We start from the raw sequence: 141,511 nt of genomic DNA, 5'->3' as shown, positions 1-141,511 counted from the left end.
TGTACTTATAACAAGCTGCATCAGACAGCTGTTGACAATTAATCATAATAATCATCTTCATAGTATTCATCATTCCCATTATATTCTCCTCTTCTTCTCTGTAGAAGTTGTAAGGTGGACAAGCTACTCTCATCTTCCTCCTCCTCCTCCTCTTCTTCTGGGTCATCTTCCTCATTTTCCTCCTCCTCATCTCCCTCTTCATCTTGTTTAGTTTTAACAGAGTCACAGCTTGTATCATGCAATGGTTTTTTAGACACGTTATCCTTATCATCTTTGCTGGGATTCCTAGGTCGCTTTCCTGTTAATGAATGGAGTACAGATGATATACCTTTAGGAGTTTCCACTGGAGCAGCTTTTATAAGCTTAGGATTTGGCTTCTCTTCCTTAATATCTACTTTTCCTTCTTCTTCATCACCATTCAGGCTACGAAGGACATCATAATTTATTTTATTTGACAGTCTCTTCTCTAAAAGCATTTTCTCAATTGCTTCTCCAGCTGTATTTGCAGGAGTATTACTCTTTGACTTTTTAGTATAGTTTTTCTTCTTCTTTGGTGGCTTTCCTTCCTTTTCCCTTTCTTCTGCCTCTTTCTTTTCCCTTTCTTCCTTAATTTTCATTTCCTCCAAGTATTCTTTGTTTATTTTCATCCATAATTCTGTTTTTAACTTTATCTCCCTATGAGACATTATATATGAATCAATTTCAACATCGTCAATTCCAGCCAAGTCTAAGACTCCATTATCTTCTGGTTCTGGATCAGCAGGACGAATCTCCATGCACTCTTCTATAGTCTCTTTCAGGCCAAGACTTGCAGCAGAAGGCCCAATTCCCTGAGGTTTTATTTCTTTCTTTACTTCATCTTCACATGAATCATCAAGGCATTTATTTATTGTTTCTAATGTTGCTTCTGTTATAAATTTGTGTGTGTCAGCATTTTCCTGTTCAACAAATTCTTCTTCCACATCTTCTTTATCATACTTTGCCCAAATACCTCTCAGTTTTCGTTTTCTTTCCTCCAAATGCTTCTCTATCTCTTGCTGAAGCTCTGTTAGTTCACTGTCTAAGTCTTCCTGCTTATCTAAGAGCATTTGAACCCTTTCACGTTCCCGTTTTCTTGCCGCCCTAAATGCTGGTGGATCTTGTTCCTCAGCTAAATCCACTGTCATGAATTCTTCTAATGTCAGGGCACTTGATGGGGTCTCACCAAATTCTGTCAAACGTTTTCGTAATGTTGATTCATGAACCTTCACAACTTTTATAACATCTGTAATGGTACGATTGAAGTTGTGGAGCCTAGCAGCTATAACTAGTGCAGCACCACATACTCCAGATGGTCTTCTACCAGTGTGCATCCAGTCACGTTTCATTCGTTTAACTAATCTTAATGCAGTTTCGGATACATCGTGTGCTTTATCACCAAATGATAATTTATATGCAAATCTCCATATATATAAACATGGGTCCATAGCAGGGATATTTATACACAGCGCTGTAGATAACCGAAGATATGTTCGACCAAGTTCATAAACATCAATTTGGAGAGCATCACTAACATCAATGAGCATGTGAGCTGTTTGTTCAGTTCTGCAAGTGATGTATACACAAGCACCAATTACATGGTTAGTTTTTCTGCCACGTGTAAGTCCTTTACTTAACCCTAATTTAAAAAAGTTAAAAGAAGTCTCAATACTTTGTTGCTTGAGACGCAGCTGCTGTGCAAGTGCATTTATCTTTTTTTTAGCATTATTAAGTGTGATTTCTTTGCTTTCTCTTGCAAAAGTTCCATGAAAACCTCTAAACATAGGCCGTTTACTAACAGCATCTGAGGCAACAAACTGCCCAACAGCTGAACTTCCTCCATGAGAATTGTCAAGAAATTGAACTTCACTAACAATGTTGTGTTCTGACAGAACTGTACCACAGGAGGTGCAAACAGCATCTCCACGAGCAGGATCAATGTCAATTTCCCCACAGCCACAGTAATGACAACGTGACGACATCTTGTCTCTTTCATCTGAAATTGAGGAAAGTATCACGATGAGCAAACTTATAGTTTCCTTCTTTAGCTACTTGCTTCTAATAATAATACTGTACTGTACTTTTAGGCAGCATGCTACAATTCTTACATTAATACAGTATTTAAGACTTATAAACAGAAATGTTTTGATCACACCAGACGAGTACAGATAGAAAAATGTGTGCAGGCTTGTTTACTAAAGAGTGGTAGTGGTGTCTGTAGTGCTTGAGATGACCGCAGTGACTGATGTGTATGCAATGAATGTTTTGTTTGTAATGACTGCGAAGGCTGTAACAACTGCAGAGATGGGTGCAGTTATTGTGGGCATTTTGTTCAAATTCAAAAAATTCAAAATTCAAATGTTTATTCAGATAAAGTACATACATACAGGGTGTGATACAAATATTGACAAATATTGATGAATTTATAGATAGAGCTAGTACATACAATGCCTAAAGCCACTATTACGCAAAGAGTTTCGGGTTGTTAGTGTTTATGTATGGCAGTTGCTGTGGTAATAAAGGTTGTTATAGTTTTGGTGGTAGTGTTGGGTGTAGTTGTGATGATTGTAACAGTGGCTTTGGTTGTGAAATTTTTAGGTGATGAATTTGCCTGCAGTCTGTTCCAAGAGTTCTACTCTCCAGTCCCAGCCTGGGGTCAGGTTTGTCTTGATGATTCCTGTTTTCCATTTAAGTTCTTAATTTGTAATCCTTGTGCACACTTGGAGTGGGTTTTGAAAGTTGTTCTACTCCCAAGCCTAGCCCACAGGCTCTCATATACAATACAACCCAATTGGACTGGTACTTCTTGCAGGCACTTGGCTATTTTTTTCTTGTCCAGTGGAAGATTATATATACCTGTTTGCATCTGTTTTAGTGTCTTTTAACAAGGTAATTTTCATGCTGATTTTGGTACAGTATCCTCTGCATAGGATGACATGAAACGGTGACTTTATTCTTGTCTATATGTGATTAGGATATGAAATAGTGGTGGTGGAGGTGTGGAGGATATGAAATATTCCAGAACCAAGTCAACTTCATACCAGGAATGGTTGTGGGCCACAAGACTAACACTGCAAAACCAGGCATGACAAGAGTGGATCTCATTGAAACTTTTAAAATACAGTACTGAACAATTTGGATAATGTTAATCCAGACAATTTCTTCAAAAGGTCAGTTGTAACACAAACAAAGAGCAATGCTTTCAAACTCAATAAGCTACAATGTAGGACTGAAAACAGGAGATGCTTTTTCACCCACAGGGTTATAAACCCATGGAACTGCCTGCCCCCCAAAGCCATAAATGCCAAAAGTCTGCTGAACTTTAAAATCCAGCTAAAAAATCATCTGAACAAATGGGGGGGCCTGTAATAAGCTGCTGGTTATGTCTCAAAGGCCACTCGTGTGTTAGTGGTCCTCAGCTAAATTTAGGTAAATACAGATGACAAAGAGAGTTGGCCCCAAGATGGAATCTTGTGGTACTCCACTCAACACATTTTTGCCAGTAAGGTTCATTTTCATTTAGGACAACCCTTTGCTTTCTTTGTTTTAACCATAGTTTTATCCATTCTAGTATTTTACCATTCATTCCATGTGCTTATTATTTCCAAGGCCATCTTTCATGTAGTACCATATGAAATTACTTTCAGTAGATGTATTCTACATCTACTGAAAGTCCTTTAAAATAGCTGGCTACTGTTTCCCAAAATTTGAATAGGTTAGCAAGGCAAGCCTTTTTTTTAACAAAAACGTATTTTGCTGATTTTACTAGATTGTCAACTGTGAGATGGTAAATTATTCCCTTTTAGGATTCTCTTCATAAGCTTGAAGATGGGAGGTTAGGCTGATTGGTAAGTAATTCTCTGCCAAACTGAATTTTTTGTTTTGTTTTTTGTTTTTAAGCTGGGATGACATTTGTATACAGTACTGAATTTTCAATCTAGCAGGACTTCCTCTTAGTCCAGATATTTCTGAATTGGAGTGTCAGTGGTACCGCTTGCTGGGCAGTTCCTTTACAATTTTAGATTATATTCTATCCATATTGGGGGCTTTAGATTCCTTAAATTTGTCAAAGTATCTCCTGTTTTCTGTCCTACATTGTGGCTCATTGAGCTTCAAGCTGTTGCTCCTTGTGTTACATTTGACTTTTTGAAGTGACCATATCTTTTGCAATAAACCATATATCAGTACTGGGAATTATTAATCTTTAAGCCACCGAAAACATCTTACTTAGGTGTCTGAAGACCAGCAAACTTACCCTACTGGAGTATACATATCTGACAGAACATGCATCTCATAAACAAGAAACTTGAAGTATTGAAGTTTGTTTTCATTGTAAGAACAGAGAACTAAACTATTAGGATAAGTTTAGGCAATTTAATCACACAACTCTATAGAGCAGTTCCTACAATCTTGTACAGCCACTAGCAGGCATAGCGTTTCGGGCAAGTACTTAATCCTAATTTTCCCCAGAATACGACACACCAAATTTTATTAACCAGGTACCCAGTCACTGCTGAGTGAACAGAGGCTACAATTATGGATTGGCACCAAGTAAATCCTCCCTGGCTAGGACATGAACCCAGGCCAAATCGCTCGTGAAGTGCCAGGCAAGTGTGTTACCACTTCGCCATGGGAACTGCTAGAGTGTTAATAGGATATGATAGTAATAGGACTAATAGGATAGTAATAGGATATGATCACTACAGTGGTACCTCGGAACACGAGTGTCCCTGTATGCGAGTTTTTCGGAATACGAGCAGGATTTCCTCGGAAAATGTGTCTCGGAAGGCGAGGGTTACCTCGGACCACGAGTTTGTTGATACGTGTACAAGCCGACTAGCGCATAGTGGCACAGCGATCGCGCCTCAGTTTACCAGTGTCTCGCGCCCAGTGACTATCCCACCTGAATTCTTCACAAGGATTTACAGTTTTTTGTCGTTTTTTGGGTCATTTGAGCATAAAAGTTGTCATTATATATCTCGCCATGGGTCTCAAGAAAGCCATTGGTAAGGTTCAACCTAAGAAAATAGCTGTGAGTAGAGGCAGTAGAGGATGTCCCTTCTTGATTAAGAAAATGTGTGAAGTATGGGAAGAACTGCAAAGTTTTGTTGAAAAAACTCACCCAGATAAAGCTGTAGCAGGCCGTTGCATTGACCTTTTAAATGACAATGTGATGTCTTAATACAGACAAGTGTTAAAATGTAGGGAAAAACAAGTGTCTTTAGACAGATTCTTAGTAAAACAAGCAAGTCCTAGTGGTATGCAGGCAAAATGTGCCAGAGTGTGCATACCAGTGAAGTCCTCACTGCCTGATGGTATAATGGAAGGAGACTCCCCTTCCAAACAGTAACACCTCTCCTCCTCCCTCCTCCTCACATCTTCCATACACCAACAGCAGTTCTCTTGAGGTTATCTTGAGATGATTTCGGGGCTTTTTTTTTTTAGTGTCCCCGCGGCCCGGTCCTCGACCAGGCCTCCACCCCCAGGAAGCAGCCCGTGACAGCTGACTAACTCCCAGGTACCTATTTTACTGCTAGGTAACAGGGGCATAGGGTGAAAGAAACTCTACCCAGTGTTTCTCGCCGGCGCCTGGGATCGAACCCAGGACCACAGGATCACAAGTCCAGCGTGCTGTTCGCTCGGCCGACCGGCTCCCCCCAACAAGGGTCCTCAGCAAGGGTAAGTAATAACTTGAACATCAAATCAAATCAAATCAAATCAAATGTTTATTTAGGTAAGGTACAAACATACAAGAGATTTTACAAAGAGTGATGGATTTATAGATAGGGCTAGTACATACAATGCCTAAAGCCACTATTACGCAAAGCGTTTCGAGCATGAAAAACTTAAATGACTGAAGCTTAATACTAATTGAGCATAAAGAATAAAATGAGTTGAGAACAAATAAAAAAAAAAAAGAGATAAAAAAGGGGGGAACATGGCTGAAAAAGCAGCACAAATACAATTCTGTCGACAAGCAGTGCCATTTAAAAAAAAAAAAGACATTGGTTGACAATAGAGGGGTAAGGTAGGTTACAGGGAATTTATTAGGTATAGCTTCATTTTTATCTTAAACTGGTTGAGAGAGGTACAGTCTTTAACATGGTTGGGAAGATCATTCCACATTCTGGGTCCCGTGATTTGTAGAGCATTTCTAGTTTGATTAAGTAGTACTCTAGGAATATCAAAACTGTATTTATTTTTGGTGTGGTGCTCATGGGTTCTGTTACAACCTTCTATGAAACTTTTGAGGTCAGGATTGGCATTACAGTTCAGCGTTTTATATATGTATAATACACATGAGAGAATGTGCAGTGACTTAATATCTAACATATTCAGAGATTTGAGTAGGAGTACCGAGTGATGTCTGGGGCCAGAGTTGGATATTGTCCTAATAGCAGCTTTGTGTTGAGTAATTGGAGGACGTAAATGATTTTGGGTAGTAGAACCCCAAGCACAAATACCATAGTTGAGATATGGATAGATGAGGGAGTAATAGGGTCACCAGGGCAGGGCGGGGTACATAATATCTGATCTTAGAAAGAATGCCAACAGTTTTTGAAACTTTTTTTGATATATTTAGAATGTGTCCCTGGAAATTCAGCTTGTGGTCAATGAGAATGCCAAGGAATTTGCCATCTAATTTGTTACAAATTTGGGTATTGTTTATTTTGAGATTTATTTGATTAGAGGATTTATTGGCAAACAGAATATAGAAAGTTTTGTCAATGTTAAGGGTGAGTTTGTTGGCAGTTAGCCAAAGATGGACTTTACTTAGCTCAGTATTTACTGTGGCATTTAGAGCAAGGGGGTCAGGACTGGAGTAAATGAAGGTTGTGTCGTCAGCAAATAGAATTGGTTTGAGGTGTTGGGAGGCATTTGGAAGGTCATTAATGTAGATGAGAAAGAGGAGAGGGCCAAGCATGCTGCCCTGAGGAACACCAATGTTGATGGGTAGGGTGGGAGAAATTGAATTATTCACAGAAACATACTGGAGCCTGTCTGTAAGGTAGGATTTGAAGTACTGCAGGGAGTGTCCTCTGACTCCATAATGATGTAATTTAAGAAGAAGGTTTTGGTGGTTGACAGTGTCAAAAGCCTTACGCAGGTCCACAAATAACCCAACAGGGAACTCATTTTTATCAAGTGCTGTATGAATCAAGTTAAGCATACTAATAAGTGCATCGTTAGTGCTTTTTTTGGGTCTGAAGCCATATTGGCAAGAGCTAAGTACATAGTTTTGTAGGTTTATTTAGATGAATTAGGTATAAAAATTTAGTTTGATGTGGGGTTTTTGGGGTAGTCAGGAACGGATTAATTCATTTCCCATTATTTCTTATGGGGAAATTACTTCGGAATACGAGCCATCTCCAGGAACGAATTAAACTCTTAAACTGAGGTACCCCTGTACATACATGATAATGAAGGGAATATATACAACCCATCCTCCTGTTTAGATAGTAGTTTTTGTAACTTTGTGCTCCATAGTACAAATATTGATGTACTAGTCAATTACATAGTAGAATTTGGTACTACAGTATTCACTTTATAATCCCCCCCAAAAATGAAGCTAAAAAAACAAATATTCCTAGGCCTAGTATAGCACACATATTTATTACTTTAAGCCTCAGATATCATGTATTAGGCTTAGGAAGGTTAGGTTAGGTTAGTTTGTCTTTGCAACATAAATATAAAATCTTTTCCAGTTTGTCAAAATTCAATATAAAGTTCCAATTTCTACTTTCTAATTGAGTTGAACATTGGTATATGTCCTCAGCATTACAATAAGTACTACCAAAATAGGAGGATTGGCTGATATGCAAGAAAACAAGGCCAGCCTATTTAAATTGAGAGGAAAGAGAAAAAAAAAAGAGGACATTGGTGGAATCTGGAAACTAAATGTCACAAATATTATGAAATTCTTAGTATTGCATATGCATATTGAGCAAGTGGAATGCACTGAAAGGGAAAGTCTTCAAACCCATTTCCATCCACACCTTCAAAAATAGATACACTACAGAATTTGGATGTTAGGGTGTACAAAATGCACACGAAGTACAATGGCAGTCGCAGATAGTTAAGCATGTACCATCTCTCCGTACTTTCTGATCAATTCATACCATAGTTATTATGTAATAATTATACCCTATACAGTATACAACATTACAAAATATGCATCAAATAATGAACCTATTTTATTGTAACCTAATCCCAACCTTGACTAATTATATGAATGGTTTGTGAGTAGCTTCTCGATGCTTTATAAACAAATACATAATATTCAGTGTTCATGTTTAGTATAACCTGATGTATGCAGGTATAATTATTACATTGTCATGTACGAGCAACTGAGCAGAGGGTAGGAAGCCTGTGTCCACTTGCAGGTGGGACGACAACACCAAACACCCCATCATGGGCTAGCTGGGGAAATATTAACTGTACAAGACACATATGTATTTATATTTGGTAACTGTGCAACCTTCATCGCTATCAAAGTTACTCCTCAACACCAGAATAATTAATAACACGGTAGACTGTCTGCCGTATATCGATTTCGTACCTTGGCGATATCAACTACGAAACGTGTTTCTCGCAGTTTAGAGGTTGCTACTTATTAATCTACTTACCAAGAGTTCACACAGGGAACACTACACATATGTGGATAAGTATATGAGAATAACTGTTGTTTATCCTGTGTACAACAGACGACACGGGCGAGCCAGGGAGCCTGGGCGGTTACTCTCCGCCTCCACACACACACACCGAGGTACAAAGGGTTGGTGAGATTATCAAAATCAAAAATCAAAATGTTTATTCAGGTAAAAGTACATCCATAGAAGATGAGTTACAAACATAATGTTGGATTTATAGATAGAGCTAGTACATACAATACCTTAAGCCACTAATACGCACAGCGTTTCGGGCAAGGTTGCACAAGACTGGGCAATTACACAAGATTGGAATTTTTACATTCATGCAAAGACACTAACACGCATAGCGTTTCGGGCAGGTCCTTAATCTAACATATCAGGTAAGATGAAATGGTACATTATAGCAAAGTTTTTATATCAACAAATAACTACAACATAAGCTGACAGCGATGATTATACTGGTAAAGATATATATTCCAAAGACTGGGTCCTTTTATTTGTATGGAGTGTTTGCACAGATTTAGTCTAACTCTGGGGGATATCAAAGAGATATTTATTTATGGTGTGGTGCTCATGGGTTCTATTACATCTATCAAGGAAAAATTTCAGATCAAGATTAGCATTTCAGGAACAATGTTTTATACATGTAGATAGCACATGAAAATGTGTTGAGTGAGTTATTTAGTATGTTAAGGGACTTAAACAGAGGGACCGTGTTTTGTCTGAAGACAGTGTTAAAATTCTGATAGCAGATTTTTGCTGAGTGATGATAGGCTTGAGGTAATTTGCAGTGGTTGTGTAACGTATAGGAAATAAAAAGGAAGGAAATAAATAATGATAGTAATGAGTGAGGGTTTGAGATGAGGGAGGTAGAAAGGTAGAAGGGAGGTGAGAGGAGTAAAAGGAGTCTGGGAGTAGCGAAGAGTGTGGTCAGGTGGAAGGGAAAGTTTGAAAAGGCAGAGGGAGAGGAGAGAGAGAGTAGAAAGTAGAAAGTAAAAGGTAGAAAGTAGACGTAGAAGGTAGAAAGTAGCTGCTACCATCCATTCTAGTTCAGTACATACAAGACAAGGAATGGAACTTGTCTGTACTCTAGGTTGTTATCAAATGTATCTGCTGTCAGCATGTACTCGTATATTATAATCTTAAAACCAGTAAGCTCAGAGTGCTCCACACTCTAGCTTGCAATATATCAGAAAATCCAAGATCTAGGGAACACAATTAAAGTCAGATTAAAAAGTAAGTTAATCAAATATATATTTAACATGATAAGTATCATAATTCAGGCAATTCAACTTAATGTTCACTATGTCAATATTAATATACAATGTGAGTCATTAAACAAGACATTGAGGACACTACAGCTGACTGCCCCTGAAATCACACAACACCTTCAGTTGGAAACATCAAATTTGTCACTTTACAGTTCACTCACAAAGTTTCTGAGCCTAAGTTGGATAGAGAGAGGGTGGAGGGCGTTGACGGACAGTCCCCCCCTGTCCGGCCGACAGCCTGGTCTCGGCGGCGGTTCAATCGTCCAGTCTCTCTGTCTGCTCTGTTCTCTGCTGATGCTCTACGCTCACGAATGTACAGTTCCCTGGGTATTTATGAGAGACCCTGTAGCTAGCTCCGCCTACTAAGTAGATAGCCTCAAGCCATCTACCTACCCCGCCTGGACAGCGGCTTGTTTGATGAAAAGGCACCACCAACCGTCTGCACTTATCAGCTTAGCAGAAGCAAAGTCAATTCACACGACCTGGCCTCTGGTCAACTTATGGTCACACACTCTAGAGGTGTGATTTTTTAATTGCTAAGGGTCAGACAACCTGGCGCCTCTCAAAATCCTGTCTGGCTGACTCATGTTCTTTGTAAAATATAATATAACCAAATTAAACACCTTTATGGTGTTACAGTTGAACCCCATGCACAGACACTGTATGGTAAATAGGGATAGATTAGTGCGTAGTATAATGAGAGGAGAGCAGGGTAAGGAACATAATATCTGATTTTAGAAAGTATAGCGACCGTTTTTTAGACTTTTTTTTGGCTATTGTTGTATGTGGGTGTTGAAGTTCAGTCCTTGTCTATGTATAGGCTAAGGAACTTCCTCTCATTTGTATTGATAATGTTATTTATTTATTTATATATATATACAAGAAGGTACATTGGGTTTATGAGAGTACATAGCACTGAGGTTTTTACAATCTTGTAAAGCCACTAGTACGCATGGCGTTTCTGCTCTAACAGGCAAAACTGAAAAGGTTGTAGCTGTAAAGGACGTGTAGGAAGGAGCTGGGAACCGCCTGACATCCTATAAGACTCGTCTTGAGACTTATACTCCAGGCGTTCGAGGAGACGGACTGTCTCCGTCCTTGGGGAGACGGAGACAGGAAGAGCGAGGAAGGTGATGGGAAGTCTTGTTTTGAAGACGAGAGGAGCGCCGAGGACCCGTCCGGCGTCACATGGTGATCGTTGAGGACGCCACTTGTGCAGAATAATATTCTGAACAATGTCATCCTGGAGGTTAATAGTAATTATAAAGCATAAATATTCACACTTCAATAAGTTAAAATCACTTAATTTGTCATTAACGAATTGTATCGTAAGTCAATTGAAACCAAATATTTAACATCATCCAGTGTCGTGTTAGGAACTTTGGGTTGTAGCGAGTTAATCTTATACTCGCTCCATTATCTCATTATCTTAATAGCATAACTAATTACAGAAGCTACAATCCTTTCCCCAATTACAGGTAATATTCTTCTCACCTTGTTGGAGGAAGCTGAGGTGTAATCACCATATAAGCAACGATTTGATGACTAGAAGACGACGGGAGACATCTCCCGTCACGTAGGGTGCAGTCGCACCTCCACAGATCTCCAGTATCATTTATTGATACTGGTGATGGCTCAAAAGGGCCACCACTTACGGGCTATTCATGCCCGTGCCACCTTTTGGATGGCTTAATCTTCATCAATCGACTAGAAGACAGTTCAATCTCCACAGTCAACAATGTAGTACTCGGCGTGTACAGTCCTAATCAACCCAAGACGCTACAGCTTCGACACAGAGCAGACAGCAGACTACGACCGCATCGAGCCGCCACGCTCTCCCACATAGAGCTCCACGACTCCGGCCTCACTCAGCTCTCTGCTCTGCTCCAGGCTTCGTCTCAACGTCTACGACACTGCTGTATCCAGGACTACTAAATAAATATGAAATTCACAAAACACTGTGTATCTAATCAACCCAACAACGTAACATAATCGTACGTTACAGGGTTACCTGGTTGATACCTGGTTGATGGGGTTCTGGGAGTTCTTCTACTCCCCAAGCCCGGCCCGAGGCCAGGCTCGACTTGGGAGAGTTTGGTCCACCAGGCTGTTGCTTGGAGCGGCCCGCAGGCCCACATACCCACCACAGCCCGGTTGGTCCGGCACTCCTTGGAGGAATAAATCTAGTTTCCTCTTGAAAATGTCCACGGTTGTTCCGGCAATATTTCTTATGCTTGCTGGGAGGACGTTGAAAAACCGCGGACCTCTGATGTTTATACAGTGTTCTCTGATTGTGCTCTCTGGTTGTTGTGTTTGTTAGTCTGTTATTGCATATATTGTATATTGTAGTTGTCGAGCGGCCATTAACAGTTCTTGACTCACGGACGATTACTACTTAACTGCCTATTCTTGTATAACTGATTGATTGATAAAGATTAAGCCACCCAAGAGGTGGCACGGGCATGAATAGCCCGTAATTGTATAACAAATGTTGCTCTGTTATATCTGTTGTTTGTTGCAACATTTACAATGGAATGTTGTAATTGGTTTGGGAATTAGATTTTTAAATTAACAACTACAAACATTCAAGCTGGGGATCATTATTGGCTCATTAGAGACTCGTTCGGTTTTGGGGAAGTGAAGGAGTGGCTGTTGGCCCATTGATAATTGACAAGTCAGACGCGCAAAATGTTAACCAATGGGGTGAGTTTTAGAGTAAATATCAACCAATCAGCGGCCGGGTTTGGTTATCTGCTGGTTATAAAAGGGACGATGAGACTGTCTGACCATTGCACCTGAACGATAATTAACTACTGGTTCGTAGTGGTACACTTGTCAGCGCCCCGGGGGTCTACACAAGGCAGGTAGTCAAAAGCTACATAAATTAGGTATAATTCAGATGCTGGTCCCAGGACACGTCCCTACAGTAGATTGCTCTAGTTTAGAAAGTTGTTTGGTAATGTACAGTATAACCATGCGCGTTGACTGACGGTTTAAACCGGTTGACGCTAACCGGTTTAAAACTACATTAGTTTGTTGACAATTGACTTGAGAATGGTCCAGGACGGACCGAAACGTCGTCGTCCCTTCACCTTCTAGTGTGTGATCTGGTCAACTTACTTTAGCCACGTTATTGTGACTCATCGCCTGCACTACATTAGTTTCTTTCCAGTTCTATATTACATCTAACAGATTTGGATGTAATATAGAATATTATTTGGATGTAATATAGATGCAAGGGTGCCGCCTGAAGAGCGGCACCCTTGTCCTTCCAACCCCTTCCTGCAGTTAAGATGTCCCTCTAACTCTACCCCAACCTCAACCCCAGCTTCCGGTGGTCCCTCGGCCTAAGTATCTCGGCCTTCAATGACACGGCAAACTCCACCCTCCTTCCTGTGGAATACCTGGTAATATGATAAGTAAAATGTTCCAGTTTGATTTGGTTACTCGCCAAATCCCATAGATCAAACCAGACATATGCCTGGAGTACCAAAGATGCAGGTTAGATTCCTCAACATTGCTCTTATTGCCCTTTTTAGTAAATTCGGATTAATTTTTCAGCTTCAGACACATGAAACGAGGGCTGGTAAGACCTACCATTTCTCATGGTGCGTGAATACTAATGACTACAGCTGGGATACAGCACTCTTACTGCTAGTCTTGGACATTTTCAAGAGGAAACTAGATTTATTCCTCCAAGGAGTGCCGGACCAACCGGGCTGTGGTGGATATGTGGGCCTGCGGGCCGCTCCAAGCAACAGCCTGGTGGACCAAACTCTCACAAGTCGAGCCTGGCCTCGGGCCGGGCTTGGGGAGTAGAAGAACTCCCAGAACCCCATCAACCAGGTATCAACCAGAGGCTTCCAACTAGTTAGTATCAAGCCTAAGGATCTCTTCGTGAAGAGATTTATCGCAAAGAATGAGTTTACTTGCCATTAGTGTTTAAGTTATATATTATTGAAATACATGTGCATTAAACTCTAAATATGGTCATCCTGCTGGACTAAGATTTACTAAATGACGAAGAATTTTGATAAGACTACGTAATATTTGCTTTGTTAGGTGGGTTAAAATTTATGTAGACAAGCAGCAACGAGCGAGGCACGACGACGGGAGACATCTCCCGTCACACAGGGTGCAGTTGCACCTCCACAGATCTCCAGTATCAGCTAATGATACTGGTAATGGCTCCAAAGGGCCACCACTTACGGGTTATTCATGCCCGTGCCACCTTTTGGGTGGCTTAGTCTTCATCAATCAATCAATCGAGGCACGACGACCTGGAGGGGGTCATCCGGGTACCCAATACCCATCGGCTCTTTGAGGGTGGGGTTCAGAGTACATGCGGTGGTGGTACTGAACCCAATACCCATCCTCTGGGTGTAATGGTCCCTATTCCCATACCATGAGGGTTTGTGGACCCTATAACCATCCTGTGAAGGGTATTGGTTCCCATGTCCGGTAGTACAGTCAGATAGATTCTAGACGCACAATCCGGAATTCCGGGTTTGAATCCCGGGCGGGACATGAATGGTCGGGCACATTTCCTATCACCTAACGCGTAATACTCACCTAATTGTGCTTGCGGGGGTTGAGCTTTTGCTCTTTGGTCCCGACTCTCAACTGTCAATCAACTGGAATACAGATTCCCGAGCCTACTGGGCTCTATCATATCTACATTTGAAACTGTGTATGGAGTCAGCCTCCACCACATCACTGCCTAATGCATTCCATTTATTAACTACTCTGACACTGAAAAAATTCTTTCTAACGTCTCTGTGGCTCATCTGGGTACTGAGATACCAACTTTAATCTACAAAAAAGCCTCCAGATCTTTAGCCCCTGCTATTGCTTTGCTCTTCAACAAGTCACTTGAACTCCAAACCTTTCCAGATATTCTAAAAAAGCGAGAGTAACGCCTGTCCACAAATGTGGTGATCTCACAGATGTTAACAACTACAGACCTATATCAATCCTGCCAAACTTGTCAAAAATTTTTGAAAAACTAATCTATAAGCAGCTTTACTCATATCTAGCCAAACTCAATATACTTAGCCCTTGCCAATATGGCTTCAGGCCCAAAAAAAGCACTAACGATGCACTTATTAGTATGCTTAACTCGATTCATACAGCTCTTGATAAAAATGAGTTCCCTGTTGGGTTATTTGTGGACCTGCGCAAAGCTTTCGATACTGTCAACCACCAAAACCTTCTTCTTAAATTACATCATTATGGTGTCAGAGGACACTCCCTACAATACCTCAAATCCTACCTTACTGACAGGCTCCAATGTGTTTCTGTGAATAATACAATTTCTCCCACCCTACCCATCAACATTGGTGTTCCCCAGAGCAGCATACTTGGCCCTCTCCTCTTTCTCATCTACATTAATGACCTTCCAAATGCCTCCCAACACCTCAAACCAATTCTATTTGCTGACGACACAACCTTCATTTACTCCAGTCCTGATCCCCTTGCTCTAAATGCCACAGTAAATACTGAGCTAAATAAAGTCCATCTGTGGCTAACTGCCAACAAACTCACCCTTAACATTGACAAAACTTTCTATATTCTGTTTGGCAATAAATCCTCTAATCAAATAAATCTCAAAATAAACAATACCCAAATTTGTAACAAATTAGATGGCAAATTCCTTGGCATTCTCATTGACCACAAGCTGAATTTCCAGGGACACATTCTAAACATATAAAAAAAAGTTTCAAAAACTGTGGGCATTCTTTCTAAGATCAGATATTATGTACCACGCCCTGCCCTGGTGACTCTCTATTACTCCCTTATCTATCCATATCTCAACTATGGTATTTGTGCTTGGGGCTCTACTACCCAAAATCACTTACGTCCTCTAATTACTCAACACAAAGCTCCTATTAGGACAATATCCAATTCTGGCCCCAGACATCACTCGGTACCCCTACTCAAATCTCTGAATATGTTAGACATTAAGTCACTGCACATTCTCTCATGTGTATTATACATATATAAAACGCTAAACTATAATGCCAATCCTGATCTCAAAAGCTTCATAGAAGGTTGTAACAGAACCCATGAGCACCACACCAGAAATAAATACAGTTTTGATATTCCTAGAGTACGACTTAATCAAACCAGAAATGCTCTACAAATCAAGGGGCCCAGAATGTGGAATGACCTTCCCAACCATGTTAAAGACTGTACCTCTCTCAACCAGTTTAAGTTAAAAACGAAGCTATACCTAATAAATTCCCTGTAACCTACCTTACCCCTCTATTGTCAACCCATGTATGTTTTTTGTTTTTTTTTGTTTTTCAAATCAACGCTGTTTGAATGTAATTTTCTGTAATAATTTGTAATTGTATTTGTGCTGCTTTTTCAACAATGTTCCCCCCTCTTTTACCTCTATTTTTATTTGTACTCAACGCATTTTTTTCTTTTTACCCATTAGTTTTAAGCTTTAGTCATTAGTGTTTTTTCCTGCCCGAAACGCTTTGCGTAATAGTGGCTTTAGGCATTGTATGTACTAGCTCTATCTATAAAGCCAACAAACTTTGTAAAATCTCTTTATGTATGTACCTTTACCTAAATAAAAATTATTATTATTATTATAAGTTTCCACCTGTGTTCCCTTGTTCGTGTCCCACCCGTGCTGAGGAGTTTGTCTTTGTCCACCCAGGGAGCCGGTCGGTCGAGCGGACAGCACGCTAGACTTGTGATCCTGTGGTCCCGGGTTCGATCCCGGGCGCCGGCGAGAAACAATGTGCAGAGTTTCTTTCACCCTATGCCCCTGTTACCTAGCAGTAAAATAGGTACCTGGGTGTTAGTCAGCTGTCACGGGCTGCTTCCTGGGGGTGGAGGCCCGGTCGAGGACCGGGCCGCGGGGACACTAAAGCCCCGAAATCATCTCAAGATCTCAAGATAACCCTGTCAATGTCGCTAATGTTCACCTAGCAGTGAGTAGATACTCAAGAGTTAGTCAGGTTGTTATGGGGGTTGCATCCTGGGGGGCGGGTCTCGATATTAGTCTACCGTGTATGAATACTCTGGCTTCCTGTCCCCCCGACAATGAATTAGAATTATACCCATCCTGTGGGATGCAGTGTAGTGTACCCTACTTAATTTGTTTTCTATAACACAATGTACGATCCATTTTCTTCAATTTGCATGGAGTATACCCTATACTTGCCTAGACTATCGTGCAAGAGGAGCCACACATCTATGGATCATCCAATAAAATCAGCAGACTTCTAGATGTTACTACTGCTCGGCTTAGACTCGGTTACAAGTATCTCTGGGAATTCTCATTATCTGCCGATGTAGACCTGACCAAATGTAAACTGTGTCAACAAAATTATTCGCACACCCTCCGTCACTATGTGATGAGTGCGAAAAGATACGTGATTCAGAGACAATTCTATAACCAATGTTCCAGCGATGTGTAAATATTTCATTCAAAATGATCTGCTACCAGAAATTTTAGCCAAATATCCCCAGTTTGCTAACTGTAGGTAGTAACTAAGTGACTGTAACCTATCCACCGCTGCCCACTGGATGGGGGGGCGGTGTGCAGGACAAACATATCAATTGTGACACTAGCTCTCCACATATGTCAGTTGCTTAATTTAGAAACTGTACTTGTGGTCGATCTCGAACCCATTGTTGATGTGACGACTTATATTGAATTTTGTAACTAGCTCATCAAGATTGTAACTTGCTTAGCTAAATGAACTGTGGGGTTCAGTCCCTGAGCCCATTATGTGCCTCTGTAACCCTTTCCACTACCGCCCACAAGATGGGTATAGAGTGCATAATAAATGAACTAAACTAACTTGCCTGGATTATACCCCTATTGTCTATTTATTTATTTATGTTTTTATTATTTTTTTTTTAGATATATACAAGAGTTGTTACATTCTTGTACAGCCACTAGTACGCGTAGCGTTTCGGGCAGGTCCCTGGAATACAATCCCCTGCCGCGAAGAATCGTTTTTTCATCCAAGTACACATTTTACTGTTGCGTTAAACAGAGGCTACAGTTAAGGAATTGCGCCCAGTAAATCCTCCCCGGCCAGGATACTAACCCATGACATAGCGCTCGCGGAACGCCAGGTGAGTGTCTTACCACTACACCACGGAGACTATTTATTTATTTATATACAAGAAGGTACATTTGGGATTGTGAGGATACATAGCATAGTAATTACATTCATGTAAAGCCATTAGTACGCGCAGCGTTTCGGGCAGGTCCTTAATCTAAGAAAATTTTAAGTAGGTAAATACTAGCAAAATTTATAAAAATGATAACAGACACATAGCAAGAAAAAAATGGAACACGAGAGAAATTTGTAGGTATATTAAAGCATTTTTTTTTTTTTTTTTCTTTTTTTTTTTTTTTTCTTTTTTTTTTTTTTTTTTCTTTTTTTTTTTTTTTTTTTTTTTCTTTTTTTTTTCTCTCATCTTTTTTTTTTTTTTTCATTCCATGTAATCTGTTATCATTTTTTTGTCTATAAATTTTGCAAGTATTTACCTCCTTAAAATTTTCTTAGATTAAGGACCTGCCCGAAACGCTGTGCGTGCTAGTGGCTTTACAAGACTGTAATTACCATAATTGTATCCTCACATTCCTTATGTACATTCTTGTATATGCATAAATAAATAAATAATAAATAAATATAGGTAGCTCAGATTGATTGCATTGACAGCTTGAATAGTAGTTTAACATATATTATAATTTGGCCCCAATTGAAATATATACAGATAATATTTCATAGAATAATTCTTATAATTTACTGAGAATTACAAAGATTTCTCAAAACAAAATTACGAGCCTTCAATAGGATGTAGCTGATCCGTGATATTGACACCACGTACGGGCTATTCATGCCCGTGCCACCTTTTGGGTGGCTTAATCTTCATCAATCAATCGTGTTTGCCCACGGGAGACATCTCCCGTCACGCAGGGTGCAGTCGCACCTCCACAGATCTTCAGTATCAGCTCTTGATACTGGTAATGGCTCAAAAGGGCCACCACTAACGGGCTATTCATGCCCGTGCCACCTTTTGGGTAGCTTAATCTTCACCAATCAATCAATCGTGATATTGAAATAGGATGGAAAATGGCACGAAAATCTCCCACCAGAAGTGGGAATGAAAAATTACAATTATTTTTAAAACTTGAGCAAACGGACTATTGTGCTGCCCACGGCGATGGAACGCGTACTGTTGGACGTACCAGGGCACGTGAGAACTGACACTAATAGTGTTGTAGTAGTAGCTACCCAATCTCCCAATCTTCATGTACCCAATCCAAACAACTTTATCATTGTGATCATTGCTGTCTTCTTATATGTGGCTTCAAGTTGCTGTATGGTGCCTATTAATAAGATTGGTAATTTAAATTACCAATCAAGCTGTCAATCAATCAGAGCTTTAATATACCTACTAATCTCTCTCATCTCATTTTTTTCTTTCTTGCAATGTATTTGTTATTATTTTATTAATTCCGCTAGAATTTACCTACTTAAAATTATCTGTTAGATTAAGGACCTGCCGGAAACGCTGCGCGTACTAGTGGCTTTACAAGAGTAAATTACTATTCTATGTATTCTCACAAACCCAATGGACCTTCTTGTATATAAATAAATAAATAGTGGATTGTTCAGTGTAATACATACCTGGTTGATGGGGTTCTGGGAGTTCTTCTACTCCCCAAGCCCGGCCCGAGGCCAGACTTGACTTGTGAGAGTTTGGTCCACCAGGCTGTTGCTTGGAGCGGCTAGACTTGGCTCTGTCATGAGGCGACACTCATACTGTACAAATCAAAATTTGGTATACAAAAAAAAAAAGAGTCAAATTCGCATCGACTATACCAGAATTTGACTAAAAACTGACAAAATATAAACGAAAATCCCATCTTTTACTCGTATATAATGGGGGAAAATGAAGACAAGTCATGGTAGGATCTGTATATCTGAGGCTTAAAGTTATAAACAAAAAATACATTTCCAGTTCACATTATTATTCGTTTACTCTTACAAATATATTGCTATTATCTGACTTGCTACATTTTAACATATTTGAATCAGATTGACCAGCAATCAGATTTCCGCTATCTGAGGAAGGTAGACCTCAAACACACTGTACTTTTCTAAAACATGCTTACAAATCATTAATGACAATTCAATAAATATCAAAGTATTACCGCCCCCCACTTAACCAGGGGTTACCTTGGTGTACACCTCACCAAGACTATGATTTTGTTAACCAGACCACACACTAGAAGGTGAAGGGACGACGACGACGTTTCAGTCCGTCCTGGACCATTCTCAAGTCGATTGTGAGAATGGTCCAGGACGGACCGAAACGTCGTCGTCCCTTCACCTAGTTTGTGGTCTGGTCAACATACTTCAGCCACGTTGTGACTCGTCGCCTGCATATGATTCTGTTGACCACCACACTATCACTGACCTACAGGACCATTTGAGGCTTGGATGATGTGCATAGATAATTGCACGTGCAAATGGGTGCGAGTGCTTAACAACTCCATAGCCATGGTTGGGAATAGTCCCAGGGCAGCAGAACGCTAGCCGCAGAATAGCAATTACTGCCTCACCACCCATTACAAACAGTGGATGCTTTGGTTTATTTCATGTTATCAACTGTTCCGTGCTCATTTGGAGTGGATTGTCAGTCATTTAGTCTTTTTTTGTGTGTGTGGCGCCCAAACTAGATATCTAACAAATCGAGGTTTTGTAAGTTCTACATTTTCATGCGGTTTCAACGGGCGATAGACGGTTTAACCCGAATGCATACGGGCGATGGGAAGAACAGTCCAGTAATAGTAGCCACTGCTTTTAGTGCATGGAATACTTAATTTGTTATAAAGATAACAGTACTAAGTTCCCAATCTTCGCAACTGCTTAGATGTGAAGTTGCCAGGATATAGGATGCATTTGATGCCTAAGATATTGATGTAGACTGGAGATTTTGGTTTGATAAATGAGTTTTCGAAATAGAACTGATATTCATCTAGTTTTTGTTTCAGTGTAATTCATAAACCTGTCTTATTATGGAAAGAATTTTGACTAAATTCCAAGTGTCCCAGAGGAATCAAATTGAGCTCACATAAGAGAAGTAGATTGAATATAATGAACTATGAAATCTACATAATTGGATACCAATATGACGCTGATAAATAATAATAAGATCAGATGAAAGACCGAGACCTTGTGGAACTTCACAGTTGACGGAGAAAGAAACAGACGCTGAGCCATTTACAAAACAAGAAAATAATAAACTTACCAGAGAAGGAAACAGGTACAATGAAAGAGAAAGTACAAACCAAAGTTGGGAAATTTGGAGGCAAGATTTGTGCTATTCTGTGGTTTGCTTTGAAAATATCAAAAGCTATTGATACTAAGGCTTGCTAATAGGAAGTGCTTTGAAAATATCAAAGGCTATTGATACTAAGGCTTGCTAATAGGAAGTGCTTTGAAAATATCAAAGGCTATTGATACTAAGGCTTGCTAATAGGAAGTGCTTTGAAAATATCAAAGGCTATTGATACTAAGGCTTGCTAATAGGAAGAGAAATATGATCCAATCCATTCCTCTATTTTGAGAAGAAACTAGATTTATAATAAATTGAGGCCACGTACATCCGACGTCAAAATAATGCATCTGGGAAAAAATGGTAATTTCAAGTCGTGTGTCATTCCTTTTTCATGATAAAAAAGGACCGAAACTACAGATTTACCAACACATAGGAACTTTAAACATGTATGTTTAATTCGACCAAAAGGAGTGATAAGAACTTTCATGTATCACATTATTCGGACAATGATCATTCGTCCTATTAAATTACAAATGTAATAGGCCTATATCATGTGAAATACATTTCTTGGGTTTTCTGATAGCGAAAACATGAATCTTCCAATAGATAAGTGGAATGCGCTGAAAGAATAAGTTGAGAACGTCACCCGATCCACAACTTTAAGGTCAGGTTTGACAAACATTTCGAACGTCAGAATAATGACATTTAGTGCAACAAAGCTAGCAGGGGGGATAAGAGCTAGACCTCTTTCCCTCGTAATCACTGATAGGTAAGCACTTATCAGGAATAGACCTGTATCAACACATGATTAAAAATAATTCATAAATAAAGGAATGTAGAATGCTATAGATGGTAAAGCATTTCATAATATAAGCATAGTACACAATTATCACAAGCGAGGGCTAGGGCCAGCATGGCTGCGAAACAATGTATGTCACAGAATATTTAAGATAGCAGTATAAGAGCAAGAAAGACCAACGACGCCAAATTGATCAGATTCACCAAGGATTGTGCGAGGGTCAGATGACTAAAGGACACTAGGAGAGCAAGATCTATCATCCTGAAAATAGGACATTTTTCGTGGAAAAGCACGACCAAGTGAAACAATGCAGTTCCGACAAGACGGGGGTTTTTGCACCATTAATTGTCCACGAGGTAAGCGTGTGGGGTCAACACGAACGCTAGCAAGAGTACTCACATTATTACCGTCATGATCGAATGTCGTCACTGATAAGCCATTTAAATAAGTTAACATGGTATCAAGATAGATTATTACAAATGCATAGCACGGGAAGCGTCCCACCAGTATAGAGAAGATCCAAGGAGGACAAGAAAAAAGGTTTTCCAAAAGAATGCAAAAGAATGAATTCCAAAAGAATTTCCATAGACGAACTACTGCGAAAGCATTTGCCAAGGATGTTTTCATTAATCAAGAACGAAAGTTAGAGGTTCGAAGGCGATCAGATACCGCCCTAGTTCTAACCATAAACGATACCCTTAGGGAGATCCCCCACAAACTGGTTACAATTATAGTCTCCTAGTGAACGTACGGGTTCGGACAAAGTATAAAAGTAGCGTAAAATCAAATATGGAAAAAAAGACTGATTAACTTTTCAAATTTAGTTTCATAAACCCCAAAAGGTGGCACCTCTTATGTTATTATAACCGGAACAAGGATAAACCTATTTATATTATATGTTACAATGCAATGTAAATAGTCAGCATCACCGTACTTTTCAAGGTGACACGCGGGGGGGGGGGGGGGGGGGAATTAGGCGTCACAAGCAGTCAGGGTTGACCCCAGTGCCACCATTTAAGAAATGTTGGCATCATATGTAATCCGCTGTGATGTTCATGAAGTTTGAAATGAATGTGTGTGTGTGTGTGTGTGTGTGTGTGTGTGTGTGTGTGTGTGTGTGTATACAAGTGTATACACGCTTGATCACCTTAGTGACACGAGCTTCTTGTAACAATTATCTGACGTACATGTTATAGTCTGGCAAGGACAATTGTTGATTGTTTAACACATCAGCATTTATGTAATATTAATTCATGTGTATGCGACTTGTTTCCCTTTAGAGTGCCACTGCATGCTGCCATTCATATTCATTAAACTATTCAAAGAACCAACGTGGGTTGTCGCCAGTACTGAGATGGCAGTGTTAGCCACTGACAGTACACGACAGTGTGTGCTTCCATCAGTCAGCCAGGATTACGACAGCAAATGTGTGAACGACCACATAAGCGGACATCCTCGCCCTTAACCGTCGACAATCTTCCTTTCCCAGACATAAGTACACCAAATCCTGCTGCGGCGCTGGCATTCTCTTGGGTCGTCTCTGAATGACTTGTGAAGATCCATAGCGAGGCCAGGCAGGATAATCAAATTTAGTTTCCTTTCCCTTGTTGACATAAGCCAATATATGTCAAAAATTTCATCGATTTAAAAAATAATATTTTTTTGTTTATTTCAAGTTATATGGTTAAATGCTTTTTTCATTTTTTCCAGCCGAGACTGCGCTTGACATCCTCGAGGCACTGCTTGCCGTAGGTGGGCTTGGCGAGGTCGGTGACGGCGTCGCGCACCAGGTCGTGGAGGACAGAGGGCCACGTCGACTGGTGGATGTTGAGGCGGTGGAGGGAGTCGTACGTCCACACCACCAGCTGTCGCGCCTGTCGTCCAGCGCACACCAGCGACGAACTCTCGTCCTGTCGACACAAATATTGTCAGCTGGTGAGGTTATTATAGGGATGAAGTACAACAGATAGACACATATACACACATACGTGCTCCCATAACACTTACAGATTTAAATGTGTGAACAAATCTACATGGGCCGTGATGAGGGTTCGAACCTACGTTAGGGAGGATCCCAGACGAGTCTTAATCGACTGTGCCACGACACGGTCAAGGCCGCGTCTGAGAGCCTCTCGGACGTAGGTTCGAACCCTTATCACCGCCAATGTGGATTTGTTCATTTGATGCGTCACGCTATTGTGATTTCTGTGTGTAGATTTAAATGTGTCCCCTCCCCCCCTCCCGGTAGTGTTACTTTCTGATTACTTATGCCTATTTGTACCTGTTGCTTTGGTTTGTACCTGTTGATAATACTCAAATTTTACTATAATGTACCTACTAATCTTCCTCAATTTTTCTTACAATGTACCTGTTAACACTTTTCTATTTTGCTAGAAATTGCCTACTTACAATTATTTGTTAGATTAAGGACCTGCCTGAAACGCTATGCGTGTTAGTGACTTTACAAGAATGTAAAATCATCAATGTTATGTATTCTCATAAACCCAATGTACCTTCTTATAAACAAATAAATAAATGCCTCCAAACTATACACAATGGCTATTATTCCCTCAAATTGACCTTTGCATAAGAGCTTAGGAAACACGCCATCAAGGTATCTGTAGATAAGTTGTATCAAGCCCTTATCTACAGCCCATCAAGTACCTTGAGGACGTCTCCCCTAAGCTGTCTTAGGCAAACGTCAAAGCAAAGTTTGAGGAGAATAATAATAACCATTCTCTAAACTTTGGCGACATAAGCAACCAGAAAATACCACTTACTACCAGGAACAAAACATGTGTTACATTGTGTAACTTGACTCACCACTAAATGTGTAATTAGCACACATACAGTTAATCTCTCACATACACTACCAACAATATCCTGAGCTAACCTCCGCATCTTTAATCACTAAAATGAATTTCAGACAACAGGTGTCCCAATATTTCTTAATGTGTTGTTAGAGAGTACTACAACCTGGAGCCTACTGTATTATCACTTAAATCATGGCAATGCGTCATGCACATATTCATGATTATTATTCAGCAAGATATGATCTGTATTATAAATTAGTATTTCGTAAGCTACTGTAAACAGCACTCATACGCAGGCGATGAGTTACAATAACGTGGCTAAAGTATGATGACCAGACCACACACTAGGTGAAGGGACGACGACGTTCGGTCCGTCCTGGACCAGTCTCAAGTCGTTTGTCGTCAAGTCGTCGTCCCTTCACCTTCCAGTGTGTGGTCTGGTCATCAGCACTCATGCACCACTGTAACGAGACGCCCCAACCATCACATCTGAAAATACAGTAAGTGACGACATGTCGCTCCGTCCTGGACCATTAGCACGTAGTGATACGTGACATGGGTCCAGGCCGGACCGAAACGTCATTTCAGATGTGCGTGCGTTGGTCGTCTTATGTTCAGCCAGGTTGTTGTGACTTATTGTCTGCAACATTGTAATATTGCCATATGATGGTAATTACACCCTGGGGTCTACACCTAGCACTACACTCTTTCTAAACCAAATACACAATTTCATTTTGGTTTTCGCTAAACCCAAACCATAATTAAACATACAGGCTTCCTAACACACAGTTTAGCACGCAGTTGTCTAGCATTTTAACATTCATATCACATACATCAGAACACGCAGTTAACCACACACATTAAATGCAAAATTAACAGACCATTCCACAACACACAATGATTCATGTAAGTCTCATTATATCATCTGCGTCCGCCACTCATCTCCACCACCAAGTGTAAAGTATTTACCTCGGAAATAATTTAAAAAGAACATTGTTCATATAAGTATATCTTATTCAAATATTTAAACAACATAGAGGAGCCCATCCCACTCAGCATAATTATTGTGGTGTGTTAGGCTTAAAAGTTGGGCGTCGTGCCCAACTTTTAAGCCTAAATACAATAAAAATATTTATTGACCCTAATTAATATTTATTAATGATCCTAAGCGGACGTTCAATCTTGTCTGTAGGTAACCGCACTTATGTCTAGCTTTCTTACGTACTGTATAGGACTAATGTATTATACTTCCTTAAATTTGTATGTATGTTATTAAAAGTAAAAACCCGTGTATTTATTCCTACTGCTGTTAGTATGAGTCACCCTGTACCTGGGTGTTAGTCAGCTGTCACGGGCTGCTTCCTGGGGGTGGAGGCCTGGTCGAGGACCTGGCCGCGGGGACACTAAAGCCCCAAAATCATTAAGATAACCTCAAGATAACCTCAAGAAGATGAAGGAATGTCTTAGGAAATGTGAATAAGTCCAGCTCCTATAATGCAGTCTTCTCAAATTAACTCTGGCATTTATTAGGATTCTAAAAACTATGAAACAAAAGACTGTAGAAGACCGATTGTATATGTAGACGTAGACTGTCTGAATTATTATTTAACCTATATAATACTTTTTTCTAACAAAAACAGCACCCGTCAACTGGTCTAAGTATGGGGAAATAACTATAACGATACCAGCGAAAGTCTACAAGATGACAAGAGCCTCGAACCTGGATGAAGGTCGACCAACTGGAGTATTAACGACAGACACTAAGTGCCAGCTCGGGGGGTTGGGGACCAGCAGCTAAACACGTGGACAGTAGGCCAATGGGTGAACATTCAGGCGAGAGGGCATCAGGGGGACTGGCGAATAGTAAGGATAGACAGATGGTGAATGGTAACCAGTCGAGAAGGGACGAAGGAGGTACTGTTGAAAGGTAGGGGTTAGGACAACAGGCAGATGGGTGGATGGTAGTGGGAGTCAGTAGTGTGTGGATGGTAGTGCGAGTCAGTACAGTGTGTGGATGGTAGTGGGAGTCAGTACAGTGTGTGGATGGTAGTGGGAGTCAGTACAGTGTGTGGAAGGGTGAACAATACGGAACACACCTACGGAGGACCGGAGCTTGTGTTCAATCCCGTTGAGTTTCTGTATTCTATTGAAAATGTTGGGAAAATTTCGCGACACTCCCCAATACTCAGGTCCAAATGTTTCCAGACCTATGTGATGTTAACATGTTACTAGACCTATGTGATGTTAACATGTTACTAGACCTATGTGATGTTAACATGTTACTAGACCTATGTGATGTTAACATGTTACTAGACCTATGTGATGTTAACATGTTACTAGACCTATGTGATGTTAACATGTTACTAGACCTATGTAATGTTAAAATGTTACTAGGAGCACACAAACAATAATCCTAAGCTGGCTGGTGTCCTCCACTAAGCTGGCTGGTGTCCTCCACTAAGCTGGCTGGTGTCCTCCACTAAGCTGGCTGGTGTCCTCCACTAAGCTGGCTGGTGTCCTCCACTAAGCTGGCTGGTGTCCTCCACTAAGCTGGCTGGTGTCCTCCACTAAGCTGGCTGGTGTCCTCCACTAAGCTGGCTGGTGTCCTCCACTAAGCTGGCTGGTGTCCTCCACTAAGCTGGCTGGTGTCCTCCACTAAGCTGGCTGGTGTCCTCCACTAAGCTGGCTGGTGTCCTCCACTAAGCTGGCTGGTGTCCTCCACTAAGCTGGCTGGTGTCCTCCACTAAGCTGGCTGGTGTCCTCCACTAAGCTGGCTGGTGTCCTCCACTAAGCTGGCTGGTGTCCTCCACTAAGCTGGCTGGTGTCCTCCACTAAGCTGGCTGGTGTCCTCCACTAAGCTGGCTGGTGGCCTCCACTAAGCTGGCTGGTGGCCTCCACTAAGCTGGCTGGTGTCCTCCACTAAGCTGGCTGGTGGCCTCCACTAAGCTGGCTGGTGTCCTCCACTAAGCTGGCTGGTGTCCTCCACTAAGCTGGCTGGTGTCCTCCACTAAGCTGGCTGGTGTCCTCCACTAAGCTGGCTGGTGTCCTCCACTAAGCTGGCTGGTGTCCTCCACTAAGCTGGCTGGTGTCCTCCACTAAGCTGGCTGGTGTCCTCCACTAAGCTGGCTGGTGTCCTCCACTAAGCTGGCTGGTGTCCTCCACTAAGCTGGCTGGTCTCCTCCACTAAGCTGGCTGGTGTCCTCCACTAAGCTGGCTGGTGTCCTCCACTAAGCCTACTCATACTGTCATTGTTTTATTTTGTTGATTATTTGTATTCACCATTTACACATCGACATTCGCTAATATTGATTACATAAATTATCAACTTTCTAAATAGTAATGCAATTTTTTGTTAATAATTATACAAGTTATCGTTATGATTAAGAACATTAACATGATTCACACACAACAATGCCACGAACACAGACTTCAGAGACTTCATGCAGGTGACGACACAGTTCTGTGCAGGATGGTGTGAGAACACTGACGACGTGAGGGCCAACTGACGTGATACAGTATGCCAAGCAAGAGTGAGGTGAGGCTAAGATAAAACAGGTGACATGATACACGTAACACAAGATGTGCGCTGTGTGCTAGTTGCACATCACATTCGTGCAGAGTTAACTGTAAGTGCACCACGAAGTTGACAAATGCAGCTCACTGACAATTACAGTGTTATACTGCCTTACGTGACGGGGGGGTGAGAAGCATGACGGATTTTAATGGTTCGAATTAAACAGTAATTTGGCGGGAAAGGACAATTGTTTAGGGGACACATTTAGGACAAAGTTTTACATTAAGAACTTCCGACGAATGCTGTGTGGACACTAATGCAGTACGTTAATCATACGAGACCAAGATATACATATGAAATATTTTAGTAGGGAAAGTGATGAAGGCATATTGGTGGTGGTGAAGGGGGGGGGGGTAACAGGCGCAAGACAGGAACACATTGCGGATATATATATATATTATATATATATATATATATATATTATATATATATATATATATATATATATATATATATATATATATATATATATTTCTCTATACAGATAGAGAAGATTACACGTCTCGCCGTTGTGGCCATGTATACCCCCCACTGTACACCCAGTCACTCTCGGGTATACCAGAAGAAACCGCAAAAATCGAAGTTTTTAATAAAGCAAAGTCTCTGTTGTAAACTTGCCGTTTTCCCCAGACAGGAAAATCCATGAACAAGTTAATAGCAATAAACAGCTCAACACGCGTGTAGGACCCGAATGCGGATCACGCTATTGTTACCTCATTAAATCGATTCAAAGTGACGACAAGAATGCTAAGCTGATGGCCGTTATTCCCGCAGAAGAGTTTGATGATGCTGCCTCTGTCTCTCTCACAGGTGAGAGGACAGCGTACATAACAAGCTGTCCAAAGTCACAACTCACCAAAGAGATGCTCGACAGTTGCAAAGATTCAAGCACTCTAAACATGCGAACAGGTTCAGTATGAACAACCAAATGGTCTTGCCCTCAGTGCAAAATTACGCCTTATGAACCGAAAAAAACGATAAAGTCCATTCTTCAGCCGTGTGTAATGCAAAATTTAAAGATTTATTTTGTAAACTGTAAATTGAGGAACATCCGCAAAGCAGACTGGGAGCGAGTAACGAAGGCCTGACGTTGTTGACATCAGCTCTCACTCAAGTACACGATTGTTACATATTTTGAAACGGGTTTTCTCAGCCACAGACAACAGACTGGGTAAGCTCGGGCAAATGTTTGTCGAACTGTGCGGGGCAACAGTAGTCTGAACGGACCCAAGTTGCTGTTGTTGCAACCCGTTCTCGCAAATTCGTAAAGTCAATATTGACTTATTAACTACGTGCATAGGTGATATACTAAACATAATTGATACCCTTAAAAAGCTTCATAGAAAACACCGACCTTACCTAACCTTGTTAGTATGTTAAGATAAGCATCTTATTGCTTCGTAATTACAATTATTACTTAACCTATACCTATAATAGGTTACGTAACAATTGTAATTACGAATCTATAAGATGCTTATCTTAAGATACTAACAAGGTTAGATAAGGTCGGTGTTTTCTATGAAGCTTTTTAAGGGTATCTATTATGTTTAGTATGTCACCTATGCACTTATTAAATTAGTCAATATTGACTTTACGAATTTGCGAGAACGGGTTGGTTATTGTTATAGATTCAGCCACTAGGAACAATTCTGAGTAACACAGGCTATGGTAACGGACCTAAGTAATGTCAATATTTTAAGGGTAATGGACTAGGATAACATCTTGCAGGACACAGTTATTGGGCTATACAGATAAAGATTACGTAACCGATGAAGACCAGGACGCGATGAGGTGTTAAACAGTTAGAGTCAAGATCATAAATATATTCGGATGAAAATTAATGTATCAAATTAACTGAGAAACTAATATTTTTCTTAAAAATTCCTTCTACATTATAATAGCGCAAAATTTTTTTATTTTTTAAATTGGCAAGTAAATTTTAGTAAAATGTTTACGGTGAATTCTTCGCCAAAAGAAAATGTGTGAAAAACAAAAAACAATCAGCTCCCAGAATACTTTACACTTCACTGTTCTTGTCGCATATCCACGGAAGGTTCCGAAGCCTTGAGGTAACGAACAAAACGAACCAATTGCATATTAGTAAAAATATAATACAAACGTATATTTTTAAACACCACAGGTCATACAGTTAAACATTAATATAAATTTAGAGGTTAGTGTGTTTATAAGATGCTATATAGGAGCATTTAAAGAAGCATTTTAAATGAAAGAGTATAGGGCAGTCGACCGGAGCGGCCGAGGCGGACCAATCACTCAATAATTACCTTGCGACGCTTCTGAAATGAGGGGTCAAGAATATGGAAATTGTTGGCATTAATCCATTGTTATTTTGTGTATTATTTTATGCTCGATGTAAAGGTACAGTATGTCACTGATATGACAGACACTACTCGAGAATTACTTTGTAAACTATAATACTAAATAAATTATAAAACATTATACCGAAGGGGTGAAAAATTCAATTTGCAAAACTAGAAAAAATGACTAATGCAAAATGTGACTTGCTAAAGGCAAAAATTGCCTACAGAGCAAAATTTTAGGCCTTGCAAAATATTCTAATCTTCACTTACCTTTGCTAACTGATTGATTTCCAAGTTCCTGCCATTTGTATCCTTATCCAGTTGTCACATGCCACTGTACCCCTACCCTCACTGTCACTCGACTGTATCCACCTCCTATACTGACACTCTACTGTACCCATCTCCAATTAACTGTCTCTCGACTGTACCTATATCAATAACTGTCGTTCCGATGTATCTGCAACTCCACTGTACCCTTGTTTAACTGCAGTATTACTGTAACCCCTCAAACTGTCATATACTGTACTCTTCTCCACATGCAACCCAGTACTCCCAGATTCTGGGTTGAAAGGTACCCCCCCCCACGCTGTAGCCCACCACCAGCTGTCACCCGCTGTACACCCCCCTCCCACCAGCTGTCACCCCGCTGTACACCCCCCTCCCACCAGCTGTCACCCCATTTGCCTTAACATCTATGTACCAACAGCCTCTTCAGTGACTATCTTTCCCAGAGAATACAGCAGGATGCACTATGTGAAGGGCTGAGGTGCTACCCTCCCGACAAGACGCTGCTGCCCTCAAGCAAGCAGGCTAAGGATGCGACTGAATCAGTACCTGCGTGAGTCGGCCGACGGGGCGGTACTGGAGCGCCTCCTTGCCAATGAGCTCCTGAAGGTGCGGCACGTTGAGGCGTGGGGCCTCCGGCTCCTCCCTGCTGCTCCCGGGGTCGTGTCCTCCGCTCCCTGGGTCGTCGACAAATACATCAGCAAACACTTGAGTATTTCCTAGTCTCAACTAGGTTTGAAAGCGCTACATATAGCAGAAATTCATCAGCTTATTAGTCGTTCATAAGATGAGGGAAATATAATTATGACACAAAGGACGCTTTTGTGTCATCTCGGTTTGTGTCAAGTGCGTGACACTGGCCCCACGCGAGACAGCAGTGCATATCATATTGTTAAATTAAGGTGAGGCGTGTATATATATATATATATATATATATATATATATATATATATATATATATATATATATATATATATATATATATATATATATATAATGTTGCACGTTAACCTTTCCTTTTACATAAATAGTTCTGTTACAACTTGGTTTTCCCCCAGAGCTCGCATCTGTTGTCTTACCTTCAGAGACTCTTGTATCCAACACAAGCATCCTGGTTTTATCTGAGTTTTTTTATATTCGTAGACATTCCAACACAATTCTGTACAAAAGTTTATAGTTTGCCGAAAACGGATGGAAACTACCAGGAGAAACAGCCAAGCCATTACGACTATATTGCACACGGAAGGGTTCAGGATAAAGACTTGGGATGGGAAGGAATTGTCCCCGACTATCCAGATTCCAAACCACCTGGATGGTTGGGGATTGAACGTCGACCTGCATGAAGCGAGATCTTCATTCTATCGTCCAGCGCAAGTGATTGGTTTGCCGAAAAGTATTGTCTGTATACTTCAACATGCTTAAACTTCAACAATCACGGAAAGGACACTCACAACATTCTCGCACCCGATGTAATACTCAAGGTGCCTCTCTCTCCAAGCCACAGTCTTTTGTAAACAAAGGACGCGGAACTAGCATTATAGAAATCGAGTTAAAAGTGTTACTCGATAAATTTGGGACATGGTTTCCGGGAAAATGAAGCCTATTAGAATGCAAACCCCAGCACAAGTCTAACTCCCTGGTACCTATTTGGTGGTAGGTGAACAGATAAATCAGATACAAGAAAACGTGCTCACACAAGACAGTTGTTCAGGTCAGGATCGAACTCTGTTCCAATTTGTGGTCGCGGAATAAGGCTAGATGGAACGAGTTTGACATAAATGACAACTGACGAGAAGCCTACACTTTTCACCAGCGCTGGGTGCACATGTGAGACTACTCGAGACCACTAGCATGTAGTGTGGAAGAGATGTCGAATGCACAGGGTGTCCGTAAAGTTCGTTTTCCTATGTAGCTTTCGTGTGTCATCCGGACTGATGCCTCCCTCCCCCCCACCTCTCGAAGAAGAAACTTGAATATAATAATACTAATAATGAAAATATATTGCGATGTACCAGTTCGAGGAGAGGAGATTCCTTGGTCGTTGGCGTGGTGGTGATGGGACGAGAGGAAGGCTGCCAGTTGGTCGCGCGGGAGACAGGTGAAGGCCAGCTGGCTCAAGGGAGAGAACATGACGGCCGCCTCCGTCCGCTCCTCCTCGCTCACCTGCCCAGTAAACAATGTCAGGGAACTAATATTCCCCAGCACTTGGGATGTAGCCGGAAACCCCAGAAGCCTGCTCCCCAGAAGCCAGGACGGGTGCCTCCAGCACCAGCCAAGAACCACTCTTACAAATAATTTCATGTTGACCAAACCACACACTAGACATACACAGCCTCGCTCCTGTGCCAGGTAAGTCCACTCGGGCTCACCATAGCCAGTGCTACTTGGAACTTTTGTTCTGAGTAGCTGAATCTAAAACAACAACACACACTAGAAAGTGATGGGACGATTATTGTTGTCCCTTCACTTTCTAGTGTGTGGTTTGGTCAACATATTTCAGCCACGTTATTGTGACTCCTCGTCTGCAAATAATTTCATCGTCATGAACCAATGATTAAAACGATATATCACATAATTATAATATCTATTTAAAATTGCTTTCATAATTACTTTATCAAATGAAAATCATTGTAAATTGTAATAACCAACGCTAAGAATATTCATAATAACAATAAAATATAATACATGTTAAGATACACAGTAGCACATCCAAATTTTGAAAGCCAAATATCATGGGATAACGAAGGGTATTGTACACAAAATCTGTATTTTGCCTCTATTAAAAATAAAAGGTTGGATGGATTCGAAATACGAGAGTTCATTAATATAGTATGATGATTATCACTCGGTCTGGTCTCATGTACTCTCGTCCTTCATGTACTCCCTAACCCAGTTTAGCGTCTTCGCATTTATACCGGCCTGCTTCTCCATCTTGTACACCAGCCTTCCGTGAGGAAGTGTCAAGTGCTTTTTAAGAGTGCGTGTGTGCGCGTGTTTAAGCATCAGTCAGGGGGTCGGCAAACACGTTGGAGACAGGAACTTGCCCTGTGGCGTGCACAGGTCGTGAGCAGCCCGGTATTTTATTGATTTATATATACAAGAGTTGCTACATTCTTGTACAGCCACTAGTACGCGTAGCGTTTCGGGAAAAACGTTACCTACAAGTTACCTACAAACGAATTTGCTGTACACAATTATACTGCACAGAGAAGTGGAAGCAGGAGATTCTGCTTTCATCGTGATTAATACAAAAAATTTAAAATCATTTAAGACAATTGCACTAGAGATTACGTTCATGTCACACAACAATTATCTGCCCCAGCGGTAATAACCCGCACGCAGTTGGTGGATTCCCGTGGGTTCGTACCCCATCACCAGGAGGCGTGTTCCCACCGGCCCGGGAGACCACCACTTCGGCGGCCACTATACCCGAGAGTGGCCCTTGGTTAGACGTCGATTCGGCGTTGCTCTTGGATGCTGTGCTCACTGGCATCCCTGCTTCCCTGCAGGAATACGAGGTCTGGTTTACCTTAGTCAGGGGACACAGCCCGTTTAGCTTATCGAGACCTCCCCACAACCTGCAGCGCCAACGTCTGATCTTTCCCAGGATACAACCCACAACAGTTCCCATCTCCGGTAGTGGGCAGGTGCATCATGTGCACGTGTTTTATATATGAGTCTGTACTGTATGCTAACGAGTCTGTACTGTATGTACTGTACGAACATAAAGTTCAATGTCAGATGCCTAGGGCTAGATTCGCTTAACTTTTCAAGATGACATATGGATGGTATGTGACTGATTGGGGGTCGGCCCCATGTTAAGAAATATAAGCTCCTGCGATCTTGATGAAGTCTGAATCCGGGGATTAATTTTCCGAAAAATTTTGAGCAATTTTTCATCTTTTCGTGATATTTCTCTCTTAGAAAATGTGAGAGAGGGAATAGAGGGAGGAGAGGGGAAAGGAGACTGGGGAGAAGGGGTGATGTTGGGGAGAGAAAGGGAAGGAGAGAGGAAGTAAGTTGGAGAGGGTGAAGGAAGGGAGGGGATGAGAGGGGTAGATGGTTACGATAGAGGTCAAGTTAAGAATATTATATGTGGGATGAACTTACTAATGATAGGAGTTAGTTTTGTTTATTGAACTCGAGCTTGAAAAATATTGAACAAAATATCAGACCACAACCCGTTAATAAACTAAATTATAATTAGCTTCTCATATTACAGATTTACAGTTAGAGGTTCCAGTGCACTGTAACATACAGCTACCAATTTTACAGCAATTTTGTTTAATAACTCGATTATAACTTTAAAACCAATGAAATATTTCTTAATAAAGAAATATTAAACGCATTTTGTTTGTTTTTTAAAATGATTTCGAGACTGGGATAACTAAGTGACTAAGATGGCTAAGTCACCCAGATACCGATGTGAAGTGATTGTTTCACGATGCTCTACAGCCACTCCAGAACACAGACACGCACATGACACATTGTTGCACGCCAGAAAAAATACATTCAGTGTTTGGTGAGAGTAACTTTACCAAGCAGCAGCTATGACTGACCTCGAGGCCGTTGATCACCCTCAGCCCCCAGTGGGAGAGTCTGAAGATGGCATACAGTCTCCAGTAGGGCGTCTGCGTCAGTGGGTTGCCCTCCCGACCCACTTCCAGCGACGTCACCTGGTTTTATAGGCGAACACAATTAATGCAAAATCGTATAGAGGCAAAATCCCTCAATAATATTTGTTATATCTGAAAATTCTGTTCCTTAAAACTAACTATATATGCATTTATAAAAATTTTGTTTGATACATGTGAATGAAGGTTTTATATATATTCTAGTGTGTAAATAACATTATTTGAAACTTAGAAATTTCAAGTGATTAAGCCAATGAAATTGCAACAAGTTTGGTATAAAACTGAATGGTTTGCATACCTGGTGGAGCTCGGCTAGAGCATTAAGCTGACTACACTTGGCTAGATGAGTCTCCACGAACATAAAGTTCTCTAACCGAGGAAACTTGACCCGTAGCTTGGGAAAGATATCGACTATATCTTCAAAATTCATATACTGGAAGCGCGCCGTCGTGGCTGCCGCGGCCACTGACTTGTCCCAAGAGATGTCGGTGCAGCGGAGGGCTCCCTGCCCGTACAGACTTAACCGCTCGCCCTCTAGCTCGGCTAGAAAGTTTGGTCCCTGTTCACGAAGTATTCCTGAGGTATTCTGGTTTATTGATGGAACTGGCTTGTCTCCTTTCTCACAAGCAGGACGTTCCGGGTCTTTTGGTCTGGAGAGGGGAACCCTAAGGTCAGCCAGGTTGTGGTGAGTGGTGGCAGGTGCGGACTGCGAGTTGATCTCCGCAGACCCGGTGAGTGTGGCGGTTGTATTGGTGGTGGTGGAAGTGTTGGCAGACTCTGCGTCGGAGCTCGAGTCTACTTCAGATGGCTCAGACACGGCATTTCTGGGAGAGACTGGTGGTTCCGGACCCTGAATAGGAAGACTAAGGTTCGATCTGACTCGTGTGATAGCGGCAGTCACTATTTTGTCGGGGAGACGGCCTGCCTCTTTTAACTGTTCCGTTTTCTTTAAAAAATCTAAATTTTTGGCATTTGCGGATTTCACATTCTCGTTGGCTATAATTCGAGGCCTGGACTTGTCTACCGCACGGTTTTGAGCACTTCCCTGTCTGGTTCCTCCTCGACGGACTACAGGCACGTTCTTGACAGGTATCGTGGCCCGCGAGGCTGTGTCCAAACTGATCTTCTCACTCACCTTTCCCGACCCTCCCAAACCTTCACTGTTCGAATCACGAACCGATTTCGGTCTCAAAGTACGATCACCCTCAAAAGAATTTTTTCTCCTTAATATTCTCATATCCGTGTACGATTTACTACGAGGAAAATTATTTTTATTATCTACATTTCTCGGACTATTCATTTTGAATTGTTTTATTGCCTGTATCGAGTTATTGACGGCATTCACTGTAACATTCTCTTGCGCGGGAAGGACATCGGTGGCACTGAGTCTTTGATCAGTACCTTTGTGAACTAAACTGATGTCAGAGATACCACTGGATGTGACGGAAGAGACCAGAGATGCCCGGTCGTCTTCCTGCTGCCCGGGTGCTGCCTCCTCTTCGTCAACCTTCCCTTCTTCACCGTTCTCGTCGGTCACCGTCACCTCCAGCTCCCCAGCATCAGACACGGTGTCACCACAAAACCCACTAGACAGTTCGGTAGCATCGCTGTCCTTAGAGGGAGGCTGATCCAGGGTACCTGTACGAGAATAATTGTTACGGAGTCTTAAGGGTGAGCGTTTGCCCTGATAACCAAGACACGATCATGGATACTTCAAAACTCCAATAGAGAAAAAAATCTTTTAAATGAGTTTCACTAAGAAAATGTAATTATAACATTTTAAGGTTAGTGGTTCATAATACCACTGGTGCACAGTTCGTGTCATGATATATTAACAAAATGATAGGAGACGCTACAGCGTGGGGTTATATGGAAAAATAAATGTTAACCAGAAAATACAAAATGAGGAGTCAGCAAATTTTGTAGAGGAACTTTGTATGTGTTAAGACAAATGGCAAAGAGCTTCACTCACTGGTGGAGCTCTCGCTGGGCTTCCTGATGAGCTTCTTGTGGTCCTTCTTCACCACCTGCCAGTGCTTCATGGCGTTGGTGATAGCAGAGTTACGCTTCTCCTCGTCACTGATGCGCGTCGCCTGGGCACGCTCCTTATCTCTCGCCTTCTGCAGCTGCTTCTCAGACTGTCTCCGAGTCTCCATGGTCAGCTCCTGGTCATCCAGCCTGACGCAATCACAAAGGCTGAACATGGCACACATGGTGAACTATGTAGCACACAAGAGTCACCACCTCACTAGTGATTACATTACGCCCGGTACTTCATGGTCCAGTAACTAAAGATATATATATTTTTTTACACGGAAGGGTACAGATAATTTCTGACTAGTCAGCTTAGAACTCTTCCGACCAAAAAAAGCCAATCTTTAGCCTTGAGTTATTATTTTACCTAGAATAATATTAGCTAATTGCTATACAAACCAGGACACAATATTAAAAGGAGAGAACGAACAGAAAAGATAATCACGACATTAATGACACTGAAGGAACAGAGAATGTTAAGAAGGACAGTTTCTTATCAAGTGAGAGAGCGAGACAAGAGAACACAGGAGAAAACTGGAAATTAGTCAAAGATATGTAAAGACATCCGTATACCTTGTATATATAGAACTGGATCTTCTCCTTAGCCTTATTAAATTTTTCAGGGTTAAAGGTGACTTTATGGAGAATGTCATAGCGAGTCGGGGTGGGCCTCCAAACCCCTCTTGAAGGTGAGCGGCTCCTATAGCCCACTTCACGAAGTCGGAGGATATGAAATGTGGTTCTCAAAGTCCGCAGAGTTCAGCATTCGTTTAAATATTACTATTTTCATATCTTGACTTGTAAAATATATGTTTAAATAGATTTACAGACTGGTTACAACTTTTTGTTACAGTGATGGAGGAGACAGGGAAGGTAAGTAGAGATGATGACAGGAGGGTGTGAAGATGTTCAGTAATGAAGAGAATGTGTAATGAAGATTGTTACAGCAATGGGGAAAACCTGGGGGGGGGGGGGGGGAAGAGTAAAGATATTTATATCTTTAAATAAAAAAAATACGTATTTATTTATTTAATTAATGATGGTGGCACCCCAGGCGTGGCAGGGTAGCGTGAGGCAAGCAGTGGAGGCTTCACGAGTGTGTATTGGTCAACATTAACACCAGCGTGAGGTCGTGCGGCTGTCGTTCACCTCGCGTGTCGCCCATCCGGATGAGATGTAAAAACGTTCACACATAAATAACTCTGCAGGTGTTAAGACTGCGGTTGTGTAATCACCGCAGTATTAGCCGCTCAGCTGTCGCAGTACCAACATACACCAAGCAAACAACTTGTCTTGATTTTGTATGAAAAGTGGAGAGTTGAGAGGCGTCCAGCGAGCCGCCTGGCCGGCCCATCCTCCCCTCCCCTCCCGCCTGGCCGGCCCATCCTCCCCTCCCCTCCCGCCTGGCCGGCCCATCCTCCCCTCCCCTCCCGCCTGGCCGGCCCATCCTCCCCTCCCCTCCCGCCTGGCCGGCCCATCCTCCCCTCCCCTCCCGCCTGGCCGGCCCATCCTCCCCTCCCCTCCCGCCTGGCCGGCCCATCCTCCCCTCCCCTCCCGCCGGGCCGGCCCATCCTCCCCTCCCCTCCCGCCGGGCCGGCCCATCCTCCCCTCCCGCCGAACCGGCCCATCCTCCCCTCCCACCGGGCCGGCCCATCCTCCCCTCCCGCCGGGCCGGCCCATCCTCCCCTCCCGCCGGGCCGGCCCATCCTCCCCTCCCGCCGGGCCGGCCCATCCTCCCCTCCCGCCGGGCCGGCCCATCCTCCCCTCCCACCGGGCCGGCCCATCCTCCCGCCTTACTCTTTACCAGTTTACTCCTGGTCGCCCCTCTCCCCTGTTTCAATTATGGATGACCTTGTGTTTCTCTTCCCCCTCGTTGTTCACTGTCCTGCCGCTCCTCTCCTGCACTCTCCCTCTCTCTCTTTTCCTTATTATATTATTCCTTTATATTATCTAGATTTTTTGGCTGAATTAAATTTTTGTGTTTTATCTTCCACAGCCTTCTGCACCGAGTCGTACACCCCTACCACCTTCCCCCAGGGGTCAGTCACCCCTACCACCTTTCCCCAGGGGTCAGTCACCCCTACCACCTTTCCCCAGAGGTCAGTCACCCCTACCACCTTTCCCCAGGGGTCAGTCACCCCTACCACCTTTCCCCAGGGGTCAGTCACCCCTACCACCTTTCCCCAGGGGTCAGTCACCCCTACCACCTTCCCCCAGGGGTCAGTCACCCCTACCACCTTCCCCCAGGGGTCAGTCACCCCTACCACCTTTCCCCAGGGGTCAGTCACCCCTACCACCTTTCCCCAGAGGTCAGTCACCCCTACCACCTTTCCCCAGGGGTCAGTCACCCCTATCACCTTTCCCCAGGGGTCAGTCACCCCTACCACCTTTCCCCAGGGGTCAGTCACCCCTACCACCTTTCCCCAGGGGTCAGTCACCCCTACCACCTTTCCCCAGAGGTCAGTCACCCCTACCACCTTTCCCCAGAGGTCAGTCACCCCTACCACCTTTCCCCAGAGGTCAGTCACCCCTACCACCTTTCCCCAGAGGTCAGTCATCCCTACCACCTTTCCCCAGAGGTCAGTCACCCCTACCACCTTTCCCCAGAGGTCAGTCATCCCTACCACCTTTCCCCAGAGGTCAGTCATCCCTACCACCTTTCCCCTAAGACTCGTGCACCACCACCTGACCTCAGGTACGGCCTCATCCTGCCCGCCCTCAGCCACTCAATAATGAGGCTGCAGCTCCCTCCACCCTTGAACCAGTGATTACTTCTTCCTTTTCCTCCTGCATCACGATCACGCCTTTTTCCCGCCTTCCCTTCCCCCCTGGACGCCAATATGCAATTCCTGTTGTCTTCTTCCCCGTCCTCCTACGATCTCTCTCCCTACCAGTTATCGTTCACAAGGGCGGCAGTACGTGAACAGTTACGTAATAATATATCCCATATGATGGTCCCGGCCTCATTTTCAGGGATGCCGGAGGGAATATATACTGTTTGGCGAGATATGTCTAAACCAGTCCGGTCTATAGGACAAGCTGACTATTAACTCTGGCCCCCTGAGGTTAGGTTTGTAATTATACATCTGTCAGCGAGGAAGAAATACTCAATCATTAGGTGTGATAGGGAGTAATACGGTGAGAATATCGGTTTGCTGCTGTATAATGTCGCGCTCAGATAGCGAGGTTTGTACCCTCTATGCCCCATTCTCTTTTATAACTATTTCTATACTTTTCCCCATCTCTTACACATTATCTGCTAATTTTTATCATTCGTTACGCCCCCTCCAGCACTTCATGCTTCGGGCATTACTCTCTCTCTATCCTCTCACTTCCCTCTCTCTCTCTACCCTCTCACCCCCCCTCCCGTTTCTCTCTACCCAAGATTCCCACGGCCAGCATGTGGAAGGCATATACCTCTTGAGGCGGTAGAACCTGGTGACAGCGTGGTGGAAGTAGTGAGGCTGGCGGCTGACGGGGTTCTCCTCCAGCGACAACTCCCTCAGCTTCAGGCAGTTCTGCAGGCAGGCGATGTCCTCGTATCTGCAGGGGCAGGGAGGCTGATCTATAATATCTGCAAGGCAGGGAGGCTGATCTATAATATCTGCAGGGGCAGGGAGGCTGATCTATAATATCTGCAGGGGCAGGGAGGCTGTTCTATAATATCTGCAGGGGCAGGGAGGCTGATCTATAATATCTCCAGGGGGCAGGGAGGCTGATCTATAATATCTGCAGGGGCAGGGAGGCTGATCTATAATATCTCCAGGGGGCAGGGAGGCTGATCTATAATATCTCTAGGGGGCAGGGAGGCTGATCTATAATATCTCCAGGGGGCAGGGAGGCTGATCTATAATATCTCCAGGGGGCAGGGAGGCTGATCTATAATATCTGCAGGGGCAGGGAGGCTGATCTATAATATCTGCAGGGGCAGGGAGGCTGATGTATAATATCTGCAGGGGCAGGGAGGCTGATGTATAATATCTGCAGGGGCAGGGAGGCTGATGTATAATATCTGCAGGGGCAGGGAGGCTGATCTATAATATCTGCAGGGGCAGGGAGGCTGATCTATAATATCTCCAGGGGGCAGGGAGGCTGATCTATAATATCTCCAGGGGGCAGGGAGGCTGATCTATAATATCTGCAGGGCAGGGAGACTGATCTATAATATCTGCAGGGCAGGGAGGCTGATCTATAATATCTCCAGGGGCAGGGAGGCTGATCTATAATATCTGCAGGGCAGGGAGACTGATCTATAATATCTGCAGGGCAGGGAGGCTGATCTATAATATCTCCAGGGGCAGGGAGGCTGATCTATAATATCTGCAGGGCAGGGAGGCTGATCTATAATATCTCCAGGGGCAGGAAGGCTGATCTATAATATCTGCAGGGATGGGAGGCTTATCTATAATATCTCCAGGGGCAGGGAGGCTGATCTATAATATCTCCAGGGCAGGGAGGCTGATCTATAATATCTGCAGGGCAGGGAAACTGATCTATAATATCTGCAGGGCAGGGAGGCTGATCTATAATATCTCCAGGGGGCAGGGAGGCTGATCTATAATATCTCCAGGGGGCAGGGAGGCTGATCTATAATATCTCCAGGGGGCAGGGAGGCTGATCTATAATATCTCCAGGGGCAGGGAGGCTGATCTATAATATCTGCAGGGCAGGGAGACTGATCTATAATATCTGCAGGGCAGAGAGACATCTATAATATCTGCAGGGCAGGGAGGCTGATCTATGATATCTCCAGGGCAGGGAGGCTGATCTATAATATCTCCAGGGCAGGGAGGCTGATCTATAATATCTGCAGGGCAGGGAGGCTGATCTATAATATCTCTAGGGCAGGGAGGCTGATCTATAATATCTGCAGGGCAGGGAGGCTGATCTATAATATCTCCAGGGGCAGGGAGGCTGATCTATAATATCTGCAGGGCAGGGAGGCTGATCTATAATATCTCCAGGGCAGGGAGGCTGATCTATAATATCTGCAGGGGCAGGGAGGCTGATCTATAATATCTGCAGGGGGCAGGGAGGCTGATCTATAATATCTCCAGGGGCAGGGAGGCTGATCTATAATATCTGCAGGGCAGGGAGGCTGATCTATAATATCTCCAGGGGCAGGGAGGCTGATCTATAATATCTCCAGGGCAGGGAGGCTGATCTATAATATCTGCAGGGCAGGGAAACTGATCTATAATATCTGCAGGGCAGGGAGGCTGATCTATAATATCTCCAGGGGGCAGGGAGGCTGATCTATAATATCTCCAGGGGGCAGGGAGGCTGATCTATAATATCTGCAGGGGGCAGGGAGGCTGATCTATAATATCTGCAGGGGCAGGGAGGCTGATCTATAATATCTGCAGGGCAAAAGTGTTCACGATACTACTAGTCAAGTCATTAGTATCTGGAACACTAGCATTTGTTTCTCTGTCACATCCTGCAAACTCCCCTCCCCCCCCCGCCACCTGTGTACCCAAGTTCCACATCTGGCTAACTCCCACCCGAGTTAGCTGAGCCTAACCCCACACACACCTGACTAGCTCCCACTTGTAAGTGTACCCACTGCCACACCTGGCTAACTCCCACCTGTATATTTCGTTGTAGCCCATGAAGACCTTCTCGAGGCGCGGCAGGTAGTGGAGGTCGGCGACGGTGCGGATCAGGTTCCTGCGGAGGTTGAGCTCCACCAAGCAGTCGAGGCCCCGGAGGCCGGTCACGTGCCGTAGCATGTTGCCGGCCAGGTTCAGCAGCCGCAGCTCCTGCAGAGGTCAACACTTGGGGTTATTATTGCCTGGGGTCAACACAGCGGCAGCTGCGTACTGCGGTCACCACAACCACCGCATAATACATCACCTGTGCGTCGCGGTTAATACACAGTTCCGCAGTAGACGGGTTATGGAGGTCAAACGTCAAAGTTTATGAATACAACGTTGTATAGTACAATTCTCAACGTATATATAGCTAGTAATCTAATGATAGATTGTCAAGTAGTGACACGATAGAGTGGAGTGGAATGACATGACAGGCGAGGGTGGGTGGGTTGGGGGGGGGGGGGGGTGATATAGCGTGGAATAATATATTATAAACGTTACAATAATGTGTGGAAGATTGGCTGCGATTAGAAACACGTGTTTTAATTTTTTTGACTTTTGCCTAGCTGCCCGAGAGGAAGCAGCTAGGTTGCCTAGCTGCCTGTGAAGAAGCAGCTAGGTTGCCTAGCTGCCCGCGAGGAAGCAGCTAGGTTGCCTAGCTGCCTGAGAAGGACAGGCCTACTCTCCCCCAACATAGGCAGTGCATATCGTTAAGAAGCGAGACTCGCTCATTAGCATGTAATTACTCCACTACCAGATGTGACGCCCTAACACAGCCTGGAGAAACACGCCTCTGATACCTTCGTAAAAAAAGTGAAATTTAATAGAAAAACGCGATTCAGAATCCGGACTCCACAGCGTCTAAATAAAGAAATAATGAATGCATTGTTACAATACGTTGCGAGTAGTGATTACCCCCGCCCCCCACACCTGTCCCAGCCTCGACCCTCCCTCCCCCCCCGGGTGGGGCGCCCGCCCCCCACACCTGTCCCAGCCTCGACCCTTCCTCCCCCGGGTGGGGCGCCCGCCCCCCACACCTGTCCCGGCCTCGACCCTCCCTCCCCCCGGGTGGGGCGCCACACCCCTACCCATTTTGTCTTGTATTCAAATACAACCAAATACACAACATTCATAACAACACAGATTTGTAAACACTAATAATTGGATAAAATTATTACCATCATTAAAGACAAAATATCACTGAGCAAGAATATTAAAATGCATGTGCCTCAAATTAAAAGCAGCTTTAAAATTTAACAATAAGAGGTGAAAATATATACATATCTATGTAAGTCCCGCGTGAGAACATCACGTGATCACGTGTAGCAGTTCCAAGGATGTGCACAAGACATTACATGTGCTGCCGGAAAATACCTTCAAGGGTGTGATACGTGTAATGAACTTGGCTGTAATGTCAATATCTTCATAGACATCTTCATAGACATCTTCATAGTAGACATCTTCATAGTAGACATCTTCATAGTAGACATCTTCATAGTAGACATCTTCATAGTAAACATCTTCCTTACCATCTTCATTACCATCTTCATTACCATCGGGGGATTGAACTCCGACCTGCATTAAGCGAGACCGTTGCTCTACCGTCCAGACCAAATGGTTGGTGACAAGAGTGAACGATAAATGGTGGTAGTGAGGCACATTACAACTACCATCCTGTAACCCCTCGTCATCTGTGTGTGGGGTCAGGTTCACATTCGCTTCCTCTCGACCTTCAACAAAAGTCAATTTACTATTTGTTGTCTCAACAAAAATTACGATCATCATGTTTCATGGGCCAAAGAAACAAACATTATTTGCCGCTTTCTTATCCATCACGCCGACCAATTCCTCGTGGAAACCTAAGTAAATTTTTGCTGTTTATTCTAAACTCTGAAATTTCTCGATATAATCTTTCATTGCATTTCATTTTTCTCATAAGAAGTCATTGTGGAATTCGGATGTTCTTCCAGAGACTGATGTTTAGGGCGTGTCTCTAGCTCCCAAACCGGAGATTTTGGCTGCGGGTCAAGAACACAACAGAAGCGGAGCTTAAAAACCTATTTATCCCTCGAGCCAAAATCATTTAGTAGGTAGTGTTCCTTATTTTGTCAAATGGACTTAAAGTTAAGCCAACATTGTTGCCGCAAAATGTCAGTTTGAAAACTGCATTGTTAGATATTGGAGACTGACTGTCGGTAGCTATATAAGACTGGGCTGTACCGGGTCTGTATTACAGGAGTTCAGCGACGACAACAAGATAACTGACTTGTAACAACCGTCAAGGAGCAGAGCCACACTGGTTGAGCAGGACAACCGTGAGGACAGTATGACTATACACCAGTATGACTATACACCAGCATGACTATACACCAGCATGACTATACACCAGTATGACTATACACCAGTATGACTATACACCAGTATGACTATACACCAGCATGACTATACACCAGCATGACTATACACCAGCATGACTATACACCAGCATGACTATACACCAGCATGACTATACACCAGCATGACTATACACCAGCATGACTATACACCAGCATGACTATACACCAGCATGACTATACACCAGCATGACTATACACCAGCATGACTATACACCAGCATGACTATACACCAGCATGACTATACACCAGCATGACTATACACCAGCATGACTATACACCAGCATGACTATACACCAGCATGACTATACACCAGCATGACTATACACCAGCATGACTATACACCAGCATGACTATACACCAGCATGACTATACACCAGTATGACTATACACCAGCATGACTATACACCAGTATGACTATACACCAGCATGACTATACACCAGTATGACTATACACCAGCATGACTATACACCAGCATGACTATACACCAGCATGACTATACACCAGCATGACTATACACCAGCATGACTATACACCAGCATGACTATACACCAGTATGACTATACACCAGCATGACTATACACCAGCATGACTATACACCAGCATGACTATACACCAGTATGACTATACACCAGTATGACTATACACCAGTATGACTATACACCAGTATGACTATACACCAGCATGACTATACACCAGTATGACTATACACCAGCATGACTATACACCAGCATGACTATACACCAGTATGACTATACACCAGCATGACTATACACCAGCATGACTATACACCAGCATGACTATACACCAGTATGACTATACACCAGCATGACTATACACCAGTATGACTATACACCAGCATGACTATACACCAGTATGACTATACACCAGTATGACTATACACCAGTATGACTATACACCAGTATGACTATACACCAGTATGACTATACACCAGTATGACTATACACCAGCATGACTATACACCAGCATGACTATACACCAGCATGACTATACACCAGTATGACTATACACCAGCATGACTATACACCAGCATGACTATACACCAGCATGACTATACACCAGCATGACTATACACCAGCATGACTATACACCAGTATGACTATACACCAGCATGACTATACACCAGTATGACTACACACCAGCATGACTACACACCAGCATGACTATACACCAGCATGACTATACACCAGCATGACTATACACCAGCATGACTATACACCAGCATGACTATACACCAGCATGACTATACACCAGCATGACTATACACCAGCATGACTATACACCAGTATGACTATACACCAGTATGACTATACACCAGTATGACTATACACCAGTATGACTATACACCAGCATGACTACACACCAGCATGACTACACACCAGCATGACTATACACCAGTATGACTATACACCAGTATGAAGGGATACGAGGGAAGACTATGTGCTCGGACCATCGCCGATTATACCACAAAAAGATATACAATAAAAAAATCTGACTAGCGACATTTCGAATTAACAAAGAGCAGATTTAGAAGAATCTTTCCATATGTGTAGACCAGTGATGTGGCCTCTGTCACGTGCCCAAATATGTGGGGATCAAATATGGTATTAATCACGCTGTTTCCAAAGACAAATGAGCTTTCACCATTGCCATTGCATGGTGGTGCTCATCAGTATGCACTACCGGGAAGGGACAGCCAGCCAGCAATAAAATGGGAACTGTGAATATATATGTCAGTACTTCTGGGTGAGATACTTTTAGCCCATCGTAGATCAGTCGGTCGTGATTGTGGCTAAGGAGTTCAGTCGCGGGTTCAGTCCCCTTGTGCGGCTTCAATGGGACTGAACTCCTTAAAAGACTGAATGGCTTTGCCATTCCTCGGCAAAGTCAAAGAATACTGGCTTTTATGTCTGGATGTTCTGCTATCGAGTCTACTTATCGTCGTTTCACACTTTTCTTGTTTTATCGAACTCTAGTTTGGGGGAGTTTTGCCTCACTCGAGGACGTTCCACCATTAAGTGCGGCCAAGGTCACTAATCGATTGCTGCGTCATTTACAACTCTGGGTCTATCACTGTCTGTCAAGAAACCTGCCTCTCGCTCTCTGTACTAAGGAAGTGATCACTTGACAATGAAAACAATAATTAGGAGCCCATAGTGGTGACAAAGACGGATCCTAAGACACGATTAATTCTTTGCATACATAAATATTTCCAGAACTCGAGTGAACGAAAAATTAAATACTGTTAGGACCACGAGTCTTCGTGTTTCTCATAAAAAATGGTTTCATAGCGGCCCTCTTCATTAACATGCACTGAGCTGCAATTCGTCATTTCGCAACATGCAACTACTTCAATGGAGAGGAATTGGCAGGTAATTTTTTGTTGCGAGAATTTGGGACCACAGAAACCGTACAGCACTTTAATGTTTCTCTTCACTAATAACCCAGATGTTGCAAGGTCACCCTCTCGTGACCTCGCCCCGCCTCCACCACTTAAACACTCCCAAGACCTAAATCAAGTTAACGATAACCTATTTTAACCACCAGATAACCTCTTCTGCATCACATAACCATTTTGCTTCAAGGCAAATTGCAATAAGTTCTTATTACAATTAGCTGGCTGTGTTAGCACGCGTTGTGGGAGATGCAGGCGTGACCTGGGCAGGTGAAGGCAGCATGCGATGCTGACGTGGCCTGGGTAGGCGAAGGTTAGGTTCACAGACTTATGACGACATGAATGTGATCACAGTGACTCCCTGAATTATTAATTTAGTAGATGTATTGAGACAAGCGGTGTGTGTGAGCGAACAAGGGCCAGCAAAACGCTGCTATACCTGCCCATTCTTCCGAGCGTTCCAAACGTCACCAAACTGTTGTACTAAATTATCCAAACCTAACCTACCCAAGGACTCACGAACAGAAGATGGACATTACGTCAATATCGCGTGCCGCTATCATTTCAGTACATCAATTTTTGCCCTTAGGGAGTAAATGATTGATTGATAAAGATCAAGCCACCCATGAGGTGGGACGGGCATGAACATAAGAATATAAGAACCAAGATAACTACAGATGGCATATTGACCCATACGAGGCAGTTCCTATTTATATCCACCCACACTCCTTCATATATATGTCTAATCTAATGAATAGCCCGTAAGTGGTAGATTTTTTTGGACTGAATGTGATCTTTGGCCTTAGGGGAAAATTATACGATACGTCAAAATGTGATGTACTACTGAGGAGACCGGGTTGAGCACACATGTCAGACAGTCAGCAGCTGACGTGGAGAAGAGTGCAGACGAGACCATCACACGGAACACCAAAAGCCGACGATTACATCACAATCGATACCGAAGAACTATTTCACAGCTTGAAAACAGGAACAGTGAATTATATGTCATAAGCAATTTAACATTGAATCACCTTTTACAGGAGACAAATAGACACCAGTTATATCTGTTGACCAGACCACACACTAGAAGGTGAAGGGACGACGACGTTTCGACTTGAGAATGATCCAGGACGGACCGAAACGTCGTGGTCCCTTCACCTTCTAGTGTGTGGTCTGGTCAACATACTTCAGCCACGTTATTGTGCCTCATCGCCTGCACCAGCTATATCTGCGGTGTAAAGATTGCGTAATTCTGACTGTGTTGGGCGAGGCGAGATGAACGCACGGTATATGAATGTGTTGGTGCATACCTTCATTACGGGCTCACCATAGCCCGTGCTACTTGGACATTTCGTGCTAAGCAGCTAAATCTAAAACAGCAACAATAGGAGGTTACCTTGAGGTGCGCCAGGCCCTGGAGGTGGTGGAGCTGGTTGCCGTGCAGGTCCAGCACTTCCAACCTGCTCAGCTGCTCCAGACCGTCCAGTCGAGACAACCTGCGGATGGAAGCTGAGGTCAGCAGGGTGAGGGGTGCCTGGTGGGGCCAGCAGGGTGAAGCGTGCCTGGTGGGCCCAGCAGGGTGAGGGGTGCCTGGTGGGGCCAGCAGGGTGAAGGGTGCCTGGTGGGCCCAGCAGGGTGAGGGGTGCCTGGTGGGGCCAGCAGGGTGAGGGGTGCCTGGTGGGGCCAGCAGGGTGAGGGGTGCCTGGTGGGGTCAGCAGGGTGAGGGGTGCCTGGTGGGGTCTGCAGGGTGAAGGGTGCCTGGTGGGGTCTGCAGGGTGAAGGGTGCCTGGTGGGGTCAGCAGGGTGAAGGGTGCCTGGTGGGGTCAGCAGGGTGAAGGGTGCCTGGTGGGGTCAGCAGGGTGAAGGGTGCCTGGTGGGGTCAGCAGGGTGAAGGGTGTCCTTCCCTCGCCTGATCACAGCCTTGCTCTCCACCTCAAGGTCTGCCAACCCCCACACCCACTCACACTCACCTGCACCCAGTATGACTGTATATACAAGATTAAAGTGAGGCTAGTATGACCAAATAACATTTAGCATGGATATAAGGGCAACGAGAGCTGGTATATCAGGCTGGAATGAAGGGACTGTGCCCAACCCTTACGACCGATCACCTTAAGTAGATAGGTAGGAGAAATTTTTCTTTAATTAAAATACAACATATGAAAAAACCTAAACACACGAATGACATCAACTCACAACAATGCAAACACCCCAATACCTGCTGAGGCCTCGGAGAGAAGAACGTATTTGACTCTGGGTAAAACATTACAAACAACTGAGAATAACTGCACGAGTGAACGTGTTAGTAGCACACATGTGTGGACACGTACAACACTGCCTGAATCTAGCTCAGGTACCCGGCGTTGCTCGGGTGAGACACGGAGACCCTCGTGTAGTGTAGAGACCACGTCTACACTGACTATTTTAAAGGTCCAGACAAACGCACGCACGCGGGATGCTGTTGCAAGTGTACCGTCACGTGGAAGAGTGCAAGATAACATTGGGCGCGTCCTGGAAAAATGATAACATGTATGCAGATGATTCAGGAGGTATTGTGTGGATGATTGTGACTAATGTGTTCTCTGGGGAGGGAGCCTTAACTCGACAGTGACACACACACACACACTACTCATATACCTTGTTAGTAACGAGCTCAACACTCGCCCTTGTAGCATGTTCACCTTCTGTTGATATAGTTACACGTATCATTAATCACAGCGTGGGGCGACCGTTGTGTCTGGCATCTTAGTGTCTGGGTGACAGGGTGTCTTGTCGACTGGGTGACAGGTTGCCTGGGTGGCAGGGTGCCTGGCCGACAGGGTGGCAGGAACAAGGTTCACTACCTCCAGGGACGGTCAGTCCCATGTAAGACAGCTTATAAAGAAGCTTCACAAGTTGTCATTATAAATTATTAACTTATCCATTCTCTATAAACTCTTACAGTTCCACTTTAATCTTATAATATACAAGATTCATTAATAGATGCAATTTACTCAATAAATCTAATATATAACTCCATCTTAATAAAATGATAGTACTTATAGCAGCTATTTGGTCAACGTACAAAACATGGACTGTAATACACACAAAGTTTACGTTTTCTATTATTCGAAACGTAACACAGAATGTAACGCTACCTCCCCCTTTCCAGATCAGTCAATTAACCGATTACACTTATGCCAAGCAAATGTTTCCTCACATCCCTGTACCTCATCAGAGTCTCCAGTTTCCACACATGGCCTCTTCTGCTGTAGGCGACGAGTCACAATAACGTGGCTGAAATATGTTGACCAGACCACACACTAGAAAGTGAAGGGACGACGACGTTTCGGTCCGTCCTGGACCATTCTCAAGTCACCTCCTCTGTTACTAAACTGCTCAACATCTACTGCGTGTTTAACACCTCTGTGCTTGTCCCCAGACCAAACAACCACCGAGCACCCGTGTCCCCTCTCATTATAGAACCGTTGCCCCTAAACACAACATTACATTAAGTATACTAAACACTTCTGACCTTCAATTGGCTTACACAACCGGTTACTCTACAACGTTATGCAGTTTCTTTAAAACTTTAACCACCTCGCCTTCAAACCCATTTACATTTAAATAGCAATATATATAATTCTCCAGTGAAACCCGAGAGGTTGGTGTGTCTGACCTGGACCTCAATATTAGGGGATTACTGGCTCAGGCAGCGAGGATCAGGCCTTTACCGGATTATGCACCGAATATGCGTCTCTTATTCTAATTAATTTTAAGCGAAATATAATCGCAGTCTCAACAATCATTTCATATCATACGACTAACATTAAGAAATTTCAAGAACAACATTTTCTGAATCTTGATCGCACGGTTTTTTCAAGTTCGCTAATTTTACCCAATTTGTTAAATAATTTACTAACTGTAATTATTTATACATTGTCTTGGCATTATTCGGGTTTCACGTTGAAGGAGTCAAGCCGAACATTTTCCGTCACCCGATCTTCCGACACCCGATCTTCCGACACCAGATCTTCCGACACCAGATCTTCCGACACCAGATCTTCCGACACCAGATCTTCCGACACCAGATCTTCCGACACCAGATCTTCCGACACCAGATCTTCCGACACCAGATCTTCCGACACCAGATCTTCCGACACCAGATCTTCCGACACCAGATCTTCCGACACCAGATCTTCCGACACCAGATCTTCCGACACCAGATCTTCCGACACCAGATCTTCCGACACCAGATCTTCCGACACCAGATCTTCCGACACCAACATCTAGTTGTGGAAGGAACCAGTCGAACTGATGTGGGGTCAGTAGCACTGGACGAGGAACGCCAAGCAACATACGCCATAAGTAAGGAAAGAAAGTTAAACAAGAACAGTTACAAAAGACACTCAAGTGCTGGCAACTATATCATACTTACACTTAGTTCAACAGTCACCAAGAAATTAATGAAATAATTGATATAGATAAATTACATGACTGCCTCCACACACTTAACAGTCAATAGTTTCAGGTCAAGTTCTCTGTTTAAGATGTCAAGTATTTATATTCAGTATTCGTGAGCATTTAAGTATGTGGAAATATGAAGCAAAATTCAAACAAGTACGAATTAATTGTATTCGTAATGAGCCACCGAGTCACACTAATAAGTACGAATGATGGTATAATAAAATTTTGAGCCCGTGCGCACTCTGTGCCGACTGCTGCAGGCGGAACATGTTCAAAGACTTTGATGTTGTAAGTTGAACGTCACCCGTAAGGACGGAATGAAGACCGTCTCGACGGCCAGAACTTACATATACGAACCAGACATGATTTGAGGGCTGAGGTAAGGAACGGTCAGTGAGCACGCCACACACACGCTGGACGAGAGGACGAATGGACGTATACCAGACACCATCTGGACGAGACTATGATTAGGCGCTCGCCAGACACCCGCTACATGAGAGAGCCCAAGTGGACGCTCGCCTGACACCCGCTACATGAGAGAGCCCAAGTGGACGCTCGCCTGACACCCGCTACATGAGAGAGCCCAAGTGGACGCTCGCCTGACACCCGCTACATGAGAGAGCCCAAGTGGACGCTCGCCTGACACCCGCTACATGAGAGAGCCCAAGTGGACGCTCGCCTGACACCCGCTACATGAGAGAGCCCAAGTGGACGCTCGCCTGACACCCGCTACATGAGAGAGCCCAAGTGGACGCTCGCCTGACACCCGCTACATGAGAGAGCCCAAGTGGACGCTCGCCTGACACCCGCTACATGAGAGAGCCCAAGTGGACGCTCGCCTGATACCCGCTACATGAGAGAGCCCAAGTGGACGCTCGCCTGACACCCGCTACATGAGAGAGCCCAAGTGGACGCTCGCCTGACACCCGCTACATGAGAGAGCCCAAGTGGACGCTCGCCTGACACCCGCTACATGAGAGAGCCCAAGTGGACGCTCGCCTGACACACGCTACATGAGAGAGCCCAAGTAGACGCTCGCCTGACACCCGCTACATGAGAGAGCCCAAGTGGACGCTCGCCTGACACCCGCTACACAAGAGCGAGAGCATTCACTTAACCCCCATTCCAGGCTGCCAAGGCCTGGCCCACAGCTACGTGGTGACGTATACAGCTATCGTAAGGCACACCTCACACTCACATCTTTAACTCTTACACGGCATAACAATTGTCAAAATTAAATATCGTATATAAGCAAGAAAATGGTTGCATCTCAACATACACAAAGTATGGCAGAGTATATTTGCTCATATATGTCCTTGTACCTCCATACAGAAAGCCAGAGTGGCTGTATTATTTTACAGGGAAGCCAGGGTGGGAGTGAGTGTAGCATTGTACAGGGAAGCCAGGGTGGGAGTGAGTGTAGCATTGTACAGGGAAGCCAGGGTGGGTGTGGGTGTACCATTGTACAGGGAAGCCAGGGTGGGTGTGGGTGTACCATTGTACAGGGAAGCCAGGGTGGGTGTGGGTGTACCATTGTACAGGGAAGCCAGGGTGGGAGTGGGTGTACCATTGTACAGGGAAGCCAGGGTGGGTGTGGGTGTACCATTGTACAGGGAAGCCAGGGTGGGTGTGGGTGTACCATTGTACAGGGAAGCCAGGGTGGGTGTGGGTGTACCATTGTACAGGGAAGCCAGGGTGGGAGTGGGCGTACCATTGTACAGGGTAGTGAAGGACAAACAAACCTTCATCCTGTCTTAACATTAACTTCATCACTCATCTAAAAATAAATAAAAATTAATGCGCAATTAGTCTTTTTATTATAGTTCATGACCGAGTTTCTTGGCTGGTCACGGAAATCCTCCTTGTTCCGATCAATACTATAAACATTGTTTCTTTAGCTTCTTGGATATAATTGTATAATTGTGCAAAGTGTTCCACCTTGAGGAGAATAAAGTGAGCCTATCACAAGAGAATATCAGGATATATGTCTTTCGCTTAAACCCGTCTTTTCTTTACGCGTCTTTAAGTGAACGGTTCTCAAGTTGTTGGGCCCAGATACCGAGGGGGGCCGAGCGTGCGGGTCCTCCCCACAGTCACAAATTCCATACCATTCGTGCGCGACAAGCCCCTCTGGGGTCTGGCTCAACAACAGATCAAAGCTTTCCCACAAACACAACTTTTATACAAAAACTATACAACAAATGTAAATTATTCTGCCCTAGATAAAATAAAACAAAAATATTTTAAAGAACCCGCAAAACAGTTGACCAGACCACACACACTAGAAGGTGAAGGGACGACGACGTTTCGGTCCGTCCTGGACCATTCTCAAGTCGATTGTCCGCAAAACATTTACCATAACATCCGGATAGACATACACCCCTAGGTGTATACATCACAATACAACTAGATGAATACACCATCCAGAATTCGTCACCCACACACTGAAAGAATCGTCTTCATATATATGTGTAACTGTCCGATTCCTGCTCTAGATAAACTTGTGGAAAGGTTTAATAATATTTATATCTAATTGCTTTGTTTAGCCCAAGCAAGCATCTCAGAGTCGATATGCAAAAAATAATAATTTATGTGTCACTGGATAAGTGAGTCAACACTAAATATGAGTCGATAACACACAAAATCTAAGATAAACGCTCACGAGTGATGCATTTGATAATTCTCGACGCAAAATTTAGGACACCGATTGCGTGTGTACTCTCCCACAATACTAAATCCCACTTTATTGCACCTTTCATATTTTTCATATTGCTTCGTTTATATTTGTGGTGATTGTTGTGTTGCCAGCTTAATTGCTTCTATTTTTTGCCTCATGAGAGTTGGGTCCGGCCTCGCGGGATGAGCCAGTTTTTACACAAGAAAAACTGTTTACACTGTAGCAACACTACACTGTTAAATACTGTGCCGGGTGTTTATCCCAGGCTGAAAGTACTGTGCCGGGTGTTTATCCCAGGCTGAAAGTACTGTGCCGTGTGTTTATCCCAGGCTGAAAGTACTGTGCCGGGTGTTTATCCCAGGCTGAAAGTACTGTGCCGTGTGTTTATCCCAGGCTGAAAGTACTGTGCCGTGTGTTTATCCCAGGCTGAAAGTACTGTGCCGTGTGTTTATCCCAGGCTGAAAGTACTGTGCCGTGTGTTTATCCCAGGCTGAAAGTACTGTGCCGTGTGTTTATCCCAGGCTGAAAGTACTGTGCCGTGTGATTAGCCATCTCGAATAAAAATCCTATTGTTAGGATAGGTCGTTTCTGGTTGTGACAAACGGCAGTCTCAAACACCACTTAGAAAGGTATTTCGTTTGAACTCCCAACACCGACTAGAAAGTTGTGTTACTTAAATGTCTTAGGAATTACTGTACCTAATTAATAACTAGTCCCCTTTATTTTGTATTGTCATAATACATCTGCATTTGTGCTGCTCCACTATGCCATATGAAGGGTTACACAGTATGTCTAGAGCTTGTTATGTAAAGCCAAGAAATTCCGATCTCGCAAGATGGTTAATTACACAGGGGCATGTGATCAGTAGCCTGCACTTGCAAACTTTGCATGGAATAGGAGGATGTTCTCAAGAACACGAGAAAGAATAAATTACAAAGCTTCCTGTACTTCATACTGGCGGGTCTGAGGTCTAATGACTGGACACTCAATAATGTAGTACGAAAGATCATGACCCACCCAGTTCTTGCTCCAGCCCGTCCTTATAAACAAAGGCCAAAGTTCATTCCATCCACCCGCCAAACCCCTCTGTTTATAAATAAAAAACGGTTTACACACGACTCACAACTGATGACGTCCGAACACTTCCGAAACAAATGCTTCGCTTACCAATTTTGTTCAAACAACAACGCTGTAAATGCTTCACCCACGTATTACAAATACAAATAATCGCCAACAGAACCTAAATACCTAACCTAACTTAACCAATACCAAAATATGCATAATATGCTAATATATAATACTATTAATTTATATTTAAGAAAATTTCTATTTTGAATGAACAGGATGTTAAAATTGATGAATGCGTCTTTGGAGTCGACCGCTGGATGGAATGAACTTGGTTTGAGGACGGGTTGCTTGCTCACAGAGTTGACGCATGCAGTGCTCGAGATGGGGAACTTCGTCCCTAGAAGCCACCTGCCACAGGGAAAGGCAGCTGAACCTGATCCTGGCAACCATTGTGTTGTACTGCCTTGCTCACGTTCGGTGCTGCCCATATACACAGGCGTCACAGGTGTCAGATGTAAACAAATCATAACTTTTTACAGTGGTACTTTCAGGCTTTCAGGGAGTCAGTGATTTCAGTCCTATCAAACCTGACTGTCTGGAACAATAGTGTGTTAATATCCGTCACAGGGATACATTAGTCTACTTTATCCTTGTTGCATGATAATTTGGCTGCAATGTCTGTGTCATCATTATGAGTCATGTTTATATGAGATGAAATTTACATCAAAGATATTTTAAAATCTTTATTCTGTGTACCGAGTAAGTTATTCATAATTGTTACTATGAGGTTTTCGTCGTCGGTCTTGCAAAAGAAGTTTTCAACTGCCTGAAGAACAAACTTCTCATCCATTGTAAAATGTGATAGATAAGAAGAGACTATAGTAATGAATTTGTTTTTTTTATGTTGTTGGTGCAGAGGTTGTGTTTGTTTATTGTTATTGTTGACTTTAAAGTGACTGGAAAATTACAACCACTTTTAAGTAAACCCAAGTTTTCTTTATTAAACTTTACACACCGTCATTGATAGTCAGTCTACAGCTTACAGACTCTCGCTTCATTAACGCAGGTTCGTCTTTTCTGCGCCACGGCCAAGGGGGCGCACATCCTTGCGTGGTCACTTGAGGGGAGAGACAGGTTAAGTTAAATGTGGCTGTACAACTCCGTAGAGTTACCTTCCCGTGACCGTAACTGACTTCGTGTTTTAAAGTTCAATTACTTCACTAAGAGCGCTTGTTCAGTCTTTATTTTTCTCTATAAACGTCAGGGAGTAATTAAGGCTTTGCATGCAATAGCGATATCAGTGTGACTACACGTAAGCTTGGTGTGAGTTACAGGACAATGCTGGGGACTCCCACAGCTTGGGGGAGTCAGCGTGATGTAGCCTTACCCACGACCCGCACGACCACTGATGTACCGTGCTGTAGGGTCACCCTTGACACCAGCACGACTACTGATGTACCGTGCTGTAGGGTCACCCTTGACACCAGCACGACCACTGATGTACCGTGCTGTAGGGTCACCCTTGACACCAGCACGACTACTGATGTACCGTGCTGTAGGGTCGCCCTTGACACCAGCACGACCACTGATGTACCGTGCTGTAGGGTCACCCTTGACACCAGCACGACCACTGATGTACCGTGCTGTAGGGTCACCCTTGACACCAGCACGACTACTGATGTACCGTGCTGTAGGGTCGCCCTTGACACCAGCACGACCACTGATGTACCGTGCTGTAGGGTCGCCCTTGACACCAGCACGACCACTGATGTACCGTGCTGTAGGGTCACCCTTGACACCAGCACGACCACTGATGTACCGTGCTGTAGGGTCACCCTTGACACCAGCACGACCACTGATGTACCGTGCTGTAGGGTCACCCTTGACACCAGCACGACCACTGATGTAGCGTGCTGTAGGGTCACCCTTGACACCAGCACGACCACTGATGTATCGTGCTGTAGGGTCACCCTCGATATTACTATGTACAGACTGTTCCTTCACCTCGAGTGCCTCCACTACCGTCACTTTGTACAGACTGTTCCTTCACCTCGAGTGCCTCCACTACCGTCACTATGTACAGACTGGACCTTCACCTCGAGTGCCTCCACTACCGTCACTTTGTACAGACTGTTCCTTCACCTCGAGTGCCTCCACTACCGTCACTATGTACTGACTGTTCACAAGACTGACAGCACAGAAATGCCACACTAGCCACTTACCTTCATACTCTCTGAAAGCTATATATTGATTTTTCTCCAAAACTTAATATAAGTCAGGCATGAAATGTATAGAACACATAGTCATCACAATCATCCCAGTTTAGCTTTCCAATAGTTTTATAAACATGACGATAACTAATGGAATTTGACGTATCTTACTAACATTACTACTTTACTATTAATATAATAAATACTGATGATATTTATATTATCAATATCATTACAAATAATGTTTAAAGTCTCAATTTAATTATACCGAGATTTAAAAATTATAAGAGTGCAAACATATTTATAGTAACCAAGAATTTCTAAAAAAATTTGTTATAAATTCTTTGTTTTTTTATAAATAAGATTTATCAGAAAAAACTAAGATTTCCTTACATTTTCACCTAAGAAAACAGATCAACAAATTCAACATATGACAACAAGACAAGAATGTTTACTATTGCAGGACAAACTCCAACTCCACTAAATATTGATTCTGTCATTAGCATAATTTTTCAACGCAGAAGTCAATTTAAAATATATTTCGTTTTTAACATTATATATATATATATATATATATATATATATATATATATATATATATATATATATATATATATATATATATATATATATATATATATATGTAAACACACACTCACACACACACATATTACCATTTGTATACATATAAATATTGTCTAAGTTAACGGTGTGTGCAGAATTAGCCACTAACTAAACAATTACTAACGATGCCTAACAAGCCCGGATACCCAATGAGACAAACTACAAACAAGGACACGTACACCAAACAAGGACACGTAAACCAAACAAGGACACGTAAACCAAACAAGGACACGTAAACCAAACAAGGACACGTACACCAAACAAGGACACATAGACGTGGTCCAGCCACATCTGGAACAGTACATTATCCGTGCCCTGGAAATGATGATGATGGTGATGCTGGCGTCTTCAGCTCACTCTCGGGTTTTGGCTTCTGGAGTGAAGCACAAGACAAAATTTAGAGCTAAAAACCGTTTAGTGTACAACAAAAACTGCAGCTGTTGATTTATTGTGCGGGATTATGCCGCTCTGGCCTCACTAGGGGATTGTATTCTGGTGAGGGGGCTTAACTTCTCAAGTGTGTAGTGGGCCGGTACACTCACACACCTGTGGGGTTTACCGGTACACTCACACTCACACACCTGTGGGGTGTACCGGTACACACACACACACACACACACACACACACACACACACACACACACACACACACACACACACACACACACACACACACACACACACACACCAGTGGGGTGTACCTGGTGGCTGGCGTGTGGCAATTAGCTGTATCGTAGGTGTTCGGGTGGTGTACCAGTGGTATACCGCTCGGGACTGCCCTGCGGCCAATAGGTGTTCCGGGGGTTTTCCGGGGGTGTACCGGGGGTGTATCGCTGGGGGTTAGCGTGTGGCTCAACAACATTTTACACCATCTCAGACTCTCAAGCTGTTTTTTCTCGGAGGTTGAGACGCCTTGCATATCTCAGTAAGCCGATAATGGCAGTGTTAGTCACTCTCTCTCTCTCTCTCTCTCTCTCTCTCTCTCTCTCTCTCTCTCTCTCTCTCTCTCTCTCTCTCTCTCTCTCTCTCTCTCTCTCCCAAGACACCAACACACACACTTGTTTAAACCTTAATATAAAAACACCTTCGACAAACTTGCTAATCACTCCTTCCCTTGCCCGTGATAAATAAATCTCGCCTCGAGAATACGTCTCAAAATAATCATATAATTTTTCCCAATTGTCAATAATGTTCGATGAAAATCATTTTGAGGCAATGGGGTGACTTGAACCATCGTTCTGGTGATCCCCAGACGCCTGCCTTAACGGACTCTGCCACGATGGGCTAAAGTCGACCAACCCGGAAATCTACTGAATTCACCGAGAGGTTCTGGAGGGCCCAGACTGGAGCCCAACCAGGATTTTATTCACTCCACTGTCTCAAAATGATTTTCATTGATACATCACGCCATTGGGATTTTATTGTGTTATTTTCTATTTTTGTCTATCCAGCAGCTGATTCAGTTACCCAGGTTAACTGTTCATTGCCAACTTATCTTCTATATATAAATGACACACATGATCGGGTCCTAGTTTATTAAATATCTGTCCAAAATCTGGACAGATATTGGCATTGCCTCGTACACCCATATTCATGATAACCACCAGCACAAAGATCAATCTTGGGGTTTATTCACATTTCCAGCAATGATATCGCCGCCCATGTAAAACAATATCCTCAAATGATCCAGGAAGCACACCGCCATCCTTCTCTTGGTATCCTGGCCACGTCCGGTCATAACCTGGAATACCTAACTATCGAGATGTTCTCACTGTGTTGAGTCCCATATACTGGGAAGGTGGCACCCGGCTGTTCTCGTGTCTCATTCCTTCCTCATTCGTGCTCTCTCAATATCCCCCTTTCTCATCCGTGTTTCTATATCCCCCCCTGTCTTCCCATATCCCCCTCTCCACCTTTCTCCCTCTCCTTCATTTCATCGTTTTCGAGTGAATAAATCTAGGGATTCGGCCAGCCATCGTTCACCGATTAAGTGGGGGGTCAGTACTGGCCCCATCTTGACCAATATGACCTACCCTAACCAGCCAATGTCCCTCCCTTAACCCAGTCCTTTCACCATGCAAAGTTGGATGAGGCTAGCACCTAGCCTCATCCAGACACTTGTATATATAGATGGCCACCTACGAAAAGTGGGAAAGCCATGTAAACATCGATTGAATTCCATTGAATGGTGTTCGAATGCACAACGTACAGACTTTGTCGGTTATATTTATATAGATTAGTCCTAAAAAAAAACTTATTTTAAGGCTATATCGTTTACAATTTGCACATACCATGAAGTTACTTCAAGAAACATCCTTACCGGTTCTTGGCGAGCATGAGGACCCTGAGGTTGGGGAAGGCGTGGAGTCCGTGCAGGTTGTGGAGGTGGTTGTGGTAGAGGTCGAGGAGGAGGAGGGAGGGCGAGGGCGAGGGCGGGTCGACGCGGGTGAGCAGGTTGTGCTGGAGAGACAAGAGACGCACCGGCTCCTCTCCACTTCCCACCACCGGCCACGAGGTCAGACCACGCCTGGGGACCACACAACACTTCCTTTTACTCAAACCTATCACACATGTCTACACTGCAAAATATTACCTTTCCCTATTATACACTGAATAAATAATAATATAATACTGCATCCCAAAACAACAAAACAACAATTACCATGATTGTTACCACCATTTTAAGTTTGTATTGTGACGGAAGTCATCAGTTGGAAGGGAAATATGTGGAGGGAAAGTTAGAAATAGTGTAAATATGCCACAGGAAAACATGAAGACCAGTACTTCCCTCTACTATGTTTCCCGTCAATTGTTATCGACATAAATATGATGAACTGATTTCATCTAGACTTTACCATCAAGCACTTCTAGCGTTGCCGTTCACGTTCCTCTCCTGCTTTCAGATTCATTCACCAGAGTAAGGAAGAAAATGCATTCATCCTCTACTAGTTAAACACAACTACTCCCGCTCAGAACACACTCATCTATTTTACAATTGACCGACTTTTGCCCCCGGTAAATCGTAAGTTGTAAATATATAAATATGGCACACTGAGACAAGTTCACGATAATTTAAAGTTATATTTTTTTCACTGGACGGATAACTGTTACCAGGGTGTCATACAACCATCAAAAGAAACAATGGAGACTTTCAGCTTGAACTCTCAAGTTAATCCAACAGCATCACTTGCATCGTTTATTACCTTATATTGCATAAGATATTAATTACTTTTGGTTATGAGGTACAGACCAAAAACACAGAAAACGTCAAGCATATTAAAATAGCACCGCAAAGTCTGAGTTACATTTCTACAACAAAAAATATTCGTCCTTCCTCCAGCCACGTAATTAATTTTTGTACAGCTTGGTCAGTCAGGATTGTGGCCTCCCCCCCCCCCCCCAGGTCCCCGGAACACGCACGGGGACGTGCTTTCCTCCCCCGACACAGGGGCAGTATTCCAAGTTGGGTTGAAAATGAGATAAAGAAAGACGCCTTCGTACTGATGTTTGCGACTGATGCAACATGAAAAAGATTAGAGTTTTACTTTTACAATGCTGTAAGAAGATTTGCACAATCAGCCGAACTGGGCTAACAAATGGCGTTTATATTTCAAACCTAAGATAATACTGGACAATAAGTATAGGAACAGGAGAAAGACGACTCGAGGAATAATACACAGTGAAGGGGCAGTGTCTCCCCTGTGTCAGAAGAAAATTGACCTAAGAGTAAGCAGAACTCCAAGCATATCACAGACACTAACAGCATATTTTCAGTGGCGTCCAAATAACAGGTAAATAATATATTAGGACTCAGGAACTAGAAGAAGGGCATTTTCTAACGTGAGATCATCTCGGAACAAACTCAGGACAGGCTAAGAAAATTCATAGGTCTAACACAAGACTAGTCCCGGAGACTAGAGGACTAGTCTAGAGCAGACTGGATCGACAGGAGAAATTAACCCCAATCCTTCAAAAAGATACCGAGTTGATTTAACAAGGAGCCAAGGTCCACAAGAGCATATGAACTACTTCCTATAGGAAACACTTGATCATCAAGGCTGTGATGAATGTGAGCGCCTATGGCACGCGGCCAGCAAGACTCGCTCATCACATTATCAACATGAACAGTTTTGCTGAAGGTAAACGGCAGCTCAGTTTATTCAGACTGAATGAAACTTTATAAAACAAATATTTAGAAGTTATTTAATACAAGTATTTAAAACGAATAAATGGTATAAAAATTATTGAAACAGTGCAAAAACGTAACGAACAATGATGGTTTAAAATTAGAGACAAACTATTTGAAAACAACGAAGACTCTGCATTCAATTGCGCAGGACCCCTAACATCTAGGGGGAGCCGGTCGGCCGAGCGGACAGCACGCGGGACTTGTGATCCTGTGGTCTTGGGTTCGATCCCAGGCGCCGGCGAGAAACAATGGGCAGAGTTTCTTTCACCCTATACCCCTGTTACCTAGCAGTAAAATAGGTACCTGGGTGTTAGTCAGCTGTCACGGGCTGCTTCCTGGGGGTGGAGGCCTGGTCGAGGACCGGGCCGCGGGGACACTAAAAAAAAAAAAAGTCCCGAAATCATCTCAAGATAATCTCTACATTAAAAAAAATTAAGAAAACTTTGACTTCTGAAGACGCCATTTAAAGCTGATTAAATATAACTGTCATGGTTTTACATAATTGAGGAAAAGAATGGAATTGACAACGAAGCCCATTACAATACAATGTTGATGACTTAAAAGTTTGATGTGTAAATATTTCCAGTCATGGCACCTTAGTTTAGAAGTCACACACGATGCCTCTGTCAACACTTGATCACCAAGCTGACCACAGGTAAACTCCAGGCTTGCAGTCTATCTAGTCGACACCAATACAGAAAATTGTGTGTGTGTGTGTGTGTGTGTGTGTGTGTGTGTGTGTGCGTGCCTGCGAGTGTGCGTGACCGGGGGGGGGGGGGGGAGAATCAGAGTAAATATGTGTATCATGTAGGCCACTAGTCTCTCGTCTCGTCGCTGACACGTCATCTTTCATGTAATCTCTCTCATTTTATTGATGCCGCTGCTGTGGTTTTAATACTAATATTTTAAACGAACAAATTAGAGTAATGCCGTGCCGCTGTGAGCGAGCACAGTCATGCCAGGCGACCCGCCACGCCGGGACCTTATCAAGAGATGACAGTGATCCCTCAGCGTCACGTTGCCAGCTGGCAGACAACGTTAGGGGTGGCGTGACGAGGCGACTAGTGGGGAAGTGGGTCAGCCAGGAGCCTCCCGGTGTTGGAGGGGCAGCGGTGCCGGTGATGGGTACAGCCTCCTCCTCCTCCGTGGTGATGGTCTCCCGGTGTTGGAGGGGTGCCGGTGACGGGTACAGCCTCCTCCTCCTCCTCCGTGGTGTTGGAGACATGAGCAAGAGAGCTCCAGGTCTGCCATACACTATCCACTCACCCGCGTGGAGCGTCACGCTCAGTTACTTCACCCACAAGTGGAATTTCGTAATTTTTATGACAATTTTATAGGGAATATTTTGTACATGAGACGGTTATCACTACGACGGATGTTTCTAGCTGATTCTAACTACATGATTAATTAAAACCAAAGACAAAAAAAGAACGTTTGTTCATTAAATATGTCAATCAATCCACAAGCTAAAATCTTAGAGAAAATTATTTTTCACGAAAATTCAACTCTTAATGTGCATCTCTGGCTACGGTATTACAATACAATGATGTGTATACGTACGGCATACATACTTGAGTGTATGCCGTGTATTAGTCTTTGATTATAAAGGAGACATTCATCAAGTGGTCCACCAGTAAGACCAATACTTCAGTATGCTGTACAACATGGGTTCCCCCCCCCCCTTATCCAAGCACAAAGTCACTATCTCTGAACCATCAAAAAACGCAGGATAAGAAGGGACATGATTATGACTTAGAAAATACTAATGGGTGTTAATAAAAGTGCTTAAGGACATTACTTACATGAAAAACTTCCAGACTAGAAAGCATACATGGAAATCAATATATACATAATTCAGATATATTAGAAATAACTTGTTAATATAACTAGTGGAAAACAACGAAGCAGAGAGACAAATTTAAAAGTAGATACGACAACGACTTCCTTCACCAGTCAGTCAGAATCTACGAGACGGGATTAGGAGCGGGAGTCCAGCTTAACATAGCTAGGCGAGTGCACACACTCGCGTGCACACACAAAGAACAAACGCACACAGACTTGGTATAATTGGCAAGAGACACGCACTTCCTCCTGCTCACCTCTGTGACCCATGCTGTCACTTCCGACCCGGGACCCACCACCACTACCACCATCACAACTACCACCCGCCACACCACCACCACCACCACACCACTACACCACCACCACCAACACTCTGGTATTTTCATAAATATTTAAATTATATGTGGTGTAGACATCGGTAAATCTGGATTACTGTGTAAACATGTATAGACATCTATAGAGATGTATAAACATGCGTAGACATTCCTCAAATATACTGAGGTGACATTTAACACAAATGTTTTGAATTTGAGTGTATAATTATATTCATATATACATGCAAAGCAATTTCAGACAAGCATATGAAAGCCTATTTGTTTTGCAGTGTTTTCTTTTACTTAAAGAAAAAAAACGGCAAATGTTTTACATAAAAGTTATAATTACGAAAGCCACAGTTGGTAGCGAGTGCGGTGCTGGGAACTTTACAGGGGAAACTGCGGCAAAACGACTGCAGCCACGACTATGAGACTTAAAGAGTAAAGTGGCAACTCAGGCTGACCCAGAAACTTGTGCATCACAGAACATCCTCCAGGCATCGACCGTCGGGTCTGTCCCTCCACCACTCACCGGGTGACACTCTCCAGAGGTGACACTGACGGTGTCAACACCACCAGTCACCGGGTGACACTCTCCAGAGGTGACACTGACGGTGTCAACACCACCAGTCACCGGGTGACACTCTCCAGGGGTGACACACCCGGTGTCAACACCACCACTCACACCACCGTCAGACACTACTCAAATAATGCAACTTTACAACCTCGCAGCGCTTGACCTTGAGACGAGAACGTTGGGACTGTCACTGCCTTAGACAGCCCTACCCTGGGGGCCCACTTACTGGGGCAAACAATTTCAGGGATACCCGAGACGACACGTCTGGGATCGAGACCTTCCGGAAACGAGTCTGAGGGTTTAGCTTTTCGATACTATCGTTTTATTTCTCCTTTTGGTGCTATGTCCAGCTTCCTTATCTGTCCCTTCCCTTCCACTTGTCTTTATATACTAATACTAATTAATTCTTCGTGAGAATTTAAAGTGAGCATTTTAATGGAGGGTCGGTGACCTCCGCTGACCTGAGCTTCTCGGTGACCTCAACTGACCTGAGCTTCAACACCGACCTCCCAAAGTCTCTACTGTCATTCTAATATACACTGTAATTTTCTCCTCAATTACTTTAACAACTGCCCTCAATCAGCTTAATTACTCCTGTGAATTAGCCAAACCATTTATTTTGTGTAAGGAATTCCTGGGCTAGATATGGAGGCGGCGGTAATTAACTCAACAATTCCCCCCAGAGTTACTGTAAACGTTCCACTAAATTACTTGAAACATCAACTTGAATCAACTACGCCATACCAGTAATTATATCATATCCTCCTTTAAATTACTTCAACATTTTCACTGAATTAGCCAATTCTTTTCCATTGGATCTGGTAAACAATTTCGCGATGTATAATTTGGCTTGCCATTTTTGGTTTAAATAAAACAAGGCTTCCAGGAGGTTTCCAGGAGCTTTCCAGACTCGCTTACCTCGCCCTGGCCTCCTATAAGACTCTCTAACCCAGTTACTGCTTCACATGTGCCTTCTTGCTCCCCTACTGCTTCCTATCACTCCCCTTCCCTGTGTCTTTTCCTCCCCCCTTACTACTCTCGTCATTATATCTGTTCTCTACTCGTCTCCTTACTGCACTTCTCCTCCTGTTCTCTACTCGTCTCCCAACTGTCCTCCTCGTCCTGTTTTATACATGTACACAGTGCACATGTTTTACATGAATAGAAGAAATGGCTACAAACAAGAAACAAACAGCTGTTAAAAGAAGACTATAGTTGATATATTCTATACTACAGCAAACGCCTTTTATTCCCAGCCACATAAACTCTCACTGTATGCACATCAACGGAGGACGAGGCGGAGAAGGGTAACTGATAATAGAACACGTTATCTGTTGAATTTGTTCAACAGATAACAGGCTTTCCCAAAATATATATCCTATAGAAATATACTGAAGTAGATGAATATAGGAACAATTAATTAATTCTCCCAGAATATGCCACTAGGAAAAATCTATGATTATACAGGTATTGAAACACGGGGGCAGGAACCAGTGCGTGTGTGCCAGTCAGGCCTCACAGCTGTCCATCACAGCTGTCAGATATGCATCACAGTTGACAACTGCTATTCGGATAGTTGAGAGTTTGACCTTCCGAACTTCACTGAATAAGCGAAGCATAAAAACCCAATTGCACAATTATAATTTCTTAAAAATCTAATTGATTACAAATATTTAGTCACACGATTATCTTAATGAATCCCACGTGAGTAATCACATGACCAAATTTTATTGAACATGATATTTAAGATAAGGTTCCAGAATCAATAAGACGAGAGACGGGTTTCCCACTAGTGAGCGAGGATGGCTTCCTATGGACAAAGACATCCATTCTAGCGCCTGGAGTCTTGAGAGTCGAGATGTTGCGTTTTAGAAGACGTATCTCCCAGTCTGCGAAGGCTGATACGTGTGTTGTAAAATCATACCCGTAAAATCATTCAAATACAGGTATTTGAAGAAAACGTTTGCGGCCTCAGAACTGTTTCTTCGAGATAAGAAGTCAAGAAAACTGATGTTAACCAGACCACTCACTAGAAAGTGAAGGGACGACGACGTTTCGGTCAGTCCTGGACCATTCTCAAGTCAAGAAAACTGATGGTGACAGCCGTATATAGCGGAGGGGAAGCCACGTAACTGTATGAGAATGCAAAGAAGAGAATTCAATTCCCCACAGCCCAGGAAGGATCAAGAAGTGCAATCTCCTCTTGGAATCAAGCACCGGTGATATCGAGGAAAGTTTGGATGACATGAAGTGAAGTGTTGAGGCCAGCACTACCGCAGTTCCTGGAGGAATCTCTACAATAGAAGAGCCGAGAGTTTGACTCGCCAATACTCACATTAAACTCTTGACAGGAAGCTGGCGCATGGATTTATGCTGAATTTACTCAGCCATTATTTTACACAGCATATTTACTACCTAGGTCGGTCGGTACCTATTTACTACCTTGGAGCCGGTCGGCCGAGTGGACAGCACGCAGGACTTGTGATCCTGTGGTCCCGGGTTCGATCCCAGGCGCCGGCGAGAAACAACGGGCAGAGTTTCTTTCACCCTATGCCCCTGTTGCCTAGCAGTAAAATAGGTACCTGGGGTGTTAGTCAGCTGTCACGGGCTGCTTCCTGGGGGTGGAGGCCTGGTCGAGGACCGGGCCGCGGGGACACTAAAGCCCCGAAATCATCTCAAGATAACCTCAAGATAGGTTCAGAATTAGCAGGTCTTAGAATTTCCAGTCTTGAATCCCAGTGTTTATTAGGGCACATATTTATATGTAATGTTCCATACTAGTAAATATTAATATTTACACACTTGTCTCAGTTTAGAAAAACTAGTGTCTGCAACTCTGGTGTTTCTTAACATTGATATTGTCTATATTTATGGATATCATTGTCTAATATTTCATGCCATGTTAACAGGTCGTCTGCCTGTAGTGGCAGGCAGGTCGCACAATACGCAAGTTATATACATATTTGATATTTTTTCCCCATAGTTTCTCTTGTATGAATTTTGGAGTAAATTAAAGCAAGACGAAAAGAACTATACATAATTTTTCTTTGTAAAATTAAACTGTATGCCGTGAAAAATAAAGAGAATGTTAATGACGGGAATGACTGGGAGTTATTAGAACGATTGGGAGTTAGGGAGTTATTAAGTGACTGAAAGTTGCAGCGAGAAAAGAACTGGAACCGGGTGTGGTGGAACTTACCTGTCGAGGTCAACCTTTTCAACAGATACGGGCGTGTTGTTGGGTCTGAGCAGCTGTATCTGGGCGGCGATCTGAGCCTGACCGTGGGCGTGGGCGTACGGACGACCCGGGGAGGGTCGTCGCCCGGAGTACACTCTTGACGACCTGGATGGTAAAACCCTTTCAAATAATTACACAAAAATTTGCTGTTCATGATTTAGTACTTGACCGATTATATAATTAACACATTTTGGGGAATATACAGATGTTGCACAAGCCTTAGGCATAAAACATGTGAAGATACAGAACTCCAGTTACTACTAGAAGATAATATTGGTGATGACCTGAGAGGCGGGGGCGTGCGCTGGGTGAGGATGGGTCTCGGGGGCACGTGAGGTAGCAGGGGCACGGTGAGGGGGGTCATCTGCAGGTCATGGTGGGGCGCGGTCACTGGACCCTGCTGGTAGGCCGACTTGCCACCGCCGCTGCTGCTACCGCTGCTGCCGCAGCTGCCTGCGGTGTTGAGCTTGTTGCTGGCGTACAGGTGGAGGGGAGGACGCGGCCGCTGACGCTCCCATGTCTTGAACACCCGGCCGCCGCTCACGTTCAGGGCGAGAGCCTTGTCGTTCTGGGGGAGAGAGAAGCTCCACCATGAACACGCTCCGTGTGATGTGGTGCAGGTGTAACAGACTTTGTATCGGTCGATGTGGCAAAGATGTCACAGGTCTCGCGACGACATGCTTAGCACCTGTCTAATGAGGATACGTTTCTTCCACAGCTGTCATTAACGTCTACAACTATAAAACTCATATATACTTAGTATGCATATACTGGAAAATTTCAAAAGCACTTTGAATTTTCAAATACAGTATTTAAAATGCGGCCTGTGTACCGTTCAGGTTTATCATTTGATATATGAATGCTCCGTATTCCCTTCTCTGAGGCTATAGGTCCCTGGGATATATATATAGTTCAAAAGTTTTACTTATAAGATCATAAAAGACTCAATGTCCGCAAGAAAAAGCGAAAACAAACACAAGGTTCAAAAAGACATTCACCCAGAAGTAATAGTTAAAGAATAAACGACACGCCAAGAAAAGGTAGTGTTAATTTATATTAATTTATTCAGAATAGGCATTGAACTGTTCATATGCAGTATGAACACCCATACTGGCAAGCTGGCAACGCTGGAGGCCTAAAATTATACATACCATTAAACCTTCTATTATTTATAAAACGGAAAAACAGGCAGTATTTAAAAATGTTTACCAATGACAACTTACAGATTATACAGCAGACAATCCAGGGATGCAATAAATATTAAATAAATTTATAATACATGAACATTGACAGCATATTATAATGACCGAGGCATTGGATAAAAGGCATTAAATATTAATAGCACCTCAGAACTCTAATGTCATCTACTTACTAAAATATAGAGCAATTTAGGACATTTTAGTGACGTTGGGAATGCTCCAGAGGACGACCTGGATATATCAGTAGCGCATTGGAACTTGCATATCAGCACTTTGGTATTTAGATAAAAACAGCATCTGGATATTTATATATCAATAGCGCCTCCGTTTTCAAGAATCTAAATGCCTAACCTGAGCGAATAGGATTAAAAACTAAATATATTTTCTGCCGGTATGAAACTGTCACGGAAAGTTGAAAAGTAAACAATAGCCTATGACTGAGGAGTGAGCGTAGGTTATGGTGAAGGGTAGTGTTGCGGAGGGTATGGGGGCCTCTGACATGGGCGGACATGGTGAGTGTGTGAGTGAGAGTGTGTGAGTGAGAGCGTGTGAGTGTGTGTGAGAGTGAGAGAGTGTGAGAGAGAGTGAGAGTGTGTGAGAGTGAGAGTGTGTGAGAGTGAGAGTGTGTGAGAGTGAGAGTGTGTGAGAGTGAGAGAGTGAGAGTGTAATTACCTAAGTGTAGTTACAGGATGAGAGCTACGCTCGTGGTGTCCCGTCTTCCCAGCACTCTTTGTCATATAACGCTTTGAAACTACTGACGGTCTTGGCCTCCACCACCTTCTCACTTAACTTGTTCCAACCGTCTACCACTATTTGCGAAGGTGAATTTTCTTATATTTCTTCGGCATCTGTGTTTAGCTAGTTTAAATCTATGACCTCTTGTTCTTGAAGTTCCAGGTCTCAGGAAGTCTTCCCTGTCGATTTTATCAATTCCTGTTACTATTTTGTACGTAGTGATCATATCACCTCTTTTTCTTGTCTTCTAGTTTTGGCATATTTAATGCTTCTAACCTCTCCTCGTAGCTCTTGCCCTTCAGTTCTGGGAGCCACTTAGTAGCATGTCTTTGCACCTTTTCCAGTTTGTTGATGTGCTTCTTAAGATATGGGCACCACACAACAGCTGCATATTCTAGCTTTGGCCTAACAAAAGTCATGAACAATTTCTTTAGTATATCGCCATCCATGTATTTAAATGCAATTCTGAAGTTAGAAAGCATAGCATAGGCTCCTTGCACAATATTCTTTATGTGGTCCTCAGGTGATAGTTTTCTATCTAGAACCACTCCTAGATCTCTTTCTTTATCAGAATTCTTTAAAGATTTCTCACATAATATATAGGTTGTGTGGGGTCTATGTTCTCCTATTCCACATTCCATAACATGACATTTATTAACATTAAATTCCATTTGCCAAGTGGTGCTCCATATACTTATTTTGTCCAGGTCTTCTTGAAGGGCATGACAGTCATCTAAATTTCTTATCCTTCCTATTATCTTAGCATCATCAGCAAACATGTTCATATAATTCTGTATACCAACTGGTAGATCATTTATGTAGACAATAAACATCACTGGTGCAAGAACTGAACCTTGTGGTACTCCACTTGTGACATTTCTCCATTCCGGAGAAATGTCACATTCCGATACATTGCCTCTGATTACTGCCCTCATTTTTCTATCAGTCAAAAAATTTATCATCCATGTTAGAAGCTTACCTGTCACCCCTCCAATATTTTCCAGTTTCCAGAACAACCTCTTATGTGGAACTCTGTCGAAAGCCTTTTTTAGGTCCAGATAGATGCAGTCAACCCAACCATCTCTTTCCTGTAATATCTCTGTGGCTCGATCATAGAAACTGAGTAAATTCGATACACAGGATCTTCCAGATCGAAAACCATACTGTCTGTCTGATATTATATCATTTCTCTCCAGGTGTTCTACCCATTTAGTTTTGATTAGTTTTTCCAATACTTTCACTATTACACTTGTCAATGATACAGGTCTATAATTGAGGGGGTCTTCCCTGCTGCCATTTTTGTAGATTGGAACTATGTTAGCCTGTTTCCACACGTCTGCTACGATTCCTGTAGACAGGGATGCCTGAAAGATCAGGTGAATTGGAATGCTGAGCTCAGATGCACATTCTCTCAGAACCCGTGGTGAAACTCCATCTGGGCCAGCTGCTTTGTTCTTACTGAGCTCCTTGAGCATATTTTCCACTTCATCTCTAGACACCTCTATCCGCTCTATGTTGTGCTCTGGAATTCCCATTGTGTCTGGTTCTCTGAAGATTTCATTTTGTACAAACACACTTTGGAACTTTTCATTTAATGTTTCACACATTTCCTTTTCATTTTCCGTTGTGAGAGAGTGAGAGTGTGTGAGAGAGTGAGAGTGTGTGAGAGAGTGAGAGTGTGAGAGTGAGAGTGTGAGAGTGAGTGTGTGTGAGAGAATGCGGGGAGCGGACGAGACCCGGGATATAGCCTCAGACCAACTTCCCTAGATGCATTCATCAATTTGTACATAGTCCATGAAAAATAAATTGATTGTATATAAATTAATATTATTGTATATTAAATCTCTATGTATAGTTGGGAGTAGATTAGGTTAGATGGTTTGGTTCTGTTAGCGATTATTTGTTTTAAATACACGGATTAAGCATTTCGAATTCCTGTTCGAATCTCAAGAGCTGCGATTCGAACAGGGGTCGTCAGTAAACGTCATTAGTTGTGGGCTGGGATATGGTAGAGGATCACGACTGGACGTCAAAATCCCCAACGGACAAAATATAATGTACTATAAATCGCAGCGGCTCACATTCACTTTTTCGATGTGTAGGTCCATCATTTAGGTTAGATTAGGCTCGGACAATTTAGTACATCATTTTCTGTGTTACAACAATTATAGAGGACGGGCTAGTGAAAGAGGGAGCGAAGGTATTAGCAGACACACAGTGTGAGAGTTTAGGAGAAGCAACGCCATGTACTGAAGCTGTAATGTAGTTCTCTTGCCAATTATATGACGAGAGGAGGGAATTATCAAGGGAAAGCGCAAAGCCATTACGATTATATGGCTCTGGGATATTATGAGCGAATGAGTATTTTTCATTTTTTTGTTGACTTTATAATTTCTTATAATTTTTTTCAGGTGTATTTTGAATATCTTTGTATTCATTGTCTGACAGTATTATTGCAAGTCTATATGAAATTAAATGATAGTCAGGTTGAGATGTTCATTAAAAATTAATATGATAATTCTTTAAAAGGAATATATTTAATTAATGTATTCATCGACATTCGATTTATGGATGTAATCACGGAAAAACTACACAAGAATCAAAATGTTTATAGCCTTAGACGTATGATCACGTACCTGGTAGAAACAAAGTAAAAAAAAAAGTGTTAGATTTAGCTTAATACTGTAATATACTATTCTTACTAGGGACAACAAATAATTAATGTCTGGGTTATCTTTCTGTTGAAGCATGAGGCATCAGGGCAAGGGTCAAGGACCTGAACTGGCAGTTGAATACTTCCCACACTAAATATTCAACAGTGAACCAAATCAATCATAAAAAAAGAACTGGAATTTGATTTATACACGATAATGATACACTTGTATAATTGTCTGAAAAAAAAAAAAAATATTGCAAGATATTTATTTACCTCATATTTCCGAAGCCTGGCGGCAGACTGATTCTGTCTTGCCTTCGTTTGCTGGAGCATTGAAGAGACGAGGAGAGAGCGTCCCTCGTGGACCAGTGTTACCTAGTCATGAGTGAAGGCAGGCGAAGGCAGGCGAAGGCAGGCGAAGGCAGCCGCTCTGGTGACGCGTGAGGGTCACTGACACCGCCTGCTGCCTACCCAGTCCCACCCTGCACCCACTCGCTCAACTCTCAGCATCCTTTTTAAACTGCAGGTACGCTGCCTCGATTTTAATTACACATGTATATTGACTATTATGACGGCAGTTGAAAAAATAGAATAAACTCGTCTGAACTTTTTATCGTGTACATATTAATTACCGAGGAATTGTTATTGCGTGTGAATGAATCATATTCATATGGTTTTGCGTTTCGTAAATATACGAATTGAATTATGTTTCTCGACACATGCTTGTATTTTACACAGCCCAAGATTTTGAGTGGCTGTATATACATCAGCAGCAGAGGAGCGTTGACCCCAAACTGCCTGTCAGGTCATCTTTCAATTGTTCTTTTAAAATGTTACCTGTGCTAATTCCGGAAGAACGAACTTTGCGACTATTCACTCAATGTACAGTGCAATTTCTACTCGATATATCTAATGCGTCCACTTGCTTCAAATATGACACATCTGCTTCACGTTGGTGTTAAGAACACGACTGAATTGTCGTGGTAGCCTTGACTATCACCTCCACGGGTACCAACGAGCGGCTGGACTCCTTAACTTAGTGGCAGGTCCCCAGAGGCAGCTGCCCGATGGTTCAGCTCACACATCTCGTGCTAATGCTTCCGACGCCTGTGTGATCAATAGTAGCATGAAGGTGTAGTGTAGTAAGACATGCACGCACACAATAGTCTACCCGAAGTTATGCAGTCTTCTCCAACTAGATTTAACACTGGGTAAACTTTTACAGCGACTTTGGATAATTATTTTCCATCTGAAAATGATATATTTTCACGCGCTGTCATCGATAAATGTGCTGTAACATTTTTATACATTGTACTACGCTTTTAGATATCTGCAGAACATTAATTTTCACCCTAATCAGCTTTATATATTTGTTATTTTGATAACTGTAACGTGCTTTCATTACAAGGGCAAGCGAGCACGGCGGGTGTCATGCGGGCAATATCTGAAGAACCAGGAAACGAGTATAACTGAAAATGTGGAGAGAGGGTGGTTGGAGACTAGGCTGAGGACGGCAGGGCCTTACACACAGTGGCCGGGTGGAAGCCGTGGCGGCTACTGGCCGCCGACACACAAACTGCTCCACTCCGTCCCGCAGATTGCCAACTGGCCGACCAGGTGTCATGCCAGACAATGAACTGCTCCGCCGTCTTATTCTCTTGGTGGACAGCTCGTAACTGACCACAAGGAAGAATACCAACCTCTCCCGGATGCCAGACGTCCCCCTGTTTCATTATTTTTTTATCATTTGACAGTTTTTTCTCAGTCTCTCACTTTTGATGGAATTCTAATGACCTTATAATGAGTAATATAATACATTTAAGACTATTCAATAGTTAATTCGATGAAAACAGTGGTTAAACAATATTAAAATACTGAGAAACAAGGCTAAGCGTCCCATGGTTGCCTAGCAACGGAGACACCATGAATCAATGAACCACGTGACGCTTTGCGCGCGTTAACTGTGTCTTTGAGAATGACTTCCTTAGATCAGTTTTGTAAACAAGTCCGTCCATCACAAACTAGCCACCATAACACTACAGTGTCACAGGAAAGTGACCAACGTTAAGTTTATGTGGACGTACCATAAGAGATTTGTTAAGGTTATTTCTTCTACATGAAAAATTTATAGAAGTTGGTTTATGATATTTGAGACACAGTTCTTGGTATATATATAATAAATATATATTTTAAGTTGCGTATTTGTTGCGAAACATTTGTGTAGAGCAAATTTATCTCTGTATTTCCTCTTATGAGACACGAAAGAGTCGAAGCTCAACCCGCCTCATGCCTAAATTAGTTGAGTACATGTTAATATATTTTGAGCAATGGAGACAGCACTGAACGATACTTATTTTTGTAATCACAGACATACATTTGACTAAATGGTTTCTTTGCCTTCTTTATCTACGAGGTTATTTGAGACTACGCTTAAATGACTGTACCCATTACCCAACAATACGCACTATACAGTACTTATATTTGCTACAGATAATTTTCAATATCTCTTACTATGGGAAAATAAGGTAAAGAGATTTAACATCCATTAATGTACTTTGTCAGTCAACAAGAGTAACATATGATTATTAATTTATTAAAATGAACTTTCTAAATTTATTTATATTGCACAAAAAAACAGTTATATGTGAGGGAAGGTGATACACAGAGAAGCCTATTTTATAGATTCACAGCCATCTATAAGCAAAAATTGACCAGGCACTGAAACTGGTGTTATTTAAAATAAATAAATCATATTTACTTGATGCATTAATCAGAAAATTAGTAGGAGAGATAAGGAGGGTTAGAACCTATGGTCAAGGGACCCCCAAGCAACGCTACACCACGACATGACTTAAAAAGCATTGCAACCTGGGATTAAACTGAATCCTCTAGGGTTCCTAAGGCTTCCACTGAAGCCTAACCAGGGTTTCACTCAGTCCCCCATACACTCTAGCTTATAGTCTTAGGAATCTTCATAGATTTTAAGCCAGAGTGTGTGGGAGCATTGTCTGAAACCCTGACTAGACTTCAGATGAAGCCTCAGAAACCCTAGACTAGGCATGTTGTGATGTAGTGGTCTAAGGCGTTGTTTGGAGTACTCAGAGTATAGGCTCGAATCCTCCTCATGACTCCTACTAATTTTCTCACTAGTTTTGTTAATATTTACATTGGTTTAATTGCGATATGATCATGAGTGAAAACATTAGTGGGTTCTGGTGACAACTAAAACAACACCGGCCTCGCCTATCTTGTAAAGATGAACAACCAGTTACAATATTAACTCTGTATTGGAGAAGATCGTAATGCGTCTGAATTTACTTATCACTTATTTTAAAATATTCTGTTGAATTGGGTAGGCAATACTTGACTGATGATATATATATATCATAGTGTATGTACACCATGTTATGATCATTACTCCTTATCGCCTAGCGTAGTCGTGCTTTCTGGGACAGTCCCGCGGTTATTCTTTATTAGATGAGAACTTGGTATAATACTAGCCGAACAAATCTGGGAATAGGTAGTGAAGAGGACAAGTTGATTAGTAATTAGTGGTGACCAGGAAGTCATTAAACAAATAGACAAATGACATATTTGTTGGTTAAAGCTCAACAAATAGGTTCCCAGGCCCAGACGAAACATTTACCAGGGGCTTTAATTATTGTAAGTATGAACTTATAGTAAGCCCTTGTCTTGTTTATCGAATAAACCATTGAAGTCGATAAGAGAATCGTTCTCGTAGAGGATTGCGAATATGGTGACGATATTTAAGATGGAACATAAATTATTTGCGTCAAAATATCTGCTAATTAGCATAATGTGTATTGCAGGAAAATTGCTGTTATTATAAATAACAAAATCAGTTTGTATACATATTGAAAACTATTAATACAAGTTTCACAGCATGGCGATTCTATTAATACAAGTTTCACAGCATGGCGATTCTATTAATACAAGTTTCACAGCATGGCTTGGCTACACACAGCTCGTGTCTAGCAAATGAACTCCATTGCCATCATATTTCAAGCAGTTTGTAGTGGATAAGATTGCGACACTCATTATACTAAATGTAAGAAAGCCTTTGATAATGTGTCTCATGAAACACTCAGTAGGTTTAAAAACACAAGGTAGTGAGTGAGTTTCATTTTTTTCAGCCAAGATATTCCTGCGCGGGCCCTAAGCCTCTAGCTGGCCCACTAACTGTTAACCATTGCAGCCTTACTCAGGAGGTAGATCATGTTGGAATCAGTAACGTTATCACCAATATACTTAATAATAATAATTAACAACTTCTGCATTGTAAAGTCTCAGTGGTAATGTTATTTGAATTGTAACTCTGCAGTGTGTTAGATAATTTTCCAGGAGTGTCTGGCTTTTCTCCACAATGCTGACATTTAATCTCTACTTTTTAAGGCACTACGGGCTCACCATAGCCCGTGCTACTTGGAACTTTGTTCCAGGTAGTGAATCTTTAACAACAACAACAACTCTACTTTTGACATTTGTAAGCCTATTTCCCGAGCACATGGGTACCCAAGCCTCATGCGGTGCAAGTGTACCTCTATTCTTACAGTGTTTCCATTCAATCATATAAATCCTCATAGTTGAATTTTTCTACCATCTCACAGTTCATGATGTTTCAGCTGCTGCATTATTGCAACTGTGCATTGTTATGGTTACTAGTTGTAAATATTTTCTTATTCTGTGTTAGGCTCGGTTGTGTTTAGTTATTTCCAGTTTGATTCTTTGTTATATTGTAATTGTCTCTTATCCTCCATCTTAAGCTGCAGTTTTAAAGGAAGATTGGATCCGGCATATTAGAACAAGAATGAGGATTTTGTTTCCAACCTCGATGCCAAGCACCTCTCCCACATGCTCGGTGAAAGTTCAAACTTATGTAAGCGCAAGTTCTTCCTTAATATTTTGCCCTACTCAATTTCAGCTACGTATATGATTGATCCTATCTATATAACTTATATTTTGGTATGTAGCCTTCACTGTCCGCAGACATCCTATCATCCAGAGATGATAGTACCCATTAATACCTAGTAGGCATCCATCAGTCCTACTGATGGATGCCTACTAAATTAATTAGTAGGGTAAATTAATACCTAGTCCCTTATCTATTATTAGTATGAGAAATCATGGTACTTACTATGAGAGATGCTATTACCTATTATTAGTATGGGAGATGATAGTACCACACACACACACACACACACACACACACGCACACACACGCACACACACACACACACACACACACACACACACACACACACACACACACACACACACACACACACACACACACACACACACACACACACACACACACACACATATCCCCAGGAAGCAACCCGTTGCAACTGTCTAACTCCCAGGTACCTATATACTGCTAGGTGAACAGGAGAATCAGAGTGAAAGAAACTTTGCTCATTTGTTTCCGCCTCTGCCGGAGATCGAACCCGGACCCTTAGGATTACGAATCCCGAGCACCGTCCACTCAGCCGTCGGGACCCACTCCTACAGGTGTGTAGGAGTGGGTCTGGCACTGGCGTCTGTGGACGTGTTTTGTCTGTTCCAATACACATTTCCTATTCTCTTTCTTGCACAATTATTTATCTATTCTGTATGATCGTTATCCTATTTATCACTTGGTTAACATTGGGGAAAATAGGTTATCCTTTCAGGTGAGCTTTTGAGCAAAATTGGTCATTTTTTCACGTGAACATTTGGGCCAAATAGGTCATAGCATTTCCTGTTGTCTAGTCAAGGTTGACATATATCTGGGCGTGTCAATAGATTATTCCAAGAAGGACATTGTCTCTCTGAGCTTATATCAATACTTCTCTTGTGACTTGGGTAACTATTTTATGTGGGGAGGTGGAGAGATAGGGATGGGTGTCCTGTGTGTGTGTGTGTGTGTGTGTGTGTGTGTGTGTGTGTGTGTGTGTGTGTGTGTGTGTGTGTGTGTGTGTGTGTGTGTGTGTGTGTGTGTGTGTATTCGCCTAGTTGTGCTTACGGGGGTTGAGCTTCGGCTCACGTTGTGTGGGAGTGATGTATGTGTTTAAGGCTTCAAGAATCACCACACACACTATCCTGTAATGAGATTATGCACTACATGTATTTAGCAAGTTTCAGAATAAACAAAGACGGAGTTTAAGTCTTCAAAACATATACCATCACAGAGTAAATATACAATATGTTAAGTGCATCTCAAGGCAGGTCTCGTTAGGGAGGTTGCAGACAATGTATTCCATACACAAGGTAAGTTATTTAAATTTTTACTCAAAATCATATATCTTATACACACACGAAACTTCTCGGAGACATGAAAATGGTATTTACAGAATCAATAAATGTACACAGGGGGAATATACAAGTTTTGTTAATAATTTACGACAAACTGCATTATAATTTTCAAAGTAAATTGTGGTAGTTTAGCTTAATATCGGAGAACACTTTAAACTTTCCAAATAAAGCAAATAGTTTTCGTTATCTAGTTAACCATGAAATCCTAATAAATTGTGTAACGTCTTGAAATGCGCATGATAACATAACTACATCAGTCCTCCCTTCACGCGCCATCATGGAGCAGATCATGTGCAAGTCTTGGTGCTGGGACGAGCTCTCTACCCCAGGTCACCTCCAGGGCTCCCGCCCGCACTCATGCAATTAATACATTTTGATACATTTAGATATTTATATAATTTAACAACATTTTCCCGTTTGCTTAGTTTTCCAATATTTTATATGAATGTCTACAACTGTAGATTGTTCTGATTTACTGACAATTCTCTGTTCTTAAAATGCACTGAATGAAATATAAAATTTGAATTATTCACGCAATTTTTTGTTTTATAGTTCGTTTGATCTGAAGGAACACCTGTTCACAAGCTCTTGGTGGGCCTGATCATGATGGACGAGGAGCGGAGGTACTCCTTGTTGCGCCACATGTGCCAGTTGATGCCAATGCCGTCGCCTGACTCCTTGTACGGCCCGTTTAAGTTGGCCCACGAGCACCTATTGAACCACCACCCTCCAATCTTCCAGTACCTGGCACAGTTAATCTCGTGGGAAGTGTCGTGGTCTTCGTCGTGAGTGGTGAACATCATCCCGTCGGCGGTGAAATTGTCTGGTTTACCCTCGTTGCCCAGAGCGTCTCCTGCGGTGCCGCTGTAGCCAGATACGTGCATCCTGTAGCCCTGAGCCTCGCTCTCGATGTAGAAGCTGTCGTAATGGGCGAAAGCGGACTCCCCTTCGAAGTCGGTGAGATCTATGCGCATCTCGTAGTGCCGAGTGTTCGTCCAGATGTATATGTTCTCGAGGCCAATCCAGTAATCATTTGAAGCGTTCCCAAATCCCATCTTGTAGTCGTACCATCCGCGGTTGAAGTCTGTAGACCGCGAGTGATGAAGACGTCTCTGGATGACCGTCCACCCACCGCCGTCTGTCTCCATGTCGCAGAAGACAGTGACTGGTCGCTTCCCGTTGTGGTCCATGTGAAATGTGTAGACTACTGATTCCGTTTGCCCTTTTGCTTGCAGATCCGCACAGTCGAGCACCGTAAGTCTGGCGAACACGTCCCCTGCAGTCTGCTCCACACTGGTGACGCGGGACTTCAACAGGTTCAGTCTCCTCGTCAAGGCTTCATACATCCGCCTCATGATTACAATCAAGTCTCTTTCACTTTCGAATATGTCTTCATCAAAGTCATCGTCCGCCTCTTCTTCTCGTTCTGTATTGACGGTGTCAACGTGATCAAGTGTCGCGATTTCATTAAATTCCATCCCAGTAGGGTTGCGCGGGGTGGTGGAGGGTATCGCATTCGCCTCGGCTTCAATGCTGTCTTTGCTGACTTTGTCCATCAGACCACCTTGAATGGCATTCAGCCTATTAGAGTAATCGTCGTCCTGTTGGGCTTTAACTTGAGGAAGGCTCACAAGACCCCCGATTAGAGGAGGCTGACCTTTGATCATTTCTGCATCATTTCTGCCACCGTCAACAGTGCGTCCCTCACTGTATGTCACTACCACAGTCATCACTAACACCGTCCACAGCTTTGCCATGTTTTATCAAGTGTTCGCCGCAGGTTTAACTCTGCAGTTAATGCTTGACGTGGTAGCCAGTGACCAGGCTCGCTGACAATGTGCCCGAGACGGTGGTCGGGGCCTGACTGACCCGTTACTACACTTCACGCACACGCACGCACACACACACACACACACACACACACACACACACACACACACACACACACACACACACACGCGCGCACACGCACACGCACACGCACACACATTTCGACTTCATCGTAAAACATGTTCTTGGACACATAGTTTAAATCTCAACATTTTTTATGAAACATGAAGCTGTCAATTCATAAACACGTTGTATATTCCCCAATACAATCGACTGAGTGCAAACTGTATAAAAGCAAGGAGAAAAAGGACAAAGAGAGGACTTGGGAAGGGCGAGAGAAGACGTGAAGGAGCAGAGGGCCTAAGAGCCAGAGGCATGAGACCACTAGAGCTGAGAGCCAGGCAGCAATTAGAGTAAATACAAAGGAGAGAGAATTCAAGTGTTAAGAGAGCGCGATCTGCCAGAGGGAAGCCATTAGCAGGCTGGCGGGAGGAGGAAGGCAAGAGAGAAGAGAAAGGAAGGCAAGAGAGAAGAGAGAGGAAGGCAAGAGAGAAGAGAGAGGAAGGCAAGAGAGAAGAGAGAGGAAGGCAAGAGAGAAGAGAGAGGAAGGCAAGAGAGAAGAGAAAGGAAGGAGAACACAAAACTACTACGCCATAAGAGAAGCTGGGAAGGCAACGACAGGAATCGGAAAGAGAAGCAGATTTGAGATTCGATATAATTCCAGCAATATCCCCCAGAGGCACACACAGAGTAGCATCTGAAGCACCTGGTCCGCTGGCAGACATTAGATGGTCCATTAACACTAAAATATTCACTCTTCCAAAGTAATCTACCCAACCTATGTTTGAATGTTACTGAAGTATACAGCACCTGCCTGGAATCCGCACCTGGAGAAGCACAAAACAAAAAAATTAAAAAGTTCAGAAGTTTGCAACAAGATAGATTCCAAAACTATGAGAGTTAAGCTATAAGGATAGGCTAAATACACACAAAATACTGAGCGGAATATACAGGGTCAAGAAGAACAGCTTCAATAACTTTATAGAAAATAATACAAGAGGACATATGTGGAGGCTGGAAAGGCAAATGAGTTGAAGTGGTCAACAAGTGGAATGTAGTGAAAGTAGTTGTGGAAGTCCCCTCCATCCACAACACTAAGAGCAGATACGATAACAAATTCGAACATCAAAAGTTAAATTATATACTTCCCCATAGTCACTGTTAGGTAAGTATAGGGGAGGGAGGAGAGGAGAAAGGCAGAGGGGAGGAGTAAGGGGATAAGAATGGAGGAGAGGAAGGGGAGAAAGATGGAGGAGGAGAAGTAGAGAGGGTGGAGGAGTAGGGAGGAAGAAGGGACGTGTAAGGGGGTAGGGACGGAGGAGGAGAGGTAGGAAGGGAGAAGGGGCCAGAGAGGGGGAGAGGAAGGGAGGGATGAGTGAGGAGAGGTAGGGGGGGGGATAGTAATCATGGGGTCAGTGTGTTTGGGGGTGTGTCTGGCCTCTTACTTCCGGTGACCAGATTAGTGAGGGCAGCCATGGACCACCTTCCCCACATGTCCCTACCAGTGTTGCCAGATTGGGCTACAAATAGCGAATTGGGCTACTTTTGAGAGCCCCGCGCTCCCAAATTTATAAATTCGCTACTTGCTACTTTTTGGGCTAATTTAAAAGCAAGATGTGCTAATTTGGGCTATTAATGTTAAGAATGTACGATTGGGAGTTACATGAAAGTAACTAAGCTATAAATAATTGTAATTAATAATAATTGTAAATATTAATTAATACTAAATAATATTATTTAATAAATTAGTCCCAATTCAATGCAGAGTTTTCTTCCAAGAACAAAAATTTGTAAATATAAATACAAGACAATAGATAGATTGATAAATAAATAGACAACTTTCAAATATTGCACCAAGTAATGGCGAGAGGAAAAAAACTAGACAGTATACATTTTATTTTAAATTAATAATGAATGAATGGTAATAAATTGGTGTATGTTTGTATGTATACCAGACAAAGTCCATTTAATGGCAGAATTTACCCATTTTGTGTAAAAACTTTTATATCTCATATTATTAATTATAACAGTAATCGAAAAAAGTCATAGTTTGTATATACAAGAGATGAAACAGAGAGCCATGAGCTAGAGCGATGTGCTGAGTCCATAAGGAGGCCCAGCTTCCAGAAATACCTTCCTGTGATTGGCTGTTGCGGGGAATACCAACACTCTTTTATGAATAAAATTTAAACTAAGAAATATGTCCTTGTGTACAACAACAAGGGTGTTGTGAAAAAGAACAACAATTTCTGTTTTGCACCTGACAGAAATCTCCATCTAACTGAATAATTTTCTCGAATAAGAGGGCAGAGCAGTGTATCATTATTTGTGACAAGGCAACCCCCAATAATAACGTCAGAAGTTAGGTAGCCATGCAGCCCATTTTTATATAACATCTGTTATATCCTGCAATATTTAATTATCACTTTATTAACACTTTAAATAATTAACACTTCACTTTTTGGGTAAATTAAAGTTAAAGCAGAATTCCATAAGCAGGACTGGTGGGCTGAACTACGATGATTTCCTGCCCGAAACGCTACGCGTACTAGTGGCTGTACAAGAATGTAACAACTCTTGTATATATCTCAAAAAAAAAAAAAATGATTTACTAAGTGGATGGCACCTATAGCTGATCCCTTCCTGTGATTGGCTGTTATGTGAATGTCAACAAAGAGTTTCTATCAATGATATTCCATTGATTATGCACCCCCATACCATCTTGTGGGCGGAGCTTGGAAACCTCCTACCCGAGCACAACAACCCGCCTTATGGGTTGCTGTTTGGCTATTTATAGTGCGTTGGAAAAAAAACAGATGGCGTTAGTGGTATTTTGTAGGGTAATTTGTTATAGGTGTAATTTGATGTCAACAGATGGCGTAAGCTGTATCTTATGGCCACTGTTGACCAGCCAGTTGATAGTGTTCTCTTCTGCCGACAGATGGCATCAGCTGTGTTATTATTACTTCCGAATTCCCTTTAAACACATCTACAAATCCCTTCGTCGTCGCCCCTAAATCAACACAACAAATCCCTTGGCTTATGATAAGGTTTTATACCAGTTTTTTAATAAATAAATGTTTATTCAGGTAAAATACATACATACAAGAGGTTATACAAAAATTGATAAGATTTATAGATAGAGCTAGTACATACAATGCCTAAAGCCACTATTACGCAAAGAGTTTCGGATTTATGATAAGTATTAGATAACTGGAGTTCCGCAATTACTTTTATTTATCAACTGTTCAGGATATCATCAGTCCATTTGGTCACCACTTGGTCCGGGAGACATCTCCCGTCACGCAGGGTGCAGTTGCGCCTCCACAGATCTCCAGTATCATCTTTTGATACTGGTAATGGCTCGAAAGGGCCACCACTTACGGGCTATTCATGCCCGTGCCACCTCTTGGGTGGCTTAATCTTCATCAATCAATCAATCGATATCATCATATAATGTCTGGTTAGGACGTACTGCTCTCGATTGATGAAGATTAAGCCACCCAAGAGGTGGCACGGGCATGAATAGCCCGTAAATACTGCTTTCGTAATATTATTCAAGGGGGGTGGGGGAACTATCAAGTGAAAGCGCCAAGCCATTACGACTATATAGCACTCGGAAGGGATCAGGATACGGATTTGGGATGGAACGGGGTAAAGGAATGGTGCCCAACCTCTTGGGCGGTCGGGGATTGAACGCGGACCTGTAGGAAACGAGACCGTCGCTCTACCGTCCAGCCCAAGTGGTTAAGCGTAATATTATTAAAACAACAATTTATGCAAATAATAACAGCATTTCACACTAAAAATACTTGGATATATTGAAATTTGGTAGTGAATTCCAATCTAGGAATCTCCTATGACTAAACTGTACTTTTTAATCATTTTTATGTACTTACTACTTATTATTAAATTATTAAGTACTTACTATAGTAATTAAATAAATTATTTTATTTAATATTTAAATTAAATGATAAAATAATAGGTAATAATATATCATTGTGTAGGGGGACAGGCAGCCAGTGTATATATACATGTTAGGCTTATACCAAGGTGCCACAAAGGTGCCAAATTAAAGACTGGGTACTGCCGGGGAGGACCCAAGGGCTGCTGGCGGCCCTGGCCAGGCTGAACTTCCGCGCCCTTATAATCACCATTGTTTAATAATCTTCACAGGGAGAAACAACTGTAAATATAGGAATAGTTTATTACAACATACACGGTGAAGAAAACAGCTCGGAAACTAAGGAAATAAAGCTGTCGAAAAAACATTAAAGTCCACTTCAAGTTCAAGTATGTTTATTGAGACAATAAAAAAATACATCAAATAAAGAGATAAGAGTAGCTTAGGCTATTTCTATTCCCCCCCCCCCCCCCCCCCCCTCTACTTCAAGTCCCTCAAGGGGCGCACTCATTCACTAAGTACAAATACACAAATCAGAGTACAAGAATCCCATTTAACATAGCAGGTTAAAATAGGAAGCACAGCATATAAGTGTTACAAGTGAGTTACAAGTTACAAGGGAACAAGTGAGAAGGCGGTGGAGGCCAAAACCGGAATTGCACACTGATTTTAATGCAGATAAGTCGTGATTATCATAATATAAAGATGTTAAGGCACGAAAACCTTTTTATTCGTTAAATTGTATAAGGCAATTAAAAGAACCTAACTCACAGCCCCTCTGTTCAAGTCCCTCAACATGCTAAACATATACTCACTCTACACATTCTCGTGTACTATCAACATGTACAAAACCCTTGTGCATGGTCGGGCTTCGGTTGGTGCATGATTGTGCTTCAGAGGTTTTGTTCGGTTCGTTCATGCTAGGCTTGCAGTTACACAACTGGTCGGGGTCCGCTTACACAACTGGTCGGGGTTCGGAGTGCACAACAAACTACCACTCACTGGCTGAATAAGGAATGCTTAATAAACTATCCACCTCTGGCGGCAAAAAATCAATATATATATATATATATATATATATATATATATATATATATATATATATATATATATATATATATATATATATACATATATATATATATATATATATATATATATATATATATATATATATATATATATATATATATATATATGTATATGTCGTACCTAGTAGCCAGAACTCACTTTTTGGCTTACTATTCAAGGCCCGATTTGCCTAATAAGCCAAGTTTTCCTGAATTAATATATTTTTTCTAATTTTTTTCTTATGAAATGATAAAGCTACCCATTTCATTATGTATGAGGTCAATTTTTTTTATTGTAGTTAAAATTAACGTAGATATATGACCGAACCTAACCAACCCTACCTAACCTAACCTAACCTATCTTCATAGGTTAGGTTGGGTTAGGTTGCCGAAAAAGGTAGGTTAGGTTAGGTTAGGTAGGTTAGGTAGTCTAAAAAACATTAATTCATGAAAACTTGGCTTATTAGGCAAATCGGGCCTTGCGTAGTAGGCTGAGAAGTGCGTTCTGGCTATTAGGTACGACATATATATATATATATATATATATATATATATATATATATATATATATATATATATATATATGTATATATATATATATATATATATATATATATATATATATATATAATACGTGTGTGTGTGTGTATGTGCAGAAATAATATTAATAAAACAATTAACATCGTGTAGTGTACTCTATATAACAAAATATATTACTTTGAAACCCATATCATTCACTAAAAAAAATGGGGCAAATTCGCTACTTTTAGACCGTCAGCTCGCTACTTTCAGCAATTTAGATCTGGCAACCCTGGTCCCTGGTCACATGCTGCATGTCCCGGCCTTCCTCACATGTCTCTGGTCACATCCTGCATGTCCCGGCCTTCCCCACATGTCTCTGGTCACATCCTGCATGTCCTGGCCTTCCTCACATGTCTCTGGTCACATGCTGCATGTCCTGGCCTTCCCCACATGTCTCTGGTCACTTCCTGCATGTCCTGGCCTTCCCCACATGTCTCTGGTCACATGTTGCATGTCCTGGCCTTCCTCACATGTCTCTGGTCACATCCTGCATGTCCTGGCCTTCCCCACATGTCTCTGGTCACATCCTGCATGTCCTGGCCTTCCCCACATGTCTCTGGTCACATGCTGCATGTCCTGGCCTTCCTCACATGTCCCTGGTCACATCCTGCATGTCCTGGCCTTCCCCACATGTCTCTGGTCACATGCTGCATGTCCTGGCCTTCCCCACATGTCCCTGGTCACATCCTGCATGTCCTGGCCTTCCCCACATGTCTCTGGTCACATGCTGCATGTCCTGGCCTTAGTCACATGTCCCTGGTCACATCCTGCATGTCCTGGCCTTCCCCACATGTCTCTGGTCACATCCTGCATGTCCTGGCCTTCCCCACATGTCCCTGGTCACATCCTGCATGTCCTGGCCTTCCTCACATGGCTCTGGTCACATCCTGCATGTCCTGGCCTTCCTCACATGTCTCTGGTCACATCCTGCATGTCCTGGCCTTCCTCACATGTCTCTGGTCACATCCTGCATGTCCTGGCCTTCCTCACATGTCTCTGGTCACATCCTGCATGTCCTGGCCTTCCCCACATGTCTCTGGTCACATCCTGCATGTCGCAAACGAGCGAAAAGCGAAGTAATTTGTAAGAGGATGGGTCGCAGTGTCCCCCATGGCGGAGTCGGCACCCACTACCATCCTAGACTAGCACACATTTTAGACCAAATGTCATGAAATACTTTGAGCTTTGTAACTCCTTCATTAACGCAGATATTCTCGTGCTCTACCCAGAGATTACTAGTGCAGGCCAGTAGACTAGACTCTCATATCGTGTTTTCTCCTCATTCCAAGCATGACTGGCGTTCCTGTGAGGTGGAACTATTAGATGAACTCCCAGCTAGCTCTTGATCCATTCTCTGTAATCCCTTGTATAGAATACTGTAGCAGCATGTACCTAAACTTGTTAGGAATAATAATAATAGTATTAATACTAGAACAATACAATTGTTCTAGTATTAATAATACTAGAACAAATAGAAGACTTGGTAAATGTGTACATTGCAACAGCACAAACCTTGCTTTACGTGATTAGGTTGCTGTTGTTTCAGATTTAGCTACTCAGAACGAAGTGTCCATGTAGCACGGGCTATGGTGAGCCCGTAACAAGATTGGGATAGGCAGGGATGTATGTACCTTTGAAGGCTTACCTAGGGCACCACCAACCCTTGTACTGGCCCTGACTATCCCATCATTGTCGGGGTGTTGAGGGCGTCGCGCCCTCAGTTCGGTTAAACAACGTATGATCTGGCCACTAACATGAACTCAATTTCATCCTTGAGTAGAAGGGCCTCGACCCACCAGGGGATTCCTGTCCTTGAGAGGGAATATCTATTGCGTATTTGTCCTACACACACACACCATACATGGCGCTGGTGGCTGAGTGGACAGCATGCTGGATACGTAGTCCTGAGATCATGGGTTCGATTCCCGGCGCCGGTGGAAACAGATGGGCAGAGTTTCTTTCATCCTGATGCCCCTGTTACCTAGCATTAAACAGGGACCTTGGGATCTCCTGGGATCTCACTCCTACATTATATACACCGATGGTTCCTCCCACACCATATATTCTTGAGTGTATGAAATGATTACATAGCGTCTATCCTTCATACGGAATTGTTTGTCCCACTTCTTACTCCCTCTCCGCATGTAAACACCGACGTATCGCCAAAATAATTATATTAATGATAAGTGACTATCATCCCTAATTGTACTTACAGTTTTAACACATTATTTTAACGTGATTGTATCTGAAGTTTGGCACATATATAATACAATTATCAATGTAGAAATTGAAGACTATGTCATATGGATTTCATCCTGGCCAATGGATGCATGGTAACCCTCGCGACCAGTATATACAATCAGATACGTTGCCTGTACGCCATTACGCAGATGAGGTCGCTGCAGTGTTGAGCGTACACACTATGGTGGGTGCAGGCGTCCCTGTGTCTCTCCACCCCCACACTCCCTCCCCAAGCCTCGGCCCTCCCTCTCTCCCTCAGACACCCTCCCCAAGCCTCGGCCCTCCCTCTCTCCCTCAGACACCCTCCCCAAGCCTCGGCCCTCCCTCTCTCCCACTCCTCGCGTTACTGGCTTCTCCCTCGATCCAGCCCTTGTCTCTGGTCACTCTACCCTTCTCTCTGACCACTTTGCTTCCATTTTCTCTAGTTATTCTTCCCACTTTGTCTGGCTACATTCCTCCCCTTGTCTCTGTCCATATTCCTCCCCACTCAGTTAAAGTCTTCAAGTGTGTCGGCAGCAGCTGCATCATAGTTATTTATGGATGCATCATACCACTGACTGAAGCTAATTTTCAATGTTTCTAAGAGTGGTAATAATGCTAGTTACATGAAATGTATGGTAGTGGTCTGTTGTCCCATTACTCATTATTCAAGAGGATATGATTGTCCAAATGCGGTCAAGGGTGGCGGCAGTCGCTTGAGTAATTCTAGAGGGCTTAGTGATCAAGGGTATTATCATACAGGAGTTCATACCACGCCATGGTAAAGGTTATACAACCTGGGATGAACAACCCAGAGGGTTTTCTTCCTATTGGGAAGTGTTGAGCGTGTATATATTGAGTGTATATATATATATATATCTCTTGTTATACATGCTGCTATGGCGGTATGTCTACTCACAGAAGTGGCGCTACCCAATAAACTCGCCCCTCGGGGCAAACTTTAAAAAAATTAACCTGTGATTCCACTGAATCTACAGGAAGTCTGGAGGCCCCGAGCTGAAGCCAGTCCAAGATTTACATACATATCCCCCCCTTGCACTGTGGTGTGAGTGATGGACCTCTCACAGTGTTCAAGAGAGAACTTGACAATCCCCTCCAAAGGATCCCTGATCAATCAGGCTGTGACTCATACGCCAGCGCGTCCAACAGCCTGGTTGACCAGTCCAGCAACGAGAAGGCCTGGTCGACGATCGGGCCGCGGGAACGCTAAGCCCCGAAATCATCTCACGGTAACCTTAAGGTAACCACACACTCCCTTCATATCCATTTTAATTCATATCAAAATCATACGCCCGTTAATGTGATTTTCTGGTGCCTTTGAAGGGAGTGTGTGGAGGAGAGCTCCATTACCTACACCACAGTGCACGGGGGATACTGCCAGACTTCCTGTGGATTCACTGGAATCCCAGGTTGTATAATCTTTACCATGTTGCCTGAAACGCTGTGCGTATTAGTGGTTTTAGGCATTGTATATACCATGTCGTAGCTCAGTCGATAAGGGCAGCGTCTAGGATGATCTCGGACGTAGGTTCGAATCCTCGTCACGGTCCTTGTGGATTTGTTCATTGTATGTACTATGTCTATCTAGAAATCAACATTATGTTTTGTAACTCATATGTATGTACTTTTACTCGAATAAACATTTGATTTGATTCATAATCATATTTAGTTCTTGTACTAATACATTTTAGTCTTTAAATGTTCATTTTGTAATATTTGATCTTGCTCACGGGGAGCCTGACAGCTGGGTGGACAGCGCTTCGTATTCGTAGTCCTGAGGTTCCGGATTCGATCCCCCGGTGGAGGCGGAGACAAATGGGCAAAATGTTTTTTTCACCCTCATGCCGCTGTTACCTAGCAGTAAATAGGTACCTGGCAGTTAGACAGCTGCTACGGGATGCTTCCTGGGGGTGGAGGCCTGGTCGAGGACCGGGCCGCGGGGACACTAAGCCCCGAAATCATCTCAAGATAACCAACAGATCCGATCGTGTGAAGGTTGTATTTCAGTCGTCGAGACATCAACAAACAATAACATCTTCATCGTCTGATATTTTATTTGCTTGTTGAAATTCGTCCATGTTTCTGTTTGATATCCTTATAACGTTGTTGACAGTCTCCTTGATGCACTTCCATATATCTCCAGCCCCAGGAAAACTCCCATCTTAAACAAATACATTCATATGTTCCTGTAACACTGTTACAGGAAAATGTACGCTGAAAATATCCTTTCATGGACCTTGTTAACTGTTCTCTGTACCGTCGTGTTTACGTCATAATAAATAGTATGTTTACTAAATAGTTGACTTCATCAAGCGCTGCAGGCTCGACTTCGTCTGATGCCTCTTTAAATTTTCTACCTGTTTGAATAACACCTCTAGTCTGATTACCTTCTTTTAAAATATATCCCTTGTGTTAGCTCTTCAGGTAATTATTAACAAGATAATCCTTGTGTTAACCCACCAGGACACATCCCCGAAGAGAGTGGGAATAGTACGCCCCATTATCAACAATTGACTTGAGAATGGTCCAGGACGGACCGAAACGTCGTCGTCCCTTCACCTTCTAGTGTGTGGTCTGGTCAACATAGCACGCCTCCCAGGGCCGTGTCTGCCAGTACCCAGTATATACAATCAGATACGTTCCCTGTACGCCTGCCTGTACTGGCAGTTAACGAGGCACTACCAGTACCCAGTACGGCTCCCAGGGCCGTGTCTACCAGTACCCAGTACCGTTACTGATACGTTAAAAATAAAGATTGCAGCATTTGTCAAGGTGAGAGGCACTGCCAGTACCCAGTACGTCTCCCTGGGCCGTACTGCCAGTACCCAGTACGCCTCCCAGGGCCATGTCTGCCAGTATCCAGTACGGCTCCCAGGGCCGTACTGCCAGTACCCAGTACCGTTACTGATACGTTAAAAATAAAGATTGCAGCATTTGTCATGGTGAGAGGCAGTGAGGCGGGTCCACAGGTGTTCGGGTGTTCCCCTCTGTACTATGATTGAGAAACCCCAGCGTGAGATAAGATATTCTTGGACTGTGTCCTTGGAACGAAACATTAAACTTACATGCTTGCCATTTTATCTTCCAGATGGATATAAATAAAAAAGTATCTATGTGTCGACAGTTCTAGTTTTGTGATTACACGACGTCACTAGCATTGTATAATTTGTAATATATGCAAAAGAGATTACATTTCCTGTCACTTACGAACGCCTAGCAGGGAACTAATGGTCCGTTAAGACAGGAGTGGGGACGCTCGACTTTAAACACGAGTTAATATATTATAAATATTTGTTCATGTTTTATTGTCAACAGAAATCCTAGATTTTTAGCTGCATTTTGTGCGTTATTTAACAGAAATTGGACAACTTTAAGTATATTTTAAGTTGCCGTCGACTGCAGAAGATAAATGTAGCAATAGCAACAAGCTGGCAACTACTACTATTTTTACATATGCAATCATGCAACATAATAAGATTTTTAAATACAGGTCATTGGAGAGTATATACACAGTAAGTTATATAATTGAAAGGTATATTGATAAGGATTTATGACGCTGCACTTTTGGAGAATAAATTCAAATTTCACCCCCTCCCCATTTTCAGCTTTTACTTGTAATTCTTCGTTAGCTTGTATCCGATATTGATGAAAATAACACAATACATGTGGATTTATTTTCTTAACTCTCTAATATAAAAGACCTAACTAAAGTTATGTTACAAACATAACAGCAAACTTAGCTGTCTACAGTGTTATAGTGGACTGTGTGTATAGTCTGAGTGTTCCCAGCTGGCTCTCTGTAAGGCAGACCCAGCACGGATGGTGCAGCTTCCATTCTACCTCCCGGACACAATAACCACATTACCACTTGGTAATACTAAACATATGTATAATGCAGCTAGCACTGATACTGGTCGACCCTGGGGCACGGGATGGGGGTATTGGTGCCCGTCACTGTGAGGTGTGGGTAGACCCTGGGGTATAGGATGGGGGTATTGGTGCCCGTCACTGTGAGGTGTGGGTAGACCCTGGGGTATAGGATGGGGGTATTGGTGCCCGTCACTGTGAGGTGTGGGTAGGCCCTGGGGTATAGGATGGGGGTATTGGTGCCCATCACTGTGAGGTGTGGGTAGACCCTGGGGTATAGGATGGGGGTATTGGTGCCCATCACTGTGAGGTGTGGGTAGACCCTGGGGTATAGGATGGGGGTATTGGTGCCCATCACTGTGAGGTGTGGGTAGACCCTGGGGTATAGGATGGGGGTATTGGTGCCCATCACTGTGAAGTGTGGGTAGGCCCTGGGGTATAGGATGGGGGTATTGGTGCCCATCACTGTGAGATGTGGGTAGACCCTGTGGTATAGGATGGGGGTATTGGTGCCCATCACTGTGAGGTGTGGGTAGGCCCTGGGGTATAGGATGGGGGTATTGGTGCCCATCACTGTGAGATGTGGGTAGACCCTGGGGTATAGGATGGGGGTATTGGTGCCCATCACTGTGAGATGTGGGTAGACCCTGGGGTATAGGATGGGGGTATTGGTGCCCATCACTGTGAGATGTGGGCAGACCCTGGGGTATAGGATGGGTGTATTGGTGCCCATCACTGTGAGGTGTGGGTAGGCCCTGGGGTATAGGATGGGGGTATTGGTGCCCATCACTGTGAGGTGTGGGTAGGCCCTGGGGTATAGGATGGGAGTATTGGTGCCCATCACTGTGAGGTGTGGGCAGATCCTAGGGTATAGGATGGGTGTATTGGTGCCCATCACTGTGAGATGTGGGTAGACCCTGGGGTATAGGATGGGGGTATTGGTGCCCATCACTGTGAGGTGTGGGTAGGCCCTGGGGTATAGGATGGGGGTATTGGTGCCCATCACTGTGAGATGTGGGTAGACCCTGGGGTATAGGATGGGGGTATTGGTGCCCATCACCTGGAAAACATGTGGACTCAGCAGGTGTGTGGTCTCCCACGGCTCCTCGTGTATATAAGTGGCCCATCAACACCACCCAACACTCTCAACCAGAGCCAGCACTCCTCCTGCAAGGTAACACATCTTCCCTCTACTGCCACACAGTTATGATAGTGTTGGCTGCTTCATGTACTCTCGCAACATATTTCTTTGTTCTGAAGTCGACATATAGAGAAGTTCTGAAAGTATTTAACTGGCGTTGCTTGTTCGAATTACAGTAGAAAGACAATATATTCAAGTAAACAATTTTAATTTCGAGTAACTATTATTGGAGTAGGATGACCTATTATTTGTAACAATATTACCTGTAAGTCATGCACTTGTATCGTCTTTATTATGTGCAGATGAAGGTGGCAGCACTGTTGCTTTGTGGCGTGGCTCTGGCCGCCGCCAGCCCCTCCTGGGACACCTTCAAGGTAATGACAGCATCATCTGGTAATTATTATATGTCTGAACAACACTTGTGCCACGTATCATCTTTACTTAAGAAATAATAACATGCGAGCACATATTTTGATAAAAAAGTTTATATATCGAGACTGGTTCGTCGCTTGAGAGACGTTTGAGAGAACTTTTAACATCTGGCCAGTTTGTGAACGTTCCGCTTTGAGTTGTTAAATAAGAAACAGCTCTACAGGCCTCCTTCTGAAGAACGAAGCATGACAATGAACCTTCGTACAGCTAGATGTATGATTGTTGTGTTATCTTCCTCAGGCTCAGTATGGCCGCAAGTACGTGGACTTGGAGGAGGAGCTGTTCCGTAAGCAGTTGTTCACAGAGAACCAGCAGAAGATCGAAGAGTTCAACAAAAGGTTCGAGAATGGCGAGGTCACCTTCACCGTCAAGATGAACCAGTTTGGTGACATGGTTAGTGTCTCACAGGCTTTCACAACTGTATATCTATAATTTACAAGACAGGAAATAAATCACAATATAAGATTCCTGTCTAAATAAGGGGCAAATATAATTAGTACGCATGAAATATTTTCATCGATGACGGTTGCTAACATTCTTGTGTTTGTGCAGACGACTCAGGAGTTCAACGCCGTGATGAAGGGACTTAAAAAGGGCCCCCAGCCTAAGGCAGCGAATATCTTCCACGCTAACAAAAGCCTTCCCAAGGCTGTTGACGTTGACTGGCGTACCAAGGGGGCCGTCACCCCTGTCAAAGACCAGGGGCAGTGTGGCTCATGCTGGTCCTTCTCCTCGGTATGTTGTCTCTCTCTGGAGTATGTTGTCTGTCTCCAGAGTATGTTGTCTCTCTCTGGAGTATGTTGTCTGTCTCCAGAGTATGTTGTCTGTCTCTGGAGTATGTTGTCTGTCTCTGGAGGATGTTGTCTGTCTCTGGAGTATGTTGTCCGTCTCCTTAGGAAGAGATCCGTTCCAGGAAGATATGGGGTTGATCACGTCTCATGCGTCAAGCAGAAGCTTGTACTACAACCTCACGTTTTGTGGCGTAAGTTATCTTTGAATGCAACATTTTGTTTTCCTTTTAAATGCATTTTTGTTTTTTTCTAGAGTGTTGTTTACCTTTGGGATAAATGAGATTCCTTTGGAGTAAGTTTTCCTTCCGAAATTAAATATAATTTTCCTGTAGAATATAATGCAATGCTGTGGAATAATTTGATAGTTGCTTTTAAATAACAACGAAAAGCGAGTCATGTTAAGTGATATTTCGTACATGTAGTAAACATGTTAACGTACCACAAGAGCGACCGAGCATAAAAAGTTGAGGATTAAGTTTGATGTATAAACAAACATGCTTTTTCGTTTATTTCTGAACAATTCCTGAATTTTCCTGATCGTGTCTAGCGACCTTCACCACGACAGGAAGACTCTGGACTTGTTATCCTAATGGAAGAACACGTGACGGTCAAAGCCAATGTACATATGTCTTACTTCCACCATTTCCGCCCCCCAGACCGGCGCCTTAGAGGGCCAGCACTTCCTGGCGACTGGCAACCTGGTGAGTCTCTCCGAGCAGAACCTTGTTGACTGCACCGTCTCCTATGGCAACGCTGGCTGCGATGGTGGCTGGATGAACACCGCGTTCGCATACATCAGGGACAATGGTGGCATCAACACTGAGGCTACCTACCCCTACGAGGCAGTCGTAAGTCAACCAACCTTGAGGTGCTTCCGGGGCTTAGCGTCCCCGCGGCCCGGACCAACAGCACGCTTGCATATTCTTCTGTAGGTTTCTTGATCAACACGCAAGACCATTTCACGAATAATATTTTAAATTGATGCTTTTCATACTTCGAGCGTCTGTGACTTCAATATATGATATGCACTGACGGAAGTAATGCTCCTGGTCCTTCCAGGATGGACGCTGCCGCTTCAACTCCAACGACATCGCCGCCACAGTGACTGGTTATGTGGACATCGACTATTACAACGAGGACGCCCTCCAGCAGGCAGTCCAGAGTGTAGGCCCCATCGCTGTGGCCATTGACGCCTCAAACTGGTCCTTCCAGTTCTATGAGAGTGGTGAGCATCTACACAGACAGACAGACAGACACACACACACACACACACACACACACACACACACACACACACACACACACACACACACACACACACACACACACACACATACACACACACACACACACACACACACACACACACACACACACACACACACACATACACGTGAAGTTAAAAAGTTAAAGGTGGACGTTAAGACAGTTGTCTTGAAGACGCTGCCCTGACAGAAAAGTGTCTCAGTGTGTTACAGTTCAAGCATAATGAAGAGTGTGTGTAACTTGGCGAGTGACATAACTAATATTTTTATGACAGGTGTGTACTACGAAGCAGCTTGCTCACAAACCTACCTTGACCACGCTGTGCTGGTGGTGGGCTACGGCTCAGAGGGCGGCCAGGACTACTGGATCGTCAAGAACTCCTGGAACACCGGCTGGGGCTCCAGCGGTTACATCAACATGGCTCGTAACAAGGGCAACAACTGTGGTATCGCCACCCAAGCTTCCTACCCCACTGTCTAGACGTCAAGGCACTCCACACTGCTTCCTACCCAACTATCTAGAAGTCGAGGCATTCCACACTGCTTCCTACCCAACTATCTAGACTTCGAGGCACTCCACACTGCTTCCTACCCAACTATCTAGAAGTCGAGGCATTCCACACTGCTTCTTACCCAACTATCTAGAAGTCGAGGCATTCCACACTGCTTCCTACCCAACTATCTAGAAGTCGAGGCATTCCACACTGCTTCTTACCCAACTATCTAGAAGTCGAGGCATTCCACACTGCTTCCTACCCAACTATCTAGAAGTCGAGGCATTCCACACTGCTTCTTACCCAACTATCTAGAAGTCGAGGCATTCCACACTGCTTCCTACCCAACTATCTAGAAGTCGAGGCATTCCACACTGCTTCCTACCCAACTATCTAGAAGTCGAGGCATTCCACACTGCTTCCTACCCAACTATCTAGAAGTCGAGGCACTCCACACTGCTTCCTACCCGACTGTCTAGACCTCGAGGCACTCCACACTGCCTAAACAACACCACGAAGCAGCTGGCAGGGCTCCTCACAGGTATCAGACGCACCAACCTCACACCTACAACACCTGCACCTGTGTAACTCTCTGGTGTTCGTACCTGTGTAATAATAAAAATAATTCAGAATTGTTGCATATTATTCAACCAAACCTTACTTAAAATACTATTAAAATTATGTAATGAAACCTTTGATTCCACTAATATCTATAAGAAAGAGAATGTCACATTGTTTGTCTGTTTGTCAAGAATAGGGGCAACGTGCTGGGGAATAGCATCGTCAAATTTTTCATGGTTATTTATGAAAGGTATGTGACCAACATGGGTAGGTCGGGGTCAGTCTCACTGATCCTGTTAAAGGGGTTCAGCTTTTATTGCAACCCCTCCCCCCTTTTCAAAGAGGATGGGATGTAACTGACCAAGTTCCTACAATTTACTATCAGGGTCAGGGCCCCATAGGGTAAGGTTTCGGTGCCCAAGCTGAACCAGCACTATCATCTTTCTGAAGAACAGTTTAAAGTTATGCTGAAAAAGCACTGAGTTAAGAGTCATTTGTTTATTGAGACACGAAATGCATCGTAAGACTGCGGGACCTATCGCCTTAAGAAGAGGAATTCCTCCATGCCACAGGTGGCAAATAGAATATAAGAACTAAGGCATAAACCATAAACTCTCATAATTTTGGATCAATATTTCAAAAGAATATCCATTCTTAAGTCGTATATGTGTTTTGCCCTTGTTTCTTTTTGAGATTACATGCAAGAATACATACAAAAACACGTGATTCAGTTATGCTGAAGGAAATACATTATCAATACTGTATTATACTCCATAATATATTGGTAAGGTGAAATCTCTAGGAAGAAATTCGGTCTGCTCCATCATCATCTATTCTATCATACCACGTCTATATATTCAAGTACTGCAGTCACAGGAACAACAACAACAACTCCTTTCCAGACGTCTAGACAATACCACCAGTCTACCTACCCCACGGCCCGTCACCCTCCTCGCACCTGGCGACGCCTTGGAAGCACACACCATCTCAAACAAGCAGTTAACGAGCCGGTTCATAGGTTAAGAAGCTAGCAGCGCCACCTGCACAGCCATCGTCGTGTATATATTGCCCGAAACGCTGTGCATACTAGTGGCTTTACAAGAATGTAAATACTGTACTATCCAATGTATTCTCACAAACCCAATGTACCTTCTTGTATATATATAAATAAATAAATAAATAAATAAATAAATAAATAAATAAATAAATATATAGGGTTACCTAGCTCACTACGATTCAGATTACTCCTGAGTGCTCTACTGAGTAGACCTGTTGACATATCTTGGTATGGTAACAGAGTTATTCAGTCTGGCTCACAGTATTCCCGCACCATATTTTATTAGCACATTAACGTAACGTAATTTTTATTGTTCATCTTGTTTGTTTTGCACACTTTGTATTAGAGCCAAGCCTGGATATTATTTTATGTTTTGTAATTTGACTTCAGTTTTTTTAAAGTAAAGTATTTTTAAATGTTTTTTTCCCTCTGTCTTATCCTACAGTTACCTCATAGTGAAGACAACTTGCAGTTTAACTTTATTTTCCTTTTTTTTATGTGATTGGCATTCCATCTGTCTAGAGAGACTGCAATACCACCTATTTTTCTCGTCACATAAATTGGGGGCCTGTCCAGGATCCTCGCTCAGGTAATGCTTCTAACCCTTCACTTAAAGTTGTGGTAACTGTACTTGGCACTCGTCATTTTCTCATCACAATATATTATATTAGTATTGATATATTACATTATATCAATACTCCACATTATCAAGGAAATACAACTTTTCTTGATAATGTGTTGAAAACAAAAAAAAGGTTCGGAATTTTCGTTTCATTTTCCTATTGGATACTTGCGCTTATGATTACATGTGTGTGTGTAAAGTTAGCATGTTCACTCTGACATGGATAACAGAGAGACGGGCACTCAAGAGTGCAGCTGCCACTGTTTATCACTCTCGCCGTGTGAACCACACTGGTCCCAGATAACAAGCTCACGAGTAACACTCAACTGCTCAGTTTTAAAACAATGCTTTTTATTTGGCATATTTAATTATATTCCATAAATTCATGTCAAAAGCTGTAAATTAGCTTACCTGTTATCATGTTTTATATTACATATCAGGTATTTTCATACTAGGGGAAAGGAAACAGGGGCGTGGGAGTATGATATTACTGAATTGTCCCTGGGTTAAGACTGAGTAATTTGTTTCATTGTCACAGTTGTTGGGCGGCCCATATCAAACTGGAATAGTTCTCGTGTAAAACTCTTCATAAGATTTGTTAAACTAAATTATCTAAAAATGTATCCAGAATGTCCCATTCATTACTAGTAATCATATTACATGATTTTGCTATTTGTTTTATAGCAGTCTATCAAATTATTATCGAAAGCTCTTTCATTTGATGACCAGAGAAAAACCTTTGAAATGAAGTCATGCAGTTTTTACATACATGAAATTGAAATATATATTCTTTGACATTATTTCTGTATCCAAAGTAGTAATGAATAAATGGCAGTGTTACTTGACTTCCTACATATGCCGAATTCAAGATAATTATTTGTGGCGTTTGTGACGACAACGACATCTATGATTCACGTTCCGAGTTAAGCACAGTTTCCCCTCCGATTAATAATGTTTCCCTTCTTCGAGTCTGCTGTTCTGAGAGCTGTTACTGTGGTGACTGGTAACAGAAAGCAGAGAGAGTGAAGCAGATACACAGCCCGTCCTCCAAACAAAGATCCAAAAGTGATTCCATGCTCCCGCCAAACCCCCTGTTTATGAATGAAAAACGGTTTACACACGATACAACTCATTTCGTTCGAACACTTCCGGAACAAATGCTTCACTGGCGAATTTTGTTCGAACCACAAGGCTATAAATGCTTCACCCACGTACTACAAATACAAATAATCACCAACAGAACCCAACCACCTAACCTAACCTATGCCTATATATGCACAATATGCTAATATGTCATAATATTAATTTATATTTGAGAAAATTCTTATTTTGAATAAACAGCATGTTAAAATTTATGAATGCGTTTGTGGGGGCGACCGCTGGTTGTAACGGACTTGAGTCGAGGACGGGTTTTTATTTATTTATTTACATACAAGAGAGTACATTGGGTTTGTGAGAATACATAGCATAGTATGTACAATATTGTAAAGCCACTAGTACGCGCATCGTTTCGGACAGGTCCTTAATCTAACTAGGGGTTGAGATACAATACCCCTCTACACGTCCAGAAGAAAAAAACACTACCACTTCACTCACTACCAGTGACCATAGGACACATTCCCTCCCTTCACACCATATAGCAACTGCATGCTTACCCTACCTATACATACACTGCAAAGGTAATACATTTCCTCCCATCAGATAAAATCAGGTAAAGAGTATGGGACGCACAATAAACCCAACGTCCACATCATTAGCTATGCTGATGATATAATGATACACACAACTGGGTATGCTAACACGCAGAACACTCTTAACTCTGTATTAGACTCATGTTAGGACCTAGGTTTAATTATCTCAGCAGAGAAAACAAAGATACACAATCGGCGCCCACCCAGGCAGGGAGGAGCTGTTCGCAAGATGCAACTGTCTGATGGCTCCCAGCTTGACTATGTAAACAGATTCAAATACCTTGGCCTTGAGGTGCCAGTGTATGGTCCTGTTGTATTCAGACTCTGTCGTCAGTATAAAGAGAGGCTCCGAGCTCTCAAGGCTGTTGCAGGTTATCACTCAGGCTATGGTGCCAATGTCAGGATTGTCAAAATGATGTACTTTGCATACATCAGATCTTTAGTGGATTATGCTGCACCTCTGCTTGTTTTGATGCCTGAAAGAAAGCTTGGAGGGCTTGAAAAATTGCAGAACGAAGCCTTGAGGATAATCCTTGGGTGCCCTCGTACCACAAAGATACTTAATATGAGAAAGGAACTTAATATTCCGAGCGTTGTTGATCGTGTTACTGAAATTAACTGTCAAATTGGTATAAAAATGCTTAGGCTAACTCATCCTAATCCTTGCACTGAAGCCCTCCAGAATTTCTTTATTGAAGATCAGCATTGTTCCAAATGGATAACAAAAACTGGAACTCAACTCAGAATGTATGGGGTTCATGATTTGTACCAAGAGAAACAACAACGGCACTTTCCTGCACCGTGGGAGGTTACACCCTTTCCAGTTTTAATCCCTCCCTTTTCACCCAAGAAGCAAATTAGAGATCAGCCCAAGCTTCGTCTTGAGGCAAAGCTCAACGCCTTAAGCCATATTGATGCTCTGTCCACAGAGCAGAATGAATTTCTCTCTCTCAAATCATATACACTGATGGTTCCCTACACCGCACCACGGGTGCAGCTGGAAGTGCAGTTGTCCTGACAATGGGCGATGGCTTGTACTTTGAGTGGGGAGTCCATATAAACAAATGGGCCTCTACCCTTCAGACCGAACTATTTGCCTTGATCCTTGCACTGAAATGTGTACAAGTCTCCAAACTTGATACATTAACTGTAAGTGACTCCTTATCATCCTTAAATGCTCTTAACTCTTTAAGACATAACTGTAACATGCTCGTGCCCGAAGCTAGACACAAATACAACAAAATTATTAAGGATGGTAACAGAGTCCATTTCATGTGGTCTCCATCTCATGTTGGCCTCCGAATGCATGATAGAGCTGATAAGTTAGCCAAAGAATCTGCCTTTAAAGGAGCCGTTGAGTGTAACCTTGGATTGTCAATGAGCAATCTGAGAGCAGCAGTACACCGAGAACTTCAACAAGATCTTGTAGATCTGAGGCAAAGTGAAACTGACATCAGTAATTCCATCTATCATCATACTATCATGCAAGAGGAGCTACACATCTATGGATCATCCAATAAAATCAGCAGACTTCTAGATGTTACTACTGCTCGGCTTAGACTCGGTTACAAGTATCTCTGGGAATTCTCATTATCTGCTGATGTAGACCTGACCAAATGTAAACTGTGTCAACAAAGTTATTCGCACACCCTCCGTCACTATGTGATGGAGTGCGAAAAGATACGTGAATTTAGAGACAATTCTATAACCAATGTTCCAGCGATGTGTAAATATTTAATTCAAAATGATCTGCTACCAGAAATTTTAGCCAAATATCCCCAGTTTGCTAACTGTAGGTAGTAAATGAGTGATTATAACCTATCCACCTCTGCCCACTGGATGGGGGGCGGTGTGCAGGACAAACATATAAATTGTGATACTAGGCTCTCCACATATGTCAGTGGCTTAATTTAGAACCTGTACTTGAGGTCGATCTCGAACCCATTGTTGATGTGAAGACTTATATTGAATTTTGTAACTAGCTCATCAAGATTGTAACTTGCTTAGCTAAATGAATTGTGGGGTTCAGTCCCTGAGCCCATTATGTGCCTCTGTAACCCTTTCCACTACCGTCCACAAGATGGGTATGGGGTGCATAACAAATGAACTAAACTAAAAAAAAAACAATAAACTACCAGTCACAGGATGAATATAAGGTCTGGACAATTAACTATCTATCATAATATTATAAATAATGTATGTATATAGTAAGGTGTATAAGAATATTTGTGTTAGGCAGTTTTTATTCTTAATTTAACCTACGACATGTAATAGTTCGGTGTTGCCCGTGCATGTGTAAAGTCTTGGAGAGAATTGTTCTCAATCGTGTCATGTTTCAGGTCAAAGAAAAACTGGCCCCAAACCTATATGGGTTCATGCCCAAGTGTAGCACACAAACATGCTTTGCTGAATACTTTGTAAACTCCCAGGATGGGACACAGGCAGCCTTTATTGACCTAAAGTCAGCTTTCGATGTAGCGAATGGCGAAATAATATTAGAGCAACTTGCTGAATTTGGAATCAAAGGTAATCTTCTGAGTTGGATAAAGAGCTACCTATCCAACAGGCGTGCTAGTGTCCTATTTAAAGGAGTTAAAAGTACAAGAACAGATGCATTCGAACTAGGCACACCTCAAGGCGGTGTCCTAAGCCCTATGCTCTTCAATATACTTATGCACAAACTTATCCATGACATACCTGTACAACCTACGGAAACAGTTATATGTTATGCTGATGATATTTGTATTATGGCACACAGTAAACCAAGGCTACAAATGTTACTTGATGCATTCTCCAAGAAAGTAGTAGAATGTGGCCTCATAATCTCTGTTGATAAAACAAGGGTTCTTATTCCCCATTCTCTTCATGCTAACTATACTATTAATGGAGTGCCCGTGGAGACTTGTGAGTCTTATAAATATCTTGGAGTCGAGGTTAATGATACAAATCTCATCAGCAACCTGCGTAAAAAACTTGTTGAGCGTCTTAAACCTCTCAGAACTCTTGTTGGCAAAGGATTTGGCATTAACATAAAATATGCTCGTAGTTTTTATATTGCCTTTATACGATCTGTTGTTGATTATTATGCCTTGCATCTTCTTAATTTTTCTCCTAAACAATTACAAGGCCTAGATGTAGTACAGAATGATGCCATGCGCATCATCCTGGGTTGTCCTAGAACTGTCAGAATTGTTAACATGAGAAAGGAACTAAACTTACCTTCCATTTACGAAAGAATAGTTCTACTTAGTACTATGTTTTGTGCCAAAACTTTGAAAAATAATGGTCCCCCCAGCTCTATTCAAATTAAATTGAGATCCATTCTAAACAATTCTGACTGTTCCCTCAATCCGCCGCAAAAAGCTCCCTACAGTGTGTGGCTCAGTTGTTGTGTCTATAATCTTCAGAAACTGAATGTATCTCTTAACCCTGATAAAACTGTTCACTATATTCCCCCTTGGAAAGATGTGGAGGTCTCTCTGCATTATACTCCCATCAGTGTAAAACAAATGTATAACACTGACATTTTGAGATGTATAACATTAGAAGCTATTGACAGTCATCTTCAAATTCTCAAACCGACTGAATCCTATGCCTTTACTGATGGCTCTGTGCAGTTAGGCACTGGTAGAACAGGTTGTGCATGTGCAGTGTATAAAGGGAATGAAATGATCATGACTAGTACACAGAGATTGAACAACTGGGCAAGCACGACACAGACCGAGCTATTGGGTATTTATCTAGCCACTGAATACCTTAAGCTCAATGGTGGTGGAGTTATTTTCTGTGACTCTAAAAGTGCTCTGCAGTCCTTAAATAACCCATCACAATGTATGTCGGAAGTAGCTTGTAATATTAAATGGAATGTAATTTTTGCCAATGATAATAATTCTTGTATAAAATTTGTGTGGATCCCATCCCATGTTGGAGTTGAAAAACATGACTTTGTAGATCAATTGGCCAATGAGGCTTGCAGGAAAGAAAACATTGATTATGATTTTGGACTATCTAATGCAGTTATTAGAAACATACAAATTAAAGAAATTAATTCAGATTTAGAAGAACTAAGAAATGCACAGAGACCTGAAAGCTGCAGTATTAAAAGTTATGACAAGTTCTGTAATAATAGGTATTTGTATGGTCAGCACAGTAACCGGACCAGGCAATGTGATGTAGTAATCGCGCGAATTCGCCTTGGCTATAGACACATCTGGCAGGTTAGTGAGGCTGAGCCACTACCAGAATATTCAGATTGTAAACTCTGTGATAAACCTTTAATGCATTCACTAGAACACTATATTGATGAATGTGAAACCGTAAAGGACTTTAGACCTCCTGGCCTATTGTACCACCAACTGTGTAACTATTTTATTGACTCAGGTGTTCTGGACGACATCCTAACAATTTACCCAAAATTTGCTTGTCCATTTTAAAGAATGAAGAACAATTTCTACTTATATTCTAAGCTGTATCACTTATGAACCCATCCCTGCACTTGTGTGGCAGTGCACAATAGAAAGTTGTTTTCACATATCCACACATTAAAACATTGATTGTAACCGTGATATATATGTGCTTCAGCCTACAGTTTAGGCCTATTGTCTTATGTATGACCCTCTGTCCTGCGTGACAGTGAATACTAGCATTAACCTCAATTTAATAAGACTATCAAAATCCTCAGATTAGGCAAAATTGTAATTAATTTTGTCAATAAAGATGTTAATAATAATAATAAAGTGACTTTAGGTATTGTATGTACTAGCTCTGTCTATAAATCCAATATCATGTTTGTAACTCATCATGTATGTATGTATGTACTTTTACCTGAATAAAAAAGTTTAATAATTGATTAAAGAAAATATAACTTAGTTAACACTCCTTAACCATAGAAAACCAGAACCCTGCACCACCTACACAAGTGACCACTTCACATCACAACAACATTGTCGTGCTCGTGGAACCTCCAGCGCGAGCATTTCCCGTCACATAATGCCCATGTTCACTTTACAGTAAAAGGTACTCCAGGAGTTAGTCGGATTGTTGTGGGGCTGCATCCTGGAAGGGGGGAGGGGTCAGTAATGCGACATTTGGGGTGGGGGGCTTTGATATATGCCTTACATGTAAGGTCACTGGAAGACGTTTTTCCCCATTTGGGCGGTCCGTCTAATTACCGCAAGCTATCACAAGCTACACAAACTTCACAAAGTTTCCTGGCAATACGTTAGTAATGAATAAATATGATAGGTTAGGTTGACCTAACGTAACCTAACCTAACCGACGCTTGGATCGTCTACTTGATTTGGCGTCACCAGCTCTTTATTTTCGTCTAATTTCTTTATAAAAAGATACTTTTTCAGATTAAAATTATGTTTTTTCGTGTTGTACATTCAGCACCAACATTATAATGAGTAAATATATCATTTATTCATTACTAACGTATTGCCAGGAAGCTTAGTGAAGCTTGTGTAGCTTGTGGTAGCTTGCGGTAATTAGACGGACCGCATTTGGGTATGAGTTTAGGAGAGGCTGTATTTTTGCCTTGACTATTGCAGCCCAGTGTTCTCTGTGGGGAATGGGAGCCAGTGCTTGCATCCCTGAGGGACTCCTAGGGCTCTCCAAACATCTACCTATCAGTGTGTTATTTGCTGCAAGATATACATAAAGTATATTACTGAAGAAGGATGTATTAGCATAGGTTATGCAGTGTTAGGCTCAGTTGGGTTTGGTTGCTGTGGGCTGGGTTAAATGAGGTTGGGTAAAGTAAAATTGGGCATTACAGTAATAATAATAATTAATAATAATTAATTTTGTTAGGACAGGCAGCCTGTCCCAGCCACAGGGGCCCGTATCTCTTCTTCTCAAATTCATAGTTACATTTTGGTTTATATCTAGTGAATAAGAAAATATTTTAATATTAACTTTAAATGTAATATTATTACAGAATATAATTTTTCCATGTTTCAGTTAATAATAACAAAGTAAAGTATATTCCTTTATTTCAGTTTGATGGTTCAGTAACTGAAATTTGCTATCATTAAAAGGCTTATTTAAATTTCAGAAAATGGGCTTGAAATTAGATGCAGATTCCTATATTCCATGTGTGAGATGTAATGTTTGGGTGCCAAATTATGCCAAGGAAATACATGCAACAGAATGCCACGAATTAAACCTTTCATCATTTTCTCATCCTTATATTGCCGGTAAGTTAATGTCTCATTTAGATATGACAGAAAAAATAACTAAAACTGGCTAATATGAATGTACAGTACAGTATCTCTCTTATGCATCAATATTGCTATAAAACTCTTTTACTGTATCTATGTCAATGAGGAATATATAATATGAAACGATTATAGTATATATGCTTGGATGTGAGTGAATGTGCGTGCATGTATGCTTGTTGCATTTTACAGCATTATTTTTTTGTACACATCATAGCTACAGTTTATATGCATTATATGCTGCCCGAAATGCTGCGGGTACTAGTGGCTTTACAAGATTGTAATTACTATACTATGTATCCTCACAATCCCAATGTACCTTCTTGTATATATATAAATATAATAAAATAAAATAAAAATTATACATGATTTTTGTTTAAGGGTCTTCAATGTTTGTCCAAGCTCTGACAGTGGGAACAGCTCAAACATTACTAAATGAGAGCAGTATTAAAAGCAATGAAGCAAAGGAAGCAGAAGGCATGAAGAAAAAGAAGAAAGGTACAGAGAAATCTAAAGATGAGAGATTTGGAAACAAAGACAAACAAAATTCTAAAGAAAGTTCTGTGGTTGGACAGTTGTATAAAAGTCAGTTGGAAGAGCCAGGTTGGTACCTTTCTTGTTAACAACATAGTGACATTACTGAAATGAAACTTGGGTCTGATTTTGTATACTGTAAATTCAAGTAAATTTGAGGATATGAAAAAGGAACTTAGGAAGGCCACTCCATCATCAATTTTAAAAACTTATCTAAGTCGTCTAGTAGTGATTTTATATTCCTGTGAATTTAATTCCAATCCTATTTTTGTTTTGTCTGCAAATTTGCAAATATTGCTGCTGTTCAGTCCTATGTGTATATCATTTACTACTATATATGTACAGTGAACAACAAAGTACTGAGGCATTTGACTTACAACAGTTTCCCACTCAGACTTAACTTCATTTATGCTAACACTGCTTTCTTTGAAATAACCTTACCCTAAACCAATTTTGGATAATCCTCCTCCCAAATGTCTGACTTTAAATGAGTTATGAAGCACAATATCAAAAGATTTACTTTAAGTCAAGGTATAGAATCTTTTCTACTTAACTGCTCTTTGAAATAAGTACAGTACACTGTAAAAGGAGAGTAAATTTTTTAAACATGAGTGGCCCTAGTGTAAAATTATATTGTTAATTCTTTATTACTCGTATGTTTTTCAAGATGCAAACAAATAGCTTGCAGTTATTGATATAAGCAATTTTCCCACAATAGATGTTAAATTAATTGGATGGTTATTTGTACACAAATGATCTTTCTCCTTAAAAATCGGAACATTTTGTAGCCTTCTCTCAAACACTTTGACCTTCAACTTTCTTCTACACACAGTATCACACTTGCTTAAAATCTGTTGCAATTCCTTCACTCTCTCTCAGTAAATGACACCACATCATCTGCATACTCGTATAAAAAACAACATTTAAATTTATCCCTATTACAATCCACTTGTGTTGCAAGTGATCTGGATTACCTCCCAAACTAACTCACCCATATACATGTATATTAAAAAAGCCAGGGAGACATATCATAACCCTGTCTTATGCCTACCCTTAGCACTAAAACCCTGTCCTAATTTTCGTTCAGCTCTCACAGATGTTCTGTTATTCACATACAAGGTTTTTACAGCTGTTAATAAGCTCCCTTTGTGTCCGTAAAGTTTTAAAACCTCCCCCAATGTTTCACAATGTACCCAATTGTTAAGTTTTTCTGAATCCATATAGTCAATATACAACTTTCTCTCCTTTGCTAGAAACTTTTTAAAAAACATTCTCGTGGAAAAAATCTTATCTGTACAGCCCCTTCTTTTCCTAAACCCCACTGTTTCTTCCCTATCTTACGTTGTCTCTCACTTTCTCAATTCGCACCCTTAAATACACTTATCCTGGGATGCTAAGTAAACTAATCCCTCGACAATTTACACAACCTTGTCCATTTTTCTTTATATACAAGTGCAGTACTACAGTGGTCTTTGTCCAATCACCAGGCACCTCACCCTCCTGCCACTGTCTGACATACATTTAACATGTTCACTATCACCTCACATCCCATCCATAAACAGAATTTAGACTAGAATTTGTTCACATTAAGGGGTAATTCACTCTGAGTTTTGACACTGCAGCTGATATTTATAGTGGGGGGGAGGAATGCAATTTATTATTATTTTTTTGTTTTTTTGCTTCAAAAGTCTTGTGTGTCATGATTTATACTGGAATGCAAGACTGGGATACATTCCTGAATTATCCTAGTGCAGTCAAGCCATATATAATTGTACAAAAATTTCAATGACCTATCAAAATAAACTTTCAAACTTAAATGATAGTTACCAAATTAATACTTTTCTTTTCAGAATGGCTTAAGAAGATCTTTAGTAACCTTCATTATCGAATAGTTCTAGTAAATGAAAGAGACTTAATTCGCTGTGATATTTCTGCATATAGTCCAGTGGAAGTGGAGCATGCTAACACCTCTTGTGCATTCCTTGCGATCCCGGATGAAAGTGTGCGAATTGGACACATTGCATTACACCAGAGAAGTAAGACCTACTGGTAGTTTGGATATTATACAACTCTTCTAAGAATATTTTAAGCCTGTTTTTTTTTTTCAAGTATCCAGTTTAATAGTATAGTACAACTTTGAGCTCTTCCACTCAGATGCTCACTAAGGCAAGCTGCTGGTCTCATTGTACTAGATCATGATATAGTAACGTTCTGCACCAGTGCATCAAGGATCTTTTTAATGGCTAGTTCTAGGGAGGCACGGGCATTTAATTGCATGTAATGTTTTATTTTTGGATGATATATTTGCATCATTGGGGTGTAACAACTTTGTTTTCTTTAATTTCCCCTTTCCCCACCTCCCAGTTACCTCGTGTTGTATTTCCCATCACTTCTCTGTTTTTGCTGATCTCAGTCCAAAGAATACTTACTCAGATTATATTTTCAGGTTGTGTGCAGTATTTTCCGGCAGTGACAATGAACACTCTACTTTGGGTTAAGAAAATAAACACTGTTAAGTATGCTGAAGAAGTGCTGTTGACACCCAGCAAAGTCCTATCTGAAAAAGAGCATATTTTTGTGGAACGGCAATTGAAGTTTTTATTATTTGAAAATTTTCCTTTAGGTGCACCATTTACTTTAAACATAGGAAGTAAAATTTATCTGCCATTAAATAGCACAGAGATTTCATTCATCGTTAGTGATTATAAACCATGTAAGAAAACTACAGACAGTACCATGCATGATGAAAATTTAATTAATGAAATGCAAAATTTAAGCATAACCAGCAAGGATGATTATTCATTGAATGAAAGTACCAGAAGTGTTCCTTCTCAACTGCTGACACTGGATAAGTGGGAATGCTCTGAAACATCTTTAGGAGACAGCTCCTTGAGACCTCGCATTGCAGAATCCGATTCAAGTAGTGCTTTACTAACAGTTGATGAGTTTCGGACAGGAGAATTTATGGATGAGAGTGATTTGGGCTCCAGTGTGGTAACATCAACACCAAAGAAATTTATTGGTATTGAAGAGAACTTGCACAGATCACTTCTTACATCAAAAATACATAGTAAAGAAAGATCCATCTCTTGTAAAAATAAGTCTAAAATTAAAGGATGTATTCAATCTCAACAAAGCTGCAACTGGATTAGAATTGCAAAAGAAACTAAGTTTAGAATGCAACAGTTTTGTAAAGTTAGTGATGAGTCTGCTCCTGAAGTTAAGGGGTCGACTCAGAGATATTGCAGGAACATTGCGTATATTTCACTAGTGAAAATAATGCAAGCAAAACTCCAAGATATAAGCTTCAGAGGTAAATAATTTTGTCACTTTTTGTCCATAAAGGTAAATGTGTTTCTGAGCAAGGCTACCCTCGATTACTCCCCAAGGACACTGCTCGCACACTAAGCTTTAGTACATGTATGTCCCACTGTTATGGAGAACATTTAAAATGATCTTGCCACATAGTTGGGGAAGAAAAATAGAGAACAAATAACTTGATCCTCCAAACAAGGAATATCACGTGGAGTCAGCAAAGAGTAGCACAAAGTTCTCAACTTTTGTGATAATTGTAGGCATAGAGAAAGACAATTATCACTGCTAATTACCTAGAGAAGTAGCTGCTACCCGACCACCATGGGACTGCAATCAGGTTGTCACTAGAGTCATAGGAGCCAACAGTCTCTCCTTATTTCCTGGTGACCACCTGCTCTGCACCCAGCTCTGCCAATCTAGTAGAGTTACTTTTTTTCCTTGAGGTAACATTTTTCTTTTTTCTTTCTTACCTTAGTTTCTGTGTATGGGATATTAACTCCATGGTGTGGTACCCAGTCATTTGTGTGTTCTGACTATGGCTCTCTACCGATGATCAAGGGCTGACAGCCCTCTGAGTTATCTTTTATGGCTGTTTGGTATGGCCTTCATTGTGATCTGGCTCCTCTCGTTTGCCTCTGGCCTGAACCATGGTTCTTGGCCTTCTGTTTACAAATGTCATCTCCATCATTGGATGTGTGTCAGCTCTATAGGTGGATGCATGTACTATTTCATGCTGACTTTTCCCCCACTCTCAGGCAGGATGTAAGTGAGGATCAGAGCTGTGTGTAATTCATCACTTCTGGCAAGTTTTACCTTTAGTTGCACATTTTTAGCAAAATCACAATAATGTGATATATTGTATCTGAGAAAATCTTTGGAGCAGGATATGATATGATCGAACCAGCATTCTGGGTCACCCCAGAAGCACACCTTAACCCATGGTCCATGATATGCAACAGTTACACCACCTGAAATCTGCCCAACCTTGCTAGAAATTTGAATGCATTGAGCTGGCACCCAATCCACTTTTTACAAGTACAGTAATGGGGATTTCCACCAAACCCTTCTGTATTTGATGGCAGCATTTGGTCAGAACTCCATTACCTACACCAGAATGTATGCAGGGTACATGTAAAAATTGGATTGGGTACCAGCTCATTGCCTTCAAATTTCTAGTGAGTTCAGGTATACTCCAGTTTGTTTAAACGTTTGCCAGTCATGGTCCATAGGTTAAGGTGTGCATCTGGGGTGACTCAAGACTAACAATAACCACTCAGAAAGTACAGAAGTAGCAAAACAAACCATGAATTGCTGAAACTATTCTAGTTATGAGTACATGTAATTGAATTCCTTGCATGTAAATAGCAGGTTCTCTCTTTAAATCTTGAATACCTACTGCTCTACACATGTTAACAACCTCACTGAATTTTTTTATTATGAGCTGCTGTTATCAGTCATTTTATCTCAATTTGTTGCTTTCAACACAAGAAATTTAGACTAAAAAAAGAAAATTCTTTGCCACAATTTTCCAGTTTCACGGAGAAATTAACTTCAATTCAGATTTATAATAATTTCCATTCTTATGTGGAATATTTAGAAGTGAAAGGACAGACTTTCCATGCCAAGAGTTAGAAATATACCATAATTTACATTTACCTTTCATTTTTTAACTAATTTATTTTTCAGAAAATCCTCTGCTTGGAGGCTGGAATGGTGTGCTTGTGTATGGTCCACCAGGTACTGGAAAGACTCTCATGGTGAACCAGGCAGCAGCCGAGCTGGACATGCATGTAATCACTCTGACATTGGCTGATATAATTAGATCATCAGCAGGTGCAGAAGAATGTGTGTATCACAGGTTTAAATTGGCACGTGAATGGTGAGTCTGTTGAGCATATTTATTAAATGTTCCCTGTATCTCTTCTTTATTAAGTTTTTATTCTTCTTTCAAGCATACAAACTTGTACATATACTCTATTAACCATCATCCAACCACTTAATATAAATTATTGCTCTTCAAAATAGGTTTCAAAAGATAAATAATGTAATACCTTCACAAAAAAATGATGGTACAGTATGTACAATATCACAAGTGGAAATGTTTATCTATAAAATGAGACCACATTCATGTCTTTAGATGGGGGTTTATTGGTCACATGTTCAGTGGTCTTTTGGCTCCACTGTGAGCATCCTTTCCCTCATTCCTTTTCTTTTTTTGGGGGGGGGGCAGATCTCTCTCTCTTGTCAGACTCTGACATCCATGAGTTTGGCAGAGGATTTGGAGGTGTATGTACCAACCCGTCCTCTTAAAAATAACGTCGCTTTTTGCCCGTATGCATGCTATGGCCAAAAATGGATGTACAGTAATTTGAAATGAAATTGGCTCACGAAAGTGATGTACTGTCCCATTTTCTGTTTGAGTCGTCCGGCTTACTCGGAAAGGTTTGGAGAGGAAACTTTCAATTAACGGTTCTAATGACGTTTTGAAACTTTAGGAGAATTTCCTGCTCTCCTAACCTACCAGAGGACCCTTAACACTTTCGCGCACCCCACGCGCCACCCCTCGACAGGGCGATATGGGCCCCAGCGTGTCATGGAAGCGCGCGTCAATTCCGAAAAGTGTATACTCTCTTCAACTTTGTCACCTGAATTTTCGTTCTACGAGATTAAATTTGGTATCATTGTGTTCGCAATAAAATTCTCTACAGCACTAAATGCATATAAACTCCAAAAGTCCGGCTAATTACCCGCAGCAAGCAGAGAAAGTGCGAATGAGTTACCCGGGAGCGCGCAAATGTTTTCACTATTTTCACTCTGGTCACCTCAATTTTCGTCCTAGGTCTTTCATTTTGGTCTCAATGGGTTCGTAATAGAATTCTCTAGAGGAATATTAGCATATAAAATAAAAAACCTGGTCATGCTCCAACCGCCGACGAGTTGAAGACGGGCCACGCGTTAGCCGTGAGTGAGCGCTCAGACGCCTTCCCGCTACACTCCCAATTCCGGCCCACATATGTTTAATATTATTTCCTGGTGGTAATCTCAATTTTCGTGTTACAGTGCTCATTTAGGTATGAAAATGTTCCTAATAGAATTCTTCAGATGGATATGTGCATATAAGGGCCAATTGAAGAACAACATTGCCTGTACAATACGGGAAAGTATGAAAAAAAAAAAATAAATAAATAATAAAAAAATTTGCACTTACCACCTCAATGTTGTGTGTTGAACATGACATGGGTTGAACATTTGTTTTATCCACTCCACCTGCTCCTGGAAAACGTTTCCTGCAGGGTCAACCCATGTTTTGTATAGGTGGAGTGGATGGTGGGAGTTAGTCTCTCATGCTTGTACTTCTCCTGTACACTACTCAGCTTCTGCTTTTCACACCTTTCTTTCGCAATTTTCTTCCTGGAAGGGCCTTGTTCATGATCACTATCCATCGTGGAGTAAGCGTAGATAGTTTCTGAAGCCGCAGTAAGAAATATAGCCACGGAAAATAGCCGAAATGTTCACACGTTTGAGACGCGAGGGGAGGCGACACCGGTCACAACAGTGGAGCGAAAACAATGGGCCGACGGCGTGTGCCGCGCCGCCTGCGGGCCACTAAGCGCAACAAAGAAAATGGGAAGACATCGGCGCGCATTTTAAAACCAGTCCCCAAAAAATCGGATAAAAACCTGATTTTTGGCGAATTTTTAAAGTGGATGACGCAATGCTGCGTCATCCCCGGCATTACCGCCAGTAAACAGATGACGCAATGCTGCGTCATCCCCGAGCGAAAGTGTTAATTTGTTGTTGTGGGTAAAAAAAATCCACTTTTTTTTTTTCAGTTTCAAATTTCGTCCATTTTCAGCCATACGGGTAAAGGGCCAAATTCAGATATGATTTGTAAGAAGACAGGTTGTATGTACAGTATTAAAATCTTTTCAAGTTCTGTACAGAGCTTCAGGTATGGGCATTTTATGTAGAATTTATGAGGCTGTGTGTATGAATTTAGGAGGCTGTGTGTCAGAGACATAATCCTTCTCATAATAAATAGAAAGGCACTTGGATAGCTTAGTAGAAGTTTATTTGGTTAAGGAAATATTATATTTAGGACATATTTCATAATAACCTTGGTAGCTTCCTTTTTTGGAGGAGCTTTCTTTCATATCAGGCTAGCAAATGGTCCAATGTGAGTTAATTGCAGTCAATTCCAGGTTGTGCATGAACACAGTTTTATATTTCTCTGCACAGAGATATTAAGGATTGATCCATTTGTTATTATCTTGCATAGAAGATGTCATTTCTGCTTTCCTTAACAGTACGCAATAAGGTTTGGATCCAAGGTGTTCGTATCTTTTGATTGAGGCGATGCCGTTAGATTTCGCACTAATTGTTTTTTTTCTGAATAATAGCAAGACTAGTTTTTTGTTGGCTGCTTATTGGTACACTGGCTTATATTTTGTTGTCAGGGGCTCCTCGTTCACTGCTCATTTGGTGTTACTTCTCAGCTGTTGAAACCTATGACATTGTCTTGTTTCAAGTCATGTTTGTTGCAGTCAATTCCATTGCCTGGTGAAGTTGATTTGGACACAAGGCTGTCTTGCTTTGTGACCTACGCAAGTTTGCAACCCAATATTTATCAATGTTACTATGCCAGAGCTGTTACAATGTCATCTTAGGCAGATTTTCTGAGATATTGCATAAGCTGCAAGATCAGTTCTTAGCCTCCCTGATAATGCTGTCACCATCTGTATTGCCCTCTGTCTTGAAGTAGCCAAATGCAGAAGACATCTTTCACCACAGGGTAGGTAAGCCACCTACCTAACTTTGTATTTTGTATTCCTTTGATTAATTCTATTTAAATCTGTACCCCCTGGAAGTACAGAATACATATTCTCTGAAGACGACTTTGAGTATGTGAAAATTTTTTGACCTGGGTATTTTGCTGCTCCCATGCCCCTCATCTTGTTTTGCTTCCCTGTACTTTCTGATGGGTGTTACTTCTCTAAGACAGAAGATTGTGAGAGTGAAAACCTTTTGTCCCTCTATGGCAGAGTCAATGTTGCTGGTGTTCAGGGAAAGCATGTGTTTGCTTGGGTTAGTCATTAGGGGAATCAGATTCTACTGCTGGCTAGCACTCGAGTGGTATCACCGGGACTATGGAAGGCTTGAGTATGGGTTTACCTTTCTATTGAATTTTGTTTTATTCTGGCAGAATCAATACTTTTTACAATGACTACCCAGCACCTTTATGTGGTCCTACAGAAATACAAAAATGTCTATATTCCATGCAGTATTATATTATGACAAAAATGACAAAACTATATTATGACAAAAATGTCTATATTCCATGCAGTTCACCATCAATCGTGTTTTTGGATGAAGTTGATAGTCTGTGTCCTGCAGGGGAGCAAAAAGTACACGGCAAGAGGGATTTGACACTTGCAGTTATTCAAGGAATCCAAATATTACAGGTATAAATTATGCATTATGTTTGTATGTCTGTAATTCCAGCTCTGTTGTGAAACTGCACTAATAGAATGATTGTTGTTTACAAGTATGATAGCTCTAGTAACTTTTTATTTTCTGCTGTGAGTCCTTCAGTAGCTTTCCGAGGTTAGTACTAACATGAAAAATTCTTGGTGGGTTTTCCAGTTTCTCATGACTACTCTCTACCCACCAGGTTTAAAAACCTTTGCAAATCTGTCTTGTCCCCTCCAAGTGGTGAAGGTAGCAGGGGAAATTAAAAATCATCCTCTAAAGAAGCGAACCACCCTCCAAAATCTAAAAGATGTCACGAAACACATCGCCTGAGTAGTGTCCCCATTTCTACACTCTGGCAGTTACAGGCTAGACTTTGACAGTGCCAGGTATCCATACTGACTCATTACCTGCCATGGACAAGATTTTTTTTACATGTATTGCATGTGTAAAATTACATGTATGAAATTTAATGTTTTACATGTGAGAAATTACATATACCAAAATTACATGTATTATGAAATATATTAAGGTTAATGGAGATATTTCTGTCAGCTATCTTTTTGTGATCAAATCATATCTAGTAAAGTCCGCAGTCCTCATTGCGCAGTGGTAAAACATTCACCCGACGCTTCGTATCATGGCCAGGGAGGATTTCCTGGGCGCCAATCCTTAACTGTAGCCTCTGTTCACCAAGCAGTGAATGGGTACCTGGTTGTTAAACGATTTGGTGGGTGGTATTCTGGGAAAAAATATGAGTAAGGACTTGCCTGAAATGCTATGCATGCTAGTTCCTGTACAAGACTGGAAGAACTCTTGTATATATAAATAAATACAAAAATAAAAATAAAATAAAGATGAATGGATTATAAAATTTAAACTGAATGCAAGCAGTGGATCCCTACAGTTATTCACTATTTATTATTTTATTTATATCTGTCAAATCTCTCATTATTCTCCTAATTTCTTGGCTTCACATGTACTCCTATATTGTCTAAAAAGCATTTTACCTATTCATACATAATTTTTTTACTTCTTTTGACTTCTGTTTTCATCCTCTAACTTTTGACTGTATGCTTTACACAATATTTTCCTGTTTATCCTTATACTCCATTAAAGAAAGCTTTGCCAACCACTTGATCAGATGTTGCTTTTTCTAGGCATTTTAATTTATTTGAAATAATTATCATAAGCCTTTAATCAATACTTAATTTAATCAATAATTGTGGAAAAACAACACCCACATTGCTTTAATTTGTTCACTTATTCAAATGAGGAGACAAAGGTGTTGACCAAACCACACGCTAGAAAGTGAAGAGACGACGGCGTTTCGGTCCGTCCTGAACCATTATCAAGTCGATTGTGCCATTATCCATCCAGGACCATTTTCACAATCGACTTGATAATCCTGGAAGAGATGACGATGAAAGTGAAGAGATGAAGACGTTTCGGTCTGTCCTGGACCATTATCAAGTCGATTGTGAAAATGGTCCAGGTCGGATAATGGCACAATCGACTTGATAATGGTTCAGGACGGACCGAAACGTCATCATCTCTTCACTTTCTACCGTGTGATTTGGTCAACATTTTTCAGCCATGTTATTGTGACTCCTCAACTGCATGAGGAGACAAAGTTGATGGGTATCTTTTAGTGATAATGTGTCAAGGGAAAATTCTTTTTCAACACAGTAAGATGATCAAATCTTGAACAAATCCACAAGGGTCGTTACGAGGATTCGAACCTGTGTCCGAGAGTATCCCAGACGCTGCCTTAATCAACTGAGCTACGACATGGTAAAAGAGTTGAAACCTCTTTTACCATGTTGTAGCTCAGTCGATTAAGGCAGTGTCTGGGGTGCTCTCGGACGCAGGTTCGAATCCTTGTCACGGCCCTTGTGGATTTGTTCATTTGATGCATCACGCAATTGTGATTTCTGTGTGTAATGATCATATCTTCATTCACCTGTTACCCAGGACATGTAGGCTTCTTAGATTCAAATGAAATTATATTGTTTACAGACAGCTCCACATCCAGTTCTGTTGGTGGCTGCCACCAACCTACCCGATGGTGTTAACCCCAAGTTACGATGCCCTGGTAGACTTGATAAAGAGTTGATGGTGCCATTGCCAAACACACATCAAAGGCAGGACTTATTACACCAATTGCTGTCATCCCATAAGCATCAGATTAGTAAAGAGGAAGTTGCAGAAGTAGCCAGACAAGCATATGGATTTTCTGGAGCTGACTTAAGTGTTCTGCTTAGATGCGCTTGGCTTAGATGTGTGGAACGATTTGGTGAATCATCTCCTTTGGTACCTCATCACTGTATGGTTATTTGTTGTACTGAATTTATGATAGTCTTTACATTGGGAACATGCATGGGATTGATAACGGGTTGAGCTATTTATATATTACACGACAACTCCAAGAGAATTGCTATTTATTACTTTTCTGCACCTCCAGAGTAATTTACTTCAACGGCAGAAGACAGAAGACCTTTATCTATCCAAAGAAGATTTACTTGCTGGCTTGCATGGTGTTGTGCCGACCATGTTGAGACAGAATTACTCGGCAGTGTCCACGGTAAGGTTTTATGCTAGTTATTTAAAAACATTAGTTTTAGTAATTATTTCTTTCACTGTAAATTGTGCAAATAGATTTAGGTGCTGGAAAGCAAATATAGTACAGTACTGTAATTACATTTAGGGGGTAGCAAACAACTACAGGTAGTTAACATAATTCGATTATTAACCTTATTTTATACAATTTGAATAAAAAGGTATGTATTAAGAATTTTTTATTCTTCGAATGCTTTAAGTAATATATCAATCCACCATGAAACTGTTTGAAATACTGATGTGTTTTTTCTCTAATGATAAAACTGTATGGGCATATAACAGTATTAACTCAGTGTGGTTTTTCATATGTATTGTACTGCATATTTTCCTCTCCCTTCATGCATATTTTCCTCCTCACTCATTTGAAAGTAGAAGACAGCCAGATGATGTCAGCAAGCATATTCACTTGTATGTATGTATATATATTGTATTTTCTTAATGCCGACTGTAATGTTAATTTCTATTTGACAGGTGAAATGGTCTGACATATGGGGATACCAAACAGTCAAATCAAAGTTACAAGTAAGCCAAATGTTTAATATTTTAGTTAAATATGTTAAGAGTTAATTAATTGTAGAGAAATTTTGTATTTTTTTTAAGTTTTGATGTGGAATTCAGTCCCACGTACTGTTCCTAGAAAATTGTGTGTAGTAGTGTGTTGGTGGGTGGGTGTAGTAGTAGTGTTGTACCTAGTACCTAGTTGAACCTAGTAGTAGTACCTAGTAGTAGTACCTAGTAGTAGTACCTAGTTGAACTTACCGAGTTGTATTTACTAGATGTACTTGCAGGGGGTTGAGCTCTGGCTCTTTGGTCCCGCCTCTCAACTGTCAATCAACTGGTGTACAGGTTCCTGAGCCTAATGGGCTTTATCATATCTACACTTGAAACTGTGTATGGAGTCAGTCTTCACCACATCACTTCCTAATGCATTCCATTTGTCTACTACTCTGACACTAAAAAAAATTCTTTCTAATGTCTCCATGGGTCATTTGGGCACTCAATTTCCACCTGTGTCCCCTAGTGCATGTGCCTCTTGTGTTAAATAGTCTGTCTTTATGTACCCTATCAATTCCTCTGAGAATCTTGTATGTGGGTGATCATGTCTCCTCTAACTCTTCTGTCTCTCAGTGATGTGAGGTTTAATTCCCGTAGTGTCTCCTCGTAGCTCATACCCCTCAGTTCGGGTACTAGTCTGGTGGCAAACATTGGAACCTTTTCCAATTTAGTCTTATGCTTGACTAGATATGGACTTCATGCTGGGGCTGCATACTCCAGGATTGGTCTGACATATGTGGTATACAAAGTTCTGAATGATTCCTTACACAAGTTTCTAAAGGCTGTTCTTATGTTGGCCAACCTGGCATATGCTGCTGTTATCCTCTTGATATGGGCTTCAGGGGATAGGTTTGGTGTGATATCAACCCCCAAGTCTTTCTCTCTCTCTGACTCTTGAAGTATTTCATCTCCCAAATGATACCTTGTATCTGGTCTCCTGCTCCCTACACCTATCTTCATTACATTACATTTGCTTGGGTTAAACTCTACCAACCATTTGTTCGACCATTCCTGCAGTTTGTCTAGGTCTTCTTGAAGCCTCAAGCTGTCCTCCTCTGTCTTAATCCTGTGTTGGTACTCACCTAATTGTATTTGCGGGGGTTGAGCTCTGGCTCTTTAGTCCCGCCTCTCATCTGTTAATCATCTGATGAACAGATTCCTGAGCCTACTGGGCTCTATGATATCTGAATTTGAAACTGTGTATGGAGTCAGCCTCCACCACATCACTGCCTAATGCATTCCATCTGTTAACTACTCTGACACTGAAAAAGTTCTTTCTAACATCCCTGTGGCTCATTTGGGTACTCAGTTTCCACCTGTGTCCCCTTGTTCGCGTACCACCCATGTTAAACAGTTTATCTTTATCTACTCTGTCAATTCCTGTGAGAATTTTAAAGGTAGTGACCTCATCTGTGGTGTGGGTGGGTGGGTGGGTGTAGTAGTACTGTGGGGCTAGTTGGGAGGAAGGGGGTTGAAGATTTTGGAGAATTCTGGATAAATTTCCTTTAGAATAGACTATTCATTGTTTCTATTAAAAATTGCATTTGTGTCTAATGTTAAATTTAATTTTTAGGCAATGATTCAACTACATGCAAGCAATCCCCAGAAACATCTGTTGAAGGGTCTTCTTCTCTATGGGCCTCCTGGATGCTCAAAGACTATGTTTGTTCGAGCACTGGTCCAAGAAACAAGTTTTAGTTTCTTCCCACTTAAGGTGAGCTGTGTTTTATCTATTTGAAGTAACAGTTTGTAGAAAGGTATAGTTAGTAAAACATTTGAAGTGCAATGTGGTGACATCTTCATGCACTTCTACTCAAACTACCTTCTATTCCATACCATCCAACAACATGCTTGAAACTAAAATATATGCAAACAAAAGAAATTAATTTCTTAGCTGTCATATTTAGTTGCTCTCTAAGGTAAGCTCTCCTTTGTCATATGTCTACTATCATACAGTATCAGGTAGGGCGACATGCAAGCACTGGCACCACAGGGACCTTCTCAAATATCCTTGTAGAGTCATTAAAGATGGTAGAGAGTCACGAAAGGGCTCTTTCCTCTGGAGAATTGTCAGTGCTTTCCTTCATGATAATTTTCTTCTCCCTTCCCTCTGGGTTGTGCCTAGCTCCAAGGTCTCACCAGGCTTACCAGAATAGTACTTCACATGCTATGAATGGGTGCCTGGTTGTGTTTGCTTACCAAATTCACGCATTGGTAGTGCTGAGCAAATTTAACTGAGCAGACGATGTGTCTTAATAACATGGCTGAAGATATGACGACCAAACCACACGTCAGAAAGGGAAGAAACGACAATGATTTGGTTTGTTCTGGACCATTGTCAAGTTGTACTCGTCTAGTTGTGCTTGAGGGAGTTGAGCTTCGGCTCTTTGGTCCAACAGAAGAGTTGTATAACAGAAGAGAGGAAGGTACAGGCAAATGTAAGGAAAAAGTAAGATGAGAGGTGAGAAGCAGGTAAGAGAAAAGTAAGAATTGGATGATTGTAAGTATATGGCCAGAATAGGCTGAATGCCAGAGTACGGCCAGAATAGGCAGAATGCCAGAGTAAGGCTGGAATAGGCTGAATGCCAGAGTAAGGCCAGAATAGGCTGAATGCCAGAGTAAGGCCAGAATAGGCTGAATGCCAGAGTAAGGCCAGAATAGCCTGAATGCCAGAGTAAGGCCAGAATAGGCTGAATGCCAGAGTAAGGCCAGAATAGGCTGAATGTGAGAGTAAGGCCAGAATAGGCTGAATGCCAGAGTAAGGCCAGAATAGGCTGAATGCCAGAGTAAGGCCAGAATAGGCTGAATGTTAGAGTAAGGCCAGAATAGGCTGAATGCCAGAGTAAGGCCAGAATAGGCTGAATGCTAGAGTAAGGCCAGAATAGACTGAATGCCAGAGTAAGGCCAGAATAGGCTGAATGCCAGAGTAAGGGCAGAATAGACTGAATGCCAGAGTAAGGCCAGAATAGGCTGAATGCTAGAGTATGGCCAGAATAGGCTGAATGCCAGAGTAAGGCCAGAATAGGCTGAATGCTAGAGTAAGGCCAGAATAGGCTGAATGCCAGAGTAAGGCCAGAATAGGCTGAATGCCAGAGTAAGGGCAGAATAGACTGAATGCCAGAGTAAGGCCAGAATAGGCTGAATGTGAGAGTAAGGCCAGAATAGGCTGAATGTGAGAGTAAGGCCAGAATAGGTTGAATACCAGAGTAAGGCCAGAATAGGCTGAATACTAGATTAAGGCCAGAATAGGCTGCATGCCAGAGTAAGGCCAGAATAGGCTGAATGCCAGAGTAAGGCCAAGTTACAACATTTGATGGTTTTCCGTCGTCTCATCTGATAGTATTTTTTCAGCCCAGATCAGTGCTCTCAATGTTCCGAAGCCCATATGTCCCACCTATTAAGCAGGTTAGTCAAGAGTTGTCAGCCCCAGACTTATCCCTGGGCTCATGGTGTGCAAAAATTTGTTTACGGTATTTGTAGCCTTACTTCTTCACGGAAGCTCCCCATCAAGGGTTGGCCACAGCAGAAGTTTCTCCAGGAAGCTCTAACACCACACACAAACCGTTCTTTCAAGGTTTCTGAGTCTTCCCTTCATATATTGTTCTACTCTTCCTTTTCAAAATACTGGTTGTCTACTTCTACCATATGATCCCTTTATTTCATCCTTGTACACTTCTCATCGAACGACTCGGCTATTCTACGAACACAGTCATACCACCTGTGTATATACCTTTACCCATCCTACAGTTCCATATTTCATCTCTCTGTACTTTCTCATTGCCATACCCATCCCATATATTTATCCCTGCTGGATTTCTCAAAGTTCATTTCCACATGCCCAAGTTTCAATTACATACATCAGGGCATCTAAGCCTTATTTTTCAAGATAACGTAATGGCCCGATATCTGGGCTCATTGAAAATAATCCATAGAATTTTATTTTAACTATGCCTATCTCTGTGTTCAAAGGAGACCTTGATAAACACCATCAAATGATGCCTGATCAACCAGGCATCATTTGGAGGTCAGTCTAACATCATTCATATGTCAGACTAACGTATGAATGATGTCAGCTCATTCGATATGAATGAATGCTTGCAGTCTGACATGATTCATATGTCAGACTACGAGCATCAGAACACCAACCAGGAGACCTGGTTAGAGATCAGGCTGCAGGGACATTGATCCTCCAAACTATCTCCAGGCAGCCTCAAGGTATGGCTTTCTAGAACCAGCTACAGTATAGCTCTTAATTACATCTATAGCTCATAACCCATCTATTAAAGTCTTTAAAAATGCTTTCTGACCAAAATTAAAGTATAGTACTGTAGGTACCATTTAGGGATGCAAATGTAAATAAATCAAGACCATCTACTTTCCAGTGTCCAAGACCCTTTCTTCATCTCATTATTTTGTATGAAACCATTTGGGAACCCAAAGTACAGTAATTAATAATTGATATAGTGTCCTAACCATTTTTAGAATACCATTTCTGACATTTCCACTGGGTCAAACTCTAATATCTATTGAATGAAACTCATCGATATTTGCTATATGATTTCAGTTTTTCAGTCAAGATTTTCTGACATTTGTTATTAGTCTTATAAAACCAGTATTTGAGATATAGGTCAATTTTCAGTTCTAACAGAAAAGCTCTTCACTTTCAAAATGAAATCTCGCCATGGTCTTTTTCAAACCAGGTACATTAACTTTTCCTTGATCAAAAACTCTCCAACTCAAGATTTTCAATAAAATGGTCAAAAATGTGATTTGCTGGAAATTTCTTTAATTTACAAACTGGGTTTTACGAGTCCTTCTGGAATTTGGATTTTTTCTGAGGTAAATCTGAATTTTAGAGGGTGATCTGGTTCATTATTTTAAGGAATCCATTGTATGATGATCTGGTTTTTGGAGGTTCATGGCATAATCATTCTAGAAATTATTGATACTGGAATAAAAAATGTTTACTCCTAAGCAACCTAAATTTTTCTTCTTCATTACTTATATTATATTTTTATCAAAAAATTTTATTAAAAAATCTCGGTTACAGTAAAGATTGCAGCCATATTTTTGGGACATTTCTTCTTCGGTGAACCATATCTAGTTATGATTTTGGAAAATTAAATATTAAAGTCACTTGCTAGTTTATGTTGTATTAGTTTATTTGTTTCAAATTATATTACATTTACAGTGTTCAGATCTGTTATCAAAATATGTTGGAGAAACAGAGAAGTCCCTGAGCAAAGTTTTCAGCAGAGCATGGCAAGCAGCACCTTCAATCATATTTATGGACGAAGTGGACAGTTTGTGTGGTGATCGTGGAGGAGGCGGTGGTCTTGTGTCAGAGCTCCTCTCCCTGATGGCACAGAATGCAACTCTAGGAAATGTGATGGTCATTGGAGCAACTAACAGACCTCATGCAATAGATGAGGTAATAAGATTGGATCATTAGTCAAGAGTGTGGATAACCCATAGACTGACAGTATAAAGATATTTATGATTAAATGACAATGATAGATCATGATGAGCTTAGGAATATTGATCTAGGCAGTCAGAATAAAATTAAACTGGTGATTATTTTAGTTTGAAAATAAAAGTTGTAGATCAGGATGAGGATTATCAAGGTGGCACAGGTGGTATTGTCACTGAACTCTTCCTGTTAATTTTTGTTAGTGTTAGCTGCTCAAAATGGCAAAAATTAATTTATTGCTAATTAATCTGCTAATATCAATTGGACCTGAATTCACATTGGTTGTAAACATTGACAACTGATAAAAAGAATTAGGTATGTAAAACATCCCACTTCTGTATCAATTTAAAAATTCAACTATATGTGAGCAATGCAAAAAGTTTGGTTGGCTGAAAATATTGAAATTCTAGATTTTAGCTATAAATACAAACTGAAAACTGTATTTGCTGTTTGAGGCTCTGGAATAAAAATAAAAAAATTGCAGGGTTTAGATAATTTATTTTGCAATGTGGATTACTGTCATGAGGACCTCATTTGTTTTGTGTTTCAGGCTGTACTGAGACCTAACTGTCTTGAACAAGTTATTCACATAGACTTGCCTGATTATAACTCACGATGTGAAATTTGGAAGGGCATACTCCAGAATATACCACTGAAGGGCCAGGTGGACATAGAAAAGCTGAGTGGAGTAACAGCTGGGTATTCAGGAGCAGAGGTAATTATATACAATAAATTTATTTACCAATCACCAATAGATAATGACCCATGAATCATCTGTGTTCCATTTCTGCACTGGCCCCATGAATGACTGGCCAGAGCACTGGCACTTCAGTGTCACTGTCAGTATTTTGGGCTCCTGTTACAATCTCTGCACAACAGAATCAAGCACTATTTCACATCAACTTGCATGATTATGGGAGCAACTATGTTTGGAGATTGCCAAACTAGTCAACATTCTGTAACTAATAAGGCCTCGCAATCAAATTCTTACCATTGCTACAAGGTGGTAGTCGAAGTTTCCTGGAGCTCTAGGGAGGTGACCACCACACCTCTTACCTATAACTCCCCCATTGATAGTTATAGCTCCTGGACCTTGTACAGTAAGAAATAATGATACCTGCTTGATGGGGTTCTGGGAGTTCTTCTACTCCCCAAGCCCAGCTCGAGGCTAGGCTTGACTTGTGAGAGCTTTGTCTAACAAGCTGTTACTTGGAGTGGCCCACAGGCCCACATATCCACCACAGTGTGGTTGGTCCGGCACTTCTTGAAGAAAACTATCTAATTTTCTTTTGAAGATGTCCACGGTTGTTCCAGCAACCTTCTGTTGCTGGAACAGAGATCCAACATCGTTCTTATACTCGCTGGGAGGATGTTGACCAACCGCGGATCTCTGATGTTTATACAGTGTTCTCAGATTGTGCTTATGGCATCCCGGCTCTTCACTTGGTCAGCCTATTTTTGGACTGCATCCATGCTTTCAGAGTGCTTGCTCATTACGTTTCATGAATGTGTGCAATAGTTACCTTTAGTGTTTTTAGGTTTTTAGTCTGTTTCAGGGTTTGTCTTCCTAAGCTCTGCATATGAACACTGTTAAACATCAAAGTTTAACACCTTCTGAAGTTTTCAGGTTTCTTCATTGCATGGACATTGAGAAAGTGTTCAAGGATTTGGTTACCAATGTTTATCTTATCAGCGACTACAGGGAAGTGAACTGTACCTCTTTATGCCCCACCACGTCGGCCGAGCGAACAGCACGTGGAACTTGTGATCCTGTGGTCCTGGGTTTGATCCCAGGTGCTGGCGAGAAACAATGGGCAGAGTTTCTTTCACCCTATGCCTCTGTTACCTAGCAGTAAATTAGGTACCTGGGTGTTAGTCAGCTGTCACGGGCTGCTTCCTGGGGGTGGAGGCCTGGTCGAGGACCGGGCCGCGGGGACACTAAAAAAAGCCCTGAAATCATCTCAAGATAACCAAGATATAACCACCTAGCTGTTTTTACCCGATGCACTAAAGTTGTAGGACAGAGTTCTGACATACTGTCTCTGACTATGACCCTTTGTTTCCGGCCCTTCAAGTACTCTTATATCTAGTCCAGTGCCTTTCCTGTTATCCCTACTTGTCTCTTGATCTTGTGTACAGTATGAGTCTTTCATGAGGAATTGTATAAAAAACTTTTTGCAGTCTGGGAAGATACACTTTACATATTCTATCTTCTCTCTTAATTCTATGGCAGAGTCACCAAAATAAGTCAAGTTTGGTAAGTGTGATTTTCATTCTGAAGCTGCACTGCGTATCTGATGATTTTTTATAGAATCTTACATGGAATGCATGTTAATGACACATGGTCTACAGTTTAGTGCTTCATGTTGGTTCCCTTTCTTGACTATAGGAACTACATTTGCCTTCTCCCAGATTTAATACATCAATCCTTCGGGTGACTTTTTACCTCGTTCTACATTAGCTTCAGTTCTTTCCAGTGTTGTTTCTGGTCATCTGCTGTCAACCCTACATGGCCACCAATTTGGTTCCAGATTGTAGGCCTGCTGAACTTATTGTCAAGCTCTTTACACACTTTCTTCAGTCTCAAAGAGAGTTCCTCCCTGTCTCTACAGTCTGACCACATGGTCTTGGACTATTGATTTCCTCTGCAAATGGCTGTGCAACAGCTTAGGTTGTTTCTTTATATTTCTGGCTCGTAGTGCTAACTCATATTTTAAGTTCTCTACATTTTCATTTTGGGTAAACACCAGGTCTATGGTATATGGTACCTGGTAGATACTGTACTTTCTCATGTCAGCTACTTAATATGCTGCCTCAGGAGGTGTTCGTAGTATCCATAAATCTTGGTCCCTGTTTCATCTCCCAAATGAGGATTCTTTGGTGTCCAGTCTATTTCCCTGTGGTCAAATCCCCAAGTATTAGGAACTTTGCTCTGGCCCTCCTTGCCACTGTGGCCACTTTTTGTATTATCTTCAGACATGTTTCATTGCATTTATCATTCACTTTGTTGTAGTTAATGGGTTGCAAATAACACATGCCACTATCTTTGTCCTCACTGTTATCATACCTTGTATGAAATCTTGCTGGTTGGTTACCTCTGGAATCTTTGTCAGCAGGGCTACTCCTCCAGCCCCCCTTCCTTGTTAATTCTTTCCTTTTTTACCTGGTATTCTCTTGGGAATATTGTATCCTCTATTACATTTGTCAGTTTTGTCTCTAAATGTGATGATGATGATGCAGTTCTGCCACCTGTTGTTGCTGCTGTACCCTGCAAGAACTACTCTACTTGTTATACTCTTTGTAATGCCATCTGCATTTGTGTACCAAATTTTTATACTAACTTCTACTGGGCTACTTAATTTTTTCTGGTGAAGTAAATTTTCCCTTTAGTGTAGTTCCCTTTCAGATAATGTGATGCCTGTTAAGGGAAGATAATAGTTAATAATTATGCAGGGGCCTCCAGGGACCTCCATGGACCTCCAGGGGCCTAAAGAGACCTCCAGGGACATCCAAGGGACCTCCAGGGGCCTCCAGAGACCTCTAGGGAATTTCAGGAGGGCCTCCAGGAACCTTTAGGGGTCTCCAGGGGCCTCCAGGGACATTCATGGGCCTCCAGGGGCCTCCAGGGACCTCAAGGGGCCTCTACGGGGCCTCCAGGAACCTCCAGGGACTTTTAGGTATCTCCAGAAGGACTTTACAGCCTCCAGGGACCTCCAGATGACATCCAAGGGCCTCCAGGGACCTCCAGGGGCCACAAGGGACTTAAAGGGGCATCTAGGGGGCCTCCAGGAACATCCTAGGGGCCTTCAGAGACCTCCAGGGGCCTCCAGAAACCTCCAAGGGGCCTCCAGCAACCTCCAGGGACCTCCAGGGGCCTCAAGGGACCTCCAGAGACATTCAGGTGGCCTCCAAGGGCCTCCAGGGGCCTTTAGGGACCTCCAGGAGGACTTTAGAGGTCTCCAGGGACATTCAGGTGGCCTCCAGGGGCTTCCAGGGACCTCCAGGGGCTTTCAGGGACCTCCAGGGGCCTTTAGAGATCTCCAGGAGGCCTTTCGGGGTCTCCAGAGACCTCCAGAGGACCTCCAGACACCTCCAGGGACCTCAAGGGGGCCTCTAGAGGGCCTCCAGGGATATCCTAGGGGCCTTCAGAGACCTTCAGGGGCCTCCAAGGACCTCAAGGGGCCTCTAGTGGGCCTCCAGGGACATGTTGTGGGCCTCTGGAGACCTCCAGGGGCCTCAAGGGACCTCCAGAGACCTCCAGAAAATTTCAGGGGGACCTCCAGGGGCCTCCAGGAACCTTTAGGGGGTCTCCAGGGGCCTCCATGGACCTCCAGGGTCCTCCAGGGACCTTAAGGGGCCTCTAGAGACCTTAAGGGGCATCTAGAGGGCCTCCAGGGTCCTCCTGGAATCTCTAGGGACATCCAGGGGACCTCCAGAGACCTCCAGGTGCCTCCAGGGACCTCAAGGGGCATCCAGGGACATCCAGGGGGTCCTCCAGGGACCTTAAGGGGCCTTAAGGCGCCTCCAGGGTCTTCCTGGGACCTCCAGGGACATCCAGGGGGCCCTCCAGAGACCTCCAGGTGCCTCCAGGGACCTCAAGGGGCCTCTAGGGGGCGTCCAGGGACATCCAGGGGCGTCCAGGGACATTCAAGGGGCCTCCAAGGGCCTCTAGAGACCTCCTTGGTCCTCCAGAGTCCTCAATGGACCTCCAGGAACATTCAGGTAACCCCCAGGGGCCTCCAGGGACCTCCAGGGGCCTCCAGGGACTTCCAGGGGCCTTTAGTGACCTCAAGGAGGCCTTTAGGGGCCTCCAGGGAACTCCAGGAGACCTCCACAAACATCTAGGGAGCCTCCAGGGACTTCAAGGGGCATCCAGGGGCCTCAAGGGTCCTTCAGGGATTTCCAAGGGGTCTCCAGGGGCCTCCAGCGACATCCATGGGCCTCCAGGGACCTCCAGGAGCCTCCAGGGACCTCAAAGGGCTTCTAAGATACCTCCAGGACCTCCAGGGACCTTTAGAGACCTCCAGGAGGCCTTTAAGGGCCTCTTAGGACCTCCAGGGCACATCCAAAAGCCTCCAGGGACCTCCATGGGCCTCAAGGGACCTCCAAGGACAATAAGGTGGCCTCCAGGAACCTCTAGGGGCCTTTAGGGACCTCCAGGAGGCCTTTAGGGGTCTCCAGGGACATTCAGGTGGCCCTCCAGGGATGTCCAGGGACCTCCAGGGGGCCTTTAGGGACCTCTAGGAGGCCTTTAGAGGCCTCTAGAGACCTCAAGGGACCATAAGGGGCCTCTAGGGGGCCTTCAGGGACATCCTAGTGGCCTCCAGAAACCTCAAGGGGCCTCCAGGGACCTCCAGGGGCCTCAGGGGGCTTCCAGAAACCTCCAGGGGCCACCAGGGACCTCCAAGGGCCTCAAGGTACCTCCAGGGGCCTCAAGGGACCTCCAGGGACATTTAGATGGCCTCCAGGGAACTCCAGGAGCCTTTAAGGACTTTTAGGAGTCCTTTAGGGGTCTCCAAGGACCTCCAGATGACCTCCAAGGGCCTCCAGGGGCCTCCAGAGACCTCCAAGGGGCCTCCAGAGACCTCCAGGGGCCTTTATTGACCTTCAGGAGGCCTTTAGAAGCCTCCAGGGAACTCCACCGACCTATGCACACATCCAAGGAGCCTCCTGGGACTTCAAGGGGCATCCAGGGGCCTCCAGAAACCTCCAGGGACCTCCAGAAACCTCCAGGGACCTCAAGGGGCTTCTAGGGGCAGCCTCCAGGAACATTTTGGGGGCCTTCAGAGACCTTCAGGGGCCTCAAGGGACCTCCAGGGACATTCAGGTGGCTTCCTGGGGCCTCCAGGGAACTCCAGGGACCTTCAAGGGCCTTAAGGGACCTCCAAGGACATCCAAGGGACCTCCAGGGGCCTCCAGAGATTTCCAGGGAATTTCAGGGGGCCTCCAAGGACCTCCAGGGACATCCAGGGGACCTCCAGAGACCTTCAGGTTATTTCAGGGAACCTCCAGGGACCTCTAGGGGTCCTCCAAGGACTTCAAGGGACATGCTAGAGGCCTCCAGGGACATCCTAGAGGCCTCCAGAGACCTTCAAGGGCCTCAAGGGACCTCCAGGGACATTTAAGGGGCCTTCAGGGACCTCCAGAGGCCTCAAGGGATCTCCAGGGACATTCAGGTGGCCCCAAGGAGCCTCCAGGGACCTCCAGGGGCCTTTAGTGACCTCCAGGAGGCCTTTAGTGACCTCCAGGGAACTCCAGGGGACCTCCACGGACCTCAAGGGGCCTCTAGGGGGGCTTCAAGGGACATTTTAGGGGCCTCCAGGGACCTCCAGGAAACTTTAGGGGTCTCCAGTGGCCTCCAGGGAACTTTAGGAGCATCAAGGGACCTCCAGGGACTTCTAGGTTCCTCCAGGGACCTCTAGGTTCCTCTAGGGACCTCTAGGAGCCTCCAGGGACCTCCAGAGGCCTCAAGGAATCTCCAGGGACATTCAGGTGGCCCCAAGGAGCCTCCATGAACATCCAGGGGCCTCCAGGGACCTCCAGGGGCCTTTAGTGACCTCCAGGAGGCCTTTAGTGACCTCCAGGAGGCCTTTAGTGACCTCCAGGAGGCCTTTAGGGGCCTCCAGGGAACTCCAGGGGACCTCCACGGGCCTCAAGGGGCCTCTAGGGGGCTTCCAGGGACATTTTAGGGGCCTTCAGGGACCTCCAGGAAACTTTAGGGGTCTCCAGTGGCCTCCAGAGAACTTTAGGGGCATCAAAGGACCTCCAGGGACATTCAAGTGGCCTCCAGGGACTTCTAGGTTCCTCCAGAGACCTCTAGGTTCCTCCAGGGACCTCTAGGAGCCTTTAGGGACCTCTAGGAGGCCTTTAGGGGCTTCCAGGGACCTCCAGGGGACGTCCAAGGGCCTCCAGGGACCTACAGGGGCCTTTAAGGACCTCACGGGGCTTCTAGGGGGCCTCCAGGGACATTTTGAGGGCCTCCAGAAACCTCCAGGGAATTTCAGGGGGACTCCAGGGGCCTCTAGGAACCTTTAGGGGTCTCCAGGGACCTTAAGGAGACTCAAGAGGGTCTCCAGGGTCCTCCTGGGACCTCCAGGGACATCCAGGCGGCCTCTAGGGACCTTAAGCGGCCTCTAAAGGGCCTCCAGGGTCCTCCTGGGACCTCCAGGGAACTCAGGGGACCGCCAGGGACCTCCAGGGACCTTGAAGGGCCTCCAGAGACCTCCAGGTGCTTCCAGGGACCTCAAGGGGCCTCTAGGGGGCCTCCACAGATATCCAGGGGACCTCCAGGGGCGTCCATGGACATTCAAGGGGCCTCCAAGGGCCTCCAGAGACCTCCATGGGCCTCCAGAGGCCTGCAGGGACCTCCTGGGGCCTTTAGTGACCTCCAGGAACATTCAGGTGGCCCCAGGGGCCTCCAGAGACCTTCAGGGACTTCTAGGGGCATCCAGGGGTCTCCAGGGACCTCCAGGGACCTCAAGTGGCCTCTAGGGGGCCTCCACGGACAATTTGTGGGCCTCCCGAGATCTCCAGGGGCCTAAAGGGTCCTTCAGGGACATCCAAGGGACCTCCAGGGGCCTCCAGGGATCTCAAAGGGCCTCTAGGAGGCCTCCAGGAACCTCCAAGGACCTTTAGGGACCTCCTGGAGGCCTTTAAGGGCCTCCAAGGGACGTTCAAAAGCCTCCAAGGACCTCCAGAAACCTCCAGGGGCCCCTATAGACCTCCAGGGGTTTCCAGGGAACTCCAGGGGCCTCCAGGGACCTTAAGGGGCCTCCAGGGACATCCAGGGGGCCTCCAGAGACCTTAAGGGGCCTCCAGGGTCCTCCTAGGACCTACAGGGTCCTCCTAGGACCTACAGGGGCCTCCTAGGACCTACAGGGGCCTCAGAGGATCGCCAGGCACCTCCAGGGGGCCTCCAGGGGACATCCAGGGGGCCTCCAGGGGACCTCCAGGAGCGTCCAGGGACATTCAAAGGACCTCCAAGGGCCTCCGAAGACCTTAATGGGGTTCCAGAGGCCTCAAGGGACCTCCAGAAACATTCAGGTGGCCCCCAGGGGCCTGCAGGGACCTCCAGGGACATCCAGGGAGCCTCCAGGGACTTCAAGGGGCATCCAGGGGCCTTCAGGAACCTCTAGGGACCTCTAGGAAGCCTCCAGGGACATTTTGGGGGCCTCCCGAGATCTCCAGGGGCCTCAAGGGTCTTTCAGGGACATCCAAGGGACCTTCAGGGGCCTCCAGAAACATTTAGGGGTCTCCAGGGGCCTCGAGGGACCTCCATGGGCCTCTAGGGACCTCCAGGAGCCTCCAGGGACCTCCATGGGCCTCTAGGGACCTTCAGGAGCCTCCAGGGACCTCAAAGGGCCCCTCGGAGGCCTCCAAGATCCTCCAGGGACTTCAAATGGCCTCTAGGGGGGCCTCCAGAGACATCCAGGGGACCTCTAGGGGCGTCCAGGGACATTCAAGGGTCCTCCAAGGGCCTCCAGAGACCTTTAGGAGCCTTCAGGGAGGTTCCAGGACCTCCGAGGACCTTCAGGGGCCTCCATGGCCCTCCAGGAAACTTTAGGGGTCTCCAGGGGCCTCCAGGGAACTTCAAGGGCTTTCAGGGACCTCCAGAGGCTTTAAGAGACCTCCAGGGACATTCAGGTTGCCTCCAGGGGGGCCTCCAGGGACCTCCAAGGGGGGCCTTTAGGGGCCTCCTGGGAACTCCAGCGGGACCTCCACGGACATCCAGGGAGCCTCCAGGGACTTCGAGGGGAATCCAGGGGCCTCCAGAGACATCCAAGGGGCCTCCAGGGTTCTCCAGGGATCTTCAAAGGCCTCCAGGGACCTCGAAGGGCCTCCAGTGACCTTTAGGGGGCCTTCAGGGAGATTCCAGGACATCTGAAAATATTCAGGAGACCTCCAGGGCCCTCCAGGAAACTTTAGGGAGTCGCCAGGGACCTCCAGAGGCCTCAAGGGACCTCCAGGGACCTCCCGGGGCCTCCAGGGACCTCAAGGGGGCATCAAGGGGTCCTCCAGGGTCCTCCTGGGACCCCCAGGGACATCCAGACCGCCTCCAGGTACTTGCAGGCGCCTCCAGAGACCTCCAGGGATTTTTAGGGGGCCTTCATGGACCTCAGGAGACCACCAGGGACCTCCAGGGACCTCTAAGGGGGCTCCAAGGGCCTCCAGGAACTTCCAGGGGCCTCCAAGAGCCTCCAGGGGCCTTAGAGGACCTCCAGAGACATCCAGGATACCTCCAGGGGCCTCTAGAGGGCCTCCAGGGTCCTCCTGGGAACTCCAGGGAATTTCAGGGGCCTCCAGGTGCCTCCAGGGACCTCTAGGGGGCCTCCAGGGACATCCAGGGGACTTCCAAGGGCATCCAGGGACATTCAAGGCCTCCAGAGACCTCCATGGGCCTCCAGAGACCTCAAGGAACCTCCAGGAACATTCAGGTGGCCCCCAGGGGCCTCCAGGGGCCTTTAGTGACCTCCAGGCAACTCCAGAAGACCTCCACGGCCATCCAGGGACTTCAAAGGGTATCCAGGAACCTCCATGGACCTCAAGGGGCCTCTAGGGGGCCTCCAGGGACATTTTGGGGGCCTCCCATGCTTTCCAGGGGCCTTCAGGGACCTCCATGGGCCTCCAGGGCCCTCCAGGAGCCTCCAGGGACCTCAAAGGGCATCTAGGAGGCCTCCAGGGACCTTTAGGGACCTCCAGGGGACGTTCAAAAGCTTCCAGGGGACCTCCATGGGCCTCAAGGGACCTCCAGGGACCTCCTATGGTCTCAAGGGACCTCCAGGGACATTAAGGTGGACTCCAGGGGCCTTTAGAGACCTCCAGGAGGCTTTTAGGCGTCTCCAGGGTCATTGAGTTGGCCTCCAGGAACCTCCAAGGGGCCTATAGAGGGCCTCCAGGGACATTCTAGGGGCCTCCAGAAACCTTCAGGGAGCCTCTAGGGACCTCCAGGGGCCTCCAGGGACATCCAGAGACCTCCAGGGCCCTCGAGGGACTTCCAGGGGCCTCAAGGGACCTCCAGGGGCCTCAAGAGACCTCCAGGGGCCTCAAGACACCTCCAGGGACATTTAGGTGGTCTCCAGGGTCCTCCAGTGACCTCCAGGGATCTGCAGGGGCCTTTAGGGACCTCCAGGAGGCCTTTCGGCATCTCCAAGGACCTCCAAGGGCCTTCAGGAACCTCCAGGGGCCTCCAGGGACATCCTGGGGGCCTCCAGAGACGTCCAGGGGCCTCCAGGAACCTCCAGGGAGATCCAGGATACCTCCAAGGGCCTCAAGAGACCTCCAATGAATTTCAGATGACCTCCAGGAACCTTTAGGAGTCTCCACGGTGGTGGGAAACTGTTTTGGCACGGTTGCGGGTTGGTCATACTCGCTTAACCCACGGTCACTTAATGGAGCGCTGCCCTGCTCCTTATTGTCCAAATTGCGTTGTCCCTCTTACAGTTGTGCATATCCTTGTTGAATGTCCTGACTTCCAGGACAAGCGTGTGTCTTGCTTTCCGACCGTCCCTCGCGGTCACTTGTCCCTCGATAGAATTCTAGGTGAATCGGATACTTTTGATATCGTTCGCCTTATGCGTTTTTGTTCTCGTATTGGCATTCTTGGTGATATTTAGCGCCCTCTGATTATTTCGCACTTTGATGGTGCTACATAGCCTTCCCGGTTTGGTGCCTTCTTTTGATAATTACCTTACCTTTAGGAGTCTCCAGGGGCCTCCAGGGACCTCTAGGGGGCCTCCAAGGGACATTCAAATGACTTCCAGGGAACTCCAAGGGCCTCCAGGGGCCTCAAGGGACATTCAAGTGGCCTCCAGGGAACTACAGGGGCCTTCAGGGACCTCCAAAGGACCTCTAAAAGTCTCGAGGACCTCCAGGGACCTTTAAGGGGGCCTCCAGGGGGGCCTCCAGGGACAAGGGGACATCCAGGGGCCCCCCAGAGACTTCCAGGGACATTCAGGGGGCCTCCAGGGGCCTCCAGAGACCTCTATGGGCCTCCAGAGACCTCTATGGGCCTCCAGAGACCTCTATGGGCCTCCAGGGACCTCTAGAGGTCTCTAGGGACCTCTAGAGGCCTCCAGGGGCCTCTAGGGGGCCTCTAGTGACATCCTAGGGGCTTCCAGAGACCTCGAGATACATCCAGGGGCCTCTAGAGACCTCCAGGGACATTCAGGGTGCCTCTAAAGGCCTCCAGATACCTCCAAAGGCCTCCAGAGACCTCTAGGAGCCTTTAGGGACCTCCATGAGGCCTTTAGGGACCTCCAGCAGGCCTTTAGGGGCTTCCAGGGAACTCTAGGGGAACTCCACGGACATCCAGGAACCTTCAAGGATATCAAGGGGCATCTAGGGCACCTCCAGGGACCTTTAGGGGGCCTTCAGAGAGGCTCCAGGACCTCCGAGGACCTTCAGGGGGCCCTACAGGGACCTCCAGGGGCTTCAAGGGACCTCCAGGGACATTCAGGGTGCCTCCAAGGACCTCCAGGGACATTCGGGTGGCTTCCAAGGGCCTCCTGGGAACTCCATGGTCCTTTAGGGACCTCCAAAGGACCTCTAAAGGCCTCCAGGGAGCTCTAGGGGGCCTCCACGAAGCTCTAGAGGGCCTCCAGGAGACATTCAGAGGGGCCTCCAGGGACAACCATGGGCCCCCAGGGACCTCAAGGGGCCTCTAGGTGGCCTCCAAGGATGTCCTAGGGGCCTCCAGAGACCCCCAGGGAACTCCAGAGACATCCAAGGGGCCTCCAGGGACCTCGAGGGACCTCTTTGGGCCTCTAGGGACCTCCAGAAACCTCAAGGGGCCTCTAGGGGGCCTCCAGGGACATCCTAGCGGCCTCCAGAGACTTCCATATGCTGGTACAGTCAGCTAAATGGAATGGGGGATGGGATAAAGGGCACGGACTGGTGCCATTTGTCAGGAGTTTTGCTGCAGTGTGACTTCATTCTGTTTCCTCTCACATCTGGTGGTCCCTTCCATAGTAGCTCTGGATTCCCATGCCAGTTGTTTGAGAGTCAGAGTTCATGATCCAATGAACAATGCTGCTCTTATTATTCAGTGACTGGCTCCCTTTCTACTGGTTTGTCCTTGTAGTGGGTCACTTTCCTAGCATGTTTCATTCTCTGTTAGCTAGTTGCCTTGTATATCTTTTGATTCCTTCAACCATTTTAGCCTTCACCTTTCAAGGGTGCTTTCCATGATGACACTAGTGATTATTATTATTCATCAAAGTTTAACTATTTCTGAAGTTTTTGGTTTCTTCCATAGGGGTCGACTCCTCTAGACCCGAGTAGTGCTTCAGGACTGGTTGCCTGAGTGAGGTCTGTTGAGGGAAGATATTGTAGTTGGCTGTATAGGAGGAGGAAAAAGACAGAGCCTGCCAGAAATGCCTTAAATTCCTCAATGAACCTAGTAAAATACTATGCCTTCCCGTTCCCTCACCCGTCTTAATCCACTTCACCTGTCTCTTCCATCCCCCCCCCTCTCTCTTTTCTCTCTCTCCTTTCCCTTTCCCCACAAAACACCAAAACTAATAACTTTAATGGTACCACAATCTTCTCTCCTCTTCCCCAACCTCCATACCTTATGATGTAATGATTCTGAGGATCAGTGTTCCAGGAGCCTGGTCTCTGACCATGTCTCCTGGTTGTTGGTCTAGTCAACCGAGCTGTTGGATGTGGCTGCTCACAGCCAGACACATGAATCACAGCCTGGTTCCTCAGGTATCCATTGAAAGTTATCAAGTTCTCTTTTGAACAGTGTTATGGCCCTTATGTGTGCAGGGATTCTTGTTGCAACCACTACAAGAATCACCACCACAACCACCCTGTCAACTACTACAAACCCAAAATATATCTCATATTTTAGTAGCTTAATTTGCTGCAACACAAGTGTAACAAAAGTATTAGATGAATTAACAATTCATCTGAGCCAAGCCTGGCCCCAGACTGGGCTCGGGGAGTAGAACTCCCAAAACCCTCTCCAGGTATGCTCCAGATAACAATGCATGTGTGTAGAAGTCTTCAGTTTACATTTAAATTTTCTGTTGTAGGCTTCTTTACACTAAAATAAAGCAGGATGCACAGTAATCTTTGGAGATGGTTTTGCAAGGACCCAGTTTTGTTGTGCAGTCTGTAGGGCATGAAAATGTCCAGTAAAAGCAGAGAATAGGTATCATATGTAAAAATAATTTAAAAGGGCAGGTCAGAAGTTGCTTATACATATACTGAAATAAGTTTGTGATGCATAAATGTACTACTTGACAAGAATCAAATAGAGTATCTAATGTAGTTAGCAGTTATTTGTAAATTAATGTTGTAAAACTCTAATGAACTAATGTGTTTCACACAGATCACTGCCATATACCAAGCGGCAGCACACGATGCTATTTCACAGCTTGGTGTTCAAGACGTACAAGCTCTTGGGATACAATATTCTCAAGAATCCATCACCATCTCTGAGGACCAGTTGTTGAGAGTCATCAATACTGTTCCTTCAAGGACTCCATCATCATTGCTTGAATCTATTAACCATTTCACTTGTCAAAGAAGACAACAAATTATATAGGGATGACCAAACCACACACCAGAAGATGAGATGACGACGTTTCAGTCCATGATGGGAGCGAGTGAGGCATGGGCATTAGTGAGAAAATCCGTAGGAGCAGTGATGAGGGTTCGAACCTACATGATGGATGTTCCCACACACATGTTTCTAGTGACTAGACCACAACATTATATAAGGATTGCAACCTGGAGTTCTACTGATCACACAAGGACTTTCTGAAATCCTTGTGTAGTCGGTAGAACTCCAGGTTGCAATCCTTATATAATGTCGTGGTCTAGTCACTAGAAGCGTTTGCGTGGAAGCATCCACCGCATAGATTCGAATCCTCATCACTCCTCCTACGGATTTTCACACTGATGCAGTCACATTAGTGTGAGTACTCTGTGTATAGGCATTAAGTAAGGCAAGATAGAGGTGAGGAGCAGGTAAGAGGAGGTAATTCCTAGAGGAAGGTAAGAACACGAAAGGTATGGATGGGATGGGTGTAATAATGGAAAAGTAAGAATAAGAGGAGAAAGAAAGAAAAGGGGTAGGCTTATGTCAGGTCATGTTTATTAGAAAAGTTAGAGCATTTGAGTATGTACTATGAAGGGAAAGAGTCAACAGCAACAAAGCCAGGACTCAGGTTCATGTTGGATATGCTGTGTATCAGAGCTGATTCGACAAGACAGCATCTGTGAAAAGTAGAGGAAGGAGAGATTATTTTAGAAGACCAATCAATAGGATGATTAGAATCCCTAACATGACAAGAGCATTGTTTATGTCTGCAGACTTAACACTTCATTTGTGTTCCTTTAAGTCTGTCATTTAGTGTACAGCCAGTTTCCCCAAAGTATTGGAGAGGACAAGATGAACAGGAAATAGAGTAGACACCAGCAGCATTAGAAGCAAGAGGAGCAGTGTGAACCTGATTACAATGAAGAGTGTTAGTTTGTCGAAAGGCGAGCTTTATGTCAAGAGGACAATGGGTATTAGTGAGATTTTTTAGTTCAGATATGAAGGGTAGGCAGAGCACAGTGCTAATAGTGTTGGAAATGTGTTTGGGACGAAAGAAATTTTGTTTAGCTTGAGAACAGGCACAGTTGATAAAATGTAAGGGGTAACCAAGGCAAGAGAATTATTTGGAAAGAAAGGAAATTTCAGAATCGAGAAACTGAGGGTCAATGATGCTTAGAACGCGGAGGAAGAGAGAAAGACGAGAACGCTTTTCTTAACAGGAGGAGGATGGTAGGAAAAAAAGTGAATATACTTACCACTATGCATGGGTCTGCGGTAGACAGAGAATGAAAACCCGGACACAAAGCTGTGAGTATTAAGGTCAAGAAAAGGAAGGAGGTAATTAGATCCCATTCAACTTTGAAATGGATAGAAGGAGCCAGATTGTTAAGAGAGGAAAGGCTAGAAAAGACTAAGGTCATGAGGCCATAAAGCATAAATGTCATCAGCATAGCGAAGTCAGAGAGAGACACTAGTAGCAATAATAGGAAGAAGAACGGTTTCGAAGTATTCCATATAGACATAAAGGGAAAGAGGGGAACCCATAGCGACACCGAAAGTTTGAGAGGAGTATTTTCCGTTGAAAAAGAAGGAATTAGAGTCAACAGTCTGATGAGTTTGAGAAAAATGTCAGTGGTAAGCAGGAGATGAAGAAGGTGCTTAGTCTTGATGTCGACTCTGTTTACTAATGTTCTTCTTGATGATGTTCTCTCTTTCCTTAGTCATAATGGCAACTGAGGGCCTTCTACATCTGCTTCCCACTGACATTATTCTCAAAACTCATCAGACTGTGTTGACTAACTCCTTCTTTTTCAATGAAAAATAATTCTCTCACACTTTTGGTGCCCCTATGGGTTTCCTTTCTCTCCTCTATCTCTATATGGCATACTTTGAAACTGTTCTTCTTCCCACTATTAATACCCATCCCTCTTTCTGGCTTCGCTATATTGATG

At 43.2% G+C, this 141,511-nt stretch overlaps 5 protein-coding genes across 5 annotated transcripts in view; 2 read left to right on the top strand and 3 right to left on the bottom strand.

Moving 5' to 3' along the window:
• LOC123763275 (Brf RNA polymerase III subunit) overlaps positions 1 to 8,795 on the bottom strand; it is a 9,242-nt gene extending 447 nt beyond the window's left edge. The window contains exons 1-2 of the mRNA XM_045750390.1: positions 8,646 to 8,795; positions 1 to 2,014 (exon numbers count right to left, since the gene is read on the bottom strand). The exon at positions 1 to 2,014 is cut by the window's left edge and continues 447 nt beyond it. Coding sequence (XP_045606346.1) covers positions 39 to 2,000 — 1,962 coding nt within the window. The 5' untranslated portion in view covers positions 2,001 to 2,014; positions 8,646 to 8,795 and the 3' untranslated portion in view covers positions 1 to 38. The remainder of the gene's footprint in view (positions 2,015 to 8,645) is intronic.
• An 11,092-nt stretch (positions 8,796 to 19,887) lies between these two features.
• Positions 19,888 to 75,806, bottom strand: LOC123763274 (leucine-rich repeat-containing protein 49). The gene is made up of 13 exons (XM_045750389.2): positions 74,178 to 75,806; positions 69,599 to 69,882; positions 69,276 to 69,419; positions 61,475 to 61,681; positions 49,526 to 49,625; positions 43,315 to 43,487; positions 41,143 to 41,268; positions 37,664 to 37,869; positions 35,990 to 37,329; positions 35,617 to 35,733; positions 33,070 to 33,220; positions 31,607 to 31,734; positions 19,888 to 23,974 (listed from the first exon to the last, which is right to left on the bottom strand). The coding sequence occupies exons 1-13, from the start codon at positions 74,235 to 74,237 to the stop codon at positions 23,762 to 23,764; spliced, it is 3,249 nt and encodes a 1,082-aa protein (XP_045606345.1). The 5' UTR covers positions 74,238 to 75,806; the 3' UTR covers positions 19,888 to 23,761.
• Positions 75,807 to 80,175: 4,369 nt separating this feature from the next.
• Positions 80,176 to 82,103, bottom strand: LOC123763273 (microfibril-associated glycoprotein 4-like). Its single transcript, XM_045750388.2, has one exon. It carries the CDS (start codon positions 81,974 to 81,976, stop codon positions 80,798 to 80,800), a length of 1,179 nt encoding a protein of 392 aa, XP_045606344.1. The 5' UTR covers positions 81,977 to 82,103; the 3' UTR covers positions 80,176 to 80,797.
• A 12,714-nt stretch (positions 82,104 to 94,817) lies between these two features.
• Positions 94,818 to 98,528, top strand: LOC123763272 (digestive cysteine proteinase 3). The gene is made up of 7 exons (XM_045750387.2): positions 94,818 to 94,947; positions 95,217 to 95,288; positions 95,587 to 95,739; positions 95,899 to 96,081; positions 96,794 to 96,985; positions 97,197 to 97,362; positions 97,678 to 98,528. Exons 1-7 carry the CDS (start codon positions 94,843 to 94,845, stop codon positions 97,881 to 97,883), a joined length of 1,077 nt encoding a protein of 358 aa, XP_045606343.1. The 5' UTR covers positions 94,818 to 94,842; the 3' UTR covers positions 97,884 to 98,528.
• Positions 98,529 to 106,719: 8,191 nt separating this feature from the next.
• On the top strand, positions 106,720 to 140,185 carry LOC123763271 (ATPase family gene 2 protein homolog A). The gene is made up of 14 exons (XM_045750386.2): positions 106,720 to 106,843; positions 107,886 to 108,027; positions 108,430 to 108,651; positions 110,433 to 110,618; positions 111,029 to 111,895; positions 113,584 to 113,776; positions 117,242 to 117,359; positions 119,386 to 119,679; positions 119,831 to 119,950; positions 120,457 to 120,507; positions 122,114 to 122,254; positions 125,732 to 125,971; positions 126,561 to 126,725; positions 139,347 to 140,185. The coding sequence occupies exons 2-14, from the start codon at positions 107,889 to 107,891 to the stop codon at positions 139,560 to 139,562; spliced, it is 2,952 nt and encodes a 983-aa protein (XP_045606342.1). The 5' UTR covers positions 106,720 to 106,843; positions 107,886 to 107,888; the 3' UTR covers positions 139,563 to 140,185.
• The last annotated feature ends 1,326 nt before the right edge of the window (positions 140,186 to 141,511 follow it).

This window comes from Procambarus clarkii, chromosome 49 (genome assembly GCF_040958095.1).
Source record: "Procambarus clarkii isolate CNS0578487 chromosome 49, FALCON_Pclarkii_2.0, whole genome shotgun sequence".
Taxonomy (NCBI): Eukaryota; Metazoa; Arthropoda; class Malacostraca; order Decapoda; family Cambaridae; genus Procambarus; species Procambarus clarkii.
This window is presented reverse-complemented; position numbering and strand designations above follow the sequence as displayed.

Excerpts from the sequence above, each read along its gene's own strand:
- LOC123763274 (XM_045750389.2), bottom strand. The coding sequence starts at position 74,237 with ATGCTCCAGCAAACGAAGGCAAGACAGAATCAGTCTGCCGCCAGGCTT. Across the intron at positions 69,420-69,598 it reads CGCACGCCCCCGCCTCTCAG|GTCGTCAAGAGTGTACTCCG; the intron begins GTCATCACCAAT and ends TTTACCATCCAG. Across the intron at positions 43,488-49,525 it reads AGGGCCTGGCGCACCTCAAG|GAGCTGCGGCTGCTGAACCT; the intron begins GTAACCTCCTAT and ends TGACCTCTGCAG.
- LOC123763273 (XM_045750388.2), bottom strand. The coding sequence starts at position 81,976 with ATGGCAAAGCTGTGGACGGTGTTAGTGATGACTGTGGTAGTGACATAC.
- LOC123763272 (XM_045750387.2), top strand. The coding sequence starts at position 94,843 with ATGTGGACTCAGCAGGTGTGTGGTCTCCCACGGCTCCTCGTGTATATA. Across the intron at positions 95,289-95,586 it reads CCTCCTGGGACACCTTCAAG|GCTCAGTATGGCCGCAAGTA; the intron begins GTAATGACAGCA and ends TATCTTCCTCAG. Across the intron at positions 96,082-96,793 it reads CATGCTGGTCCTTCTCCTCG|ACCGGCGCCTTAGAGGGCCA; the intron begins GTATGTTGTCTC and ends TCCGCCCCCCAG.
- LOC123763271 (XM_045750386.2), top strand. The coding sequence starts at position 107,889 with ATGGGCTTGAAATTAGATGCAGATTCCTATATTCCATGTGTGAGATGT. Across the intron at positions 111,896-113,583 it reads CCAAGATATAAGCTTCAGAG|AAAATCCTCTGCTTGGAGGC; the intron begins GTAAATAATTTT and ends TTTATTTTTCAG. Across the intron at positions 113,777-117,241 it reads TTTAAATTGGCACGTGAATG|TTCACCATCAATCGTGTTTT; the intron begins GTGAGTCTGTTG and ends TATTCCATGCAG.